A 141817-nucleotide genomic window follows, 5' to 3' on the forward strand; every position below is an offset into this window, starting at 1 on the left:
CACCCTTTGGATTATGTCGCGGCCATTGCCGCGTCTCATGATGCAGTGAAAGGTAAGTCTATGGGAAGCATGACCTGGTCATCAGGTTCCTGAGGGGAGTGAGGGGGCTAAATCCGCCTCCCTCCCCTCCTGCCCTCTGGGGACCTCTCAGTAGACCTGGGTGCTCTGCAGAGGCCTCCCCTGGAGCCTTTGCAGTCGGTAGAGTTTTTGCCCTGTCCTATCTGACAGCACTCCTGATTGCATTGGTATCCATCAGGAGAGTAAGGGACCTGCACGCACTCTCTGTTGACGAAGTGTGCCTGGAGTTCGGGCCGGCTTACTCTCACGTATTCCTGAGACCCCGGCCTGGATATATGCCCAAGGTTCCTACCACTCCCCTCCGGGACCTGGTGGTGAACCTGCAAGCGCTGCCCCTGGAGGAGGCAGACCCAGCCTTGGCACTGCTCTGTCCGGTACGTGCTCTCCGCACCTATGTCGACAGAACGCAGTGTTTCAGGACCTCAGACCAGCTCTTTGTCTGTCATGGGGGGAGCCAGAAGGGAAGGGCTCTCTCAAAGCAACGGCTGTCCCACTGGATAGTGGATGCCATTGCTTTGTCTTACCAGCAGCAAGGCCTTCCGTGCCCCCTTGGTGTGACGGCCCATTCCACTCGGAGTGTAGCCTCCTCTTGGACTTTAGCGCACGGCGCCTCGCTAACAGACATCTGCAGAGCTGCAGGCTGGGCGACACCCAACACCTTCGCCAGATTCTATAATCTGCGAATTGAGCCGGTATCCTCTCACGTACTCGTTTCGGCCAGTTCTGGATCCGCTCAGGTGTCTTCGCTTGCTCGCCACTCCACTCCCCGGACTGGATAAGTGCGATATTTCCTCAGTTCTTCCATTGAAGTCTTGAGTCCTCCAGCACCGACGATGCGGGCACCACTGCGTGGCTCTGGATGCTAGCTAGGTGCCTCCATGCGCACGGTTCCCCATGGTAACCGTCTCATGTGTATTATCCACTGTAAGCCTCTCTGAGCATGTGTCTTCCCTTGGCAAGCCATCTGCCACCCCTGGAGTTTAAATCAGTAGCCACCTGCGGTTGGTACTCCAGTGTTCCATATGTGTCCCTATGTGGCCATATGTGTATTCTTAAGTCCTCCCTTCGGTAGGCAGCTGGTAGCATGTCCCCTTCGGGATATGTTTCCCAGTGTACCTTGGTAATCCTGTGTCAAAGTCGGATCCCCAAAAAAAAAAAAAAAAAAAAAGAGGTAAGGCTCGGGGGTTCAGTCTTTCGCAGGGCACTGGAAGACAGCTTGAAGATGGCGTGATGGCACAGACCCCCAATCTCCGTCACTTCTGACGTAACTCGAAGTGACTACGATAGGGAACGTCTCGGTTACGTATGTAACCCTCGTTCCCTGAGTAGGGAACGGAGACGTTACGTCTCCCTGCCACTTCTGCTGTATCGCTGGGTAGAGGCCGAGTTCAGTCTTGGCTCCTCAGCGAAGACATACTGCGGTTGCGTTCACTTCCTCCTTTTATACTCACGGAGTAGGGCGGAGTACGCTATGCAAATTTCCGCAGCCCCAAGGCATTGCATGCCATTGGCTCGTGTTTTAATACTCGAAGAGGATTGGCTTTCTATGCGAAACCCCCAATCTCCGTCACTTCTGACGTAACGTCTCCGTTCCCTACTCAGGGAACGAGGGTTACATACGTAACCGAGACGTTTTTATTATATTAAATTTTTTATTAATCTAACATTTTATTACATTCATTGTAATTGATTTTGTGTTCATTTATTCATCACTAAATATTTACATAAAAAAATAATCGTGCAGATGTATCCTCTGTGTAAATGCATTTATGTCAACTCTGTGCAGCAATAAGGAGTTTTTCGGTATACTGTATATATACAGTAGCCTATATAATGCAATAACGCACAATATTGTAATAAAAAATCAACTTATATCACCTTAACTATATACTTATATATATATATATATATATATATATATATATATATATAGACCATTTCACAAGATGTAAACAACACTGGTCCAGAAGCACTTCCTGTTTCAGTTTTTTAATACTACATAAAAGCTGGGGTAAAATACAACCAACAGAACATTTAAAACTGAATCAAAAAGTTGAACAAGCATCTTTAAGATGTTTTCTTTATATGTGAAATAAAGAAAACAGTTACAAACTGAAACAGGAAGTGTTTCTGGACCAGTGTTGTTTACATCTTGTGAAATGGTCTATACTGGACAAACCCAGCTGTTGGATTACACTTTTAAATAGCATTTTTAATCCAACATTTGGGTTGGTTCATATGACCCAAAATTTAGTTAAAACAACCCAGCATTTTTTAGAGTGTATATATGATACATATACATACTTATATTCTATCAAGAGCTATACACACACACACACACACACACACTTGTGTGTGTGTATATATATATGCAGCTCTGGATTCTGTACCACTTTTACTTAGGGAGCAGAACAGCTAATATTTATAATATTGTATATTATTGCAGTCTAAATATGCCCACAAATTATAACCAGTTAAAATAAAATAGGTTCGTGTATTAAAATGTTTTCTTGAGTATTTTTCAACGTCAAACCATCCTCATCATACATACCATAGTACCTTTCCATTCTGGAGCTTCATCCTTACAAACAGTGACTTTTTTTTCTTTTCTTTTTTTTCTTTCTGCAGAGTACCAGAGGGGTACAGGTGAAACGCTTGCCCTATGTGGCACTAAATAAATCAGCACAACCTTTGGCTTGACCTTTTTTCATCCTGCGAACTTTTCCTGACCTTACAAGACATGCTCGGATTAAAGGCTCTTTTCTTCTAGCTCACCGGTGACCCAGCACCTCCGCCCCTCCGCACCCTACACATCTCCCATCTGACTTCACTGCCTTCCCTCCCCTGTAGGCAGATGAAGTTCAATCCATCCCTACTTTTGTTTCATATCCTTAAGATCTATCACTTCAAAAGCCGCGGCTCACTGCGGCCACCACTGAACGCCGCGAGAGGCCACTCAAGAATCAACTCCATCAGCGCTGTCAGGACCCTGAAGACCTTCAGCTCCACACTGGGGACCCCTCCGTCTTCCTCAGGGGGCCCCCTAAGCCCTGTGGCACCCGGGGGCCCTGTAAAGGATATCAAAGATGAAACATCAATGGGAGCCACTTGAAGGATGCGCGACAGAACTGGAGAAAAGGCCACAGCAGAAAATATGATGCCAGAAAACTCCAAGCGAGAGGAGGCGTTCTTCTTTGCAAAAACCCATCATAGTGCATTAGAAAAATCACTTGTTAAAACAACTTAGTGCTTTCATTATGTCAAATTTCATTATGTTGATTTTTTTATAAAGAAATGAATACATTATTCAACAAGGACACGTAAAATGTATCAAAAGAGAGAGTGAAGACATTCATAATGTTTAGGTTTCTAAATAAATGATGTTCTTTTAACTTTCTGTTCTTCACAGAATCTCAGTTTCCAGAAGAAAAATATGAATAATATGATGATGATGTCACTCTAAAAAATGCTGGGTTGTTTTAGCCCAAATTTGGGTCAAATATGGACAAAACAACCGTTGGGTTAAAAATATAATTTCAAAATATAACCCAATGGCTGGGTTTGTCCATATTTGACCCAAAATTGGGTTAAAAAGACCAAGCAATTTTTAGAGTGTAATAAAAAATGTTTCTTGAGCAGCAATTTAGCATATTAGAATTATTTCTGAAGAATCTTGTGACACTGAAGACTGGAATAATGATGCTGAAAATTCAGCTTTGCCATCACAGGAGTGAACAAATTAGTCATATTTCACAATATTTTATTCCTTGTCATGATTTTGTATCCAAATTTATTACAAAAGGTTACTGACAGCATAACTTTTGGGCAGCTGAGTATGTGAAATATAAAACTTAGTTTCATATAGTAGCCTGCAGGATTTTGAATAATTATGATTTACAAGATACATTAGTTTAATAAGTATAGTGCAAATTAAAATGAACTTAATAGGGCTGTCAATGCAAAGTAAACAGAATTAATTGCAAATATCAATATACTGAGAAAAGTCACAAAATATACAATAATTCAACAACGTGCGTGTGACAGAAGAATGCAAAAAATACACATTACAAAATGCCATTGGCCGTCTGTCCATTCTGCACAGCATGAGTTTTTATATTCCATCTGCATTTTTTTTGTGGTTTACATATGCAGATGGACGTTTTTGGCTGTCCAGTCACATCTTATATCATGACAATTCCATGTTACTACATAGGTGTCAAGAGGCACCATTAATTGTAATATATAATCTAGGCCTGTCAAACGATTAATCGCGATTAATCACATCCAAAATAAAAGTTTGTGTTACATAATATATGTGGGTGCACTGTGTATAATTATTTTGTATATATATATATATATATATAAATACACACACATGCATGTATATTTAAGAAACAAATATTATTTATATTTAAAATATTTATATTTATATAATATAAATTATATATATATATCTATATACAGTATATATTCTTAAAGTAATTATACACAGTGCACCCACATATATTATGTAAACACAAACTTTTATTTTGGATGCGATTAATCATTTGAGAGCCCTAATATAATCACACTAAATTATGTATTTTTTAATGTAAATTTTTATGTAAATTTTTTATGTATATTATTTATATTTAAAATATTTATATTTATATAATATAAACTATATATCTATATACAGTATATACATGAAAATATTTCTTAAAGTAATTATACACAGTGCACCCACATATATTATGTAAACACAAATTTTTATTTTGGATGCGATTAATCATTTGAGAGCCCTAATATAATCACACTAAATTATGTATTTTTTAATGTAAATTTTTATGTAAATTTTTTATGTATATTATTTATATTTAAAATATTTATATTTATATAATATAAACTATATATCTATATACAGTATATACATGGAAATATTTCTTAAAGTAATTATACACAGTGCACCCACATATATTATGTAAACACAAACTTTTATTTTGGATGCGATTAATCATTTGAGAGCCCTAATATAATCACACTAAATTATGTATTTTTTAATGTAAATTTTTATGTAAATTTTTTATGTATATTATTTATATTTAAAATATTTATATTTATATAATATAAACTATATATCTATATACAGTATATACATGAAAATATTTCTTAAAGTAATTATACACAGTGCACCCACATATATTATGTAAACACAAACTTTTATTTTGGATGCGATTAATCATTTGAGAGCCCTAATATAATCACACTAAATTATGTATTTAATTGTAAATAATTGTATTTTATATTTATCTATTATTTTAATTTTACAGTTGAACCCAATTGAATTGTATTTATTATATAATTATTTAAGTATATGATATAATTATTTCATAATTGTTTATTAATTAAAAAAAATGTATTGCAGACGAAAACCATCTGTCACATAAAATGAGAGAAAATAAAGAAAGAAAATCAGTCAATAAGTGATTCTAAACATGGATTACATCTTCCGGAGAAAACAAGCGACTGCTCTGTTCTGAAAAGGCAATCCTCTCAGTCTTTTGTGATGGCCTAGTTTATCTGAAAGTTGTCCCCAAGCAGCGGCTAAAGGAGTCTGTCCGAGCGATTGGAAAGCGACTAAAGGATCAGGGGCGCCTGATTATGATCCTCTGCACTATTCTACTCCAGCCTTCTGGGCCGCCCTGCTTACTTCCCTTTTTACATTAGGCAAGTGAACAAAGCACAGATCTGGCATTATGGATTAGCAATGTACCTTTTTTTTACCTGACTTGGAAGCTCGTAGCGGAGAATGTTTTATCTGACCGCGCTATCCCATTAATATGGCTTCTTTTGTTTCCGCAGCCTTGTGTCCTATTTAAACCGGAAGGCCCGGACGATCTGCTTGGCCGGTCGCTGCACCTCCCCACAATCCTTTGGAGGGTGCAGGAGGATCACAGAAATGCACTGATTAGCCGATTGCTAACACCTTCAGGGGTGTCGGAGAGTCTCTCTGAGAGAAAATCTTCTACGTTTGTCTGCTGCCGTCGTGATAACATTGTTAGCCGTTCTGAATGTGTCAATAAAAGCGTCGCTCCAAATTTGCAGATCGCTCGAATGCTCTCAGCATTGCTCCTCAAAAGCAGCTCATGATTTAGCGAAGGAGGGTGGAGGGCGGGCAAGTGAGCGGGCCATGTGTTTGCGAGAGGAGATGGCTCCCTTCGCGCCGCCACACACACACACACACACAGACACACTAGCCAGCCTCCACTGGCCAGGATGAGCGGCTTTTTTGGAGCCAACGGAGAAAACATGGCACAATATGCTGCGAAGTCTGGAGGTGACGGGAGAGCGAGCTGATAAAGGATGACCCGTGAAATCCTGCATTTGCAAACAAACACACGGCTGTTTGATAAAGCTTAGTGAAACACAGCAGGCGGGGAGAGGGAAAACAGACATTACGATCAGGCCTCTTTTTCAGTATCTCTCTTGTGATGCAGAGATAATGCTGTGCTTCTGATACCATGCCCAAACTTCCAGCCAATGAGAGCAGAGCATAGTTTTACACGCTGAAATTGAATCTTCTTCATTAATTGGGACATATCAATTGCCGTCGGTGGGTCGGGTTTGGCCTGCGAGGAAAACAGCCTCATAAATGTATTAAGTAATGTCTTGATTAAAATCTAAAACTGCAAAAAGGGTTAGGTTTGGGGATATGTTTAGGACACAGAAAATAGAACAAAAAACAATAGAATTTAATGTTATATCAGAAATATGATGGAAAAATATACAATTTTTTTGACAACCAAAAATATTATGCCAAACCTTCTCCAATTATGCATTCGAGTGTGCCGCCTCTATTTTAAAACCCACCAGCCGCCACTAGTAGCAATAACTGTGTGTATAATTTGTTTGTCTGAAATATATTGGCGGCTCATTGCTGAAAAACTTTATCACAAATGGTTTAATTTCTCACATAGTACACATCACCCTGAACAGCAGTCTGCGTTTAGATACCCAGCTACCCAAAATTCATTGCTGAAACTTTATTTTCAGTTTTGTTTTTTGGCTAAATGCAAACTTTCAGTTCATCACCAAAAATAAATGTGACTCTGCAAATAAAATATGATAGGAAAACCCCATTGTCTTTCAGATAATGTACTGTACACACTACTCCCAAATTGTAAATTTAGCTGAAAGGACTACATCTCCATAACCCTGAAATGTAAAATCCAAGCAGTGCCAAAGGTATCATTCCTCCTCATTCCTCTGGCTGCCGGGTACCTCAGCCAACATGGCTGCCATTCAGAATGGGCATGAAAGACTAGCAATATTAGAATTCTATTACAGAGAGACGACCATCAGATGAGTGTGTGTGTGTGTGTGTGTAGCATTCACATAGCAAAAATTAGCACAAAAAGATCCATTGTCAATAGAGATGTATGAAGCATTACTCACAGAAACCAAGCATCTCACAGTTGAAACCATGTGACCAACTTGAACATAAACAAAATGTGTGGAAAATGTTTTGATGCTGGAGGAAGTTAAAGTTAAAGGGATAGTTCACTTTGAAATGAATGTTTGGTATGTTTTAGCTTACCTCAAGGGCAACCAAGATGTAGGTGTCTTTGTTTCCGCAGTAGTTTCAATTTTGATAGTTTTAGGTCAAACCGTTCTTGTCTGTCAGCCATATAATGCAGGACTATGGTCACCACCTAAAAGAGCATGCACAGAGAAGTCTAAATTAAACATGATTTAATGACTTGTAAATGTAAGTACACATTAATGGCCTAAGACATGAAACGAGCGGTTTGTGTGAGAAAACGAACAGTATTTATATTGTTTTACCTCTTGTAACCACAGGCACGTCCAAGTGATCTGAGGGCGCGGCTGCTTTGTGGCTGTGGTTACAAGAGGTAAAAAAGATATATAAACGATATGTGGTTTATATATTGGTAATATAGTTGTATTTTAAGTATCGGGTTAAAAAGAAAAAAAAATAGATTAAAACCTAACAAAGTTTAAAATATTAATTGTACTTGAAAAGTTTGTGTGTGATCGTTTATCTGATACAATGACAACAATTCATTACATTTTAAAGCTGTATGTTTATGCAAGAAAGGCACCTGTTCTCTTTCTTATAATGGTGAATTTGATGATTTTTTTCTGTCCTCTTTCATGCTGTTGTTTTCCAACAACATTCACATTCACGCAAAATGCATGCTCCCATCCTCCACAAGGACGTCTAGAAGGCTAAAAGGCACAATCTGTTTCCCTTTGTTAAGATCGGTGTTAAAACAAAGCTGTGTCCGCCATCCACTTCGCCATGGGAAAAACAAAACGCGGCTCGCCCGCATTGCAATTAAGATCTTTTAAAAGAAAAGCAGCAATCCTTCAACTGCGAGGCTTCACTGAGCACCTACGATTTGCACAAATAAGCATAAAAACAAACAAATAGTCCATTATCTCCTTTTGAAATCTATAATGTGTAATTTCTTTATCTTCCTGATTATGGTACTTTGTGATGCTTGAATGGGAAGCCTTGCAACCCTCCCCCTTACTCGCCACTACAACAAACCGCCAAAAAAACAGAGTGCATTGAAATCCATGTGGGTAGAAAAATTGAAGGGGTTAGGGTGAGGAGCAGGGTGTAATGATAACCTTGTTGGGATGATCCTTTCGCTTCGGCTCCATTTTCTCCAGCTGCATCGATTCGCTCTCTCTGCATGAATGAAGGTAAATCTGCAAGAAACCTCCCACTTATTTTATTTTCAGCTCACTTTCCCATAATTCCTCCCCCTAAAATTGTTTGCACAACAATGCTGCAAAACATCTGCAAAAACAGATAATTAATGTGTCAAGTCAAACTAATGCATTTTATATGAAGACTATGCTTCACTGGTTGTAATTATAACACATTTCTCTCCCTCAGTTACTCTCTTCCCACACACACCTTCCACCCCTCTGAAATGATTACTTGTTTGATAATGCCTGGCGAAACATGGAAGCACTTATTCATGGAGTGTGTGTGTGTGTGCGCGCTCAAATGTGTTAGCCACCTCCACCTTGATGGTTCGCTGAGCAGAAAATACACAGTGTCCATCTCCAAACCTGTGCTCTGTGGTCAGCCTGGCCACCCACCATAGAGGACGTACTACAGAAGACACAAAATTCACAGGGTTTTTAACAATTTTTGTAATAAACTTTCATTGTAATAGTTTTAATAGTAATATTCAAACCTGACATTTATTATACTTGACATGTTGCTGGAGATTTATGAACTTAAACATACTCTTATGCTCACAAAAAAATGCATTTGATAAAAAATAAGTAATATTAATATTGAATATTAAATGTAATGTACTCCTGTGATGGCAAAGCAGATTCTTCAGATCAGATATTATTCTAAAATGCTGATTTGAATAAAAGAAAAGAAAAAAAATAGCCTGATGATTACGGTATGTTGAAAACATTTCTGCTGCTTAATATTTTTGTGGAAACCATAATAAAACAAAATCCAGGATTGTAATAATAATATTTATTTTGTAACATTATGTCTTTACTTTCACTTTTGTTCAATTTAATGTGTCCTTACTGAATCAAAGTATTAATTTCTTTAACTCTTTCACACGTAAGTTTAAAATATTCCCTCCTGACCCTCCAGCGCAAGTTTTTAAGGCCTTATTATTTCCATGGTGATGCGTGAAAAACTACTGAAAGAAGTGTTACCTGTGGTGGAAGAGCCTCTTTTCAATATTATTAACTCGTCTTTATTTTTAGGTCATGTTCCAAGAATATTCAAGCTGGCCGTAATAAAACCTCTCATTAAGAAACCCTAATTAGATCCAAAAAGCCTAGCAAACTACAGACCCATTTCAAATCTTCCATTTATGCCTAAAATACTAGCAAAAGTTGTGTCCGCTCGGTTGTGCTCTTTCTTGCAATAAAGAAAATTATATCTATGAAAAATTTTAGTCAGGATTCAGACTGCATCATAGCACAGAAACTGCGCTTGTTAAAATTAGAAATGATTTACTTTTAGCTTCTGACCAAGGCTGAATCTTAATACTATTCTACTCGATCTTAGCGCTGAGTTCAACACTATAGATCATAAAATACTCTTGGGTCGACTACAAAACTACATTGGTGTTCAGGGACAAGTATTAAGCTGGTTTAGATTATCGGACCGTTATCATTTTGTCTATTTAAATGGGGAAAAATCGAAGATAACGTCAGTAGACTATGGAGTGCCGCAAGGATCAGTGTTAGGCCCTCTGCTATTCTCAATATATATGCTGCCACTTGGTAATATTATAAGAGAACATTACAATTTTTCCACCTTAGAAAATTGCTAAGCTACGTAGCATGCTATCATACATTTCTGAAATGCACTTTCTGTAAAGCTGCCTTGAAACAATATATACGAGAATGAACCTCATTGGTTCTCGCACGCCAAGCAAGCATGCTTGAGCTTCCGTTTTTGCCACATCTGATGTGTGCGTTGATTTTTTTCTTGCGAATAAAAGCCTAAATTAAATCAGACCGCTCAATTCATATTGATTAGTTTTACGATATCTTCGAACCGTAGTTGCGTCGCATGTCAAAGGGGGACAACAATCTCTCAGATTTCATTCAAATATCATTATTTGTGTTTCGAAGACATGAGGTTGATTGACAAAATTTTAATTTTAGGGTGAATTAACCCTTCAAAGCAAGTGCATTATAAAGGTACTTATAATGGACGTTATGCTTTATATCGTTTCATAAATAATTTTAACCAAAGTTAAAATGCATTATATTCGCAGATTCCTTGTTCCATCTGAAATATTTTTTTTCTCATGTATTTTAATGCATTATACTTGAATTAACTAAAATTTATTTTAAAAGCTTCAAGGGAAGTGTTACCAAAAGACTTTGAACAGTAGTCTAAATACAATAATAAATAAAACTCCACTGTACTTACTGTAATAGCAAGGCCTCAACAGCCTGATTCAAGTTATCTGAAGTGCTGCAGTGCCTGCATTATTAAACATCACACAACAGTGTGCATGAAAACCTCAGATTGTCTCTGTATCAAAAATGCCAACTACTTCTCATATCGCACAAATAATAGAGTTCAGACAGAGTACAAATTCACATCTCCAGGTGTGAGAGGCATTCAATGTGTGCAGGAATCTGAGGCGGGCAGGTCCCTGGCGAGTGGCTCCTTTTCACCCGGTCAGCAGGACAGGAGCCGAGCGAGCCAGCGGACCAGCAGGAGTGAGCCCCTCCTGGGGTAAAAAGCAGCTCCTGCTGCCCCTGTTGCGCAGCACGGCTCCAGAGCTGGGGGCGAGACAGGGGGAGGCCACTTCTATTGGGCAGGAGTCTCACCATCAGCCAATAGGACAGCAGGGAGCAGTCGGATGCCAGGTGCCTCATCTCCAACTACAGGTGGCTGCAAATACATAATCAATTCTGTCATTTCTCACCTGCAACTGGGAGCTTGGATCAGTGTTAGACAGCTTGAGGTTTATGTAATGAGCTTGTTGGAAGGACATCGCCTTTATTGTGTGTTTTAAGATTCCTAAAGCATATTTATCATTTTTAGGCCATTGACCTTCATTCGCTTTCATTAAAATAATGCAGGACGTGTCAGCTTCAGAATCAATTAGGAGAGTCATTCTGATCTAACCTTTGAGATTATTTTAAATTTGACAGGAATATGATATGGGCTATAATTGCCTTATCATCTCGTCTTTCCTTTCGAATTATATTCATAATGTTTTGTAATAGCTTCTATTGCAAACACAGCCGTCATTTCTCTGCCCTGCAATAATGCTATAATAAATGCTGGCACAATATAGTTATGTTATCCGTATCACTTAACCAATACACTGTAGACATTATCATCATTATTACTATTATTATTATTTGGCTGCCTTAAATCTCTAAGTACAATCAACTTGGATGTTTAAGTCATTTCAACTTAAATTACATTATACTGACTTAAAAAAATAGTTTCATATTTTATAACTTATTAAAAAAAGTGTAAAATTGCAATACAATGTAAAAACATATGTTGTCATAACTTATTAATAATATTTTTTTTTACAGTGTAAGATATATGAGCCTGATTTCATGAAAGTTCGAATCTATAGCACGAATGTCGGATATATATTTCATTACAATTAGTGTGCTGACTCAACATCTTAAAGTAAAAATCGAAAAAAAAGATGTATTTAGCAAACCAGAGATACAAACCAGTCACAAAACAGAGTCTGAAAGCAAACCTACATCTAAAAATAATTCTAAAATAAAATCTATACAGATAAATAAATGAATTATTTTTGAATTAAAAAGCAATCGTCTGTTTCAAAATGATTTTGCTTTAAAATGGGTTAATATTCTCAACCGGACTGATGTTTACACATCAGGAACCACAATAAATATGAAGAAATGTCGAGCTATGTACTTTACTGAAATAATCCACTCTGATGCCTGTCAATTAATGATCCGTTCTGCATCAAATACCCAAATACTGAGGTCACAGGCAAATTAATGAAACACAGCCTACATGTGTTAGCCAATTAAAGAGGAGGTCAACCTCGAGGGAGGGCCTTTATATATTAATGGACTCCTCTTGTCTGTTGTATAATGGAGTCAATAAGCTACATAGATGCGCAGTGTAGCTAGAGATTTTTTATTAAAATACAAAATGCATTCTAAAAATTATGTATGATAAAAATTATGTAAAATAATGTATTTCTAAAAATTACAATGCATAAGCAACAAAAGGCATTTATAACTAGCACACATTTCTGGTACACATTAGAAAATGAACAGTGCACATCAGCATAAGAATGTTCAGCATAGTTGCAAAATATGTCCTGAAGACATTGACAAATTATGTTTATGAAGCTCTGTGAACTGAGAGGTATGATTAAAACTATAGTTTAGGATGTTATCACATCTGTGATGAGCATCTTTCTTCAAAACAGCATAAAACACAATGATTATTCTTGCACTGAAAAAGAGAAATCATTAAAATATATTTCATATATACTTTGTATATATAGTGCTTAAAAAATCAGCAATATAATAAAATGTAATAAATATGATACTGTAACAGTGCTACTGGATCAGGTTCTCCATCACCAGAGTTCAATGCAATACTTGACAACAGATCACAGCTGCCATAAAACATGGACATACACAAATCACATATATGTGCAAGTATGCACAAAAGCATCTCTAAAGCCCTTTTGTCATTCACCGGGAAAAGTCATTTATCCTCAAAACAAAACTTCATAAATGTATACAATATTGTCTCACTTGTCAGTTGCAAGGGTTTCTGTATGACTGGCTGTGAATAATATGTGTGTAACTTTACATTTGCGCCAGCATTATTCTGAACATATTGATTGGTCACCAGGATTGCTGATCAATGTTCTGAACTACGTTCCTGCACAATAAACATCTCGCACGAAGCAAAAACTAAAGGAAACGAAACCATAATTAGTCTACATCATTACAGCAGTATTCAAAAGCTGCGAGGAAATTCAATGGAAGAAGGGAGGGGATTGTTTATTGAGATTTCTGATCAATATGAAAACTTTGCTTTTAAACATGACGTGGGTTGAAGAGCTGTTTTTTCTGCAAGTAGATTTTTTTTTTTTTTTTGTAATTGTGGGACTTTTATGGCATTCCCACGAAATGAGAACCACTTAATATACAGCTGAGTGATATTTGATGACTAAAATTCTGAATGTAGCCTACATACTAATAGAGACTGGGACACAATTCTTTATTTCTTTTAAAAATAAATTTTATTTCTTTTCTTATGTCTGGTTTACATTGCAAACAGACTAAAAAGAGCAAAACGTTACTCTACGAGTTAAATCTGGTCTGTTTTGACAGGCTTTATGCTGAACGTCACATGAACAAACAGGAAAACAGCTCTCATTGCAGGGTATCTAAATGTTAGTGTTAAAAATAAAAATAAAAACATTTAAATATCAATCTGGATATGCGATGGAGATTGGTTGAGCTGATCTTTGCTCGCTCCTTTGAAGGGATCTTGTATTGGCTAAAACTGCTAACAAAGCACTAGGCCTAAAAACCTGAACCGGAAGCGATGCACGTCGAAACTTCCGGTAATTAGCAGAAATATTTGGACTTTTAACACTTAATTTAACACGTAATTACATTAAAGATGATTATGAACACATATGGGTATGTGCAAATACATGTATAAACTAAGCTATGAGGCTAATTCTGTATGCTATGCTAATACATAAGCTAAGTTAGCTAACTAATACAGACATTAATGATCTTTATAAAATAGTTCAAACTGCATTTTCCCATTATAACATGACGTTGTAGGAATTGTAATAATAAATTAAAAGTAATTTGAGCCAATGGGATCGCTTGTGGTCCTAACCTTTCTGCTGCCGATCGTTTGTTGAACCCCCTCTCAGAATATGTTTGTTTGTTGCAGATAGACACATTAACTTTGACTAAAGTCTCTCAGAGTTTAGTTTGTAAGCAACATATTCAAGTAGGCCAATGAAAAAAGAATGAATAGTGTAAAATTATGTTTATCTGGGCATGCAATGTTTAGACTGTTCGATAAATAGAAAAGGACCAAAACCACAGCCTCATTAGGCTATTATTTTGGACCAGCAAACTGCATCCATTAACCATTTAATGAAAATCTTTTCTAATCTAAATGAGTGTTGATTTATTTGATGTGCATTAGCCTTTTCAATGCTAAAAGAAGAGTATACACCTGTGATGCTCTCAAAGATACCCCATTGACACAAGTGCTCTGAAACTGAGCACAATGAACTTTTTGGCACACTCCATTCACCAAGTAATTCATGACCTCTGAACACAGAATTTTCTTTGGCAACACGAGAGCATTGATAATTAATACGGCTGGGGTAATTTGCAGGTGCAGATCTTGATTTATTCTTAGTCCTTTCAGGAGACAAAACCCCTAAAGGAGCTGGGGCAAATAATCAAAGAGCGACATTTCCGAGTCAATTCATTCGGGTTATATATAAATATATATAAAACCGTTTTAGCTGAAGAACACTTTATTAAACTGACTGTCCACCCTTTATTTGGGATAATGTATTGTGATAACAGAGGTTAAGCGACACACTCAATGTTTTATTAATCAACAATATGCAGATAGTTACCGACACATTAAAAACTAGAAGCAGTTCATTAAATCAAATTAAAGTGCATACTTCATCTGTTTTTGTAAGCTATTAACACCTCATAAATAATACATAGTACATGCAACTCGTGCTTCCAACCATAGAGACTGAAAAGACTGTGTTATAGAGACCTCTACTGTTCTATGCTTGTAAATGCATTTTCATTTCACCTGAGGTTCGTTTTACAGTCTATGGTTTTCACTCGCTGAGTGAAAAATTACATTACAAATTATTTATTAAACAATGACTCTATAATGTAGCTTTGAGTGAACTTTAGGGAAATAAACTATCTTTAAACACATTTTTCCCTCTCTCACTTGTTTATTATTGACATGCAGGACTATTTTTGTTATTATGGATTTTCACATTTTAATATTGAAATGTAAAAAAATAAAATAATAATATGATCCTCATGTAGGCACTATAACAAAAAAAGACATAAATAAAAATAAATAAATAATAAATATATGTTCCTTTGCATTCCTTAATGAATCTGTCTGCACACAAGTTCGGCTTCTTACTATATATTATTGGTATAAAGATTAAGTGTCTTGAAGCAGTCTAAAATCATTATCAGTCAGTTTTCAGTCTGTGAAACTGGATATAATCTATATTATTTTTAAAAACACATCAACCAAGAGCGAAGCCATAATTGATAGAAAATAAAAACAAAGACTGTTGTTAATTTGATGTAAGCCTTAAATTTGTTGGAAGCAAGTACATTCTTAGTGTAGAAGTAAAAAAAAATAAAAAAATACCAAGCAATACAGTTAAATATAGTTGCTAATATGAGTGATATTTCATCATCTTTTTTTCTTTTGGCCAAAGTTATGCACATTGACCCAGAGAGGAACAAATAAAGATCATAGAACGTAAAGGGTGTATTAAATTAGCAGCACCCCAGACGTCCTGGAAGATCTTCCAGCACCTGCATCTATCCCTCATCTCCCCTCACTCATCAGTATTCCCTCACAAGAGAGAGGGAGCATCTCTGTTTGGGTGTTCTCCCTTCTGTCTCTCCTCAGGCTGATGTGGAGGACAGTGAACAAAAGTGGAACACAATCAGTACTGAGCAGCTGCTGGCATCCTGACCCCCAACCCACCCAACCCCTCTGTCTCCCACTCCCTCACTCAGACACACACACAAAGCCTTGAAAATGACCACATAACCTTCACCAAACTGGGAATCTCCCTAGGCAACTGAGGGAGTTCTGCTCCGGTGGGACTGTATTCCAGTAAATCATCGGTGTCATGAGCTTACATGCACACACATTCACCTAGCCTACTTCAAGTCTTTCAAATGTGCTCACACTCACTGATCTCAACTTTACATGGATGGATGGATGTGGATAGATAGATAGATAGACAGACATGTTTATTCTAGCACAGTTTGAAGTGTATTTTCAAAAGGCCATGTCTTTCTTTCTTCAGTTGAAAAGAAATTAAGGTTTTTGATGAAAAGTTTCCAGGATTTTCTCCATATAATGGACTTCAATGGGAATCAAACGGTTCAAGGTCCAAATGAGTTTCAGTGCAGCTTGAAAGGGCTTTAAACGACACCAGGCGATGAATAAGGGTCTTATCTAGCGAAACGATCGCTCATTTGAAAAATTAATAAAAAAATTTAAGTTTTATAAGCCCAAATGCTCGCCTTGCTCTGTTCTGTGATGAGTGTTCGTGACTCTCCCGTTCAAACACGTTTATCAAAATGAACAAATCTTTTTTTCGAGTCAGGACTCGAAGGGTCCTAAGACACTTATTCATCGTCTGGTGTCGTTTAAAGCCCTTTGAAGCTGCACTGAAACTCTCATTTGGACCTTGAACCGTTTGGTTCCCATTGAAGTCCATTATATTGAGAAAATCCTGGAATGTTTTCATCAAAAAACTTAATTTCTTTTCGACTGAAGATAGAAAGACATGGACATCTTGGATGACATGGGGGTAAGTAAATTATCAGCAAAAGTTTTTTTTAAAAGTGAACTACTCCTTTAACTCGCATAAAAAAAAAATCAAGCTAAAGTTAGGTGACGGCTTCATCAAAAAGTATAAGCACAATATCAGCTGAAATTCTTTAATTAAATTCAGTTTCTTTTTAGACATGCATTTGCATGCCACTGTCTTAATGTACAGACTCAATAAACCAGCATAAAAAAAAAAACAAATCCACAAAACAGTCATGGACCGTAGACACCACACCATCAAATGCTAAAGAATAATAGTTTGTTTTAAGAGCAACCGTGCAATACAGAAGAATAGATTTACAGCATTTTGGCTGTAAAAAATATCAATTTCTTACATTATTTCTTCATAGGGGCAACATTTAAAGTATTTGTTTACTTCAAAATAGAGCCTAAATAACATAGTGTTGATTCCAAACATTGACTGTACTCAATCAAATATATTAAGAAGCATATGTTTGTTAACAGTCCAAAAATATAAAAGCAACGCAATAGAACATTGGATGAAAAACACTAGCTTGGAAATTTGACTTTACCTTTTAAGACCAATAGATGGCAATCGTACCTCACCATGGATATACACATATTCTTGCTTATTTTCTATTTTTTCTCTCACCGCCATTCCTTCTTTACCTGCATAGTGCCAGTGTGGCAGTGAAATCCTGTTTCTGAAGAAGCCGTTCCTTTAGCAGAGCAAACCAGTTCGACACGCCTCAGGAGGACTGTCACAAACACTGTTTCATTACTACAAAACAAGGATTTCAAATTAAACCGTTTGCTTAAAAAGCTTAAATAATAACAATATTAATTAAAATGCCTGGTACTTTTTACAAAATGTGAATAAATGCTGAAATCTAATGTTTCATTGCATAATGTCTCTGTTGTTTACTTGAGCTTACTGGGCGGTGTGTGAGTTGCAGGAAGACCGAGCTGCTCTGACAGCTCAATAAGTCATACATTTAGAGGCCAATGTGCCGAAGTTTTCCGGGTGTGAGTTAGGGAAAGAGGACGAAACTAATACATTTTCAACGCCCATATCTCGTTATGTGGGTCAGATAACTGGATTTTATCGAGCTATATGTTTTGCTAATCGAGAGCGGTCATTGCTGCATTACACAAAAACAAACGCGTAGCCTATTTTTCGCCACATTTAGGGACAGAAAGGTTTGTTTTTATTACGTTTTGTTTATTTTAGGAGCTCATATCGCATGTTAATGGTGATTAAATTATTGATACCACGATGGCAGTGAAGGTAAGTTTTGGCATAACACTGGCTTGAACACTATTGATGAAATGACTATGGCGCATTATGTGGGCTATTTGTCTCATTTGGACAACAGCGAGCAATTATTCATGTTGCATCGTCGCTTGTTGTAGTTCATCGGTGCACTTTATACACTGCATTTTACACAAATACCACTCGAAAATGTTCATTATAACCTAAAGATTTATATCGGACGAATTGGGTTTATTAGTTAGCTAGAAAAACCTGTGGTCATTTCGCTGGTCTTTCGAATTATTATCTGTAAAGTACTGCACTGTGTGCCTGTTTGCTAAAACAGATGCCATTCGTGAATGAATTGATCTACTGAGCCGGATCTTTTCAATGAATCGTTTGAACCATGTTACTTTTAAATTGTGTTAAAACACTTAAAAACCATGTTACTTTTATATTGTAACATATTTAGATATTTAGTTTAGAGTGCAGGATGATGATGTATCAGTCAATGTGTTATTAATGGAAATAAATAGAACCATTTGCTAATTTAGATGTTATGGAACAAAATGTAAAATTGTTCAAAGGCCATAAAATTGTTCAAAGCCCCCCCCCCCCCCCCCCCCCCTGTTTACATATATTTACTTGCCTATATTTAAATTAAAGATATGTTATAATAGCAACACTATTGCAAAATAAGATCAATTAACCAAAAAAAAAAATGTGCTGAGATGAGAAAGTTCCAGCCAACAGTAAATTGATTTTATGTAATTTAATGTAAATTCGAATTATATTTAGGTTAAATGACTTGGATTTATGCACTGTATCCTGAGTTGAACACATGAAACTAGAATATAAATCTCAAAAGCAATAGAGTGTTGGATCATGTAAAACACTGGGATGTCAGGGAACATGTGTTAAGATACTTACGTCATGATGAACAGGAATTGCTAAAGGTGTTCTTTTCTTTTCAAGTTTTCAACAGTAAAATATTAGGGAATTTTTTTTTTAATAGCTTGGGAACTAGTATGCAATATTTTCAAAAACTCTCAATACAACACTCCAAACGGATCACACAGCTAGTATTTCATTCAAAACCTGCTCTTCTGCTTTTATTAGGGTAGTATGTTTCCACACTCAAAACACAAGATTATTGTGACATGTACAGGGACTACAAATGATACTGTAAGCCTTTTAAGAGCAAGTAATAGTGCATTTAGCAATGGCGTTATGTTTACTACTGTGCTGTATATACACAGAAAACAAATTGATGTATGATTTACTTGTCTTTTAAAACATACTCAAATAATCGTTTATTTACAACTTAGTCTTTACAAAATGGTTTTACAGTATGCCTGAATTGATACTGTAGTTGATCTTTTCAGACTAGGGTGAGTTAGAGTAATTTAGTCTGTGTTTATCACATTGTATAAAAATATGGTCATGACTTTATTTGATTCATCAGTCTCCATCCTTTCAATGGGACCATGCCCACCTCTTTGGCATTTCTTGTACACAAAGTCATTGATTGTTTCCTTTTGCTTGCAATCTTCTTCTCTGTTGCCATTGTAAATCCACAGACACATACAAATATACTTTGAAAGTATATTGCAAACAATTAGATAGTGTAAGAAATAAATTGGCAATACTGTAACAAGTTAATTTTGTTTGGTTTCAAACATGTAATGGTGAAACACAAAATAATCAAACATTTTGAAAAAATAATGATTTAACCATACAGATTGTGTAGATTCAATGAATAAATTCGTTAAATTGGTTTAATATATTAAATCAGAGCAAATGAAAAGTTGTATTTGCATTATGAAAATTGTTGCATGTATATTACCAGGTTTGAATAATCTTGATTCATCTCTTGCACAAAACAGAACCAAACCCAACTTGAAAAAAAAAAAGAAACGTAATAGCAAAGATTGTCTGTCTCTCAAACCTAATGAGTGCTTAAACAGCATTTGTGGCTATGCAAGTTTTGAGTCAAATGTACACAAACGGTTAGCTGACTTGAAACCCAGCCCAAAATGCTGTCTAGGTAGGCAGCTCACTAGATCATTATGGCACAGTCCTTTTGTGCCTGTGAACAGGAACATGGTGCATCCTGTCAGGAACAGAACTAAGGGAACATGTCATTCAGAGTACAATGATTTGTCAGCATCATTATTCAAGTGAACACGTCCTTTTGGTATGGATAAACACTTGGCACACTAAATATGAAAGATGAACTTGGTTAGAGGTGAAAACCAGAAAATCAGTTTCAATGTTTTGGTTTACATGTTGGCTGTGTTGTGTGGTGACTGGTCATGTGGATGTGCCTTCATATGCAGAAATGAGGGTATTAAATCTTCCAGGATGGATATTTTTGAAAGATAAGATGACATTGCTGTGAGCAAATGTGTTTCATCATAATATTCTCATTTGGGAACTGTCTAGATGCAAAATGGACATGTGTTTATGATTCTTAAAGTTGATGTTATAGAGTTTTGCTGAATATTTGTCTTTATAGTTTAATATAACATTACACATTTAACCTACATAGAGGATTAATCTGAAGTTTATTAATCTTAGGAAAGTTTATTCGGTATCAAAACACAGAAGTGAAAGTTGTATTCATGCCACAGTGAAATATTAATGCCCTTGCTGTTCTGTGTTACCCATATGTTTGCTGTGGGCTTTGTGCTCAGGCTCAGGTATTATATGACTTCACCGCTGAGACTGGCAACAATGAGCTGACTGTTCAAGAAGGTGAAATACTCACGATCACTAACCAGGTGAGAATCAGCACTAATGTTTCAAGATTCACATTTTTTCATATATATATATATATATATATATATATATATATATATATATATATTTATATACTATATATTTTAACTTAAACACAATATATATGTTTAAGTTACTGTAATTTAATTACACTTTTTTTCTGACTAACTATAATGGATTACAGTTACATTTATTTTGTAATTAAATTACAATACTCTGTTACATGTAACTAGTTACTCCCCAAAACATGATATATATTTTATCAGTATATATCTATAAGCGGCTGTTCAAAAGCTGGCATGAGTACACAAAAAATAAGCCCCAATGTATTAATGTGTTGTTTTTTCACAGGAGTTTTCCATGTATTTGCATTGTGCTGTGTTTTAGGATTAAAGGAAATGTCCGTAAACTGATAATGTCTTGTACGTTGTTACATAAAATACTGTCACGTCTTCCACACAAATATTAAAACCACATCTGTTTTCGACATATCTCACAACATTACTGTATTTATATATGGTATATTTTCATATGTATTTTTATTTATTTTTTGTAGAATGTAGGCGGTGGCTGGGTAGAAGCTCGGAATTCCAGAGGAAATGTAGGCCTGGTGCCAGAGGACTATATTGAGGTGAAAAAAAAAAAAAAACCTATTCATGAGCTTTTTTTCTCAATAGATGAAATGAGAAAAGTGGATCCAAATGAGGATCCAAAAAATCATTTTTTTGCACTGCCTTCAGGGGAAGTTCAAAATGAAAACGAACTTATTTCTGCTGTCTAGATTTCAGGGAAAATGATTCCGATTATTTAGCATTTTCCTTTTATAGTATCACATCATTGAAATCAAGGTAAAATGATAAAGTGTATATGTGTGTTCCTGAGTTGTAGCCTAATTAGAAGATTTAAGATGTAACTGATTAAAGGATTAATTATATTTTTGGCACACTTCTACTCCACATGGAGAATATCCCACTTGTTCTGTGCAGTAGGTCTATCTTTGTACCATAATTCATTGTTACCCAGATACTTATTCCCACCCAGTGTGGCCTTCCTAGATACACAGTCAGCGTGTCTCAAATTTAATGCAATTTGACTGGAAATTTGAGAGTTATATGCACAATCAAAAGCCATGGATATGACAAAAATATACTTATTATATATTATTTCATATATCCCTTTTTTTACATATCAGGCTACTTTGTTATGAATATATTCATGAGTATATAATAATGTTTGCAGATCAACCATGGTTCCACACAAGCATCAGCGACACAGAACATTGATGCTTACAGCCAAGGTTACAACAACAGCTCAGCAAACACTCAGGTACCACATCAACTAAACCATCTGTATTGCTTAAAGGACGCCTATTATGCCCCTTTTTACAAGATGTACTACTGGTCTCGGGTGTCCCCAGAATGTATTTGTGAAGCTTTAGCTCAAAATACCCCACAGTTAATTTATTATAACCATTTGAAAATGTTATTTTTGGGGCCTGTTTTAAAAAGAGCTGTTTTGGTGTATACAACCTTAAATGTAAATGAGCTGCATATCCCCGCCCTGCCTTTGGATGAGGGTGTAACTTGCATAGCTATGGCAGTCGGTCTAAGCAGAATTCCTGAGGGTGAGAGATCCGCTGTTTTGAATGTCATTTAGCCCGTACATGTTTGAATCGGAATATATAAATAGTCTCTGATCAGACCCAGATGACGAAGAGACTCGGCAGAATAAACACAAATGAGAATGGACCAGGACGTCTCAGTATGGTTATTTGATACATTTATGTACTTATAGAGTTGTAATCTTGTCCCCTTTGAAATTACGGATGTGCAACACACACACAGACACACACAAACACTTGGCGCAATTTTTTGAAACTACATACACATACTGTGATAAAGTTTGCTACGTACACGCGAAATTATATTTATGCGAGGGACCTGTTGCGTCATGTTTACATTAACGTTACTTGTAATACAGGTGCTTCTGTGGCAAATGTGAGAAGATGGCGACAGAACAAGAAAATATATGCAGTTTTAATACAAAATCTTTAAAAATATATATATTTATAAATGTGTGGTTAGTTACACACTATACAAACAAGGTTTAAATTATATACACAGACATCCTACGACGACAACAACTTTAGATGCTTTTGTTGTTGAATCGGCTGACATCGACTGAAAATATTTGCTCAAAAATAATAAAATGCTATAAAATGAACAACAGTATCTGCATGTCGTTTTACAGTTCCTCAAACTAAATGTAAAGCAGCACTCACTAAAAATAAGTAGCCACATCCAACAAAACCCACTATTCAAATTAAAGTTTTGCTTCCTCATTTTCACAGCCACTTTTTACTAGAAATCCTCAGTCATTTAATGAGAGTGCTGGTGAGAATACCATGCACAAAGGCCCTATGTGTCATCTGCAGTTGAAATCTGTTTCCTGTGGAAGCAGGAGAATTAGAGTAAATGGCTCTCATTATAGCTCGGGACATTAAGCATAAGGACCCGTCTTTCCTCGTGTCTCTGTGTCTTGTTAGGTTGTCAGATGTCCTCACTTTGTGTTGTGCACTGCGTCAGTGTGAATGTAGCAGTGTTTACACACCTGGCAGTCTGCAGATAGATAAAAGTGAAATCTATCTCAGCATTAATATTAGACCAGGTTCACCATCTGTAGAAAATTTTGGCAGAATTGTAGCAAGAATAAAATGCTTTTTTTACTAGTGAATTATACACTATAACATTTGGACATGTTTAACCAAATTGAAGTCCCACCCACTGATCTGTAATAGGCCTGTAGGGTGAATGGGTCCCACACCCTTGAATAATAATGAGCTAACGTTTGTAGTCTCTACACTTTTCAATGAAATGTGACTTCCCGCTTATAATGACACAAAATGACGATTTTTACGTCATAATAAGCAGGAAGTAAAACACTTAATCCTTATTTCTCCCATCTCAGGGGGAAAAAAAAGGGAATAAACCATGACCATTCAAAAATATGACTGGGTTTCTAAAGATACAAAGCTTAATGCAAATGGGTGAAGTGTCCCTTTAAGCGTGAACAGTTTGTGATTAAATGAAATTTACAATGAATCTACAAGGGGCTCTGGTGGTAGATTTTACACATTGGATGTCCATATACTAAATTGATCTCCATGGGATGAAGCTTGTCAAGTGTATCTTGAATACAAGCACCCTTGCATGAAAATTGAGCAAATGGTACAAGTGGAGAAAAGACTATATCTAATGACTTCATGTTTCCATCAACCTTCGATGACTTTAGAGCGATCCACAACACCAAAGTACTAGTAACAATAAACACATCAGTAATGTTGTGCTCAGGGAAAATGGTCTAGATGCTCTTAATTGGTGAGGCCAGGAAGCACGAAAAATGTTTTTTTGTTAGCTGGATGTTAGTCTTTAGCAGGATCAAGGTCAGGTCTATTGATGGAATTGGCCATTAAATCTTAGACTAATGGACTGTGACAAACTCAAGAGCCTTTAGCCTTTTAGCTCTTAAAGCGCACCCAGGTCTTTTTTTAGTGGATAGATTTGAGAGAACTATATTTTTATAGCTTATATTCAGTTCATTTGTGACCATCAGCCATTTGTCCAAGAAGTTTTCATTTGTGTGATTCGTGGTTTGTAAAATGGCAGTTAGATTCTCATTAATGTTGTTTTACACATAATATTTTGTATTTGTCAATTTTGTTCTATAGCATGTGCTTATACTAAGTGTCTACATATTCAGTTTATGTATAGTGCAAAGAAACTTTTGTGTTTCTGAGTGTAAAGAATATTTGAAGAATCCGATTAACTCTTTTCTACTATACTGCAATGGAAAGGTTTCTTAAATGTTAAAAGATTTTCATGAAACCATCAGTACCAATAAAGGACCTTTATGTTTAAGAGTGTGCTTTGGTTGCAGGTGACAGGGCCAGCCTGTTTTGTATGTTATTGGTCAGACATGGTGTTACGGAGCAAATGGAGATACACAAGCAAATATTAAGTGTGAATTTGAATATGAGCCAGCTGCATTTTTGATGTGCTTCAAATGGCCAACCCAAGAAGTGTGAATCGCTGTAATCTAAATCTAGTTGTGAGGTTGATGGAGCCTAAAAAGGGATGTTCCTAGTTAACATTTGTGTATTTGTAATTTGAGCAGATACCTTATATGCAAATGGGTCACCCGAGGGATAATTCAAACGCAGGTATTGGACGGGGATTGTGGGAGGAAGGAGCTGAGAAAATCCACTTTAAGCTTTAGGCAACTTCACAACCTACAAAATGCCAAATGAAATGTCTTGAGGGTCAGCATGGATTTAGATACGTTTAAAATAATGATTTGATGTTGTCTTTTATTTAGGGGGTTAATGGAAATGAGGCTTGGACTGCCACGACATGGTCCAACAACAACCCTGCCGACAACTGGAACTGCACCGAACAGGAACCAGCAGGCAATAATGGTAAAAGGAAAATATTTACAGTACATTATCTTTATCTTTATGATTATCTGTCTATAACTATCTACAATAGTTATCCTCAAAAGTGTGGGGTCAGTAATTAAGAAATTAATACGTTTATCAGAGCTGACTGTAACACCATTTATACATTTATTTTGACCATGATTTTATATAATTACATAAATGAATAAATGAATATATATATATATATATATATATATATATATATATATATATATATATATATATATATATATATATATTAAAGTCCCATGACCCTGCAAAGGGTAATCTGTGCTTTTTAACTATCTATTCATTAAAGAATCCTTAAAAAAGTTTCACGGTTTACAAAAAAAAAAAAACTTGTGACACTGAAGACTGGAGTAATGGCCACTGAAAATTCAACTTTGCCATCACAGGAATAAATTATATTATAGAACATTAAAATAATAAAGAAGAATACAATTATTTTAAATTGTACTGTAATTATATTGCACAGTATTGATGCATTTACTCTATTTGAGATAAAATATATGCAGAATTGTTAAGATTTAAGAGACTTATATCAAAGGCATAAAAAATCGTACTGACCCAAAAACTTTTGAACTGAACGGAACTGTATGTATCTCAAGTTTAACTTCCTCCTGTTTGAGAGTGTTTTTTTTTTTTTTTTTATTTGGACACATGTACACTCTGTAACAGGTACAGCTCATGGATACTTTTGCTGCTTTACTGTCTACAGCTCTATGTCATGTGGTCTGAAAAAACATCTGCTTTGTTATGAGGACTTTAAACTTTCTCTAATATATCAAAATCTTTTAACATGCCATAGTTAAAGCCATAAATAAGCTCCAAATAAATAAGCTCATAAATAAATTCAACTGAGGAAGCCAAGTATTGTATGTGGAAGTAACTGGGTAAATTCACTGGTATTTTATAATAATCACAACAGTTTTCTTTGTTGGTGCTTGTTATAGTTGTTCTGAAATAAGCTGAGAGTGATATATTTACATTTTCCCATCCATATGAGTTGCATTATGAATACCGTTGTGAAATATAATTGCACTTTAGCATACTTTTATGCAGTCTTTTTTATTCACCACTACTGTAACAATAACAGCACAGAGAAAAGATATTGTTGGAATCAGCTTTTCCAGCTGATGAACGATAAAAACACTGTTCTTTTATTGTTTTTCAGTTCAGTTTTTCAGTTTTAGCGTTTTTCAGTTCAGTTGTTGTTCTATTATTGTATATGATGATGATTTGTTTGTGTCACATAGGTTCTGTCTATTCGTTTGATGAGGAATGGGACGATGATTCTGATGATGGAAAGTCAACAGGCGGTTATGGAGGTTCCCAGACGGAAGAGGGCGGGACGATACAGCGAGGCGGGGGTCACTCTACAATGAAAATAGCACTCAACAAGTAACGTTTTAGTTTTGATAACTGGCAATAATAATATTTCATTAATAAAATGAACTATAATAACGCTAATCTTTTCTCATAGGTTTCCAGGGTTCTCCAAGACTCCAAATCCAGAGCTGTATCTGCTTACCAAGCACATAGCTAAAGGAAATGACACACTGCCAATTTATGTAAGTTATTGGACTTTGTCACGTGATTTGATTCCATGCCTGAAGAGTGTTTAGTTTGAATAACAGAAAAATCAGCCTTGTTAGTTGTATTAACTAGTGATTTCTCTTTACTTATTATATGCCCCCATACACTAGCGTATATGCTAAACAGTTTTTAGAGATAAAACTCTTTACATTCGATTATCATGAAAACAAATCTCAGAGAACGGTCGAATAAGTACCAATGTGTAATTAGACCAAAGGTTCATTTTTGAGTTCTCCTTTAACACATTTATATTTATTTGATTACTGTTTATTTTGCAGGCGGGTGAGGTGGGTCCAGTATGGCTGTATCCACAAATTTCGTTAGATTGTGTAGTGGCTGATCCCAAAAAGGGTTCAAAAATGTATGGCCTGAAGAGCTACATTGAATACCAGGTCACACCTAATGTAAGTTTCTTTGAAACTCCTCTCAGGACTGCTTGAATAATATTGACTTTTTGCTAACGTGTCTTGGATTCTTTTTTTTTTTTTTCAGACTACTAACAGACCAGTCAATCACAGATACAAACACTTTGACTGGTTATATGAAAGGCTTGTGGAGAAGTTTGCTTGTGCTCTACCCATCCCATGTTTGCCTGACAAACAAGTTACAGGTGAAATCTCTCAGCTCACTTAAGACCAGCTTCTTGCACATTTTGTTCACTTGCAGTAGGCCCATTCACACCAAGGACGATAACTATAATGATAAAGATATAGTTATAAAACTATACCACAACTATAATGGAAAACATTGACAGGCAAGCTCAAGCAGACGAAGTGCACTCAGAATAAGCAGAACGATATTGTGCATTGGTGTGGTTGCTAATATAGTTATCGTTCTTGTGTGTACGCCTGCACAGGCCTTGTTTTTGGCTGGTAGACTCTCTAGCATCTGTCTTCCATTCCTCTTTAGGCCGATTTGAAGAGGAATTTATCAAAGTTCGCATGGAACGCCTGCAGGGTTGGATGTCCCGCATGTGCCGACATCCGGTGATCTCAAACAGTGAAGTTTTCCAGCTCTTCCTTAACTACAAAGATGAGAAGGTGCATTTGCTTAAATATTTGTAAAGTAATAGACATCGAGTTTTATATACTGATATACATGTATATAGTCAAATAATGTATACAAACAGTTAATGAATATTCTGTTGAGTATTGACATGTGTTTGCTGATATTGAGATCACATACTGTAGAAGTGTTTTACAGTGTTATATATTAACTTTGGTTAGTGAATAGGTAAGTTCCGCAGTGTTGTAAGGCGTGTTTTATTTGTTGTTTCTATTAGGAGTGGAAACTAGGGAAGCGGAAAGCAGAGAAAGATGAAACGGTGGGAGTGAAAGTCTTTTCCACCATTGATCCAGAACTGCTAGAGCTAGATCCTACTCAAGTGTGAGGCAATATTTTTTTCCCAAAATTAATACAGTTTTTAATTTATAATGTTGAATTATAAAAAAAAAATCATCAAATATTAACCCATTTAATTCTATCAGAAAATGTATTCAATTAATATTTGATTCAAAATGTTAATTAAGTTATATAAAAATACCAATTATTATTTCTACAAGTATAAAATTAATTATGATTTATAGTTATTGTAAATGAATAAGAATTATAATTATTAAAGAATATAATTATTATATGAAATCTATACTAACATTCAGATTTTGCGTTCATTAGATTTTTCTTCTTGGAAGAAATTGATACTTTTGTTAAGGATGCATTACATTGATTAAAAGTAACAGTAAAGACTTTGTTACCAAAATGTTATATTTCAAATAAATAAGTTTAAAACTTTCTATTCATCAAAGAATCCTGAAAAGAAAAATCTATCAGTTTTCAAAAAAATATTAAGCAACACAACTGTTTTCAACGTTGACAGTAAGAAATGTTTTTTGAGCAGCAAATCAGCATATTAGAATGGTTTCGGAAGGATCATGTGACACTGAAAATTCAGATTTTATAATTTCTTGTAATTTCATATATTTATTTCATAAACAATGGTCTTGATGTGATTTGTAGGGAGCAGAAGTTTGAAACGTACAGCCAGTTTAGTAGATCTATGGACAACAGTGTTAAGGAACTACTGGCTGTTGGGAATCTTCACTGGAAGAGATGTACAGGCCGTGAGTTCACGTACTATACTGTCAAAAAAGATATGTTCATTATATAAAAAGATATGTTCATTATGTTACTACAGTATTTTGTGATTTGTCCTTTTCCTGCTCCTGAAATTCTGCTTTTAAACCAACAGCATTGCAGAAGGAGTATCGACAGATTGGAAAAGCATTTCAGAACCTGTCATCAGTTTTCAACACCAGTGGATACCCGCGTAAGAAACTACAGCTTTGTTTATTAAAATGCTTTATCATGTTCACCGTTGAAATATGAATACTTAATGATTACCTAATCATGGGGTTTTCTTGTGCCTTATTTTCAGGGGAATCAACTTTGACAGAGGCATTAACTGCAACAGGGAAAACATATGAAGAAATAGCAGAAATGGTTGCAGCACAGGTATCAGAAGTACATTTCCTCAATATAAATACTTTCAAAAACTCTTCAGTCCTTGAACCTCTGCCAGTGCCGGTCACTCATTATTAGCACGTCCCCTTACATCCTCTGCTGCTATTTCCACAGTTTGATAGAATTGTAACCATCAAGGTTACCCAATGATAACAACATCCGTGATTTCTGTTTTTAGTTTTATCCATGAGTTTAAGCCATTGTTTACGGATTCAATAATGATAACATTTGTTTATCAGCCAAAAAAAGATCTACACTTCCTGTTGGAAACAAACAACGAATATAAGGGACTACTGGGCTGCTTTCCTGACACAATAGGAGTTCACAAGGTAAACCTTTCACCTTTTGCTTAAGCTAACGGGGAACGTTCTTGGAACTTTGGCTAACGCAACATTCTCTCTAAGTTATAAACAAACATTCTTCCGGTAACATTAATAGACTGTTCATTCAAAGTTGTCTGGTCTGGTCAAAATGTTATAGCACAAAAACGTTAGTTATACATCATACATGGATTTTTTTTCTGAAATGTTTTTGTTGGACATTCATCTAATGTTTTTAGATGTTACTACTTGTTTCAGAAAGTTCAGAGAACAAGTTAAGTAACGTTCCCATAATGTTTGCAAAATTATAAAATGTTATGTTCCCTTAACAGCCTAATAACCAAGAAAAAAAGTTTTTAAAACATAAAAACCTGGACGTTTTGAACGTCTGGGTACATTTGGAAACTACATTTTTCATAACTTAACAGAAATTGCAAAACATCCTTTTTTATTTTCTGAATTTATGAATCTGTGTTCAATAATGTCATAAAATGTTTAAGATAATGTACATTTGGGTTTAAAAAGCATGTTTCTTTTACATCCGGTAATAAACTAAGTTTAATTATTAATTAAGAGAGTAAAGACTTTTTAAAATGACAATTTTTTTTTATTTAAAAATATATGTTTTACGTATTTAGTTTTTCATCATTAATGAATTCTATTTCAATAATTCATTTATTATCATTTGTTTTACTATGAATATTTTAAATCAAATTTTTATGTTGATATAGTTTGTAATGGAAAGTAGTATAAATATTCAGTATTTTTAATAATGGTCGCTGCTTGGTATTTAAATGAGTTTTTCAATTATTCCCCCTCAGGCTGCCATTGATAAAGTGAAAGAGGCTGATCATTTGGTGACCATGAATAAAATCAGCCAACAAGATAAACAAACAATGGAAAAGAATCTCAGCACCATGTCGTATGCATTGCAAGGTACGTTAGTAAAGTGTATCTAAGACCTTTTGTCACAGTGGTCCTTTAAATGTGAACCTTTGTCCATAATTGTAATCACACACGTAATCTTAGACTTGCCATCTGTGTCTTTAGCGGAGATGAATCACTTCCATAGCAACCGTATCTATGACTACAACAGACTCATGCAATTCTACCTGGAGGAACAGGTGAAATTCTATGAAACGGTGAGTGGAGGCGGGATTCTAGTTTGTATGGACACCATATACACGATGAATGTAAAGCAGTATATTAAACAGTAAATGTAACGTTCTGCTTTGTTCTCGTTGGATAGATTGCTGAAAAGCTGAAGAAAGTGCTCGGTCAGTATACCACCATGTGAGGACGCACTCTATAAACAGAAATACTCATCAAACTGTGGAACATCAAGAAAAGATGCTGCTTTTGCTTTTTTTCATGCTAGTTCACAATGAACCATGTTTTTACGGAGCCCCTAAAGGGAGGAAGAATTATGTGATTGCTTTTGCGTTCCCCGAGAAACTTTGCGAAACTCGGTCTAAATGTTTTGCGAGTCAACGCAAAATTTCTCGGGGGAATGTAAATCTTTTGCAAGCAAATGCAATGTTTCTTGCATATATTTACCATCACGATGTCCCTTTATGGGCTCAGAATGTTTCTACCTAACAACATTAATTGTGTATTACTGCTATGTGACATAGAAAAAACTAGGTTATAAGGGAACAAACAATGCACATTATATAATGTTATTCATTAACCAAATATTTTGTCCACAAGAACAAGAGAAATTCAAATCTTAACTGTAAGCTAATGTAACACTCCCTAACATTAAGATTTTTTATTTTCTCTGTGTAAAATGAGGTCTCTCAGGGATGAATACACTCAGACTGGGCCTTAAACCAAAATGGGGTTCGTTAACGTCTTAATTAAATTCTCTGGCATTATATTGTTTTCTTGTAGTATGTAAAATTACATATGTCAGAGATTTAAAAGTGGCATGTATTGGATAATAGCAATAAGGACATTGTCTTTTACCTGTGGTAAAATGTTCTATGGAAAACAAAACAAAACTAAAATGTCTCTATATCACACTCGGTGTATATTTGTTTTTAACTAGCCCTATAGTGTGTAATAAATCTTTCTTTATACCTTTCCAAGTCTGCGGGGAGAGTTGTAATGATCGGCATTGATCTGCATTTTTGGCCTAGTATCAAAATTGATTTTTTTAGTTCAACATTCAACAATATCATTTTGGAGAAGATAGTAGATCCAGTATTTATGCTAGCTCGAAGTCAGTTTTTTCCTCTTCTAAAGAGGAAACTAAATCATTGACCTTAGAAAGGAAAAGGAGGAAATGAGCATGATGACCTCAGCATCTGTTTGAATTTCTAGAATAAGTGACCTCGCGCAAGGAAGCACTGGCCGCATCTAAAATTGCATACTTCCCGATTAAATAGCGGGTGAAAATATTAGTACAGTATGTCCAAATTCACTGCATTCATTACGGAGTAGTCAAACACTACCCGGATGACCAACTACTTCCAGCGAGATGCTGAAGTATGCATACAATGGACACTTTACTATCGCATGAGGCCACGGAGAGGAGCTGTGAATGGCAGTGAAGTGACGTAACTGACACTGGTAGGTCAAATGATAATGACAACATGGTGAATGTAGTACTGTACATCCAGATTACATTCATACTATATAGAACATAATTTTTTCAGTCGCAAAGTAATTACAGTACATACCTACTCGAGAGTATACGATTTTCGGACAAAGCCACTATTTCTCTCCCAAATCTGTTTCCTTACTTTAAATTAAACAAGGGATGGCATAAATTTTGACATTATTTTCATTTTTGACCATAAGGTGTCTCTTAGTTTTGTCTCTCTTCTGAGACTTTAGGAAACAAAATACTATGCAAACATTTGTCAAAGTATGCGATGCCCCTCAAACCCTCTTGCCATGTTCATAGGCTGATCTGTTCCACCCTTCCTGTTAGTGTGTGATAGGCAGAAAGAGTCTTTATGGATGGTGCAGATATGTTTATCTCATGGCAAAGTCTGAAGAACACAGAAAGTCAGCTGTATATACTAATAAAGCAATATATTTGTCAAAAACTAAGACATTTTTTATACATTCTCAAAGAAGTTATAAAATGTAAACAATGTTGTGAAATATACATTTAGGCATGAAAAGGATGTACATTTTGGGATTATTTGAACACCTGTTACCTCTACATTACACAGAGTTATTGAGGCTTAAACAGCAAACATATTTACATGTGCCATGTGTGATATGATATCTATTAATAGAGCTTTCTCAAATGTTCTCTTAAACCTCTGGGGCTGGTTGCGACAAAACCTCGACAGTAATCGTAATCGACAGTACCCTTGTGATTATTAAACATAATGTTTTTCATCTTTTTTTATTACTAAGTTTTTTTTCTTCTTTTATTATGACGATTGAATTTTTTTACATTGCAAAAAATGAGATGAATTAAGGGGTTTGTTTCAACTGGGCCCTAGTGTCTTAAAAACGATTTCCTCCGAATATTTCTATGCAACAAAGTAAATGTACAGTAACACCCATTAAAATGTGAAAAGTGTACCAATTGTATATTAATCTCTGAATTATTTCAAATGAATGATTATCCATTACATTTTTTGTGCAAGTTAAAAAATTATTGATGATAATCAAATACATATTGTTTTAAGATTATCAGAAATGATAAAGTTGGGATTTTCCATTTAACCACAGTTTACAAACAGAGAACCAATGATGTCACAACAGTGTTGTTTAATGCAGGCCTAAAGCGGTGTTATGGAGAGAGGCGGGGCTTGAATATCCGTGGGCGGATCATCATGCTCACCTTCTTCAAGGAGTAGTAATCTGAGTCCTTCCATGAGTACCACACAATCCCATCAGGCCCCAGAAGATTCTTCCCTTTGGCAGAGTAACGCCCCCCCTGGTGGTCAAGACAAACACAGGACACAGTTAAGATGGTTGGGCTCATATTTCATATCTTGGAATGATTTCCTTTTTTCCTTCATTTAAATACAACCTTATAATACACTCCATTGAGGTTGGCAAAGAAGCACTGGTGGTACCACCAGCCTCCGTGAGATATCTCGGCACAGATGTCACCTGTGTCTGGAGTGCTGAAGCTTTGCTTGTCATGGTACCAAGCGAACGAGTCCTCGACTGTACCACTGAATCCTGACACGTGGAGACGATAGTGGTTGTCCTCGTTCTCAATCCTGCCAAAGAAAGCAAGCTATTTTAGAGTTGTTTACAGAAATGCATCTTATTGTCAGACCTTATTTTCTTGTAAGAACACTTAAGAAAAAAGTGCAAGACCTGCACAAATCTATATTTTATTTTTTATAAATAACACTTAATTTTTTAATAGCTGATCTTTTAAATATTTAATATGATGTAATATTACTATTGTGTTTTAAAATTATTTCAAATATTTTATTACATATAATTAATATTATTATAATATGGAAGCTTGTTTCCGCCACATAATTGAAAATAAAACAGTAACTTAAATTGCGAGATTATATCTCATAAATCAAAAAAAAAAAAAAGGTCAGAATTGCAAGATACAAACTCTGAATAGCAAGAAATAAAGTAATATACACAAATATATATATAATATTATAAATTATGAGATATTAACCTGGAATTGATAGGGAAGCAAGTCAGAATTGTGAGATATAAACTTACAACAGCGAAAATTTTAAGACAATAAATCGCAATTACCACAGTTCTGAGAAAAAACTTGGAATTTCTGATTATAAAGTCTGAATTGTTAGATATAAACTTGCAATTGCAATTTTTTAAGCTTCCATATTATTATTATTAATTGTAATTTGTTTCTCACTTAAATCTATTAATACTATTTAATACAGTATATTTCAAATATTTTATCAACTGAAATCAAAAAGTAAGTGTTCTTAGTTGAAATATTCAGACCATCTTTCCAAATGTTTACCAGAAGTTCTGGTACAGTGCGTGTTTGTGCTTGCCATTCCAGTCCTCGAGTTCAATGCGAAGGGAATATTCTCCCTGGCTGGAGATGTCATGGATGTGGTCATTTCCCAGCCAGAATTCTGCGTGCAGATCTCCGAAGCCATCCCTGTATTCTGTCCATTTGCGGTTAAAATTGACCTTTCCATCCTGCCGACGTTGAAACATGGTCCATCCACCTCCTGGTCCAAAGAATGATTCTTTAATCTCAAATAACAGTCTCTAAATGCTCATAATTTATTCGAAAAATGCAAACCTTGAGTCTCCATATCACAATAAACGTCGACTGGAGTTGATCCCAATGAGGGGACAACAGTAAAAATCCCAGACCGGTGGACTCCATTGTAGTACAGTGATGCACAGTCAATTGGACAGTTTCTTACATGCTGAACCTCTGAGGAAACAAATACTAAATCAAATCAAGCTATCGTTACAAATGTCCAAATATTTCAGCACTGAGTTCTGAGATGCCAGTGACTTAAAATATAGCATAGTTTTTAACTTTCAATGACTTTCCCCAAAAGTTACTTCCCTGTAAGCTCTTCAGTACCTATATTGCTGACCTGGGTGAAGGGTATCTTGGGCGCTGAGAAGCGGGCTTGTGCGGATGATATTGATCATACAACCAGGATTGCGCCTCACGCGCTCTACTATCATAGTGAGATTGCGAATCTGTCTTTGCATGTCATAGATGAGTGATCCGTGGATGTGCAGCAGAGCATTGGCCTCTTCATAGATCTGCTGCAGCGTGTGAAAGCGGTGCTCTAAAGACGAGTTTATTCCATACTTCTCCTCGCTCTGCCGGCACAGAGAAATAGCATTCAGCAATTCAAAGCACAAAGTTCAAATGGGAAAACTAACACAGATACAGTGCAAGATTAATCTGGTGATATTGTTTATTTAGCGATTTGAAAGTTGTGTGAAAATGATCAAAATGATGCCACTGACTCCCAATATGACTGGCGGGGAAAGAGTTAATTTAGTGCCTTTTGTGAAGAAAGCAAATCTCTGAATGGTTTGATTGACTAGTTAGCTCAGTACAAAGTAAATGGGAAAACACCCTTTTTGAGTCAATGACATGAGAAACATCCAAATGTTCTTTGATGGTCTAATTGAAATTGTAAAAAGTGAAATGTAATAATTTAGCTTGCAAGAGTAATAGCGCAAGCATTTCGTTGAGTAAAAGACCCAAATTACCCAAAATCGCCTCTTTATTTGAAATGTATTTTAAAATGGTCAACCTGGGAATGATGAAAGGAAATAGGCCATTTTCTCTTCAAGGCCGTACAAACTTCTGTTATTGCAATGCAATGTATAGCTGTTTTAATTCAATTTATACCAACAAGAAACTACATTGTTTGGTGTTGCTAAAAATAATAAGAAACATAAATTTATATAGGCAACAATTAACTTCTTGCACATATTTCAAGAATGAAAAGTTGTACAAGAATGAAAAGCATTGTTGGCAATGTGCTCACTACAGATCGTGTGTCTATTGGACAGGTTCCAGCACTAATCCTGTAATTGATCAGGGTTAAGAAGGCATTTGTTATGTGGATGGCTGATGAACCCACTAGCAGACAGCAACTGATTCTCAAAGGGGTTTATTAAAGGACAAAACAGAAAGAAAAACCCACGATGGGGCAAAACAGGACAGGGTATAACACACTAGACTAAGACTTGAAACTAAGACAATAGAAACAAACTCTTCTTGACAAGACTCTCAACTAGTTACTCACAGCTTGATACAAACACAAAGTATGATAAAGTCAAACACTGAACTCACGGTAGGTTTCACAATGAACCGACACAGGACAGCAAACACAAGGGGAATAAATAGGGAACACTAATGACGAGGACAGGTGACACTGACTAGACAATAATGACAAGACGAGGATAACAAGAGGGCGGGGTTATGTAACGAGACAACACAAGCACATGGCCACACAGGCCATGCGCTTGTACACAAAACATGGGTCTGTCACGATCCTGCCACAAGACCAGGAAAAATCTAAGACATGATGGCAGAATCATGACAGAACCCCCACCTTAAGGAGCGGCTTCCAGACGCTCCTCAAGGAGACATCAAACATGAGACAAGACCAACTGGGACAAAGACAAGAACCAACAATACATAACAAATAATAATAAGGGCATACAAGAATAAACAATGACAGGATTGGGATGAAACATCAAAAACATCATACAGGGCAGAGGAGGGGGAGGAAACACAATGTCTTTGCGCGACAGTCCAGGGTGGGTGGGCGGGACAGGGGTCCTGGGACCACGGGGAGTGGGCTTAGGACGAGAGGACCGAGCGGGCTTGGGAGGAGTGGTGTGGGACAAGGGAAAAACAGTCCGGGGTTGAGCCATGACAGGGGAAACAAACGGAAGTCCAGGAACAGTGGGGACAGGGACAAATGGGGAAACAGACCGGGAATTAGAGGAGCCAGGGGAGACCGGGAAAACAGACGGGGATGCAGTCTTACTGGCAGCAGCAGACTCCAACATAGAGGACTCCAAGGACACAGAGGATGAGGTAACGGGACTTTTGACGGGGGACAAAGCAGGCAAAGGTGCAGGACACAAGACACGGGGCGAAACAGTCGATTGTGGAGCTTTGGCAGCTGGCCTGGGATCAGCCTCTAAGTCAGCTGGCTTAGGATCTGTGCTCTGTTTAGCAGACTTGGGATCAGCGAAGACTGCAGCTGGCTTGAGATCTGTGCTCTGTGTAGCAGACTTGGGATCAGCGAAGACTGTTTCTGGACTGGGATCGGCGCTCTCTGGAGCATTTGAAACGGAGACTGGGGATGAGACAGGACTGACTGGGAAATCAAGAATTCTGACCAGACGGGATAAATACTCGGACAGGGTTCTGGCAGCGATGATGACTGGCATCTCCTGATGAGCCGAAACGGACTGTACCACAGCCCTTGCAGCGGAATCTGCTGCTGCTCTCTCCTCTGCAGACACAGCAGAAGACTCAGAGACGACCTTCTCAGTACAAGTCTCTGGGATGGATCTCCCCAACGCCGACTGGGAAAAGGCGCTTTCTGCAGCAGGTTGAAGAACGGTGTCTCCTGTTGCAACCACCGGAATCGCGCTTACAGCCGCGGGGCAGGGAACAGCGCTTCCGACTTCAGCGGCGGGTTGGAGAGCCATCACGGGCTCAGGAGGGGGTAGAGACGGCGAACCCGAAGGTCCTCTCCTCCTCTTCTTCCTCCTGGGTCGCGGGGCAGAGTAGGTAGCCAGACTAGTGACCGGAGAGGGAGGTGAAGCAGGAACCGTTACCGGAACAGGTGAGCTCACTGCAGGCGAGGAGGATTCCGGGCAGGAACACTCTGATGCTGACTCCCACGACGGGTGCCTTCCACGCTTACCATGAAGACTGATGGACGTGGAAGGTGTCTCAGGAGTCGCGGCAAGACTGGGTTGGTCCCCAAGTGTAGCAACAGCTAACAGACGACCCTCAGGGATCACAGGAAGTGTAGCGGAAGATGAAGACCTTGTAGCACCCTGCAGCTCCCTCTGTGACAGACTGTCCACCATCTTGTGGAACGGGCGGCTGACCAGTCTCTCACGTTCAGCTAGAGGAGGATGGACGTTAAGACCCGCGATGAAGTAGCGGTTGACCAGAATCTCCGGCAAGAAAAACCTCCTCTTGTCCACGACCTGGGCGTACTTCCTCAGGGTCAACTCTCCCTGAGGAGGGAAAGGAAGCTTGCCCTCCAGGCTGTCGGTGATGGCCGACTGCCACCATTGTTCGGGGTCTGACGGCTGCAGAGTAGGATAAATAGGCTTGCTGTCTGCTGGGTTTCTTGTTGGTCGGTTCATTCTGTTATGTGGATGGCTGATGAACCCACTAGCAGACAGCAACTGATTCTCAAAGGGGTTTATTAAAGGACAAAACAGAAAGAAAAACCCACGATGGGGCAAAACAGGACAGGGTATAACACACTAGACTAAGACTTGAAACTAAGACAATAGAAACAAACTCTTCTTGACAAGACTCTCAACTAGTTACTCACAGCTTGATACAAACACAAAGTATGATAAAGTCAAACACTGAACTCACGGTAGGTTTCACAATGAACCGACACAGGACAGCAAACACAAGGGGAATAAATAGGGAACACTAATGACGAGGACAGGTGACACTGACTAGACAATAATGACAAGACGAGGATAACAAGAGGGCGGGGTTATGTAACGAGACAACACAAGCACATGGCCACACAGGCCATGCGCTTGTACACAAAACATGGGTCTGTCACGATCCTGCCACAAGACCAGGAAAAATCTAAGACATGATGGCAGAATCATGACAGCATTAGTACAGAAACAGTGCACTACCAAAACATTTGTCTCTGCACAATACGGAGGTGTAGCGAAGCTGCTAATATGTAACGTGTGATACACTTTGTTTAGCAAATAAACAATGAAAAAGAATCTCAATTTGCAATAATCCCAGGTTGCTATGGACACAGGTTTGCTTATGCATAAACTCATGGCCATGAGAAAAGGATGTCGTTCCCTCAACATAGGACCCCACCCGGCAAATTACGTCTTCCATTTCACTGCTCACTTTTCCATTGTCTTTCTATGTTTTCGCATTCTAGATGGACGTGTTTGACCGATGCGCTTCCATCTCGCGTCTCTTGAGTCTCACGCATTACACACCGTTCTAACACGGAAGAGCTAGAATGCGAATACATAGAAAGACATTGGAAAAGTGAGCAGTGAAATGGAAAAATGCATTCTAAGCATAGGCGTAATTTGCGGCTTGGACGGGTGCGACATGTCCCCACCACTTTTTGCATCTCGCGGCATGGATGTAACTAATACAAATAAATAAATCTCTAGTTAACTAGTAGAGCATTAATTTCGTTCGTTTGTTAAAGAGACGATCTAGCCCTGAAATGTGTTGTTTTTGAAATCAAGTGATCAAAGTTTTCGTTGACTGCGATCAGTGGCGCGGATACAAGTGTTCTCTTGTGGCCATACACAGTCTTCGTGCTTTAATCCATCGCGGAGACTCTCTATTCGTTCCGGTGAAATCACAAAGTAAAATGCACACAAACGTGTTCCTGCTTGATATACAACCACTGATAAACATAATCGGGTTTTAATGAGAAAAAAAATAATGGTCTGCCACTGGACCATTAAAGTACATGCGTTTAAATGTCGGATCTGTGTGTAAACGACAAATTAAACACAATTAAATCGATTGCTGGACATCGGTATCGGTAGATTATAAAATCATTACAAAATGTAATAAACAGCAAAATGTGCCAATATTGCTTTGGGTGTCATGACGTCCAAGAATCGAGAACTGTTTCTCAGAAATGACCTTCAAAATAGGATGTCATGAGAAATATGTGATGGAATGAGAAAGGTACTCATAGAAACACACTTTCCTTGCTAAAAGCTTGTAGCTCTTACCTGCAATTCCAGCACTTTGATACGATGCCTGTGACTCCTCAGCTCCTCTTGAAGCTCTGAGATGGTCTCTTTCAGGTCCTGCATCTGCTGCTTGCGTTCTTCATTCTCACGCAGCCAGTAGGAGACCTCATCTGTACAGCGGAACATGTCGGGACACCGCTGTTCCTCCAACTGAGGTAATGTGGCTGTTAAACGACACTGTCCATTTGGCATCACTTCATTGCTGTATTCACCACACTGCATTAGGCCACTGCTAACTTGATGTGTGTTAGTCTGAGAAGTGTCTGTTTTAGGAAGGTCTGTGGATTTAGATTCTTCAACAGCATCTTTGGATTTGACAACAAGAAATTGGGCCCATGCTGCCCAGAGAAACAAAGAATACAGCAGAGACAACCACATTCTGCAAAAGACTGAAGTTCTCCAGAGAAGTAAGGACTAGGGAGTGAAATCAGACCCGGAAACCTGTTAGGGTTCTCAGACTGGTAAAGCTTATTTCCTCATGGTTTAATGATGCCACTAGACCTCTCAGGAGAAGATGGGAAGTAATTGAGATCCTAAACAGATACCCACCCAGCATTCTGCAAAAAGAAATAATAGAATCAATGGGTAAATTGTGACACTCATAAAAAATATGTAAAAATGCAATTCATAATTTTTTTGAATAGACAATATCATTTCTTTGAATATGCTTTCAAATGACTCAGTGACTGGGAGGGGATGTTCTGTTCACTGTTCTCTAGCAGTGAATGGACCGATTTAAAAGACTGAGATGTAGGCCTATATAATAAAAAAAACATTAAATAATAATAATAAAAAAAAAACGTTCAGTAAATGGATTTAAATGACGGGATATGGACGTGGATGGATAAATGTACACTGCATATTATGTTAACTTTTATTGATGACAAACTTCATTTGAGTGGTACTATAAGCAGTGGCACCATAATGTACAATATAATAGGCAATATGTTAATATAATCATTTCTTAATTCCGCGCTTTTTTTTATTAAATAGAGATATTAAATAGGGATGTAAAGATATTCAAACTGAACCGAAAAAGCACAATACACCATACCTCCCATGGTACGTGTTTATTGCACAACTCTCATGGCATACCAAACGCTGCCCTGGCCAGTTGAGGTTGACCTCACTTTACCTTGTCATAAAGCTAATTTTTCCTCCTTGACATTTGATTAGCCTAATAAGGGGTGTAACAGTCTTTGTGTAGGCTACAAGCCGAATACAGTGTTGTAGCGTAACCATCATCAGTGGTGGAGGAAGTACTGAATCTCAGTACTTAAGTAAAAGTACAAATACCCAGATAAATATTTACTTTAGTAAAAGTAGAAGTAACACAATGACAACCATACTTAAGTAAAAAGTAAAAAGTACTTTATTTTAAATGTACTTTAAGTATTAAAAGTAAAAGTACTTGCATAACAATTTATTATTTTAATGTCTATTTTCTAATGATTAATAAAACATTTAATTCTAACTCATTCAACCTAATAGCCTACTCCTATAATGATGTTCAATAATGATGGAAAAAAATGTCACCATTTCTGAAACAAGCTTGCAATTAGGCAATATCATGCTTATCCTTACTATATGTTAATAACTATGTTTGGCAGTAAACGCGATTCATTTATGGTGTAATTCTGAACCTCTTGGCTTGCCATAATCCTAACCAAACCAAACATATATCACACACGGTGTGTTTCCTATGCACGTAAAAACAATTTCGCGTATGAGTTGCATGATAAACACACTGCGTATGAGACGCATTTAGTGTGACCGGGTTGATATACTGTATCTATGGCAACCGAACGTCACTGGTGAGACAAACGTGCAACGAACGGATGGTCAGATTACGTTTTGGCAGGGGAAAAACTGATCAGAAAATGTAACGAAAATGTAACAGAAGTTGTAGAAATGTAGTGGAGTAGAAAGTAAAATAATTGCTGCGAAATGTAACGAAGTAAAAGTAAAAAGTAGGCACTATTTGTTGTACTTAAGTAAAGTAAAGATACGTAAAAAATGTACTTAAGTAAAGTAACGAAGTATTTGTACTTCGTTACATTCCACCACTGACCATCATTAACCAGCAGCACCATTAATCGCAATAAGCTCAGTGTTTTGGTAAGATAAAAAAGTGTCATTTTTCAAATTATACCCATTTTATCACGAAATTCAAACAATAAATGCCGTTTTGACGCTCTTTAGTGTGGCGTGACAGATCATAAGACGCCTCAATTTAAGCAATAGCCCAGCAAACACATTAACACATGTTGTCTACGTGCTGGCATCATTGTAACAAGTAGAATTGTAGAAACGTTGTTGCGCCACATTCAGCAACTGAGAGACGTAATACCTATAGATATATCCCCAATTTAGCATTTTATGTTGTGGTTAATTTTAATTAGTCATATGTTAGATAATTATATACTTTTCAAATATTGTTTATCCTATGTAGCCTATAGACCTAACAGTCGATCAATTATATGTTAAAATGGCATAGCTTTATTAAGCATGGAATCAAATTGCACTTCAAAAAGTCAAACATTTGTAACGTTTAACTAGCCTACGCTGCCTGTTCAAGGAGTGCTGAAATCAATTAGCCTACTCAGTCATGACTTTTGGCATAAAGTAAAAAATGTGTCATACAACCTGACCAGAAGATGTTCAAATAAATGTCACATTAGACAAGGAAGTTACTTGTAGGTTGTGTTTGTATAATTCCATACGCACTGCATAGGCTACGTACTGCACACGTGTCCGCTGGCTGCGCTGAGACCACGCCCACTCGCGGGAAAGCTCTGTCGACGGTGATGTCAGGTGATACTGCTCTCAGGACGGGAGGATGATGACCGAGGCGGGAGATAGTCGGTACGGCCCCATTTACCAGTAACAGCGGATTACAGTTGTCTCTGACGGAAGTTTATAAAACTATCCCGTGTAAAATGATCACAACAGAGGCGGGTGTTGGCGGTGTTCCTCAGCTCTCCATCAAGGTTGGCTCTTCACAAAATTAATCCACCTCTTATTAATGCGATCCTTTTTAGGAAATTTAAATAAAGACACCGATCTGTTTTGTACATGATCGCATCCAGGTAGTAGTCTACGCATTTCCGTGTTAAAGGCATAGCTAGCTAGCTAGCAAACTGTAGTAATAGTAAGTAACTCGTGATTGAGAGCCAAACTGATGCAATGTGCTCTATTCCCAGGGGAGGGGCCAGCCTCAGCCTCAGTGCATCATCAAGTAGGGGCGTGTCCCGGAGCTCAGGGGCTAGGTTGTAGTTGTGGCGCAATTAATACTAATTGTAATTAATAATAGTTATAATTTTGTATTTTAATATTAAATTTTAATTTTAATTGTATTTTAATTTTAATTTTAATTGTATTTTAATTTTGTATAGGCCTAATAATAATTTATAATTTTATGGCTTTCAGCTTATGAAAACCTTTTCACAATATTCTAATTTTGAATTAGGGGGTTCCATAAACTGTAACCTATAATCATCAAAATTATAACAAATAAAGGCTTGAAATATCTCACTTTACATGTAACGAGTCTATATAATACATTAGTTCCTCCTTTTAAGTTGAATTACTGAAATAAATTAACTTTTGCATGATATTCTAATTTTTCGAGTTTCACCCTGCATAGTCCGTTCACTTAATAATGAAATGTCAGTGATTCTACATCATGTCCAATAATGGTGTTGGGCCTAGTGTGTACAGTTGTGTAGCGCAACAGTCTTTAAGAACTGGTTTAACTATATTATTAACATAATTTATGTTCTGTTGTTTCAAAATTCCTTATTTAAGTCATGTGGTGCAGATTTTGATTTAGATTATCTAATGCCTATCTCCATATTTATTGACTCATATTGTCAACCAAGTCTTAATTCATCAAGCATTTCATCAAAGTTCATTGAAAGATCATTAGATGTACAACATGTCCTTCAACATTAAATGTCACTGAGAACAGATGCAACTTTACAGATGCACACATTGTTCATGAGCATAATGCATCCTGAAATTTCAAAGGCTAAAATAGAATGGCAGCAAATGAAAAATAATCAAGTCAACAAATGAGATAAGGAAAGTTACCTTTCGCCGGACAGGCAAATCTCCTTGTAATTAGGAACGTGGCAAGAAAGTATATGTCCCTTTCTCTCACTCACTGTTAGGAAATGCTGTGCTGTGAACAGTGTTACAATGGCTGACAGACATCTTATCCTCTAAATCTTCTCTAATAGGATTACATTCACTGTGTGGTGTGGGTGAATATACAGCCTGTAAAATATATGCTTGGCAATTTTACATATTGTTAGATTTACCTGGATATTTAAATATCTATCTAAATATCTATTCTAAAAATGTCTACAACTGTGATTTTATCATTGGCATGACACAATTTTTTTTTACACTATTTATTATGTTTATGTTTGTTATTAGCAATAATTAACATTTAACTGGAACAAAAACACATTTAATTAACACTTGATTTATTTTATTTAAAAATACAGGAGCAAAGCTTGCACACACTTTTTAGAATCTGGAACCTCTTTTTCCCAATGTTTCATTTCTAAGATCTTACCCAAGATAATTTATTTTCTTGTATTTATTAATATAATAAATATAACAAAAAATAACAAATACAAGATTTAAATATAACAATATATACACTGAAATTATAAACTGTAATTTGTTTAAAAATGTGATTAATTATTTTATTTTATTATTATTATTATTATTTTTTGCTTAAATTACTTACATTTTTATTCTCCCTGGAATAGTTCCTGTCTATACCACTGAAAATACATGTTCAGCATGCCTTATTTTCAAAGTCATTGTTTTATAACTGTGTATTATTAATAATTCGGATGGTAATGCATTTTTATAGTATCATTATAATCATATTATTTTTATTTAATATTTTCTGCGTATACATTTGTTTTTTATCTCCCTGAAGAGTTTGGCCCATGCATATTTACTGTAATTTTTGCCATAAATACAGCAATATATATAATACCATGATTTTATGTTTTGCATTTGTCTGCTCAACCTAATCCGCTACTGGCATTCAGTCATATCAAAACATGTTAATGGTGAAATTATGAGCCTTTCCTCTGCTTGTACGCAAACGGTGACACCCAGATGGCTTCCTCCTTCAAATCCCTCACCTTCCAATTAATTTCAACACAAGATTAGCACCTGTGTGTCCTTACACACCAAAAAACACATGCCGTATAATTGATTTGAAGTGCATTTTAACCTTTAATCACCAAAGTCATGTAAACTGACACGTATGCCCTTAAACCTAAGGATAAGACCGTAATGATTTGATAAGCCAGACATCAGAATGAAGGTATCGTCCTAATCCTGAATTCATTCACAACTGACTTCTAACTGCTGATTGACAATCTTTGATGGATTACTCATCTGTACCGTGGATGATGCGCCGGGGTTTCCAACCTGCACCACCCATTAAAAGTGACAGAGTTTGGTGTCCTTGAGGAATTGACGCACAGATAGCTTATAAAAGACAACTAGCCTAGACGAGGATTTCAGACATCAGAGACAAGCAACCAGACAGATCAGAGAATCTCTAGAGAGAAGAACTTTGGTTCGGCGGACTTCTTTCTGCACAACAGGTTGGTAAAAAATTCATGCAGTGAGGTTCGGTTCACTTTTGATTGGTTTGGTTTTTGCACTTTTGATAATTCATGATCTCACAGACATCCATTGTGTTCATAATGGCCTTTTAATTTGGGTGTGCAATGAAATAATCCTTTCGTTCGTATTTTATTGTGAGTACTGCCATCTTATTGATATTGTGTTCTATCATCAGACATGGTGAGGATGTTGTGTCCTGCTTGGCTCTTGGCTCTGGCTGTACTGTGTGCGGGCGGCTGTGAAGTTAGAGCTCAGTGTTGGGAAAACACTCGATGCCGAGACCTCAACACTGAGGAGAGCATCTTGGTGAGTTACAATATTCCTTGCACAGTTCAGTTCACCAATTCAAATTGTGGCAAATATTACCATTGCTAAAACTTAGGATTAGGAATTTAATCAGATCACAACTCAAACGTTAACTATATTATTGATTGATCAGGCTAATGATTTTTACCTAGCAAAATACTCCAAACACACTAGATAGGCACTATACATTTACTTTATATTGACCATTTTACAAATAATGGGAACACCAAATAACACTTATGTTCTGTGTATTATTTTCAGCGATAGTGTGTACCCTATTTTTAATGGCCCCGTCATTATTAAAATGCCCATGTAAATTTAAATACATTTAAACTCTCAGTTTTAGTTCCCGTCTCTGTAAAGCCCACCTTACCGAAAGGCTAGTCTGCTCTGATTGGTCAACCAGCAGCTGTAAATAGTATTAATGTACATTCACACCTTACGAGATTCCAACTTGTAAAAAACGTTCACATCCTCATAGAACTCGTAATTACAACTTGTAAACTGGGAATTTTTGGAGAGCTCCTATACTTGTACCACCTAACCTCTGGAGATTTATTTGGCCATTGATAGTATTGCCATAGAAAGCATAATTCCCAGTCCGAGGATGTGAACAGCTTTGAGTACATCATGTATTGCTATATCGTAATTACGACATGGTGTGAATGCATCATTATATCTACGGTATGTTGACATTGGTAAAAAGAAAGAAAAATAAAAGCATAATAGGTGGCATTTAAATAGCTTCTCTGATTGGTCTTTTTGTATTTTAGATTTGCTGAAAAGGGCATGTTGTAATAAAATAAAATAGGTTTCAAAACATCATTTTTCTTTGGAAAATGTCAAATTTATGATTTTTATTTTTTAAATGTAAACTTCTTTTGCTCTTTCTAAGAAATGCATACAACTATGCAAGTCTGATCTGACAGATGAAACCCCCGTCTACCCCGGAGAAAGCCATTTGCAGCCTCCCGAGCTGGAGCAAAACGAGGTCCTCGAAGCCCTGTCCCCAGTCGTCCCCGCACCTGAGCAAATGGACCCAGAGCCCAGCCCTCGGCACGAGCACAAGCGCTCTTACTCCATGGAGCATTTCCGCTGGGGGAAGCCGGTGGGTCGCAAGCGCCGGCCCATCAAGGTCTACACGAACGGCGTGGAGGAGGAATCCGCTGAGACTCTCCCGGCTGAGATGAGGCGCGAGCTGGCAACCAACGAGGTCGACTATCCACAGGAGGAGAACGCTTTAAATCAGCAGGAGAAGAAGGACGGCTCCTACAAAATGAGCCATTTCCGCTGGAGCGGCCCGCCTGCTAGCAAACGCTACGGAGGCTTCATGAAGTCCTGGGACGAGCGCAGCCAGAAACCCCTTCTCACACTCTTCAAAAACGTCATAAACAAAGAGCACCAGAGTAAGGACCAGTGAGGGGATTTTAATGAGAGGGTCCTATCATGCATAGTCAAACAAAAGAGGGTGGGTGATGTTACCGATAGCACTTAATTCTTGATGCTTTAGAGTTTATTCACATTGTATTCAACAATAAATCCTGAATTCTGTACATAGAAATGCTGTGGTGATTAAATACTGGTTTAGAAGCTAAAGGAACAGCAATTTTAGATGATTTATTTTTAATGTAATATACTGTAAATTTTGAACATGTGCCATAAAATGATTGTTTCAAGCAGAAAAGAACAAAATGGTTCATTTCTGAGAAACAAACACACACCCAAATCATTCAGCAGGATGTGCAGTTGCCAATAAAGCTATAAACACAGGTCAGACTTTGAATTCATAAAATTAGTCTTTAATTAATATTCTTATTATTCACACCACATATGTACATCACTTAATGATTCCATGTAGGCAAACATTCACAGAACACAGTTCTGAAGTCATATCCGTTTGCAGTGATAGTATCTAAACACAGGTTGACTAATTACGATCCACAGTGTTGTAATGATCTCACTGATTAAAAATTGAAGTTAAAAAAAGGTAAAAGCACAGACAAAACACCCAGTGCATGCAGCAGCTGACAAGTAAAGACTTAACTTTGATATTTGATTTCGATTTCATGCAAAATCACCTCACATGTAAGCAGTCTAGAACATTCCATCGGTTGAACATCATAGCCATATTGACAGAAGATAAAAACCACTAGTTGTGGTTGTGGTAAATAAATTCAAGGCATTACCAAAAGAAAATATTATAACAATACATCAACCTAAAAATGACTGCAAAAACTAAAAAAAAAAAAACTTATTTTACGACAAGAAAACATGGTAAAATTTCTAAGTGGAACCGGAACAATATGACATGACTACACATAACACCATCCAATTTTAGACAAGAACACGTCAAGATGAAATTTCGCACAAGAAGTATATTCGGCATACACCACATTTACACAGTGAGCTTTTAAAGTGCTGCGATTAAATCTGGGAGAACAAAATCTTGACATACGTAACCCCCTCGGTTCTACTAAAAAGCTTCATTCACTAGTGCGCCTCTTGAGACCAGGGGAGTGAGGTTTACTCGCACAGCTCTTACAGTCCCACCCAGGTCACAGCACCAGTGTAACTACTCGCACCGCTCTGAGCGGGATTCAAACCAGCATGGGTAGTGGGCGTACTAGCAAGGATGCTAAAGACCGCAGCCTCCAGCGTCAGTCGCTAGTGCGCCTCTTGAGGCCAGGGGTGTGAGTTTTACTCTAACTGCTCTTACTAGCTGGCTTCCGTTACACATAAACCTGAAATTATTCATTTTTGCAAACAAAAAGGAAACACTGTACAAGCGACAAATGACACGCATATCATGGCAAAAAAGGGAGAAAACTGATCCCTTTAGATGGGATTTTGTGAAATTTTGCGAAAAAAAAGTTAGCGAAACTTCAGCAAATTTTGTGAGCAAAGTAGGTCCATTGTCAATCCTGAACTGTATGTAGTGATGTTTGAAGAGCCACTGGAAGTGTCACTTCCAAACCAAATGGCTTTACTTTGGTAAACCCGGCGAATTTGTGTTAAATGGTCGACAAACTTGAATTAGTGTAATCCGTATGTTTACGTCACATGTCCTGTTGACATGACTGCATTTCACTTCATAAAGTTAAATGGGTCTGCACCCTTGGACCGGTTTCACAGACAGGGCTTAGATTGAGCCAGGATTAGGCCTTAGATAAATTAAGACATAAGTAGCTTTTAAAAACGTGCCTTAGAAAAAAAATATATATATAATGGTGTGCATCTTGAGACAAATCAAATTAATTTTTTTAAGATATATCAGTGCAAGTTGCTTTGTGTTAAAACAGCTCATACTTGCATTTTAGTCTGGGACTAGGCTTAAGCCTTGTTTGTGAAACCTGGGGCTTAACTTCTAAACAAGCAGCATTATGTTGGTAAATGCAACGTATTTGCGTTTAGAAGTGACCTCTGCGTTAGACTAGACCTGTGATAACATTTTCCGTTTCTCTGCAAAAAAAAAGAGTTGCCAAGGCAGATTTTGCTCATTTTCAAGTTAGTTGGCCACATGAATTTGCCACGCTTGGTTTGAAAGTGACTTCTGTGTGAGCAGTGCTTTATACCGTACATCACTACAGTAGACCTTTTTTGCCAGTGAAATTTTGATGAAATTTCGTTAATGTGATTTTGTTCGCGACATTTTACTTAAGAAGTCTTATCACTTCACTCTGGTTCAGAAAAAAAAAACTATTTATGCAATCAAACAAACATTACGCAAATGAAAACTCGTACCCTTCACTTATTAGTGAGGTAGAGATGTAGGAAACTGCAGCGATTATAGTTATAAATGATGATACGGGACTGACTTTATTAATTTTCTTACACTGTGTCATTAAAGGTATACGCCACCAAAAATGTTACATTTTCTCATCATTTACTCACTCACATGCCATCCCAGATGTTTATTGCATAATATAGATTTTTTTTTTTTAAAAAAAAAATCCATTTGTGTGCCACAGAATAAAGAAAATCATGCATATGGTGTGGCATGTTGGCGAGTAAATAATGAGGAAATGTTCATTTTTATCCCTTTAACCATCACTTTTGATTGGAAAACTGCTTTCAGTTGAACTGGAAACATCCTATTTGCTGTATTTTCTCTTCAGCTTCTAGCCAATTTTTAAATTCAATAATTATTGCTTTAAATACAACTGTTATTGCAGCATGTAGAGACGTTTAAACATGCAAACAAAGCTTGTATTTAGCTAAACGGTTTGTATCCACACATTGAAAAAGGTTTTGGAAACATTAGGACATTCTTAAACAAATGTTCTTAACTTAAGATACAAAATTTAAGGCAGCTTAACTTTTTAGTAGTACAAGAAAACCAATCACTTGCTCTGAACAACAGACTGAACAACAGACTCTCTACTCAGACAAGCTACGATCATTTGTCAAAAAATTTTCTGCCCCTTTTTTTCTAGACTAAGTGTTTAAGTGCATATTTAACCAACATATAGTATATTCTCTTGGTTTGTTTGTCTTTGTTGGCATAAATAGACCTCAGGATAAAGTACAGCCATAATCCTTATCTAAAGTCTGATAATAAACTAGACTAGACTAGTGTTTCTCAACTGGTGGGTCGCAAGACCGTTTTAAAGAAACTACAACAAACCTAATTCTATGTTTTTCTGATGCAAGAATTTAGTGTGAAAGCTGTTGACACTTCTGTCAGACGCAGTTTAACTAAAGACTGCTGTCCTGATTCAGTATCTACGGTCAGACTCAGATGAGATGTTGTCAGTGTCATTATTCTAACGTTATTTCATGCCTTGTTATGTAATAAAGTCTCTCACCTCCGAAAAACAAACTTCCCTGTCCTGTCAGACATCATACTATGCTTGTAGCGCAAGTGTGGCGGCACTGCATATAACTCATCAAAGAAATTATAAGCATGCAATGTCGTAGTTATGTTGTCAATTAGTAAGTCATGAAAAAAGTACCAATAAATGATGTAACAGCTACTTCAAGTGTGAAGTTGGGAAGGATTTGTATTCTGTTCTATAACAACACTGTGTTATTTTGTATATTTTATTTGTGGCGGCTCCTACTAGCTTACTTACTTTGTTGCATTAAAAAATATATAGTTTAGTTTAAGTGACATTCTTACAATTTATGTGTGTGCGTAAGTAAAGTGGGATGGCACTTGTGTGTGAGTTGACCATTTATGATAAATACATTTACTTGGTTTTTAAAAGCAAATTTATTAGAATTTTTATTAGGGCTAATTATATCTATATACACACTTTTTTTAGGAATTAGGTCAAATTGGGTTGTGGCTTAATGACCATGGTAAAATGTGGGTGCGATGACCAAACCAGTTGAGAACCACTGCACTAGAGGACATGGTTTAGAAGACATATAGTTACACCTGGACATTGAGAAGGAGTGATGATAGAAGGATGAAAACAGCTGTATGAGGCAACTGGGACTCCAGGGTATCTCAGTATACACAGAGGTCTGGAAAGTTCATTTCATAGACTGGTATGGAGCGGGTCCGGCCGTGACCGTTCCCGACAGAGCCAGACGGACTCGGTGGAGGCCTATCCAACCGAAAGAGAGAGAGAAAGATGAAACAAATGTCAGTCACACGAGACAGACAATATAGCCTCTTTCCATTGTAGTCGATTCATACTGTATGTATTTTTACATAGTATATAATGTCCTTTATGCACAATTCAATGTTTAGAAAGGCTCATTTATAAACAGTTACAGAAGATCATGTACCTGATTGTGATTTCAAAGATTTGGTTGAGTTTATTCTGCAGTAGGGAAGCCTACAAAAATAAAAAAAAAACAGTACAGGTGGAGAGTTCATCCAAAATATAAAAAGATACGAACAGATGTATGCGCAGAACAGAAGAGCTGTGTTTGTGCTTTTTGATGATAAAATTAGAGCTTGAGAGTGTGTGTATACAGGCTTTCTGCATTAGACTCACCCTGGCCCCGCAGTGAGCTGCTATCTCTTCAAATGGAGCGTTCTGAAACCTCTCCACCACCTGCCTTCTGCGCTCTCTCTCCAGCTCCTCTACATTCACACTGTCTACTGAACACACACGCACACACACTCACGGGTGATTCTGTGCTAACTGCCACAGACCAGCCTACAAAATGTCCTTTTTACCCTTTAAAAGTTAAAAATGTTTTTGTATCGTCTCTTCTTTAGTCCTTTGTGTTTAATGTAATTTCAAATCATATTTTATAGCAATCTGTAAAGGGTTTTTTCACCTAAAAATTCAAAATTCTGTTATTAAATACTCTCAGGTCATTCTGGTTCTCAACTCCAGTCCTCAGGACCCACTGCTCTGCACATTTTGTATGTCTCTCTTATCTGACACACTCAGTTCAGTTCATAGAGTCTATCCTAACGAGCTGAGGATCTGAATCAGGTGTGTTAAATAAGGGAGACATACACAATATGCAGAGCAGTGGGTCCCGAGGACTGGAGTTGAGTGCCACCGTTTATCTTTGGAACACAAATGAAGATCTTTTTAATGAAATCTGAGAGCTTTCTGTCCCTCCATTGAAAGCCTATGCAACTACCACTTTGTTTAAAAGGCAATAAAGACATCGTAAGAATGAATTTGTGATGCAAGTGATAAAAAGTAACACTTTAATTACAAAATATTAATCTCCAGTGCGCATTCATGCAACGTCAACACAACACGCATGAGTCATGGTGCTCTTGTGAACGAGCATTTTACGAGATTCATATTTTGTAAATAAAGTGATGAATTATGTTTTTTTGCGTTTTTTAGCACTCACGTCACTTTATAAAGTTGAGGTTAAACCACCGGAGTACTCTAATTATGTCTTTACTATTTTTCTGGGGGTTGAAAGTGGTAGTTGCGTAGCTGTCAATGGAGGGACAGAAAGCTCTCAGATTTCATTAAGAACTTCATTTGTGTTCTGAAGATGAATGAATGGCTTACCGGTTTGGAACGACATGAGGTTGAGTATAATTAATGGCAGAATTTTCATTTTTGTGTGAACTAACCCTTTAATCAGAGAGACAGTTCTGCAGCATTTCTATAATAACACCAAAGACATAAGCACAAAAATTACCCAATAACGTTAAAAAGTTTAAAATAAGTTTTTAAAAGAAGTCTTATGTTCACCTTGGCTGCATTTATTTGATCAAAAATACAGTAAAAACAGTAATATTGTGAAATATTATTTTTTTTACAATTTAAAATACATTGATGATATTTTACAATGTTATTTATTAATGTAATGGCAAAGTCTTCAGTCTCACATAATGCTTCAGAAATCATAATATGGTGATGTGGTGCTTAAGAAACATTTGTAATTATCAAATTTGAAATAGTGATACTTTTTACAGCATTCTGGGATAAATATATAGGTCAAAAATATTTTTGTATTAATGACACTTTTGATCAATTGTTGTCATTTGTGATCAATTTAATGCATCCTTGCTGAATAATAGCATTCTTTACTTAAAACAAAATATAATAAAATAAGGTATTGTACATACAATGTCAATACAAGTATACAAATCATGCAAGACTTACCAATGGCTTGTTTAAGAGTTTCAAATGTTATTTGCTCTGCTGTGGATCTCTGTAAGGATACAGATCATAGTTGAATAAAAACATACCTGATAGTAGATCCAATTCTATGAGGTGGCCACACACACACGTTACCTGCTCTTTCTCTGGACTGTTTCTAGAATCCATCTCTAACTGCAGAGAGACAGTGTCTCCAATGCTCTTTCTCTTGGACAGTCTGTCTTCATCTGAGTTACAAAAACAATACTTTTTATATACTATGAAGAATACCAGAGATAAAAAAAAAAATCTCAGCCGTAATATAATATTAAACTGTGAAAAAAACAAAAAAAAAAAAAACGGACAACGGACATGCAGTTTTAGTGTATTTAAATCTCAGGTTAAGGGTCAGACCTGTGATCTGTGGGATGTATGGTGTTGCCAGTCTCTCTGTGTTGTATCCACTGCCGCCCAGCATCTCTGCTATCTTAGTCTGCAAAAACAGCACCTCTCCTTCCACCGTCTCCAGCTTCTCTGGGATCCTGAAAGAAAAAGAGGCTCTTCTTCAGCCTTCTGAGGTAGTCATGATGATCATCGAGTAAAAGAGCACTAGGATTATTTAACAATAACTGAAAGGCTTTGAACCGAGTAAAAACTGTACAGTACGTTCCCATCCCAGAACAGATGTTCATAAGAAGTCACGCAGAACTACACATTTCTATTGATCTGTTGTGAAAGTTGGGTCTCGCAAAATGGTGAAATAAACATTATGGTAGTCTGTACAGTCTCTACAGTGGTTTGAAGACGACAAGGTGTTGCTTACTTAAAGCTCTCAACAAGAACATCCTCTGGAAGCAGGAAAGGGACAATTTTCTTTCTTGACTCAATCACCTGCAGAAAAAAAAAAAAAAACATCAAACAGACAGATGGGTCGATGGATGGATGAGACAGACAGAAAAACAGATAGATAGACAAGATATTAGATAGACAGACAGACAGATCACCTCATGGACGTGTTGGCAGAAGGTGGGCACAGTGGTCAGCTGGCTGATGAGGTTCAGGTAGGCAGCTGACAGAGCGTGAATGGCACAGCGGGTATATACAGGAAGACCCTCTTCAGTCAAGGCCAGGTCCTGAGGAAGAGGATGCATCAGTTATATTGTTATTATACCGCAGGTTGAAAGACACTTTAATGACTTGTCTGTAAGATTGGTAAATACTATACAGTACTTGTGTTAGCTTTTAACATTTATATTTACTATTACATATTATTATGCCACTTATGTGTCTACATATCACAAGGAGTGAGAGAAATACCTGTAAGGCCAAAGCCAGTCTGATCAGGTCCACCACCACTTCCTCATTGGCCAGTTCCACACAGATCAACCCCAGCAGCATATGCAGAGACTCAAAGTGTCGCTGGACACTGCTTTCCTCTTTGCAGGCCAGGTAAATGTGGCGGTACAGCCTATGGCTGTGTTTCTTCATGAACAGGTTATCCTGCCTTGAGCATTTGTCTACTTTCAGCTTTAGTACCGAGATATCTGATATAATTCTGTAGAAAACAACACAAAAATACATTGTAAAATGTTTTGTCAGGTAATTTTAACCCTCATGGCCTACTGTAGCAAAAGTGCATTTTTTTGTAATTATATTATATCAATTTTTTCCCTCACTAAATACCAATTTCTGGCACGAAACTAGATGGCGCAGCCTGATAGGTCCTGACTTAATTTAGTAGAGATTGCATCATTATAAACTCTCCACCTTCCCCAGTTCCACCTGTATAGATCTGCTATGTTCATACATGCAGCAGCAGCATGTCGTACATGATCACAGCAATGTATGTGAATGTATTGGCGGCAGCGTACCAGATCTGTTCCGCCAGGAACAAATACGTCATGGTCATATCTATTACTATGCCGATCTCTCCAAAAGTTGTCATGGCAGAATATTGGTTAAAACTACATATAAAACTACAATTTGCTAACAAAAAGTACCAAAACTACCATGGTATTGCAATGTTTTTATCTTTTTTATGTTTAATGTTTTCTCAGGTAACCTTAAAATGTGGTTTATGCTGCAACATATGGTTTTATTCAAACTAAAATATTATTTCCTATGACTACAATCAAGTTATACCAATGAAAAAATATTTTGGAAGGGTCCAATCAGATTTAAATAAGTTATTAAGTATGTAGGTATTTAATTGATAATGCATGGTTACACATCTTTAGGCTTAAAAAAAAAAAAAATCAAATAAAACTAAATAATTTTTAGAGAAGGACTACACTACAACAGTAAAATGTTTTGAGTCATGACATATTTCAAATCATGGTAAGTCTGGTTATTTTTAGAGGTACATTGTAGATTCCTAGAGACTTGAGTTAGTCAGTGTGTTCGAACCTGACAGGGGTGAATTTGTGCCGGTTGTCATGACGATCAATGATGCTGACGAGGATATCGAGAACAAGTAGACGGATTTCTGCGTCCTCCATCAGAGTAAAGGACAAGAGAGGGTCCAGGAATGAGGTGGGAAGTGCTGTCAAAATGTTCGTAGACTGGAACCCTGCTGTTACCTGAAGGAGACAGAGAGAGGCCGACGTTTAAAAGGCACATGAGATCATTAAACTTTTGGACTGCATCAGCAACTGTGGATATCATGAAACAGCAGGGTGAGTAAATGGCCCTCCGCATGGCACAGCGTGTGATTATGACTGACACAAACCAGCTCACCTGCAGCAGAGACTTTAGTAGCATAATCTGGATCATCCTACTGCCCTCAACCCTGAAAACAGAAACAGAAAAAAAAAAACAATTCTTGCTATGCTGGTGTTTATCTGTGTTATTATTCCTAAGCTAATTTGCATTTCATCACTGCCCAGCAGAAATACATTATAAACATGTCTAATATATAAAGTCTAGGTTATAACCCTGTCTCACCCGGTGTTGGCTGACCCCAGAGACGGATACATGCCAGGCACAGGGATTTTACCGATGATGAACAGCATGACTTCCGAGCGCTGGTAGGTGGGCAGCGTGTTTGCAAATGAGCCTGTAAGCAAAGGAAGCTAAGTGAAAGATTGTGCCCAGTCAGCTAAAAAAACCCTTCAGGGTGATACAAGACCCCACACGTGAGTCCTGATAGGCTTTATTTTGTGATGATGACAATGATCAATGTATCTATGTATCTATCTATCTATGAAATCAGTTTGACAACAGTCAATTATAGTGTTTAGCCACGTTCATTTTACAAAAATATTTGACCGCTGAACACCATGACTGCCTGATTTACTCAGAAACATTCATTGTTCACCTACCAATAGTTTTAATGACAGATTCTTGGAGTTGTCTCTCCTCATGTACTGTAATGACCTTGGAGCCCATGTTTGCAAAAGAGTCATAGGATCCAGTGAGTTCGTAGTCCACACTGAGCCTGAGCTGCTTCAGTAGAGTATTAAACACCTCCAGTACTGTGGGCCCTGTGAAGAGGTACGGCACACAGCCGAAAATAAATTAAAAGGAACAATGCAGACCTGTATAATTTCTACATTATAAAACATAATTATTTCTCAAACATATAAACATAGATGCATATGAAATAATCAGCATGTATGTGACTTTTAAATAAGTAATGAAAGAATAATATCAGAAACAAAATCATATAAAGTGCATATTTTGTCTAATGAGGTGGGTTTAGTGCTCCCTCTAGTGGTCTAAAGACAGACTGGTACCTATGGAGCCACTGGCTTCTATGACCGCTGCTTCCGAGATCACCTCCACTATCCCAGCACGCACTCTGGCTGAATTCTTACTGTTGGCATCCAAGTGGCCCAATAGCTGCTGAATCACTAGATGTGAATGTTGGGTCTGTCAAAAAAACAGTAGACATGGTTAATATTACAGTAACACAGATGAACATGGAAATATCTAATCATATTTTCATGCTTTAGAGTCACACTGAATGATAGTGTTTAGTTAGATTCAACTCTGAGGCCATTATTTAGACCCGCAAATAAATATAAAATACACAAAAAACAGAGAAATGTTGTAAAGTCAACATAAAATGTCAATACATTAATGTAATTTTTAACTCCAATTGAAAAATTAGTAATATTTTAGCTACTGGTATGAGACTTTTGAACCATATCGTAATGTATAAAATATGTCCCCAAACACCCCATAATTATTTATTATCAAAGGGCCATGCTCCACAAAAATAAGTATAGTGATGTATTTTCCATTACATACTTTCATGACCAAATTTCAGCAAAGCTGTTTGTATCTACCTGAATGGAGTACATAATGATTTTGAAACAGCGCACTGCAAAAGCTTTGCCCTCCCAGAGTGAATGATTATCAAGATGCCTGAAAATACAAAAGTAAATGATTAGCTTCAGCAAACAGAACTTAACAGGAAATAGCACATATAGTAGGTCATAAAATACACTGGCGTAACTGATACTTTTACTGTGCAGTTGTTTAAGGCTAACAATGAGGACAAATTGTTTATTTTTATTTTTTTATTTAATTTTTTTATTCTCTTTCCAATGGAAACCTCGACTAACAAAATCAAAATAATTGTTTTTAATTTATAATTATTAATAATTCATTCAAACATTCTCGTCCATTCCATTTACACTACTGTTCAAAAGTTTGGGATACAATTTAAAATAAATGTTTTCTAAATTAAAGTATTATAAAGTGTGTGTCATTAGTCCTGTTGACAGCAATACTGAATTTTCAGCATCCATTTTCAATGTCACATGATCCTTTGATGAATAGTAAAAATTAATTTCAAGCGTTTATTTGAATTGAAATCTAAATCTTTATGACTTTATGTCTAACCTAATGTCTTTACCATTGCTTTTGATCAATTTAATGCATCCTTGCTGCATAAAAGTATTAAAACGAATAAGAATATGACCCCAAAGATTTGAATGGTAGAGTATGGGCATATGTACTAGTAGTCCAGTCAATTAACATGATCATTAATGTCATCTCAATCATTCATTTATAAGTTTCATTTTATGCCATATATTGTCACATATACAGTATGTCCTTTATTTATTCAAAATAAATATTCAAAATCAAATTTAAAATTGTTAATTAATATTGTCAAAATATTCATGCCTCACACAGATGCTAAAGTATTTGTATAAAATGAACTAAAAAATGAAAACAGATGTGTCTCCTTGCTGCCCTCTTGTGTTTGATAAGGTACTGGTGCATAAACACTCACATGAGCACAGGCTTCACAGCATTCTTGATGTTGTCGTAGGCTGCTCGTCCCAGCAGCTCTCGAAAACATCTCTCGGTCAGTTCCACTGGACTTTCCTTCTCCTTCTCTGTCCCTGGGGAAGGAGACCTATCGATAGTAATCAGAAACAGAAAACACACATTAACCAAGGCTGAATCAATAGGCGATTGTTGTTGGCAATACCGTTAGATGTGGTCAGTGATTTCCCCAGAGGTGAAGATATGAACAGGTTCTTCACACAGTTCAATTCATTGTTCATGGTCTGCATATGACCCTCGGGCTTTGGGCTTATTAGGCTTACAGCCAGTACAGCAGCTTCTAGAATACATTACTTTCTTATTGCACTTAAAAGCCTGACACCTTTAGGCTTGTTGTTATATCACACACTTTTCAATAGCATTCCATTAGAAGTTCATTAGCTTAATCACACAGTTATTAGCAAGACATTGTTTCTCGGAAGGAAAATTCACACTTCCATTAGACTAAAAGTGTCCATTTCATGTGTGATTGTGTAAGCGAGGCACCTCTCTGCAGCTTCTTCCTGTTGGAGGTTGAACAAGAGAGACGGCACGATTTTGTCCATGTGCTGAGGGTCCCAAATATTAGCCTGAAGCTCGTCATTGACAGTCTTCCTCACCACCCCCTGAAGACCCCTGATCCCTGCCATACGAATCCTTACACAGAGATATACACACACACACAACCCAAACTGACATTAGTTAGTCACGCTTACGAGACATGTGGATTTATATATATGGGTATTTTTATTCAAGTGCACTGCATGATGCAATTCAGCCCCTGGTGCATGAATTATTAAATCAAAGCGGGGAAGAAAGAATATATTATTTCTAATCTTGTTCCACTCGATCCCTATTATATTATAAATATTAAATTGTACCAGTATCTGAGGCAATGTCTCACCCACACACTCTCATACAGGCATGTGTACACATATGTGAATTCCCTTTTTTTTAAATATGTATCCCTATCGCTCTATTTCTACAAAGCTTTAAAGTTCACAGTAAGTCAATAAGTAAATAATTGTGCAATTAATTGCATTTCAATAATACAATTTGTATTCATAATAGAATTCATTCTTTTTATTATTAACTTTATTTGTTATTTATTATAACATTAACATTATTTAATTTCAAATAGTCTAAGTCTACATGAAATGTCACAAATTAAACATTTAGGCTACTTCTATCATTTTTAAAGTCATTTCCTTCATGTATTTGAATTGCACATACAATTTCCATCCATTTTGGATTACACAGTTTTAACATAAAATGTAAGTAGTTTTATTTATTTTTTTACGGACAAAAGTTACACAGTGTACCTTTAAATATCTGTCCATGTTAAGGGACACCATGCATCAGAGGCTTAACCAACAAAAACAAGAAGAAACCAGATTTTCAAAATGCATATTTTTGGGTGTAAAAATCTTCCTCTGTTGAAATGCTGGAGAGACATGCTCACTTTGTGCGAATATCTGGATCCTCGTAACTGGAATGGCACATCTCACTGAAGCGTGAGACAAAGAAATCGTAGCTACGATGGTATGATGGTGTATCCTCCTCTATGTTTGCAAACTTCACAAACTTAAAGAGAAAGAGCAGAAAAATATAGAAAGTTACACTTTATAGCAGGTGGCCTTGCCAACTTTGTACTAACATTAAATGCCTACAAGACTATGGATATATTGTGTAACTACACGTTGTTCAAGAAGTTTGAGTTGCGGTTAGGTTTTGTAGGATAATTAGGATAATAGGGGTTAGAATTTTGTGGCAAGGGTTGGGTTAGGTTAGGGGTATGTAATTACAAGTGTAAATTAAATACAATTACTTTAAAGGGGTCTTTTATGTTTCTGGAAAAACACTTAATTTCAAGTCGCTTTACCTTTTTCAGAAATGCAAGTAAATACCATTGCTGTGATTGACAAACTTCGTCACACAAAGCAATGCCCTCTTCCATGTGTATGAGCGTAAATATCAAGGACGTTTCGATTTTCTGTTTCATGACCCACTTTAAATGCAATTATAATGCACCAACATGTATGTAGGCTACATTATACGTATACTGCATCAAATAGTTAAGAAGTAGTTTTAGTAGCCATCTAACAAGTTAGACTGAAGGTTTTTTCGGTAAATACACAGTTAGAGACTCTTTCTGGCGTGATATTAAAATTATATTCAACAATCACTAATGAATAGATGAATAGTGATAGAAGGGATGGGATCTAATCAGTAAGATCCAACATGGACATGTTGTGTCACATGCCTTAATTGTCAAAATTGCTGGAGCTTGATATTGAATATTTCTATATTGATGGGCCTATGCAGTTCATGGATATATAAAACATTTTAAGACATTCTATCAAAGTCTTGACAATTTGTGTCAATATTCCTAAAGCAAAACCAGTTGAGAATCACTTCTTGGTATGTTAATCTGTACTTATGCGGCAAGGATACTTTCCAGTAGGCTACAAGAGATTAGGATATTTCTGATTAGGATTTCTTAGATTTGAGATAAGCATCAGTTGCCCAGTGGAGTTCCACACCAATACATGCATACTGAGACTGAGAAGAAAACTCTGCACAACCCATAAATTCTGTAAGCATGCGCACCGCTTTCAATATTTATGGGCCACATGCCTTAAGCCCTGCCCCATCTGGCCTCGATCTGTAAAAAGTAATCTCTTTTTAATTCTTTAAGCCCTTATATTTCAGAAGCATCAGATGTGAGCGATTTTGAAGTTGAGAAATCTCTACATTCCCATTAGCATGTGAGTTAGGTGGGTGTAAAGCTTTTAGAGACGATGTTGAGGTTTCACGTTCCAAAGTATAAATTAATTTTTGTTATGAATGCTTGTCATGTAAAATGAAATGAGATGAGTTAGAGTGGGCATATACTGTGTAACTGTATATTTCAGGAAAGGGGGGAAGGTCTGGCATGAAGTAATGGATTCTGTGCAGTATTTAAATACAGAACTTATAAATATAGAAATAAATTTAAACATAAATGTACAGAACAAACTAGATATCTGTGTGTAGCTATAGCATCATCTTCTCTATGAAAATAACTATTTTTTATATCATGGAATACAAATCCCCAATTTTATTTTTATTTTTTTTATAATTTTCAGTTTTAGGGAAAAGGGGGGAAATATCTTAAAATACTTTAAAAACTTAATCATACCTAAAACACACTTTGAAGCATATGGGTAACCAAACAGTTGATAGACCCCATTGACTTAAAAAGGAAAATACCATGGAAGTCAATGGGGCCCATGATCAACTGTCTGGTTACCGTCATTCCTCAAAATATCTTTGAGGAACTATCCCTTAAAGATGTCATACTGTGGGGATTGATTGGCACGGAGGGCTTTATATTTATATAATGTTACTGCTCTGCAATTGACCCTTCACTGAAAGCCTGACATCTGAACCTGTGGTGTTGATGCAGCAGCCACATCTCCCTCTGTCATGAAGAAACACCCAACTCAAGGTAGATTTATCCAGTGATCATATAGACCCTAGGTCCGAAAGCAGTTTTCACTAGAGTGTAAAAACAGTAAATGTTACTCACTGAGTTAGTGCCCAGGATCTGTAAGTTGGGTTTGTCTGCCTCCAGCAGTTTGCGCACCATAGTAAGGAAACTCTCCACAAAAAGGTTTATACTCTGACAGTGACAGGCCATCAGCAGCTGGTCCAAAGCCTCCATAGCAATACAAACATACCTGTGAGACACACAACTATGATACTGCCCTACCAACGATCACAGACAAATATACAGTGACAAATCAGGTATAAATAATACAGTTCGAAACAATCACTACATTTTCTTCCAGTTTTTGTTTTTACCCATATCTATGCCGGGCAACATCTCTGGATAGTCTTTCTGACAGGTAGGCACCGATACGGTCCAGTTTCTCTGGAGCAGACAAGGCGTAAAATGTAAGCTTCTCCATGTTAGCTTTCACCAAACCGTCCTTTAAAGAAGAAGACAAGATGGGTAGACGGATAGAGAGATTATCAGAAGAACATAAGATGAAAAATGACCATAAAATATCACTTTAAACTTTTCTCTCCCTGAAAAGAACATTACATAGATTATTTGTCTTCTATTATGAGTCTAATACTGATCCCGAAGCTTGTCTCATCATTCAGAAGAGAGACAGATTCAAATACTTTCCAGTTTTGTGCTTTAACCATTCATGGTCAAATATACCAGGGGGTTCTTTCTAAAATTAAATAATTGGCTTTTATTTGTAATCTGGAATACGGTTTAATTTATACTTTGTATTAAATCATCAGTGCATTTATTTATTTATTATTATTTATAATATTATATTCATACAAATAGATATTATTAACTTACAACTTATATTTGTACCCAATATTAGAAACACAATTTATATATATTGTTTATATATAACCCATAAATAAAATTTATATATAAATATATTGTGCATTTCCAATAAATATAATTTAAAAACTGTATAGAGGCAGTAGTGAGAAAGTAGTGAGAAAGCGAAGGATGAAAATGAAAAAGACATTTATATAAATAATTTAAGATCATACGCACTTTGCAAGAAATTAACCAAAAAAAAAAAGCATGCGTGTCTGTGAAGACAATCGGGTGACCATGCAGCAGACCTGCCAGGCCACAGTGGCTCTAAAACTAATAAATGTCAGCATTGAAAGCCTATGTCTACATCACTGCACTGATCCCTGATGATTGATAACCAATGGAAGCCTAGTGAACCATCCCTTTTTCATACTCCGTGCTTTTATTGTATCTGACCTTACCTCAGGGTCTTCTGGAAAGATGTTATCCACCAGCCGCTTATAGCGGGGTCTCAGGGCCCCACAGCATCCACAAACCCCTGAATCACATGGGACAAAGTGAATTAGAGAGCAGCAGAGCATCTCAAGCATGTAGTATTGATCAAGAGTCTTTGTAATTATCCTCAATGTGAGGTTTATTTATTGCATCGACACATTAAATAAATTAGACCTGTGTGCTGTAATCTAGTAAGTGAGGCCAGTCGATTCAGAGAAAGGCATTAATCTGTATTTAGGAAACGTCTGCAGCTTGGTTTGCCGGTTAAATAGATTTGAAAAGAAAGCATTTCGAATTGTTTTGGTTTTACACTGGCACTTGAAAGACCATAAAAGGCTTATGAACACATTGTAAATCACAGGGGGCAAATAGTAAAAAAAGGGGTCTTTAAATTCTCGTTGATGATAAAAGTTGATGATAAAGTTGATGATAACAGTTATACGCAAAGGTATGAAATATATTGTTAAAAAAATTACATTTAATTAAAATGAACAGCATGATTATTTATTAGTCAGTGCTATTTATATAGTGTTATAGCATTTATTAATATTTTCAACTAGTATTCACTTTTTCATTTTGTTTTAATTTTAGTTTAATATTTAGTAATTTTGTTATGTGCTTTTGTTTAATTTACATTTAATTTATTGTCATTCCAGTTTAGTTTTTGTCATTTTAGTACTTAATTCAGGATACCATGGCAACAATTTTTCATCAAATATTAGAATATTTAATTTTATTTCAGTTACTTAACAGAAATTAACAAAATAAATGTTAGTTAATGATAAAAGCAATGAGGTTAATGTTCATAAACTTCTTATAAAACCTTGGCAGAGTAACATAATCCATCCATTTTAAACAGCATTTTTTGTGTGTTTTTTAATGAGTTTAATGAGTCATTAATTGAGGGAGGCTAAATGGAATTCATGTTCTTTTAAAATGTCATTGTTCACCACAGGACTACAGTATTTAAGCGACCTGAATGAAGGTAAAAGGTGATTAAAATTGTGAACAATTTGACTAGTCACAGCATCATAGATATTCTAGTCAAGTCACCTTTATTTAGATAACTCTATTTACAATACAGATTATATCAAAGCAGCTTCACAGTGATAACATGAAAATAACAAAGTTTGTGTCATCGTCCAATAACATGTTGAATATTAAATGTTTCCAACTAAGCAAGCCAAGAAGGCAACAGTGACAAGGAGCCAAAACTCCATCAGACGACAGAATGGAGAAAAAACCCTCGGGAGGAACCAGGCTCAGTCGGGAGCCAACGAGTGAACAATGTATGATTATGATCCAGGCAGCATTACAGTACATGTTAAAAGTCAAATTGGATCAGAACATTCATTGAAGTTGGAGTCAACACGCCAATATGGAGATGAGTTTATTGAGAATCAATGCCGATGGCTGTCGTGTCGATGAGGCCTTCACATGGCTGATGAGACTTCAGGGATACAAAACTTTTCCTTATAGATTCATATAACGCTTAACCTAAAATCTTGATGTTGAATCAAATCAGTTCATGTCCATGTTATTTTTTAACTACCAATTAAAGCTCCACAAACATGCTTTGTCAATAAACACACACACACAAACCCCCTTCTGGGCGGATGAGTCAGAGGCAGCACCTTGGAAAGACCCCTGGGAAGGTCGAGTCTGTTTACACCATCACCATAGTGAAAAAGCTTCATCATGGAGGAAAGTAAACAAACCACAGCAGGTGGAGCGATCAGAGTCAGACTGCACTGTGCAACCACCCACACAATGGCTATTTTATTCTAGTCAAATATATAAAGGGATAGTTTACCCAAAAATGAAAATTGTTGTCATTATTTACTGACGCTTAAGTTGTTCCAAACCTGTACAATTTTATTTTATCTGTTGAACACAAAAGAAGATATTTTAAAGAATGTTGGTAACCAGACAGTTTTTGGCCCCCATTGACTTCCATAGGCTTTTTTTCCTGCTATGGAAGTCAATTGTCTGGCTACCAACACTTTTCAAAATATCTTCTTTCGTGTTCAACAGATGACAGAAAATTGTACAGGTTTGGGACAACCTGAGGGTGAATGCTTGGTAAATGATGACAGAATTTTCATTTTTGGGGGAACTACCCCTTTAAGGATAATATCACATAATCACACACACAGTATGACTGATACAAGCAATTTGGTGTATATAGAATCTATCAGTAAAAGAATCAGTCTACAAAACTCAACACAAAATTTAGGTATACTGACTCAAGCCTGCTGTCTGTCAAGCTGGCGTTTACCAAGATCGTGATTGGCAATTATGGTGTGTTTGAATGTGAGAAGAGCTGGAATGTGAGTCACACATTGGCCCGTGCACTTGCTAGTGTTCTGACACATCAGCGTGACACCTCTACGCCTAAAGCATCACAAGTAGAAATGAAAAAAAAAAACCTTGACAGTCAACACGAATATTTCCACCCACACACTCAAGACTGCAGTGAATCCTCTCACACTCACTGTTTCTCACTCCAAGAGTGTTTCAGCCGTCAAAAAAAGGGTCATTAATTACCGCAATGTGTAATCACTTAAAAAATGACACAAACAAACAACTATACAGATTCAGAATGCTGTGCATTTTAATTGACCCAAGTAGTTGGTTAGGAAAAATGCTTAATGGTTTTTGAATGCTAGCTCATTCTCACAAATAAACAAGTATATTATTTGCAAAATAAAATTTAAACACGCATATAGAAAATAGTGACATTATGAAGACATTTTTCAAAAAAATTGGAACTATAAAGCCAGAACACAAATGATTAAAATAAATTTAAACTTAGGGTACGTTACGTTACACAAATGTGTTTTCATTTGCATTTTTCTTGAAACTTTGCATTTTTTGTGTGCACACGACAACGTTGTCAAATCAATCACATTCACAGTCACACGGATCTGCAAAAACATCTAAAACATCATCATAACTGTGTTATGCATGCCAGGTCAGTAGATGGGGGTCACCTGACTGAACATGTAATGTAATACGCATGTGCATGATGTCACTGTTTTCACAAATTCACATTTTTGTACTGTAGTTTACACCGAGACGATAACGGTATAGTTGAAAGACTTGTTTTCAAAAATTTGCGTTTTCAGGTTCCCAAAATGCTGTTGTCATGTAAATGACTGTCCAAAAAGCATAAAAAGTTTTACGTTTTTAGTTGAAAACGATGTCGTGTGAACGCTTACTAAATTTATTTTATTATAATTTTAATAATAATATTTTTTATTATAAATAATATATAATTAAATAACAATTTAACTATAAACTTGCAAATCTCAGTGCATAAAAAATGATCTGTACCATGCATTTGTGCTTCTAAAACGGAGGACTTGATGAGCAGCCCTCCAACATAATCATCCAAATAGCAAAAAGTAGGCTAAACATTGAGTTCATAAATCCATGCTCTACAAGAGCTACAGGAACTGCATTACTAGAACTGCATGAGCTACAGTATATTTATGAAACGCAAGCACTTTGGCATTCTGCTTCTCGGACAGGGTGGTAAACACTACCTCCACCGTTCCCTCTGGTTTACAACCCTCATAATTCTTTCTTTTATGTAGGTATGTGTATTCACCTGACAGAATCTAGTCATACTGACTGAGCCCATGAGGCCAAAATATCTGCTTTTAGGTTCATTATTTTTACACACTATATCAAAAGCGGTACATTTAATGACAATGTTAACAAACAAACAAACACATGTAAAATGTTCACGCTCAAAATGCACAAACTACTAAATAATTTAAACTGGGAGTGCAGCATCAATTCTAGGGAAGTAAGTGCATACTTTGTTGCCAAGAACAACCTACATGCACATCTGCTATCTGCTTACGCTGCAAAACAAAAGCTATCGCTGGCACTGTGACAAAGAGGATTAGGTCACAATAAAGAACTAGTCATGCTTGGATGTACTACTATATGACTGATATGATCTCCTCCAAGCTGGCAGGGATACTAGAAGACATCCAGCTTTAATAGGGCTTTGATATGGGCTACTAAAATAATTACATAACACACAACTCACTATGCATGCGAATGAATCAAACTCCATGTTGTGAAAGCTACAGTATGGAAAATCAATCTTTCCAAAACACAAAACGCAGACTCTTAGTGACGCAGTCACTCTAAATACAGTTCCCCTGAATTGTTAGAGCTTCTTGAAATGACAGCTATATTTAGCATATCAGCCAACACAGATGCCATATCCCTTCAGATTGCCCAAAACAGGACACAATATCAAACACACTCACTCTCATAAGGCAGTGTCACAGTGAAAAAGCAGAACTGCAGAGAGGGAACTTCATGAGGGGAAGAGAATGTAATCTATTGATTTCATTTTTTTTTTTACTTTGTCACTGGTATCTCTACTTCCATGAGCAGTTAGTTCATCTAAAACTATGATTTGCATGCCCAGAAATCTGTATGAGAATAATGATGTGCCTTTTTGTTAAAGCTTTAGGGTCCAGAGAATGTGTTTCAGTATTGCTATTAAAGCATAACATATTATGCCCCAAAATAGTTTGCAATTGTTACCAAAATATGAATATGAATGACACATAGTGAGGTCCAAAAGTCTGAGAATATCCTAAAAATAAAATATCTAATTTAACATATAAATCCAAAGAAAATTTGCATGGGGATTCAGAAAGAATAAAAATAAAAATAAATACAGTGTGGCATAAATTTTATAATATAAACTACAATTCAAAAGTTGAGTAAGTAGCCAAAGTTTGTAATGTTTTTAAATATTTTTTTCTCAGCAAGGCTGACTTCATTTGATCAAAAACAAAGTAAAAACAGTAATAATATTGTAAATATTATTACATTTAAATAACTATTGTCTTATTATTAACTATTTAATATTTTTATTATATTATAATAATATATATTTAATTTATTTTTGTGATGGCAAAGTTGAACAGTCTTCTAATATGATCCTTCAGAAATCATTCTAATATGCTTATTTAGTGCTTAAGAAGCATTTCTTATTATCAATGTTGAAAATAGTTGTGCTGCTTAATATTGTTGTGGAAACCGTGGTATAACAATGTATTTGAAATATAATGTTTTTGTACATAGTAAATATTTGTTGTCACTTTTGATCAATTGAATGCATCCTTAATGAATAAAACTATTAATTTCTGTAAAACATATCTAACTGAGCCCAAACTTTTAAAAGTTAATGTATATTTAGCATTATCAGGGAAAACAAGTATATTTGTAATACTGACCACGTGAACTCTTATAAATTTATAAATTATTTTTATACTCAATGTCATGCCAATGTCATTTTAATTATATATATATATATATATATATATATATACATGTATGTATGTAGCATGTAGGTAAGAAAAACATATACATGATTTGTTATTGCTGATTTACTCCTCTTTTGAATTCCTTAAGTGTAAAATCTGAATAGCATAATCAATCATCATATATAACCGACTTAATCCTACATTCTCTCAAAACAGTTTTGTAGCATGCGTGGAGAAATCTGAGTGAAATACTCAGGCCATTAAAAATGTAATCGATCTGGTTTTGAAGTGCTACAGCCAGTCGCACATCCACGCTGTGAGAAATTAGAGTCGCAGTCTGACTGCCTGCAGCTCACTCAAAACATCCTCAACCATGCGTGCTGGTCGGGCAAAATCATATACAGCAGGAGATATAAATAAATCAATATGTGTACATGTAAATGTATTGTTAAAGTAAATAACTGGACATTGCAGTGGTACGTTTTAGTAGTGGTGGAAAGTAGTGTGGATGAACCTAAACCGGTGTAGCCTGAAAATGAAAGATGAAACCAAATATGCACAATAAATAGAGCAGAGCTGCAATGCTGCATGCAATCTGTTGCTTCAGCATCATTCTGCTGTCATTGCCATAATCTCCTCTGATGCACATGAATCTTTCCTTCAACACAGAGAGGGAATTACCATATATACACATAATCATGCACTAACACAATCGCCCTTACCGTACATTGATGGAAAACCTGATGAAATTCTCTGTTCTTTGCCTAAAGCCTCTTTCTCTGTCACATAGCCAGTGAGAGAGAGAGAGAGAGAGAGAGAGAGAGAGAGAGACACTCACACACAAACACTCTCACAGACACTCAATCACACACGCACGCTCGCATACGCCGCATGTGACCGGGCTCCAATGACCTTGGATTTTCCAAACACGGCACAGCTTTCCATCTATCAGGAACAATGGTGTTTTAACACACATGTGCACACACACACAAATACACACTCACACACAATCAAGCACGCACACAGCCCCTCCTCAGCAAAGACGAACACAGTCACACACCTCCTGACCATTCAACAATGAGAGGGAAGGAGATGAGGGGGGCGTTAGAGAGATGGAGAGGGTGAAAACACAGGATGAGAGGGGGAAGGATTCAATTGGTGCAGCTATGCATCTATCAACTAGAACCCCTCCTCCTATTGCTGACTCTCTCTAGTCTCTGAGTATTTTATTGTTGCTTTTTATTTGTGTATGCCTGTGTTTTTTATATATAAAACATGACTTTTTCTTTTTGGCTGCAATAGAAAGAGTATGATTAAACATTGATTTTGAGTTTTTAATATTATATCTGGATTAAAGATCAAAGAAGAAACGAAAAATCCACTTTGTCTAAATAACTAATGAAATTATTATTCATGTTGTTTCATTTTTTATTTGCTATTTTTAACATTTTTTATATAAAAATACATATACATAATAAATATGTTTTGAAAATCTTTATTTAAAAGAAACATAAATCTAAGTGTTTTAGCCTGACGTCTAATCCATGGCATGTGAAATGGCTCAGTGTTAATCTGACCGGGTTTCAGTTTTAGACACAAAACTATAGCTTATTTATGAAAACAATATATGTATTTTTTTTTTTTTTTTTTTTTTGTAGTTGCTAAATGTTGCATGAGTATTCCTATGTAAAAAAATAATGGATCAAATTTCTGACAAACAGAGAATCTGGCATTAAAAAACATCCAATGTAAATAAATTGCTCATGTACTACAAATGATGACATTAAACATTGCATGTTAGTCAAGCAGCATGGAAGAAACAACAAAAGTACATTAAATAGCCTGTAAATGTGCTTACCACCTCCAGCCTGATGATCCATAAGAGTACTGCAGTCCAGGAGAAGTCTTCTTGTTGGACCTAGACAATCAGGGAGACCTGAAAAATTAGGGAAACTTGTAAGTGGCATCTTCTTGACTATCCCTAAATAACTTAATGAGAATAATATACACGTTTATAGGCTACTACTGAAGGCTGTATTTCAGAATCCTTTTATAAACGCATGGAAGCCCAAAACTACTAGTTTTAGACGTGTAAACATGTAACTTCATACTTGTTCACTGCTGACTGTTAATACGAGCCTAGTACCACCACCTGCCTGCCTCTATGGCTATTGGTCTGTAGCACTGCCACTCTCTCTATCCCATTGGCCCAGGATCTCTTTAGACTCTTATTGCCCTTAAGATCTTATTTTTAGGGCATCAAACAAAATGTAATGTTTATATAATATTTTAAACTGTAATTTGAATATTTATCTGATTGACTTTAATGAGATCTTTAATCGGTTCTTCTGAACAACAAAATCTCAAAGAACCGATTCTAAAAACAGATTCGTGTGTTTTCGCACCACCAATCGATTTTTTTTTTTTTTTTTACTGAAAATGCACCAGTTCGTGCCGCACAATAAACCTCGTATATGGTGCAAGTATATATGGTTAAATACACCATCTTCTATTCAAAAGACCTAAACCTCGAATTACCATGCGTAAAAAAACACAAATGGCGCGCGCCGAAGTCTGATGTCAACTTATATATCATTCTCTTAACGTTACTTCTTCAGCAGGCAGCTCATTCGTCGTCTTTCGACCAGGCTTAGTAAGTCTGACATGCACAGGTGCAAATTGTCAACCGCTGCACCGAGACCGATTGTTGTGACGGATCGTGATGAGAAACCGTGAGAAACCGAGACTCGGACATGACTCGGACCGATTCTAGGCTGCGTTCTAGTCCGCTTTTTAGACACGCACGCACTTGCGAACTTCTCCTGCCGCCATTTTGAAGTGTGGTCCACTTCGTGGAGTGTACTTCAAGTCTACTTCATACGTACGTACACTATTTAGGCAGCTCCACAACACGATTATGAAGTCAACACAGGCGTTTAATTTACTCCACCACAAACAACTCATATATATATATATTATTTTAAACAACTAAAACACATACAGAATGCTGCATTAAAAAAAATCTTTAAAAAAAATGGGCTTAGCACGTTCGCAAAGGTTCCGCCAGTAGTGGGCACCTATGGTGGGCACTCGTGCAATGTAGGCATTGGCCTATTTTTTACAGTCTATGGCAATGACGTACATTTGAGGGAAGTTAGCGAGTGAAATTTGAGCTGGAACGCAGCCCCTTGTAAGGTTATGTCCGCTTTTGTGAGCTGGTAAAATTGATTCATTGCGAAGATCCGATTCAAAGTAAGTTAAGGGTTCATTCATTCACGAGAATTGAACACAGCCAATTGACTCCCTAGTTTGTCGAATCTTTGTAAAAGGGTTGCTGTCGCCATAGAAACCCTTATCTGTTTGCTATAATTTGCCCTTATGTTTCGATTGTACACATCATGCTTACTTATCATAATTTCCATTAACCTATTTAGGAAATATATAATTTGAAATGGTGTTTTAAAACTATATGTTTAGATTTTTTACATTTATTTTATAGTACAGGCTCTGTTGAATCTGTTGTTTTCAATCCCGTGATCAAATAACGTTAGTCGTTGCTAGGGCAGCTAGCCCGTTAGCATGTCGAGTTTTAAACATATATGCATGCAAAAATACCTGCTGTTTTTGTCGGCAGCACATCATGTGTGAAATGTACTTACGATTCGGATTTATGGACAAATTTTATCCATAATATTCCGTGACACACCGGTCCTCTGTTAGCCATATAACTAGCAGGCTGTTTACTCTGTTGACGTACCGACTCAAACAGTCATACGTGAATTCTGGGGATATTTCATCTCCTCATTTTTTGGAAGTGGTTTGGGAATAAGTGCAATATGGACACGAATGTTCAGAAGAGGCGAGAAAACAAGAAGTCGTTACGGGTTAAGGTTATTAGTCTGGGAAATGCCGAGGTGGGAAAGGTAAGAATATAACGTGAACGTTACTGTTATCATGAACCATACAGACATCAAACTTAATTCTCTTTTTAAGATGTATGCTCCTTTTAAAATGATTTCCCTTTGCATGTGTATTTAATGTAAATAAATACTGATACTGTAAACATTATTTGATAGTAATCTGTTTTGCTTTAAATGTAGGAGCTTTTCATTCAGTAGGATTTTGTTTTTTGGGTATCCTGCATAGTGTGTAGCATACTAGGTTACATAAAACATATGTAATATTTCTTAATATTTTTTTCTTTCAGAGCTGCATTATTAAACGATACTGTGAGAAGCGGTTTGTGCCCAAGTATCTAGCCACTATTGGGATAGATTATGGCGTAACCAAGTAAGTGATGTGGGTTTTACAAATAATGTTCGTGTTTTCTCAAATGTAATGTTCTAAAGGCAGCCAGCAATAATTTAATCTAACATCCTTTCCAAAATGTATCATAATCATGGCACATAACGCACATATTTTGTATCCTACTGGTTCAAAATATTATCACTTATAATTTTGTTATCATGTATTCATTAATTCTTTAACTGATTGTATCTACCTTTTTTTTGCATTAATGTTAAATATTCAATATGAAAAAGTAATTAATAACCTTATATTTTTTCTTTAAACATTATTAAAGAGATTTTTTTTTTAGCACTTATTGGTGCACTAGCACATACTTGTTGATGCACTTAAAAAAAGAGAAGGTACATTAATTCCATAAATAAAGTACAATTACTGTGATTCACTGATGGGATGTAAATGAAACCTTTTTTTTTTTCACCTCTAGGGTTCAAGTTCGAGACAGGGAGATAAAAGTAAACATTTTTGATATGGCTGGACATCCTTTCTTTTATGAGGTATTGCTTACTTTGTTTTATATTTGTATGTGTACACACATTATAGAGTAATATGAATAATTATGTCGAAACAAATGTTTCTTTTTATTATAGAATGTAATCCATAATTGTTTTTTTTGTTACTGCTCTATTAATACATCTAAATAACCACAGTGTGGTAGTATTGAGCTGCTATCAATGTGTAACACCTGAAGTCAGCATGAAACAGAAGTTGTGGTTAAAGATTATGAGGGTACATGAATAAATAAAATAAAATGTGTGCAATAATACTGCAATATTTCATTCAAAAACTAAAAATTTCAGTTTTTATTTCATGATGACTTAAAATGACTTGTCATCTATTATTGCATAGAATTTGATCCCAGGTTAATATAGCTGATTCTGTGTATTTTACAGGTTCGCAATGAGTTTTATAAGGACTCTCAGGGGGTGATTCTGGTCTATGATGTTGGTCTGAGGGAAAGTTTTGATGCCCTAGACAGCTGGCTCACAGAGATGAAGCAGGAGATGGGCTCACAGGCCAACATGGAGAACATCATCTTTGTTGTGTGTGCCAACAAGGTGCCACAAGTGTTTAAATATCTGTATTATTTTTTATTTATTTGAGATTGACTGTTATAAAGTGCTGTTGTTCACCCTAAAAGGTTGACCTGACGAAAAGGCGAGTGGTGGATGAGAGTGAGGGGAGACTTTGGGCCGAGAGCAGAGGATTCCATTACTTTGAAACTTCTGCCCAGAGCGGTGAAGGCATCAATGAAATGTTTCAGGTGTGTGTCTCATTCAACTCTTTTCCGTTTACAAACCTGCTGTTGTGTCTGCTGTTGTGTTTTTAATGAATGACTGTTGTTTACCTTCTGTGTGTGCACCTCTAAAGGCCTTTTTCTCCTCCATAACTGACATGTGTGAAAATGGAGGGAAGAGACCTACTCCAGAGGTCAACGTAGGTTTTACCAAAGAGCAGGCCGACACCATCCGACGCATTCGCAACAGCAAAGACAGCTGGGATATGCTGGGGGTTAAACCTGGGGCCACAAGGTGAATCTTATGCTATATCCTACAGGTCTCTACTAGTGCTGCTGAAAGTTTGCTGAATTTAATCAAAAATACAGTAAACTTAAAGGCTTTAAAGGTTTAGAAACAACCAAAACAAGACTTATAGGCAAGGGGACAGTGGTGAAACTGATGGAAACCAAGACACACTGACAGAGAACTAAAGAAAGAGAGAAGCGTAAGTAGAAAATCAGCGCAGAAAATGGGAAACAGGTGTGTGAGTAATGAGAGTGAGAGCATTGATTATGATGGGATTCAGCTGTGATGGTAGAGTGAGGTGAACTGAAAATCAAGACATATACAGCAGAAAGGCTGAAGATCAAACCAGAGTCCTGACAACAGTAGTATATGTATCTACATTTGCCTGATGCAGCATATTGACAAATTTTTAAACTGAATAATTTCTGATTTCTTGTGAAGTATAAATTTATTTGATGGTGCAAACTAGTGATCGACTTAAAAAATAGTGGCCAATGTGGATATCTAAAGAGCATAAAATGTCAGGTATGTGATATATCATATGACTTATGAATAATAAATAAATAAAATGATTATCAATTTATTTAAATAAATGGCAAATTAAATGTTATGCTTGAAATTAAATTTTAAAATTAAGTAAATTAAATATGAAATATATTACTGTAATCATATTTGCCACTGGGTTTAAAATGTTGTTCTGTAACGGTGTTTAACCATTCCTATGGTTCCTATTCCTATGGACATGTTGCCCCTCCATCTTGAAAGTACATTAGCCAAAGAGGGACATACCCGTTAATTCAAGCTTCACCTTTCGCGTTTACGTTTGAGTTAACACTCATGGACGAGGTCGAACTGGTCTTGGACTACATTGGCCACTGTAGGAGTTAAAACGAAATCGGAATTGAGAGGAACAGAAACTAATATTCACTGGATGGTCATATACCTTTTCACCGCTAGATGGGGGTAAAAATCACACAGTGTAGCGTTACATAGTGTACTTTTTAAGAAAGCCAAAGCTAGTACTTACTAATTTGTTTTCTGGAATGTTTAGTAGAATGTCAGAACAAACAGTAAATACAATTTGATACATGTATTTCTTATTTAATTATAGTATTTCAACATGATTGATGCAACACACTGCAGGTTGAGTTAGCTTGGCTGGTTAAATCATGTGGGTCACGACCATTAGAGAATGCCTGCAATCCAATTACCATCCCTAAATTCTCTCCTGCCAGCCTAATCAGCCTATTTGAGATCTCCCCAACACCCCGAGAAGCCAATCATGAGCTTGTGTCATTCCTCATGCCAGACCAATCACGGTCCTTGTACAGGGCCAATCTTCATTAACTGATTCTTTACTGTGATCCCTCTTTAGTGAGGCCGCAATGTTTTGCTATATCAGCATTTTAAGCCTGTTTGATGTGTGGAAACTGAGACTAATAGGTTTTTCTCATTTCGTGTTCATAGGGAGGAAGTCAACAAGGCATACAGGAAGCTGGCTGTACTGCTGCACCCGGACAAGTGTGTGGCCCCAGGCAGTGAGGATGCCTTTAAAGCAGTGGTTAACGCTCGCACGTCCCTCCTCAAGAATATCAAGTAGGAGTGTGTGTGCCCAAACATAAGTGCATCTCACATGGTTTCCATTACAAACATATTCCTCATTATGTCTGAGATATGCCATACAACATATTTTTTTAATCTTCATTGTGCCATTGAAACATTATTTATTTTAAATTATTTTTTTTAATTGCTGGCTGTGGTGTTTTCTTTGTTGAATTTGTATTATATATCTATTTATGTATAATTTTGATTATTAATTGTGCGTTAAAAACCTTGCGTGAGCCAGGGCAGTTTAAATATGCTGTCACAATATTTGAAGTACAAATAACATTGTAACACCACAAAAGTGTTTTGTTTGTTTTTTCGCCTCAAGATTTCATCAAAAACCAACAAATGACCCTTTAAGACTATCAAAAACGTAACCATCTTCCCTTGTTTTAAGTTGATCAGCTTCACATTGCCATTAGTTGGAGTTGGAGTTCCCTTCTCAGTGAAGATTACGCTTAAGACACATGGAGAAGCCCGTGGACTCTAACAAAGACTTAGTTACAGATGAGTTTGATGTACAGCTATGGTATGACATAGTCACCAAAGTTGTCCTGTTTACTTTAAAATGTAACATACATGTTCATGTCAAGTTGTGATAGTGAAAACAATGCTTTAAGCCCAGATAATATGTACTTCACATCACCTTAGAGCATGAGGATGACTTAGGTGGACCGTTCCTTTTCCCAGTCTGTCCTGCTTTGCTCCCATAGACATACAGTTGAAAGACCTTTTATTTTCCTACTTATTTGTGAGTCAGATTTAGCATTTTAAATGCTGTTGTTTAATCCCAATGCATCTTGCGAGGATACCATAATCTACATGGGTGATTCCCAGTTTCCCCCGTGCTTCACCTTAACGCACTACAAAGAGGAAAGCACCAAACTGAACTGCAACTTAACCAATACCTTTGCTTCAGTGCAATTTAACAGTAGGGCTGGGCTTTAAAAATCCCAAGTCTTGATGACATTTGATGACAGATTCTGCTAACTAGTGTTTTGATGAGAATCAAATTTGAAGACAAACATCAATACATTTAAATCAACCTGTTCAAGAACTGTGGTATTTCATGCAAATGCAATTTGTTAATTTGACTAAGGTTATGTACTTTTGGGTATTAAATAGGCTTTTTTTTTAAAAAAAATAATGGATTTACCAAACATACACTACCGTTCATAAGTTTAGAGTCAGTACATTTTTTAAAGGAATTAAGAAAGGCTGTGTTAAATTGATCAAAGGTGAAAGTACATTATACAAGATATTTACATAGTTATAAAAGATTTCTATTTCAAATAAATGATGTTCTTTTTAACTTTTTAACATCAAAGAATCCTAAGAAAAATGTATGGTTTCCACAAAAAATCCACTGGTTTATTCAGCTCTTTTTTCATCACAGGAATAAATTGCATTTTAAAATATATTCGAATAGAAAACATTTAGTAATTTACTTTTTTTACTGTATAGTGGATCCTGTATCATATAAATACAGTTGTGGTGAGCATAAGAGACTTAAATAATCTGAGACTGAAACATTAAATAATCTTACTTATCCAAGACTTTTGAACGGTAGTCTATGAAATGTTGTGGTCACTCACTAGTGCCAAGACTATATTAGTGTACAAGAGTACCGTTTACCAGTCTTTACAAAACCTTTGGGGGTTTTGCAAAACGCATAGCAAAAAAAAAAAAAAAAAAAAAGAAGATTGATGCTGATACGTTCTCTTACGAGAGGTTCTCTCGTATTGCGTAAGCTAGCTTACGCTATGGGAAAGATTAATCTTTTCTGAGATATTGAATATTGAGGCCGGCTACACAATACTCGTTCCCTCATCTAGAGAGAACCGAGGTTACGTTGGGTAACCGATTCGGTAGCTTGTGTATATATACACATATATATGGTTGTTTTCTCTACTTTGAACTGTAATAACCATGAAAGGAACTCTCTGTGAATCTGTCACAGTGATGGTATCTGATCCCAGGATAACGAAAGAATAAAGGAGCTTTGTTTACACCAACATTAGAATAGATAAAAATAACGCAGACAAAACTGTTACATTAGCAGAGCATTGTAGATGTGCCAACATGCATTAGTTCAACAATGTTTTGTTTGGCCCTTGTATATTAATAATATTCACTGTAATGCAAGTGTATCAAATGTATTTTTTTATGGAACCATGGTGTTTACAACATGATGTGGGTTCACATGTGCAATCTAACCATTATTTATATTTTCAAACAAGTTCACGTTTTGTGATCTCTATTTCATGTTTATTTCGAAGGGCATTTGATAATGTGATGCCTTATTCGCTATGTTTGACTATGTAACCTATCCGAACAATGTTTGACTGTTGCATCATCTGTAGATGTGAAAAGATGTTTCGTTAGCTACCCTTACCACACATTATCAATATTGAATCTTTTAACTGGAATCACCTTTGTTTCCACCTTTTGGTTCATTGTGTGACATTGATATGTCTTGAGTATAAAACCTGTTAAAGCATGAATAAGAAGCATGTTTGTGATTATGCAAAAAAGAAAGATGTGGCAAATGAATGCCAAGGCCACTGCTCAATGGGGAAAAGTGTCTCTGTTTTATGCACAGAAGCATTCACTTTCTTCATTCGGCTAATATAGCGTATAAGGAAAGCACCAAACTGAATAAAGGAATAATTTTAAATCACTTTTGGTCCCTTTTGATTTCTTCAAATCTCCTCAACCACCACCAATCTCTTCAACCATCACCAATGTGTTGCATCCACCTGGATGATGTGACGGCAGTCATATTGCGCCAGACACCCACTATACACCAGCTTATTGGTGGAGAGCAGACAGTGATGAAGCCAGTTAGTGTTTATACATGGGGATTATTAGGAGGCCATGATGGACAGAGGCCACTGGGCAAATTTGGCCAGGTCACCGGGGTTACACATCTACTCCGTTGAAAGTCATCCTCGGTTTAACATCTCATCTGAAGGACACTGCTCTTTGACAGTATAGTGTCCCCATCTCTATACTGGGGCGTCAGGTTGGCAGCCCCTGCTGGCCTCACTAACACCTCTTCCAGCAGCAACCATAGTTTTCCCAGGTCTCCCATCCAGGTACTAACCAGGCTTAGATTCAGTCTTAGGCTACAGGATGATATGGCTGCTGGCTTTAGAAATACTACGAAAATTAGTCCAGGGGGTTAAATTAAATGCAACTCAAGATTGTTTAGCCCAAGTCATCCACTAAAGTGACTGAAACAGATGGTTCAGTCACTTTCTGACCTGGCACATATTGTCGGTAACCAGATCAGTGAGAAGCACTTTATCCAGCTTAGTTCCCTCATTCTCTGAATCAGTGACCTAGCCTGCTAAGTGCTAACTAAAACCCTGCTTTGTGTCTGCACAAAAGCAGATGTCAACCAATCACAAATTATCACTTTTTCTCCTTATAAAGTACTTATGTATCTGGGCAAGATGGACTAGATATTGTGAAAACAAAAAAACACTTTAAACCAACTATTTGAAACATGGAGTAAACAAAACAGGGCTTTCCAAAAATACATTTACAGAGCAATTAGATTTTAAACTAGCTCTTGCCTCCACACATAAACTCACCAGGCCATGGACATTATCCTGTTAGCTGTGAGGCCTTACTGGATCACATGCGCTATTGCTGAGTAGATAATCCCCTATATTCAAACCTATTACTACCTGTGTGCGTGTGTATCTCTGTGCATGTCCATTAGATCTCAAACTCCTCTTTCGCTGTCTGTGCTGAGTTCAAGTCCACTTATTTTTGCCTCTAACATATCTATCAAGAGTCAAAATTCTTGAATAGGATAAGCTTCAGCAGATTGTTCCCTGCTACCTCTGGGAAATGGTCAGACAGGGTCAGGACAGCTTTTCAGACCATCTGGCAGAGCAATCACTTCATAACCCGAAGACAACGCTACTCAACTCTCAAGACAGAGTCAATCATCCGCAGACAGGGCGTCTTTTTCAACTGGACGGAGGTTGTATTATATTTACATCGCTATGCTTTGCATAGTTATGGTGCATGGCATGGCAGAAGGGAAAACTGTCAAAGAAGACTCATTCTGCACTCAGCTGCTGAGCATTACACCACTGAGGGACAAGAATTTGCCATATTAGATATTTGCTTGTGTCTGGATCAGTTTACCTGGGCTACTGTTCATGGCAGAGCAGATGCATGCATTGTTACAAGATTTATCAAGCTTGCAACACCACATCAATGGCAAGTATCCTTCCATTTTTTGCATGTGGATACATGGTTTTAATCGATTTTGTTCTCTGGGAATTTTTATTATTAAATCATTTGGGGGATATTGAACTTGTTCTAGGGGTATTTTGGGGGGTATTGAACTTGTTTTGGGTGACTTAGAGTGTATTAAACTTGTTTTTGATGTATTCTTCTGAGGAAATGACGTGTATTGTCATTTTACATGCAGTGTTAAATCATTTTAAAGTTTGTTTTTGAGTTTCATACATGTTCCATCTATACTATTAAATCGTTTTTCTCTCTTGTTTCAGGTTTGTGCAGTTGATGGAGGTCTTTATCTGAGTTTTGGGATCTAAAGCCTGTTCAGGTACGATTCAGAAAATGGCTTTGAGTTCTACAGGAGTCACTTTTCAGCCCAAGGTATGCACATCTGCGCCTCCCCCGCCCCACCTAAAACGCAAGCAACTAATGTGGCAGAATGCGGTACGTCACATCATCGACCAACGAGGAATGCACCACGAGGGACGAGTGGCCAATTCTCACAAAATCATTGTTACTGATGCCTACATCGATGACATCAACAGGCAGATTCGTAACAAAGCTGCACGGAGCAATGCTGGCATGCACAAGCGGCGCTCCTCTGCGGCCCGCATCCACCCAGTGCGAGACCGCAACTCCACCTCCACTCGAAAGTCCGACGACTCGCTCAGTGACGCAGACTTCTTTGTGAGCTGGGGCTCCACGGTGCGTGGAGTCTTCCTTCCTGCTCTCCAACACAAGTTCAAATCACATGATCTCGAGCGTCTGTACCAGCATCATTCATCTGGTCAGCGCCGAACTTCCCTTGTAGTCACTAATGTCATCGATATCCTTACCAAACTCCATATTCTCTTCATATACCTGGCAGTGGCCCCTGAGATGGTTGACCTTCAACAAGGATGGTTGGCTGGGCTCTTCATGGCACTTGGAGCAGTCATATGCGTCTTAGTTCTAACCTATAAAGGATTGATGTGTCCAGATTACCTGCGCTATGCTGGGCTGGCGAGTTGGCTGTCCCAGACTGTTCAGGCACTGGGTAGTTTGGTATTTGGATTGGAGAAGGACCAGTCCTGGCATGTGCTCTTCACCCTGTTCGCCACCTACACGCTATTGCCTCTACCTCTTCTGTGGTCCATCTGCACAGGGTTCCTCACCGCTGCCTTGCACCTTTTGGTGGATGCCCTCAGGAACTACAATGACACGGCCATTGTAAGAAAGGTAAAGATCAAAGCTCATTAAACTTAAAAGTTCACTTTTGATTTTTGCCTTAGTGCCCAAAAGTAAAAAGACATTAATTCCCAATCGAACTTGAAGATGATCACGAGAACTGTCCTTGAGATTTTGAGTCAAGAGTTGATAAATGATTGATAAACTTTTGATAAATGCTCCATTGTTATGGCACAAGAGTACACCAGTATCAGAATCTCAAGACTGTCTTCAATCACTTTTAACTAAGCTAACTCTTAGCTAACTTTTACTCTTGGTTTTCGTCCAGTTACTAGCGAAAGGTCTGTTGTACATGGGTATGAATACGGCAGGACTGTTCATCCACTACTTATCGGATCGTGCACAAAGACAGGCGTTCCTTGAGACGCGACGTTGCATTGAAGGACGAGTCAAGATGGAGCAAGAGAACAAGAGACAGGTTTGTGATTCTTGACTTAGTATGATTTTCATAGATCATTAATCTGGAACCTCAGGAAATGAGAAATCATTTTGCGTTAGGAACGCTTGGTGATGTCCATTCTTCCTCGGTTTATTGCTATGGAGATGATTGGTGATATGACTTCTATGGATGATGAATTACTTCCTCAACAGTTCCATAAGACCTACATTCATCAATACAAAGACGTCAGGTACACACTGCTTCCTGTGCAGTACTACCTTCCAGCACATTTAGACTGCGAGGATGGTTCGTGAAATGAACATATATGTGCTCTTGTCTCAGTATCCTGTTTGCTGATATAAAAGGCTTCACCTCTCTCTCCATGACCATGTCGGCTCAGGAATTGGTGCGCACACTCAATGAGCTGTTCGGCCGCTTTGATCGCCTTGCTGAGGTGAGAAAGATTAACCTTTGAGTTTTACGGGCAGTTGGAGAAAACGGTTTTGGTCAATGTGTGTTTGACTGTAATTTACCGTATGAGCTGGAATTGTTGTAACTATTGTAAATATCACAACAGTCACAATTAATTTTAGTGTCAGATGTCTTACTTTATGCCAAAGTGTAGAGATGTGCAATGTTAGAAGATTATTAAAAGATATCTTTTGATATTTTAGGAGAATCATTGCATGAGGATAAAGATTCTTGGAGATTGTTACTACTGTGTGTCTGGGGTCCCAGAGCCCCAAACCGCACATGCTCGCTGCTGTGTGGAGCTGGGTCTGGCCATGATAAACACTATACGGTGTGTATTTTACGTGTTAGACACCCCCACCCCCCACTCAAAGGGTTTGTGTCTAATTCTCAATGTCTTTCCTGATCCAGAGATTGTAAGCAAGCTAGTCAAATGTTGATTTCCCCCAAAGACATGCTCTAGCGCGCCACTAACATTTTTTGCAACAGCGTAATCCTTCTCTGACGAAGAAATCTCAGATTATCCACGCGTGTAAATGGTACCATAACAAATTAATCTGATTGTGGGTGAAGAAATCCCCATTTTCTCCATTTTTGAAGGTGATCTGAGCAATGCTCCTCAGTCACTGATTAAGGCCTTATTATTCGTTACGTCATTGTATTCATACAAATACAACCAAAAACAAATTTTCAGTCTTGCCTGTGAAAGGTACTTCCTCGAAAGCTGTTTTCAATTGTGTGGCGATTTGTACAGCCCCAAGCAGCGCACAAAACAGGCATTTTTCTCAATTCCCGGCATGAGAGGTATGGGAAAGTTGCCATCCCCAATATGGCGGCGCCATTGACGTACGCTCCAGCGGCCAATAGGGTGTCAATGTATTTATTATGTCTATGCTCCTATTGGGCTTCAATTCTCTCCATTGAAATCAAGGGGGTCGCTGTGTCCATTTCTTTTACTGTCTATGATCGGAAGTGCCAAGACTCTCCATAGACGGACTCTGGTATAATCTGATAACAGCACCAACCTAACAGACCCTTGTGTAAACAAGTGATTGCGTGTAGCCAAAGCTAGCTCCCTAGCAACCCTACACGCATACAAGTTAAAGCCCTTTACCTCAACCGATAGCTTTTAGCGCCTGGCTAAAACTTAGACACGTGTGAATGTAACCTTTAAACCAAAGGCTATAGACGAAGGGACAGTGATTTGAACACAAGTGATGATGAGAGACAAAGCTCCTCGAATTGAGGATTGCTTTGAATTGAGTCAATTGCGTAACAAATGATTTATTGTTTTGAACCCCGCTGGTGACCCCTGCTGGAAGTGTTTGAGCTCTATTGGAACTTTGCAGGACGTTTACCCTCTTTTTGAATATTCATATTCTGTTATTTCCAAGTTGCCTTATAGAAATTTAAGTCCATTTCTGTTGATGAAATCAAAAGAGATGATCAAAAATGGGAAAAATGTTATTCTTCTCTCTCCTTTTGTCAGTTATGTACGTAAGGAGCTGAAGAGAGATGTGGACATGCGTATCGGGATCCACTCCGGTTCGGTTCTGTGTGGGGTTTTGGGTCTGCAGAAATGGCAGTTTGATGTGTGGTCTTGGGACGTAGACGTTGCCAACATGCTAGAGGCTGGAGGAGTCCCAGGGTAAGTATACTGGATCAATACCATGGTCATATGTTTAACTAAATGCAATTGATATTAGAATAATAAAACAAATTGTATAATATTAGGAGGATTCATATATCACAAGCAACCTTGGACTGTCTAGAGGGTGTATATGAGACAGAAGAAGGTCGAGGCCATGAACGGAATGAGTTTTTACGCAAACACAAGGTCGACACTTTTCTGATCCGCCAAACCCCACAGGAAGACAAGGAGCCTCCTAAAGTCCGGCAAACCAGCAAAGATGAAACTACATGGAGTGCTGAGCTTCCTTTTGATAACATTATTGGAATGAACTGCGTGAGTCTGCTGGCCTTAAAACCTTACTTCTCTTTCTAGTTAGTGATAAGATATAAAGTTATCAAACCTGTTAAATAGTGCCATACAATGTTATTCATTGAATTCTTTAGTATACTAAAGGAATTTTCCAGGACGGATACAGGTTAAACTTTATCATCAGCATCAGTGGCATGGCAGATTACATTAGAAAATGATTTATAAAAGACTAGTCTCTTGTTTGTAAAGCTAAACAAAAATCATGTTTACAGTAAGCATTTAATATGGAAGTCTGTGTGCAAGGCAAAGTGGTGTAACCAGACCATCATGTCACGATTTGATACATATCATGAACCTGAACTCACAATACAATATTTTTACAATACTCCGACATATGGTAAAAGGTTAACAAAAAAATTATGTTGATTAAAATGCTAAATTTGGTATTACATTGGGGGTGTAAATGAATAGACTTGGACTTGGTTCTGGTAACCTAATGCACAGGACAATGGTGACACCAGAATGTAAGATATTCATGATTCTGAAGCTGAAAATACAGAGTTATTTTAGACTAATATGCTTGCACTCATTGTCATTGACTAGATATATTTAAAATTATGTAGGCCACTCTATGGTAACATGAGACATTTGACATTATCAGGACCCACAAAAATTCCCCCATTGCATTATTATACATTATATTCAACATTATAGTAGTGTAATGTGTTACTCACACTAAAACTCCAATTTCAGCCAAAAACCAATATCAGTTCAGTTCATTTGTCCCCATAGGGAAAGTAAGTTTGCAGCCTACTCACACAGACATTTTAAGAAACACAATTTGATATGCATACATACAATACATGGTACAGGTCATCCATCTCTATTAATAATTGTAATAGATTTTCTTTTTCACTTGCAATGCTTTTTGTTTTGTCATCTTTTAGATCTTAGCCACTTTCACCAATGGCTCCCTGGTGCAGTTGCCCAATCAGATTATTTCCCATTGTGCCGGGTCTCGAGAAATCAACAAGAGAATCAAGCAGGCCATCGAGGTGCGCAGTAGTGAACGAATGCGCAAGGAACACATCACACCCTTCACGTTGGTCTTCAAAGATGCACACATTGAGGGAAAGGTATTGACTGCAGAGGAACAGCTTTATATGTCATAGAGCACTTGCCCACACAAGATTTGCACTTTCAGTTTTCTCAGATGCGAGATGAGATGTTTAAGTCCAACTTGGCCTGCTCTTTCCTCATGCTCCTCTTCATCATGGCTGTTCAGGCCCTCATCCCCTCACCTCAGTGAGCTATTATTATTATTTCAAAAGCCTAATGTGGACTTTCATTGAATTTTAAAATGTGTTACATTTTCGATATATAACTCTGAATGCATGTGTCCCCCCCCTCCCCACAGAATCTGTCCTATGGTAATCCAGTTTTTAGTATTCCTCTTTGTCTACATGCTACTGCTTCTGGTCACACTGGCTGAGGAGTTTAAGCGCTGCCCACCATACTTACAGCATCTCTGCTGTTGGATCCACGAGACCAAGAGCATCCGTAACCTGCTCACCCTCGTCGCTATTACTATTAACTTTGGTGTGGCCTCCTGTGATATTGTGAGTGCCAAAATTGATAGTTTTCTTGGACCCAATTATCTTAATGATCAAAAAAAAAAAAACTTAATTTATTTTTTTGCTGTACAGTTGTGGTGTAACACAGTTGGAGAGGATGAGGAAAGTAACAAGACCTCCAAACAAGGCTCACAGTGGACTGTGAACATCTGCACCCATCCTGAGGTACGGTAGATACATATTCATACTTTGCACGTGACGTCACAAGTACTGGCTGGCGGGCAAGGACAATGAATGACTTCTGGGCCGGCAGCAGTGTAAACGCAGCTGTCGTATTTTGCCAACAAAAGTGTGTGATGGGCTGTTTTGAGGTTTGTGATGTCTATGCTAGATCATTTACAGAGGAATTTTTACTGCTCGATTGTCTAAAAAAAACTTGTCTGCTTTACACAAATTAACTACCTTCACCTTGGAGTTAATTCTAGTCCATAGTTATCCGGACAGACTTGATTGAACTACAGGACTCTACGTTGAAAATAACAGTTTGTTGCCCGCCAGGCATCCATAGTAGTCACGTGACTGCAAAGTATGAATTAGATACAAAAGTGTGACAACTTCCAGTAATTCTTAATCTGGTACTATGTATACCATTTCTGTGACTACACTACTATTAACCTCTTTGTCTCTCTGCAGTTCTTTGTTTTTAGTGGTGTGTTGGCCATGGTGACGTGTGCCGTGTTCCTCAGACTCAGCTGTCTGTTGAAGCTGGCAGTGCTGATGTTAGTCATTGCAGTTTACACATACCTCATTGAGGTAGCCTTCCATGTGCTCTTTATCCGCCAACACCAAAACGGCCAAATTCAGAGGTACAATACTTTGCTTTATTGAAGAGGTCATATCTCATACCAAGTTTCTGAATGTGGTAATGTGTTCGACTTTAAGACACTTAGGCACTTCGATGATGAATAAGCCATTTTTGCAATGTTTTTATTATTGTTGTTTAGAGTCAATTTACAGTTTTGAAAGTAATAAAAATTAAACTTTTTTTTTAATCTGAAAAAGCAATATTAGTTGAGACTAACACAAAGAATAAAGCATTTTCTTAACTTGGTGATATTTATAAATGTAAAATTACATTTTGTTAATGATTAATGTGCATTTAAAGTGTAAAGGAAATGTTTTTTTGTTATTCTTTTAAAACTTTTTAGAGCTTTTTAATTTTAATAACAATTGAAATTGTACAGACATTTTTTAATGTAAAATTGCATATGTTTAAATTAAAATGCAGATTTGATTATTGTTTGTCACTGACCATTAAATAGTACATCAGACTTTTTTAGAAAGTCTCAAAAAAATGTTCATGACATGACCCCACCAATTTACTTCCTGGACTGTTGAATTGTTGTAGCCCCTCTGATGTGTGTATATGTGTGTTTTTTCCCAGATCTCAGTACCTCAGACGCAAAGGCATTTCTGTGTTGCTAATGGCCATGTTTGTTGTGGTCGTCCTTTACAACAGTAGACAGGTAGTATATTAACATCTTATTAAAAAAAATATTATAGGAATGCAGTGATTTAAATAACAATATAATTACATAAAATCATTACATATTTATTTATTTAACAATTAATACATATATTTATTTTTAATTATACGAATAACAGTCAAATCACCACTTAGCTTTAATTATCATCCCATTGTAAAATAACTGAAACAATAAAAGCTGACATGCAATTTATATTTTGTGTTTTAAGTTATCTCAGTATAATTTAAGAAATTATTACTGCTTGAACCTACAGTTAGAAACTACAGCCAGGCTTGACTTCCTGTGGCGTCTGCAGGCCAGAAAGGAAGTGGAGGACATGAAGGAAATGAGGGAGCATAATGAGTGTCTGCTGTACAACATTCTTCCTGGCCATGTAGCTCGCCACTTTCTCGAGAGAGACAGGAACAATGAGGTAGTTGCGTGGATTTTTAATGACAAACCCTAATAGTTTAACAATAATGTAAGTAATAACTTTGTCAAGCTGTTTTCAAAATGAGGATCTACTTGGTGCATTTAAATTGTTCTAGCATCTATGCACTCTTCTTGAATCAATAAGTATAAATAAATGAACAGTAACACGACTGTATTAACTCTTTGGCTTCAAGGACCTGTTCTCTGAATCGTATGAGCGAGTTGGGGTGATGTTTGCTTCCATTCCAGACTTTACGGATTATTACGAGAAGAAAGAGTTGATTCATCAAGATGTGGAGTGCCTGCGTCTTCTTAATGAGATCATCGCTGACTTTGATGAGGTACGTGGATTTGTGCAGCATCCTCTTAGCAACAAATGTCGTCAAAAGCCCAGGCCTGGACATGCTCAGCGATTTAACGGCTAACAGCAGCTCAGGTGTTTCTATACTGGAATGTATAGGCTATGTGCAAACACTCACTTCTTTTATCATAAGACATTGTTATAGTGAAATATTTCAGAGACAGGCTTACTTTTTCCCCCCCGGTTGTTCCCTTAGCTACTGGAAGAGCCTTACTTTCAGGACATAGAGAAAATCAAAACCATTGGCAGCTGCTACATGGCTGCTTCTGGATTGTCTCCTGAAAAACAGGTGAGTGACACCTTGACATGTGATTTCAAAATGTATGCCTGACAATAAATGCAGATGCATGAAATATAGGCTACTGGACAACCATATTTGTTGTAAATACTATCCACGCCAGTTTAATTAGGTCAATATTGGAATCAGATAAAAATATACAAGAAAAAATAATAAACTCATAATAATTAATAGTAATTAAATAGTTTAGTAACTGAAAAGTTACATTTTTGTAAATTAAGGCTCAACTGTATTTGTATATTTCATAGGAATGTGAAGACGAGTGGGCTCACCTCAGTACGCTGGTTCTGTTCGCTTTGGCCATGCAAGAAACTTTGAAAGAAATAAACAAACGTACCTCAAACAACTTCCAGTTGCGTGTCGGTAAGATTGTGCTTCTCTCATATAATGTCTCTACTAGTAAAAACCAAGTGCTTATATAAGATTCTTCTTATTTTCTAATTTAAGAATAAAGATGAGAATATTTTGTATTCCCAAACAACTTTTCTCAAGAATTTCTTAAGAATGCTCTTTAAAATCATCATAAATAACTTCTTAAAATTAGGATAACCTCCATCCTGTCATTAGGCTGCCTACAACACAACACTAGCTACATACAAATTACTACCAGTAATGTGGACGAGTAGACTACCCTGAAGTGACACCATTCGATCATGAAAATCGCTACTCTAGCTAGAACTAGCAAGGCAGAACGCACAGACGAAATAAGACAGAACGCAAATGAATCCATTCACTCCAAGCCAGTTGCGATGAAAATGGTCTGTGAATTTAATATTTGATAAAGATGGTTTTTAAGAATTGGACTTTTTAAGAATTCCTTCCCCCCGAAAATCCATTTTGTTTCTTGGACAAAATTTTTATATCTGAATATGAACTATGAATACACACACACACACACAAATGACTTTATGACCCAGAGGAGCTATAAGGCCATCTAGAGGCAAGAGTCATGAAATATCATGTTGAGCACGGCAAATACCACAAGAGTTCGGCAAAGTCACCAAAATTGACCCCAATCTGAGACATTTTGAGCTGATCTATCCTGGTTTATGCATGTTTCGAAGAGTTATTTTGAATTTAAGTTGAAAGGATGTGACTGTGCTTAAATGATTATTTATTTATATATTTTTTTGTAATTTAAATGTAAATTTAAAAAGATAATACAAAATCCCCCCCCCCCACCCCAAATCATTCAAAATATATAAAAATTAAGTTCTGGAGTATTCTCTAGAGTCTGTACAAAATAAAAAGTATAAAGTATAATTTAAGGGCTTCTGGTCATTTTGAACCACAAGGGAAGGATTTGTCACAGAATCCGAGGAGAGGATGAGAGTTAACTTTTGCCTTGTAATCTTTACAATGGTTTTGATCTTTAACTGTTGTAACTACCTTAGCTCTTCTTCTGAAAGATCATTAATGTGCATAAAACTGGTCCTCTATCACACAGGTATTTCTCATGGGCCTGTAGTCGCCGGGGTGATTGGCGCCACTAAGCCCCAGTATGATATCTGGGGCATGACTGTGAATCTCGCTAGCCGGATGGACAGCACAGGGCTCAGTGGGCGTATTCAGGTCCCGGAGGGCACGAGCCGTATCCTGGCCGACCACGGCTTTGTGCTCCAGCTTAGAGGAGATATCTACGTCAAAGGGGTTAGCGAGCAGCGGGGAGGGGTCCGCACATACTTTGTTAGCAGCAGGGAAAAGAGCTCAAGCTACGGCGAGAGGATCACCAGCAGAGGGATCTCTCTCGGGAGGAACACCCTCGGTGCTGTGGTCTTTACCCTGGTGCAGGCCCGCAAGAAAGAGCAGTTACGAGAGGCCAGTGGAGGCTTTCATCTCATGGAGATAACATGAGTTTTGATTGAAAACTGGACAGGAACCACATTCAATACCTCTTTTAGAGACTCTTTCATGAGTCATTGCCTTTAAGTGATTTTCCATTTTCTCTGTATTGTTTTGTAAATACTAATAACTTTAATAACTTACTAAAAGTAATAACTTTATTTCGCTTGTAGGATTTCCTCTGATTTCCAAAGTCGTGTTACTTTTGTCCTGAAAATCACTGGGATTTTTAGGCCTGGTTTCACAGACAAGGCTTAGATTAAGCCAGGATTAGGCCTTAGTTCAATTAGTGCATTTAAGTAGCTTTTTAATGTGCTTTAGAAAAAAGGATACAGGTTCACAAGTTTACAGGTTCACTACAAGACTAGGTTTAAGCCTTGTTTGTGAAATTTCTAACTTTAACCCCAGGGTCAAAATAGGCAGAGCTGCAAATTAAACATTCCTCATCTTGGAACAAGACCAAAATAGTGTACAAAACCTATAAGGAACTCTGGATTCAACTTATTAAACTGAATTTAATTAGAGGTCATATGCATATGCGCTCTGATGATCAACTGCCCTGACAGAATAAATGTGCAAATGTGGAGAGTAAAGTATGGTGGCCCAGTAGTGCACAATGAAATTTAAAAATCAAACATAAATTCATAACACAACACAACTGAAATGCTCTAGACCACTAGAGGGCTCTCATAGGCTTAACGGACATAAAAGCTATAAATTCCTGGATTATTATTCAGTGTATCAGATTTTCTATGACAAGCATCTAAGCAGAATATTTTAACAGTTTGTAAAACTGGTGACAAAATGACAATGCCAAATTTCTTTGTCTCTTTCTCTCTCTCTCTCTCTCTCTCTCTCTCTCTCTCTCTCTCTCTCTCTCTCTCTCTCTCTCTCTCTCTCTCTCTCTCTCTCTCTCTCTCTCTCTCTCTCTCTCTCTCTCTCTCTCTCCTTTTTTCCCCTTCGGTAGACCTACACTTAAGTATTTCTGGGACACACTACCACATGTAGGCCACCAAAGGTTGCAGTGTTTCTAAATATTCAACAGCCGTTACAATTTTGGAATATATATTATATATATCTAGGGATACTTAATATATTGGTGATTTTTTTACATAATATCTTCCAAACATAATATCTTCCAAAAAAAAAAAATTTCAACATTCTAATTTGGCCATTAATGAAAGCAGATAAAAACATTTAAAACATTATAAACATAATACTAAATATACTAGTATACATATTAGTTTTTTGGCCAACATGAAAAGAATTCTTTGTAATCAGCATAGTTAACATGTTTAGATATTACTGTTTAAAGGTGTATGTTATACTAGGACAATTGTGAACAATTCTGTGGTAGAAAGATTTAACTTTTCTTGTTACTTTAAGCTTGGTGCCTTCTAGAAAACATTAAATCATTGTAAAAAATAATTGTAATGTATCTTTGAACCATGGTGTTTTCTTGGGGTGACTACATTGAAAAAACATTACCTTTTCATAAAAAGGATCAAATAAATACGATTTAAAAATAAGCTGGCTACGTTTGTTACACTATAAGGACAGTAACTGCTTGTTTAATAAAACATATATATATATATATATATATATATATATATATATATATATATTTGTTTTGCTTGGAATTAAGTATAATTTCTGTTATTACTTTAGAAACTACATGTAACAGAGACACTGTAAAATAAAATGTGCCACAAATTATAATTTTCTGTCTGTAATTCTCGTGCAGTAGGCATAGGGGAGGGTGGGGTAAGATGAGCCAGTTTTTACTTATGTGGATCTCCAGGCAAGGGAAATTGAGACAAAAGTACAATGAAGACATCTCCTGTTAATTTGGGATGTTGCCTAATATGACACCAAATGTTTATAGTTGCCTGGAAACAGGGGGTGGTGGGTCAACTTACCCACTGGTTCATCGTACCCCACTCTCCCTTCGCTTGTTCCAAATCTAGACTATTGGATTTACTCAAGGTTTCAAAAATTAAACGTAAAGTAATCAATTTTCTTGAATTACTTGTGTGCTAAAACAAATTTGTTGTTGTTGTGTTTTTTTTTTTTTTACCAACCTTCCCAAATGTGATTCTCCATACATGCTAACCGTGTATCGATAAGAATCTGTTCACGTGACGCAGTGCTCATAGTTCGTCAGCTCACTGACAGTGACAGCAGCGCTCATCTCACTGATTTGATCGCAGCATTCTGGGGGAACACAGGGAATTAAAATGTCGATCACAGCCGACGAGATTAAGAATAAATTACACTCTTCAGGGGATGACCTCGTTTTCTTCGTTAATGGGAAAAAGGTAATTGGAGAAATTAATAATTACATGTGTTTCACTACGTGTTTCAAACATTTTGCTTCTGATTTTTCCCCTGGGTTAAAGTTGTTAGCCAATACGGTCAAACATGTGTTTTCCATAATTAATTCTGTGCAGATCACTGAGAAGAATGCAGAGCCTGAGACAACCCTCTTGACATATTTAAGGAGAAGCTGTATCCTTTTTGATCCGTTGCTCTGCTGAACAGTCTCTGTGTGTTGAAACTGAAAGCTTTTTTTCTTCTAAACAAAAGTTACATTATTAGACCATAACCCCAGCATTTACGACACTGATATTTCTGTCTTGTGGAGTTGTTTTTGGTTAAATTTAATGATTTGCACCTGCTTGAGATTGCGTTCCTTTGACTAGCCTATTCATGAGGTTTGCTCACATCAGTCAGTCAGTTTATTTAATTGCGTCACTTTCATTTTGTTGTTTTTGCTCATGAAAAAGTGCTGATTTGTTTCTATAGGCCTATATAATCAAGCCTGTCCCTTATTCTAATTTCCATACAGTAGTATGATTGTATAAAATACATAACGTTGAGATAAATGTAATAAATTAACAGCTGTGGAGAATTTTGTTGATTTTATTCCCCCTGCATTTTGATAAAAACTCCTGAATGTGATTAATTGTACAGAATGTGAATCAATTAGATTTTACACCAACAAAAGTACTTAGTAAGAGTCAAATCAGGTACAATGTTGAAAAAAAAAAGTTTTTGCTTTTTTTTAAGTATAGAAACTTGGATGTTTAAGTCATTTCAACTTAAATTGTATTTAACAGACTAAAAAAATGTGTTAATATAAAAAAGTTGTCATCGTAAGTTTTTACAGTGTAGAAATAATCTGTGACATCATTTTAGTATATTTTCTTTCATTGGTCAATTTTTGTTAACTTCGTCAATCATTTACATTACACCACTACTGATTCAAGTGACATTTATTGATCCAAACATGTCATTTTGGACTGCCATCTTATTGACCTTGAAATTGTACATTACCATTTTGTACATTGTAGCAATTTTGTACTACTCATTTAGGCCTACACTGATTTGATAAGACTGTTGTTTTTTCAGTGTGACTGTTTTCCTTAGCGTTGATGTTTGCAGTGGGTCTGACAGGAACCAAACTGGGATGTGCTGAAGGAGGTTGTGGAGCCTGCACTGTAATGGTGTCCAAATATCATCCACATCAGGACTGGATTATGTATCTTTTTATGCACTCTGTGCTAGATTTTTCCCCTACACACCTGACTTGGGTTAAACTGAGAGTCAATACACCTGAAAATATTATACTCAGTTGAGTTCACCTCTGACCACTTGGGTTGATGCCTATTCTGACTGCATAAAATGCCTAAAAATTATAGTAAAAATTATAATTATAGTATAAAAATTATAGTTATAAATTATATGGTCTTGTTCCGTTCAAACACTGTCACTTGGGAATAAGGTCTCTAGTGTTCCACACCATCACTTGGGAATATAAGTAAGATCTCTAGTGTTTCACTAAATATCTAACTTGCTGCGCAGCATTAACTAGACAGACTCCAGACAATGCCTTTGAATATGCTTTAATCACTTCTGGAGGATCTCAGACAAATATCAGAGAGAATCCTACCAGCAAAAAGAATACAACACTTTTTATAGAATAGGAGCATGTCAAAAATGACATGATACATTACATAATTAACTACATTTTGATTGATTATTCAAATGCAAATCCTTCTGTTACTAGGTAGGAGCAAACTTGGATCTCAAATCATAAAAATATGGAAAAAGTTAGAAATTCAGTTGGTTGCTCAATGTGTCATGAGACTATTATAAACAGTATATTTTTGATATTGTCTCGTCAGCATTAGTTAAGAGTTAAAAGAGAAGTAAGATTAGATGTTAGTAAATTGCCATTTTGCAATAAAGTGCATTGATGTCCTTAAAGTCCGGAACAGATTCATGATGATAGCTATTAACAATTTAAATATCATTTTGAAACTTTTACCAGAGTTAAGTCCTTAATGACACTCTTTAAGTCATTATGCGGTTAATGCCTGTTTGGCTCCTCTCTGCTTTTTGCATCACTGTGCAATAACAACCGTGGAGGGCATCGGCAGTGTGGCAAGCAAACTCCATCCTGTACAGGTCTCAATTTTATCTTAATTTCTCTGATAATAATGAGCCAAGGATGTCAGATTACATAACATTATAACCACTTTTCCTTCCTACATTCATTACAGTTTCAATAATCTGCATCACTTGATATATTGCTGTTCTGCTCATTTGTGGTGTAGTATCTCTGACAACATTGTTCTAATTTTCATCCAGGAGCGAATTGCAAAAGCTCACGGGTCACAGTGTGGGTTCTGCACGCCAGGAATTGTGATGTCTATGTACGCTCTTTTAAGAAACAACCCTCAACCCACTATGCATGACATTCAGGAGGCTTTTCAAGGTATATTAACAGTCATATCTTCTTCATTTTGTTAACTTTTAGCTCTTAATGTAATTTTTTTTAACCGTTTTGCTTTTAAAATTGGTTGCACACAGGCAATTTATGTCGATGTACTGGGTACAGACCTATTCTGGAAGGCTACAGGACATTCACAAAGGTAAAATTAAATATATAATAGTTTGTGAGAGTACGTGGGAGTTTATGGGTGTACACTAAAGAATTATATTATCAATGAGTTATGACATTGCTTAAACTCATCAAAATATATATATATTTTATAAGTTCCATAAGATTCAACTTATTTTGTTAAGTCTGTTTAATGTCATTTAATTTGACATGACTTAAACATCCATGTTGATTGTACATCTTTTTTTACAGTGCAAATTATGACTTATATCCAAATGATAATTTGCCGCAAAGTGCAGCTAAAAACTGCTTAAAGGGATAGTTCACGCAACAAATCAACATTATGTTATCATTTACTCACCCTCAAATTGTTCCAAAGTTTCTTTCTTCTGTTGAACACAAAAGAAGATATTTTGGTAACCAAACGGTTTACGCTAGCATCATCTTGGCTTATTACAAGTACAAGATTAATATTTCCAGGTAGTCTGAGCTGATATAAGGAATATTACTGGAAAATAAACAGAATTACCATATAATATCTTTAGTTTAATATCTGCCTCTTCTAATTTCAGGATGGGGGATGTTGTGGTGGGAAAGGACAAATGAATGGCTGCTGTATGACTAATGGAAACACACAAGAGCATGTCAATGTGAGTGGAACAGACATCCAGACACTATGCTCTATTTTCTATGAGCACAAGCACGTTTTTGGCCTTAAGTCTTTCCCTTTATGATAAAACTTAAGCATAGCTGGAAATGAAATCAATGACATGGCAGCCATTGCATTCTCATAGGAAACCAGTCACATGTTTGAACTGACACTCATAAGCATGTGAGGTCAAATCTACAACCGTGAAACAAACAGGCACTTCAATATCACTGTTTCACAATCACAGCACAGCCTATCAGTGCTAAATGTTATCTAAGGACTTTTCATCTGCAAGGTGGTGCTAGTTGCCCATTTGTACTTTTACAACTATTTTTGACATTTCTTTCTCTATTTCTAGGACAATTCAACACTTTCAGCTCAGAAATTGTATGACCAATCAGAGTTTATGCCACTGGACCCGACACAAGAGATAATTTTCCCGCCTGAGCTCATGGTGTGTATAAAATAAAAAGTTTGATTGACCATCATTGTAAAATGGCTGATTACTGCATTAAATGGATGCATCAACAGTTTATGTTATATTTGTGCTCTACAGAGTCTAAGTAAACAGCCCCAAAGAGAGCTGAGGTTTATAGGGGAACGAGTGTCTTGGATTCAACCCAGCTCCCTCAAGGAACTCCTGGAGCTGAAGGCGACCTATCCAAACGCTAAACTAGTGGTTGGGAACACAGAAGTTGGTGAGGCCCACATACATTAAGAATATTAATTACATGAAATTAGTATAAATTATACAGTTAGTTCAGGTCCTTGAATTTGATTTTCTAATAGTATGAATGTAATGTGGATGTATATTCGTCATGTTATCATTGGCATATGACCGACAGTGTCACAACTCCTCTTCCGTAGCCTCAAGTGTCCATCAGATTCGCGCTTCAAAATCTCGCCAGAAATATGTCCAGGAACCATTGTTTCTGCATGTTACATTGTTATGCCAGTAGGTGGCAACAAGTGACGGTCATTTAAAGGTAGGGTATGGGATTTGAAAAACGGCCGGCAGATTTTGAGGTAGGACTCAAAATGTCCTACCTTCTTTCCTCCAACTCTGGCCCTGACTCCAGTCCACCCATTCGAAGAACACGCGCAATCATGCATCTGCAAAACTCACTCTCTCTTTACCGGGGTGACTTGCATTTACTGTTACTGGGTCACAAGCTTTGAGTATGTGCACGAAGGGGACACGCGAGGGGGTGGGGTGAGGGGTGTATGGTATGACAATCCAATGATTCTTGGTGGTCTTGGAAATGATTGGCTGGAGTTTTTCGAGTCCTGCCCGTTCCACGGAAGATTGAATTGCTTTATTTTCATTTCAGTGCTTCTAACTCAGTGGCTGTGAGTGGGTTAGGAATAACGCGATAAAGAAAATAAAAAGAAAATCACACACCCCACCTTTAATAATTAACTCAACTGTTGTGTTCAAAATGTTGATTAATTCAGGAATAAAACAAGTGACTTCATTATTTACTCAACCGCAATGCAAGGCAAAAATGCACACATTTTTTCTTTGTGCAGTAATCAAAGAACTGGGATAGATGCAAAACATAATGGGATCAAGTTTTTAATTGTTTTGAGTTTCTGTTCTAGGCATTGAGATGAAGTTCAAAAACCTTCTTTACCCTGTGATTCTGGCACCAGCTTACATCCCAGAACTGAACATCATCCAACACACTCAGGATGGTAAGAGTTATATACCTAATGGGTTGCTGTCAATGTATGTTGTTCGATAATTTGAAGCAAATATTATTTGTCAATACAATACATTAAGACAAAGGCAGTACTGTATGTGCATTCATCTTCATTCTAGTCTTTCAGTGGCATTTCACTGCTTAGGGTAATTGATAGTTGACGGTTAATCGCGGCTGTAACAAGCATGTGGTTCACAGGCATCCAGGTTGGCGCATCCGTGACGTTGACTGTGTTGGGGGATGTGTTGCATGCCGCGGTGAAGAAGCTTCCCGCTCAACAGACGGAGATCTTTAAGGCTGTTCTTGAGCAGTTGCGCTGGTTTGCGGGACAGCAGATCCGAAATGTTGCGGTAAGTCATGTTCCAGAAAACAAAAAGTGACACAGCATTGGTTACACTTTGGCCGTTTCTCAAAACCAAGAATGGAAAGAACGGACTTGTGTTCTTGGGAAGAAAGCTCTTGCTAGTTGTTCTTGGAAGAACGAACTCACGAGGTGACGAGCACACAGAACGCTGCTGACAGTTTGAGACGATCTGTTCTTGCTGGTATTGCGCCCCCGCGCCGGCACAGACGCCGTCTGCAGTGCCCAAACATAACGAGAATTATTACAGCCAGGCTTTATCGCCCAAGTCTAAGGGATTACTCTACATACACTACAATGTAATGTACATTCACAACAATAAAGCAACACATGTCTCATTTTAATTCTGCTTCTGTTGTTTGTTTGTGTACATCACTAGCCAACGGCGGGAAAAAACGCCAGTAATATTCGATAATAATTTTGACCTGCCTCTCTCTGCTTCCCGCTCCTTCCGCGAATGCCGAAATGAATTATGGGATATTTCTGCCATCAAGTTCACACAAGTTACCAACCGATGCATCCTCGGTAAAACGGGAGTGTCAAGAATACATCCGGGATTTTTAACCGTTCTTGCCTAAATGCAAACTTGGGACAGTACTTGGGCCGCGACTGATGACGGTTTACAAGTCCACAAGAACACAAGTACAGACAAGAAGGCATATTGAGAAACGGCCTTTATTTTGATGGTCTCCTTTAGACATTTTGTTGACTGTAAGTAACATTACACCTTCATGTCAAATAACTGATTAAATTATTACTTGATTATTAGTAGACTATTAGGGTTAGTAAAATAAGGTGAAATGTACTTACAAAGTTACTTATAGTCAGTAAGTATTATGTAGATATTAAGCATGCAGTCTACCGATATACTCTAATGAGAGTAAGTTGACATGTAAGTGCAATGTTACTTAAAGTCAAGATAATGTCTAAAGGGGACCATCAAAAACAATGTGTTGTTGACAAGATGTTTTATGCAAGTTACTTAATGACTGTTTAACTTAATGAAATGCTTAACTTGAACAATAAAACATAAATGATTATGAATGTCACATGGTTGATTAATCATGTTTTAATCATCCAACCTGTGATTTAAAGTTATCATTGATTAATTTCAGTCACTTAAACATCATATGAATGCTTTCAGGCTGTTGGTGGCAATATTATGACAGCGAGTCCCATTTCAGACCTTAACCCTGTGTTTATGGCAGCTGGCTGCAAACTCACGGTGATGGCCAAAGGTACAGCACACCCCCCAGAACACAGAGAACAGAGAAAACATTCAGAGCCAGTCAATGGAAATATGCTGTTCCACTCATTTTACATGCATTCCGGCTGGAGTCTGAATGTTATGGTGGTAATTACAGTAGCAGTCAATAGCAATTTTATCGGGAATTAGAGATACTGTCAGAAATGTACAGTATCACAATGTTTGGCAGCTTATTGAATGATTGTGGTACATAGGGCAGGGGTTAAGGTTACTGGAAGCTAAATAGGACTTTTACAGTACAGTCTAGTTTATGAGTAACATGTTACTGTAGGGTGTTGACCATGTATGTTTTCTTGACATAGTCTCCATGTTCTTTGTTCTACAGATTTTATGATAGCAAAAAGACATTTTTACTTTTAATCTATGTTTCAGAAATTCTATAAAAAATCTTTTTCTGATGTTTTAAGGGGAGAAACGTGTTCTCCAAATGGATGACAAGTTCTTTCCTGGTTATAGGAAGACCGCTTTGAAGCCAGAGGAGATTCTGTTGTCCATTGAGATTCCATACACAAAACGGGTCTGCAGATTCTTTTCAAAATAAATGTTTTATTTGAAAGTATGATGATGATGTATGATGAATCTGGACTGTCAAGCTCCAAAATTGGTCCATGTGACTTGTTCGCTATATTGAAAGTCTTCTGAAGTCATACCAGGGCTTTGTTTGAGGAAACCCATTAACGTTTAGAATCTTTCCACAATTCTTGTAATTTATTTAACTCTTCTCATTTTGTGTTCAGCTGAAAAAAGAGAAAGTTATACTGGTTTGGAAAGACATATTGATATTGATGTTGGTCTCTCGGTGTGATGAATCAGTTATTCTTTCAATTCATTTTTAGGGCCAGTACTTCTCAGCCTTCAAACAATCCCCTCGCAAGGAGGATGACATCTCCATTGTCACATGCGGGATGAATGCAATCTTCAAGGACCAATCCAATATAGTGGAGAGTATCCGGATAAGCTATGGAGGAATGGCCCCTGTGACTGTCCTTGCCACGGCCACATGTAACAGGTTGCTCAACAGGTAGAAGATGATGGCTGGCAAATTTTTACAATTATTTTCTGACATTCAGCCTCATTCCTGAATCATGAGCAGAATGACTGCATCAGTATTTGATTGCAGGCAATGGAACAAGGAGCTTCTAGAGGAAGCCTGCACCTCATTGGCTGAGGAGATGAGTCTGTCTCCCTCAGCTCCTGGTGGGATGGTGACATATAGGCGCACACTGACTATCAGCCTCTTCTACAAGTTCTTCCTGACAGTTCAGCACAAACTGGCTCTGAACCTGCAGATGGAGGTTTTTTTGTTTGTTTGTTTGTTTTTTGCACACTTACACATTCAAGTGTTTGACAAATTCCAAAACAGAAGTAATTTAAAGTTATATTTTGGGCCTTTTTATGCTTTTGTTGTCAGGGTTCTGTCAGGTTTTATCTTAGTGGGTGACAGAGCTCTGACATTCCCAGTTTGTCATGTGCTTGTTCTAATCCTTATTAAAGATACAAAAGTGAATCAGTCAAGAGCTGGGAATTATTTTATTTTTGTCTTTTGTTGTTTGATTAATATTAATGACAGACAGCGGCAGAAATATTAGGCTGCCGTCACTTTAAGACCTGACACAAATGAACCCGGATTTGACACTCTAATGTTCTCACAACTATTTGCAGTCAAGGAGCTGCAAAAAGTTATTTTGATTTTAAGATTAGGAGGGCATAAAAATAATATTAATGATGAGCATGGATAAATAATTTATAAAATTCCATAAAAACCAAGAATTGTCCATTTTGATTTCATGGTGACTTTAATTGTAGTCTGTGTCTCTACAGGGTGTGACTGTGGAAGACATCAGGCCTGAGTATGCTACTGCTACTGAGCTCTTCCAGTTGGACTCACCATCCAGTGTACAACTCTACCAGGTACATATAAATATAACTTTGGCAGCTTTATCGGTGTATTGTTTTGGCAGATTTCTTAACTTTATTTCTTTGTTTGCAGGCAGTTCCCCCTGGTCTTAATAGTGATGATGTTGTGGGGCAGCCAATCATGCACCTCTCCGGTCTTAAGCAGGCAACAGGAGAAGCGGTCTACTGTGACGACATACCCTGTTATGAAAATGAGCTCTATTTGGCTTTGGTCACAAGCACTAAAGCTCATGCCCTCATAAAGTTAGTTGAAAACAGTTTTGGAGTGATTTAATATTGGGTTAAAACCATCTATATGATTTATCACATGCACAGTGATGATGTTAAAGGAACACTCTGACTTTTTTGGACTTTAGCTTTTTTGGACGCACCCACCGCTAGCCTAGCTTAGCACAAAGACTGGATGTAAATGGCTACAGCTAGCATAATCCCAATAAGTGACAAAATAACGCAAATAGTCACAGAGTGTACAAATAGAGAGTTAATATGAGACAAAGATATCTTTTAACCGTATAAATATTGGGAAACTATATTCTCGGGTGAGCCTCAGGTGCTGCGGTTATCACTCCACCTAAGTAGCAGTGCTGCCTTCTGAGAATATAGTTCCCAATATTTATGGTTAAAAGATGGCTGTGTCTCACATGACCTTGTGATTTGTACACTCTGTGACTATACAAATCACAACATGTAAATAGGAAAATGTTTGCGTTATTTTGTCACTTATTAGGATTAGAATGCTAGCTGTAGCCATTTACAGCCAGTCTTTGTGCTAAGCTTCTCTCTCCCTCCCTCTGTGCACATGTGTCAGTGTAACCAATTTATATTTGCACGGTGAATACGGTGTATAAGCTAAAGTCCAAAAAAGTCGGAGTGTTCCTATAAAGAGAGCCTACGTTGTTTTTATGAACCTCATGTCATAAAAAGGTTCAGTTCTGAACTAGATTGTTGTGATTTGAGACCATCTTTATCCAAGATTGTTAACTATGTGTCTACCTGTTTTTCTTTTAGATCAATTGACACCTCTGATGCAATAGCAGTCCCTGGAGTGTTTGCATTTGTCTCTGCCAAAGACATTCCAGGAAGTAACATAACAGGACCTGTTTTCTATGACGAGACTGTTTTTGCCGAAGATAAGGTGGATTAATCTATATTTCAGTGCATTTTCTGTACAGTATTTCTAATGAGAGACATTAAATTGTTTATGACAGTGTTTCCCTTTTATATAGAAGTCTGTTGTTAGTTATGATGCAGAGTAAATCAGGGATTAGGCCACCATAGGACAATGGCTTTTACAGTTCCCTTGCAAAACAGAGTGTATCATTCGGAAGGTATAGCAAATGACTTCATGCTCATGTGACAGACGTACAGTATAGTTTATGGATCCCCGTGCAAAATATTTCTCACATGCATCATTTGATTGCAGACTGGCTTGGCTATTGTATGATCAAGCATCTTTTAACGGCATAATCATTTATATTTGCAGTTACACTTTGACGTGTTCTTTAATGGTTAAGCATCTTGGACGTTGTACAGTAATAAAATGCCAGACATTTGCAGCAAAGACCTTTATAGGCTTTTAAAGTTATTAAAAAACAAAACAAAAAAACATTTATAATTATTATGTATATAATTATGTTTTTTTATGACTTTTTAATTAATTAAATTTTTTTTTTTAATTTGAAGACATTAATACTTTTCATTGAGCAAGGACACATTAAATGTATTTATTTATTTATTTATTTTCAGAGGTTTCCACAAAAACATTGAGCAGAAATGTTTCTTTAGCAGCAAATCAGCAATATTAGAATGATTTCTGAAGACTGTGATGAGTAAAATTGTTGAAAACTGAATTTTCAACAATTTTACTCATCACAGTCTTCAGAAATCATTCTAATATTGCTGATTTGCTGCTAAAGAAATATATATATATATATATATATATATATATATACACACACACAATTTTATTTTTTTATAGTTAGTGTGTGTTTGATATGTCTTATAATTATTTGTCACTATTATTCAACTTATTCACGGAGAGTTCATGGTTTTCTTCCCCACATTGATCTCTCATGCTAGGTCACATGTGTTGGACATATAGTGGGGGCCATTTTGGCTGACACACAGGCTCATGCTCAGAGAGCAGCCAAAGCTGTGAAGATCAGCTATGAGGAACTGCAGCCTGTGATTGTCACCATTCAGGTTTGTATTTATGTGCGCACATACACACAATAGACTTAAAGGGATAGTTTACCCACAAATTAAAATTAGCCCATGATTTACTCACCCTCAAGTCATCCTAGGTGTATATGACATTCTTCTTTCAGACGAGTTATATATATATATATATATATATATATATATATATATATATATATATATATATATATATATAAATCCTGATTGTTCCAAACTTTATATTAGCGGACAGTGAATGGAAGTGAAGGCCTTCTGAAGCGAAGCAATGCGTTTGTAAGAAAAATGTTCATATTAAAACTTTATAATACCTTCCGGCCAAACAAACATTTGGATTTTACATAAGTCTAGATGCAACTTATGCGAGCAATGCGACGTACTACTGCTATTTATGCTACGCCATGACGCACTACGTTACTTAGACGTCATAAGTTTCATAAGTTGTGCATCAGGCATTAGTAGACTGTGTATGAACTTTTGGGCGAAAGCTAGAATTGTATTTTTTAACATGTTAAATACTAATATTTTTCTCAAACAAACGCATCACTTCGCTTCAGAAGGCCTCTATTAACCCCCTGAAGCCGTGTGGAGAACTTTTATGATGGATAGCACTTTTATGGACTTCAAAACAGAAACCCACATTATAAGGCATTATGAGTAAATTATTGGCTAATTTTAATTTCGGGGGGAACTATCCCTTTAAAGTGTCATATTGACCTTCAACTCATTTTTGGTTTTTCGACCCAGTACCACTGATCTACAATATTATTGCAAAACCTTTGGTTATGTGATCTGACCTCTCACCATTACTTAGCACTTTCTCTGCTGTCATCATTACATAAAAGGGGGTTTCAAGGTTTTCAGAGCGACAAGCTTGTACAAATTCAAAAATACACACAACGCATAAAGATAAGCTTGACTTGTTTGCTAATGTTAACATGTTTGCGTTCACTCTTTCAAACAGGATGCTATTACCAACAAGTCCTTCTTTCAGCCGGTGAGAAGTATAGAGAGAGGAGACCTTGCACAAGGATTCAAAGACTCTGACCACATACTGCATGGTATAACCATGTTTCTATTTAATCCTAATTCTCCTGTACTTGTTACTAAAGAGTTCCTCACGAGTCAAAATAACCCAAAGCCCTAAAATTTTAACTTTTTTTTTTCAGAAAGCTTATTTCATTTCATTTTTTCTTTCTATTTTTAATGCAGTAGATTTTTTTTTTTTTTTTGTTCAACAGTGGATGTGATTGGATATCTGGACTTACCAGCAGACTAATCACATCACAGCATCTCGAATGTAGTTTTATTTCTTCTGAAATGCCTGAGCCAAAGCCTGTCATCAAAATAATTTGGTTTAATTCCCTCAGAAACGCCTCACATGATTGCGTAAAGATGAAACTCTTTTATGATGTAGGAAAAAAGAGTCAAAGGCGTACTCGATTGCAGCAACTTCCGTTTTTACTACAGATATTTTGGGCCAATTTCTGAGAAACGATGCTTTATTCGCAAATGCGATATTTCAATATTTACTTATTCACAACTTTGGATGGAAACACAGCTTGAGATACACTGCATCAAGCCTATTTCTAAATAAAGAAAATATCTAATAAAAGAGTCATATTATTTAAAAGTATATGTTTATTAATGAAATAAGAAGTCTGAACCTGATTATAAATGTGCACAAATTCTGTGGTTGATCTGCAGGTTTCTCGCCCAGAATTTAAATTCCTTGAAAGATTCTGTTCAGTCCTGTTTTTCTTTAATTTGATGAGCTGACTCCAAATATGTGATTCTGCAGGTGAGATGCACATTGGAGGACAGGAACAGTTTTATTTGGAGACTAATTGCACGCTGGCTGTCCCTCGTGGAGAGGATGGAGAAATGGAGCTGTTTGTTTCCACACAGGCGCTCTCCAAGACTCAAGTAAACATATAATAGAATTGCTTTCTTACTTCATAAAAGAAAATTAATTTATATTACCGGTATTATAGTTTGATAATGGTCATAAAAAAAGTTAAATAATAGATGGACAGACAGACACGATGGATGGATGGATGGATGGATGGATGGATGGATGGATGGACATACAGACAAGCAGATACAATAGATAGATAGATTGACAGACAGACAAGCAGATATGATAGATAGACAGATCATTAAACAGATAGATAGATAGATAGATAGATAGATAGATAGATAGATAGATAGATAGATAGATAGATAGATAGATAGATAGATAGATAGATAGATAGATAGATAGATAGATAGATAGATAGATAGATAGATAGATAGATAGATAGATAGATAGATAGATAGATAGATAGATAGATAGATAGATTGTTCATAATGTTGATTTTACTGTCCTCATGGCAATGACTTGCTGTGGTTGCCTCAGTCCCTCGTGGCTAAAGCTCTAGGAGTGCCTGCCAACCGGATTGTGTGTCGTGTAAAGAGGATGGGAGGAGGATTTGGAGGGAAAGAGAGTCGGAGCACCATTCTCTCCACAGTGGTTGCTGTTGCCGCGCATAAGTATGAAAAAACTTACAACAAATGAATGTAACGGCGTTGATGTTCCTCATTATATAAAGGGAGGCTGTATGTGGAAGTTGAAGATTTTGTTTTGTCTTTTTCTTCTTCCAGGGCCAAGCGACCGGTTCGCTGCATGTTAGATCGCGATGAGGACATGCTGGTCACGGGTGGTCGGCATCCATTCTTTGGTCGTTACAAGGTGAGAAATGTTGCAAATTAGCCAAATATTGTCCATGTCCTTGTTAGACTTTTCTCAGACACGATCTCTGTGTAATCTCATGTCTAGGTTGGTTTCATGAACAGTGGAAGAGTGATGGCACTTGATGTGACACTCTACAGCAATGCAGGCAATTCACAGGACCTGTCATTGTCAGTGAGTAGCCATCCCAAAGTTTTGAACATCTGTTCCCCCTGGTGGTCAGTGAGACACATTACAAGAAATTATTACCCTCCAAATCTAAAATTGTGTCTCAATCCACAGATCCTGGAGAGGGCACTGTTCCACATGGATAACTCCTACAAAATTCCTAACATTCGGGGCACAGGCTACATGTGTAAAACCAACCTGCCATCTAACTCTGCGTTCAGAGGCTTCGGTGGGCCGCAGGGCATGATGATCGCAGAGAGCTGGATGAGTGATGTGGCTTTGAGCTGTGGTCTGCCGGCAGAAGAGGTTCATACTGCAACTCACTCTCTCATAGTCCACACAGATCACTTGTAACAGGATCCTTTACTAATTCCAGGTGAGGAGGTTGAACATGTACAAGGAGGGAGATCTCACGCACTTTAATCAACGTCTGGACCAGTTTACCATTAATCGCTGCTGGGAGGAGTGCATGCACATCTCAGACTTCAACAAGCGCAAGGATGCAGTGGAACAATACAACAGGTCTGAAATACTCATAGATATCAAGATGAGAGTTTGTGCTGATTTAACGAGACATGTTTTCTATGATATTTTGAGATAAGTGTAGTGGAAATTAAATTAAACTGTTTTTGGTGCCTTTCTGACATTATAAAATAAAAAATAAATTTACTAAAATATAAATGAATAGAAAAAATATATATATAAACTGAAAATTTACAAATAATTCACATTATTGTGTAAAATGTAATCTAAAAATAACTAATGAAAAATAAACAAATTAATGTTTATGATTTATTTGCTATCATATTCAACACATTTCCGTGTCAATAGAGCATCATTAGTTATTAATTAAAGCTAAAATACTTTTTTTTTAATAATCATCAGTAAGATCAAGTTCGTTAATGGAAATAAAACTACTGTAAAGTTAGATGACAGACTTAAAATTGAATAAATAATAGTTGTGTTGGAAATGAATAAGTTTGAGTTAAAGTAATAAAACTGAAATAAAAATAAATTAAAGCTAAATAGAATTATGAAAAAAAAAAACTAAGAATGATAAAAAGCTATAAAAAAGATATGTTAATTCAAAATATTTATAAATACTATTACAGTACAGTAATAATACTAAACTGACACAGAGGAGCAGATGATGTAATTTTTATGAAGGGATTTTATTTGGATGTTACTGTAAATATGTTCAGTTCAGGTACTGCCAAGCTTGTTGGGTAAACTGCTGTAATCCTGTCTTCCAGGCAGCACCGTTGGACCAAGAGAGGGTTGTCCATCATTCCCACCAAGTTTGGCATCAGCTTCACTGCTGTCTTCCTCAACCAGGTCACTCTTCCTCTCAGGCTCTAAATAATTCTTAAAAAGAGGTGATTGGTATATAAATATGTGATGTACATTTCTGATTCAGGCAGGAGCATTAATACATGTGTATGTAGATGGTTCTGTTCTACTAACTCATGGTGGAACTGAGATGGGGCAGGGCCTGCACACTAAAATGGTCCAGGTAATACACACACACTATGTTTATATACATAAATATACTATATATATAATGTTGATCAGAGCTTTTTATATTAATCTTTTGTGCAGGTGGCCAGTAAAACTCTTGGAATCGCCAGCACAAAGATTCACATCTCAGAGACCAGCACTAACACAGTTCCCAACACCAGTCCTACGGCCGCCTCGGCCTCCTCAGACCTTAACGGCATGGCCGTCTATGTAAGGCTCATGCACCAGAAATTCAAATTTATGATGCGTTATATACACTGTGTACTCGTTTATGTACACTACCTTTCAAAATTTTGGGGTCAGTGAGATTTTTTTTTTAAATCTACATTAAATTTATTAAAAGTAACAGTCAAAACTTTTACATACTTCAACTTTCTATTCATCGAACAATCGTAAAAAAAAAGTTTCTGAAGGATCATGTGACACTGAAGACTGTAAACTGAAAATTCAACTTTGCAATCACAGTCATTTTAAAGTATATTAAAATTAGGGCTGTGCAAAAGTTAATTGCGATTAATCGCATCCAAAATAAAAGTCTGTGTTTACATAATATATTTGTGTGTGCTGTATATAATTATTTTGTATATATAAATACACACACATGCATGTATATATTTAAGAAAATGTGTTATTCATATATAAAATATTTATATTTATATAATATAGATTATGTATTTATAGATGTATACAGAATTTAAGCGCAAATAATTCTTAAATATATACATGCATGCATAGGTATTTATATATACAAAATAATTATATACAGCGCACACAAATATATTATGTAAACACAGACTTTTATTTTGGATGCGATTAATCGCAATTAACTTTTGCACAGCCCTAATTAAAATACAAAGCGATTATTTTCATTTGTGATAATATTTCATAGTAGTGCTATATTTTGATCAAATAAATTCAACCTTGGTAAGCAAGAAACATACAAAAATGTTCAAATCAACAGTCTTGTCATAATCAGTAATTTCACGCAAACTTGTAATGTCCCATAGAATGCTTGCCAGACTTTACTACAAAGACTTCAGCCTTACAAAGACAAAAACCCCAAAGGCTGCTGGGAGGATTGGGTCAGTATGTAGTTTATGTCATTATTTATCAAATGTTATATATTAATACACAGTGTATGTGTATATTTGACTTTTTTTTCTGTTGCAGGTGAAAGCAGCCTATTTTGACAGAGTAAGCCTGTCTGCCAATGGATTTTACAAGTATGTTCATTTCTTAATATTTTCTTCAGCTAATACACTCATCAAATTCTAATACATTTCAATAAATTTGATAATTGTCACCTTTTACACTGCTAATCACGTTGGTCCTCATAGAAATGAGAGGTATAATTAATCCGATTATATTTTATAGGACTCCAGATCTTGGCTATGACTTTGACACAAATTCAGGAAGGGCATTTAACTACTTTAGTTATGGCGTGGCCGTCTCAGAGGTGGAGATAGATTGTCTAACCGGCTCACACAAGGTAATGGCAATGTTAATTGCATCTTTATTATGTTCAAATGTCAGTTTTACTGAGCACAGGACACTGGTCTACATAACAAATGACATATTTGAGATGCAAGCTAAAAAGTTCAATCTCTCCTGTCAGAATCTCCATACGTCCATAGTCATGGATGTGGGCAAGAGTTTAAATCCAGCATTGGACATTGGACAGGTATTTCATCTAAAATGAACAAAGCAGATCACTCAATTGACATTTCATTATGAATATGATCTGATTTATGGCTGCGTGTGCAGGTGGAGGGTGGCTTCATGCAAGGTTTAGGTCTGTTCACGCTAGAGGAACTCCGCTACTCCCCTGATGGTTACCTATATACTCGCGGACCTGGCATGTATAAGATTCCCGCATTTGGGGATATTCCAGTTGAATTAAAGGTCTCGTTGCTCAGAGACGCTTCCAACGAGAAGGCCATCTTCTCCTCAAAGGTTGGTCGCACCACAACAACCGACTTCACACAGTAAGATCATGGTTTGTGTCTGTTAACCTTTAAGGCTGTGTGCTTGTGTTCAGGCTGTGGGCGAGCCTCCTCTTTTTCTGGCGGCCTCAGTGTTTTATGCCATTAAAGATGCCATCACTGCTGCCAGGGCAGAATCTGGCCTGACTGGACCCTTCAGACTGGACAGCCCCGCCACTCCTGAACGGATACGAAATGCCTGTGAGGACAAGTTTACTAAACTGGTATGTAGTAACTTTTTAATGCAAATTAAACATTGCATGAAATCTAAACAAGGATCATTTCAGACTGAAGATTAATTTTATTATACAATTTAATAAAATTGTATTGTACCTTCTCAAATCAAGTCAGACACTAATGTTCAAAAGTTTAGTCTCAGTATGATTTTTTTTTTGACAGAAATTAATATGTGTATTCTGAAAGGATGCATTTAATTGATCAAAAGTGACAGTATGATTTCTGAATGATTCCTTCATGAAAATGATTTCTGAAGGATCATGTGACACTGAAGAATGGAAAAATGCTGATCATTTTGCTTTTCCATCACAGGAATAAATCACATTTTAAAATATATTATTTTAACACAGTTGTTTTAATTTGTAACAATATTTGATGAGCATAAGAGACTTATTTCAAACACTTAAATCTTATGGACAACAAACTTTTGAATAGGGTGATATCAGGTAAATTGGGCCACTTTTTGGTCAATCGTTTGGGACAATAATATAATACCATATATGCCTTTTCCATGTTTTTTTTTAATGATTAATAATGACTGTTTTTGATAAATTTGTGTTGAAATTGTGTCATAAAATATAATTATTTAGGCCCTACAGATCTTGAAACATCAGATGTGCCATCTGTTTTTGCATGAGCTGTTTCAGGTAAAATGGGCCAGTCAAACTGCAAAAGGAAATACCAATTTATCATCCATTTTAATTTTAAAACACAACTTCTTATACTGCCACATACCATTTAAACTGCATTAAACAAACATATTTCATATGTGCCATTTAAAAATAAAAATGTGTGTGTGACACAGATGATGGCCCATTTTAGCTGAAACCATGTTGCCCATTTTACCTCAGTGGGTTAAATTAAATTGGGCCGCCAAGAAAAACATCACTTTTACAAAAAAGTTGTTTATATACCAAACTAACAACATTATTTCTGATTAATGCCATCAAGACAGATAGTATGCATATTTTTTTTTTTCATGTGCATGTTTGTTTGTTTTTTATAGATGTATCATCCTTATAATAGTTTAGTTAGTTTAGATTTGGTATGCCTGGCTCCTTACCATGCAGCTTTCTGGGGTTGTCTTGATTTGAATTATTCCCCCGCCCACCATAGCAACCATAACCAATCAAATCACCTGTTACTTGTCAAGCACAGTTACTGTATGACAACAGTTTGAAATCCTTTGCAGTCATTGGGACCCCCAAACCTTAAATGGCCCATTTTACCTTATATCACCCTAGTAGTATAAATAAAATATATTTTAAATTAAATTATGTGGTTTAATGTTTGATATCATATCTAATGCTTCTGATAGGGCCTATTGAAGTGCTGTTGACCTTTAAAATGTGTTTGTGTGTGTTTGTTTTAGTGTCCTCCGGCGGATCCTGGCACCTTTATTCCATGGGCAGTGCATGTGTAAGACACAGCAAACTAAATTTTAAGTCAACATGAAATAAAAATGGACCCTATATCTACATTCTTAATGCACATTCTTTGTCTTGTGGAATGATTAATCGGTGCATGTTGTTCCAAAGAAAAAAAAATAGTTCAAATCTTCAAATCAAATTGTTATAGCTTACCGTTCCCCTGAAACAACTTTCCTTTCCTGCTGGCACAGGTTATTGAATAACGTTAACCATTTGCCAAATAACTATTTAAGCATTGCACATTCGGTCGACTTTTCACAATCCACTTAATTCCTGATGGATAACTTCAAGTCCCATTCACACGGGGGTTGCAAAAGGAAATTTATGTTGACTTTAAAAGCTCGCAGCATTCACAAAATGCACAATAGTGAAGACAGACACTAAGTGATGAATGATAACTGCCAAAGAAACAGAACGATTGAGGATTTTGTACTGAGCAGATTATAATGTGAGAAAAGCATTTGTGTTTTTATCAGCTCTCTGTGCTTTAAGCGAAGCTTAGCTAGCATTATGAACATACTAAAACTGTAAAAGGTAATTTTTTTCATGTAATCCCTGTGTAGAAATACACATTTGTCACCCATTAGTATTATTAATATTATTTGTTTGTTGTTATTAAAATTGTCAAAAATAAGGGGATAAAGTTGTCTGGTCATGTGATCTCAACATGATAGAAAAGGGAAACCACTCTCATGTAGAATCAAACAGCTTTTTCTAATACATGGGCACTATCGTATCTTCAACTAATGTGAGTGTGTAGTACAGCACAAAAAATGCTTAGTGCCAATTTGAATGTACTTAGGAAAATTTAACTCAATTATAGTTTGTTACAATATAATTAATAATAGTCATAATTAAATGACTACTATGTATATTCATATATAGGCTCAAATTTGTTGTATCTTGTTCCAAATTATGATTTCTCAAAGATTTAAGAGTTATTGTTGATAAATGATTTATGTATTTGAAAAATGCATTACACCTCACAATATTAAATAAAAGCCAGTTCTGACATTCAGTTCTTTTTAAGGGTGATACTTTCTTTTATAATGGTGTTTGTCAATGAAAAGCTCTCTCCTCTGAGAGTGACCATGTATCCGGTCCAATCTTGAGGGATTCTGGACATTCTTTGTCATTCTTTACATTACTCTTACATTCATACATTCTTTACCTCATTCCGATCACACCATAGCTGTGGAGGTCTGTGATGGCAGAAGATGGTGCTTTTGAAAGCCTGATGCAATGACTTCAATCTGTAAGTGTAAAGGAAAGGATTAACACTCAATTTGCATGGAAGAGAATGTCTGTTGGCAAAATCACAGGACAAAAGTTTTCCAGATCCACTTGTGTTTTTTCATGTTAAAACTTGACAGACTGGAAACCCTTGTTTCTGTTAAAATTCTGGGCTTTCCAGTTTTCCCTGAGGTCTGTTAGCATTTGGGTGAAAATCGTCATTATTCCAAGTCTGTATAAATGTATTGTTTTCTGCTCAACACAAAATAATATATTTTGAAAAATGTTGGTAACCAAACAATGGATGGGCACCATTGACTTCCATACTGAAGTGAATGGGGCCCATCAACTGTTTGGTTACAGACATTCTTCAAAATATCTTCTTTTGTGTTCAGCAGAAGAAAGAAACTCATAAAGGTTTAGAACAACTCGAGGGTGAGTAAACTTCATTTTTGGATGAAGTGTTCCTTTAAACATGTTTAATGGATTTCTTTGGTGAGATTCAGTTTAGTTTGGGAAAAATACTTTGAAATAAAGGTGTGGAAAATGCTTTAAATACATTTTAAAAACTGTATCGAAGTTATTTGATGGTTCAGGGTTTTGAAATAATAATTTCCTTGCCAAAATGCTGCTATTTATGCTTATTAAAGAACAACAACAAAAAAGGCTACACATCCACATAGGCTATGAATAAGAAAACTTCACGCTGTTTAACAAATTACAATAACAAAGCAAATTCAGTTAATATTAACATTAAAACATTTATGCAAAAAATATAGTTTTATGTAACTATTAAATCCATATAAAACGGTGCAAAATACTTTAGAATGTCAGCAGTTAATATCTATAATATATCTTAATATAAATCTGCGTGACCAGAAAACTATTACCTTAAAAACATATGATAAACCTTAAAAATATATGATAATCATACATAGTGCTCTGAAGTGAAATGTGGTTCAGTTTACTAGCGGATGCATTACGACTCGTTGAGTCAGTCAGGTCAGTTAACGTGTTCTCGGGTATCAGGTGTTCATGTCTTGAGAAATTTTAGCCTCAAACCAAAGCGGAAATTCGTCAGAGAACATTTTGGGTTTTGTCTGCGCAGGTACAGAAAGTGAACGCTGTTTCAATGAGCTGAAATTAACACAAATATCCGTGATTTCCGGTAGGAAATACGGAAGAGAAGTGTTTTCTGCGCTACGTGGCCACCTGTGACAGCAGCAGCAGCGACTCGTAGTGACAGTTTGTTTGACATGATGGAGTTTGACAGAGAAGAACATGGCAGGGAGATGACCGATACAAATGGCGAGAACGATGTTATTAACACCGAGAATCACGCGCCCTGCACTGAGGAAGACCATACATCACGTGAGGATAATGAAGAAAATCAGAAGTCCTGGAGTTTGGAGAGAAACTGGGGTTTTACTTTACATGAGCTCTTCAGACTTGCGCTGAAATTCTTTAAAGGTAAGTTAGGCTACAGATAATGACTTAGCCTAGACTTTCACTTTCCCTTTTTTGTTTGTCCAGTAAATGTTTAACGTTACAACTTTATTCTGTACCGTCACAACATGTACTGTTTCTTTATTGGTAGCAAAACAAAATTAAAGTCCCTTTACTGTGACTCATTGTCTAGATACATTGCAATAATAACTCCACCCATTCAGAAACTGGAAATGCCACTGAAAATAATAGTGATTCAGGATCTTCCAGATGTTGTCAGAGTCATTATTTCATGATGCTTTCTACATGTTTTGTCCCACACAGAGATGAATGGGAAAGCTTTTAATCCAACATATGAAGAAAATCTCCGTTTGGTTGCACTACACAAGCAAATCACTCTTGGCCCTTATAACCCTGAAGCATGTCCAGAAATTGGGTTTTTTGACTGGCTGGGAAACGACAGAAGGTAACAGAGGATTATATATGACTGTATAAGGCCAGTATTATTATCTCAGTACAATAATAATGGCATTACCCTGGTATTTGTATTATGATATATAATATTTGTACCTTGAAGTAAATTCTCTGAAATTTGGTAGCATGATACATATACACAAATATATTTGGTAGCGTGTCATGATATAATACACGCATAAAAAACAAGAATTGTCCATTTTGATTTCATGGTGACTTTAATGCCATATTGGACAACCTAACAATGTCTAGATGCTTCATTTATCCCTGCATTTCTCAGGAAAGAATGGCTACGGCTTGGCAGCATGGCCAAAGAGGACGCCATGGAGGACTTTGTGAAGCTTCTGAACTCCTGTTGTGCTCTGTTTGCACCATATGTGACATCACATAAGATTGAAAAGGAGGAACAAGAAAAGAGACAGTAAGTTCCATATTAGTTAAAGTGCCTGACGTTTCTCATAATGTAGTCTATTAAGAATTGTAGGAAGCCCTTTTTATTCTGTATGTGTGTGTGTTTAGAAGAGAAGAGGAAGAACGTCTCAGACTGGAGAGAGAAGAGCAGGAGCGACGGCGGCTGGAAGAAGAAGCGCGACGCAGAGAAGAAGAGGAGATGAGGATAAAAGAGGAGGAACTGAGAAGGAAAGAAGAGTCAGAGAGGTTACAGATAGAGCAGCAAAAGTGAGTGATGGTAATTGATTGATATAGATGTTGAAAGTAATCTTGTGCTCACCAAGGCTGCTTTTATTGGATCAAACATACAGTAAACAAACAGTATAATACAGATTGCAATTAAAAATAATAGTTTTTTTTCTTTTCTTGAACCAATGAATCAGTGAGAGAGTTTCAGTTCTCTGTAGAGATAATTGCTGCTTTAAAATGTGACTTTAACTTCTAGTATATAACATCTGTGTGCACAGACAGCAGATCATGGCTGTTCTGAATGCACAGACGGCAGCGCAGTTTCAGCAATATGCCAAACAGCAGTGTCCAGACAACCCAGACCAACAGGAGTTACTCATCAAACAGCTGCAGGAAAAGCACTACCAACAATACGTCCACCAGGCCCTCCGCCTGCAGCAGGTACAAACACATCTGGAGACATTTGCATGAAGTCTGTGACTACACTCAAGAAACTTCTCATCAGGATCCTGGTCTTAGGTTGCTTCTTTATGATTTCAGATGGCCTCGCAGAAGCAGCAGGAAGACTCAAATGCGACTCAAACGTCAGAAGCTCTTCCTGCTCCTGTCTTAAGTGAAGCAGTGCCCAGCTGCAACCCCAACAACCAATCAAATTCGTTAGAGAATCATGAACAACAGTCAGACTCAAAAGCCTTCCATTTGTGTGTAGAAGGGACAAGCGGTATGTTTTATCAAACTGTGCAAGTTCGTGTCTATTTTCATTTTCTATTTGCCGCTATGAAAATTATACGCCACAATTTGAAGTTTGATTTTATTTTATTTTTTATGTTTTGGAAAGAAGTCTCTGATGCCTACCAAGGCTGCATTTATTTGATTAAAAGTTAAGTTACAGTAAAACAATAATATTGTCAGATATGAATAATATTTTAAATGGTTTGTTTTCTATTTTAATATATTTCATGTAACGTATTACTGTGTATTACTTTCAGCATCATTACTCATTTCACATTACACGCTAGTCTTCAGTGTCGCATGATCCGTCAGAAAACATTCTAATATGCGTATTTAATGCTGCACAACATATTATTATTATTAGTTTTATTTTAATTTTATGAACTTTTAATGGAGTTTAAACTTTTATGGAGTTTTATACATAGTTTTATGAACTAATAATTATTATTAGTTCATTTTTGAAAACAAAACAATGAAATTGTTTTTATTTATGTATATTAATAAAATGCTTTACTAAATTAACAAGAATATATTTATAGGCTTTATATATATATATATATATATTTTATATACTTTATATACTGTATATATATATATATATATATATATATATAAGACTAAAGATCTCTTTTTCAAATAAATACTTTTTAACTTTCTGTTCATCAAATAATCCTGAAAAAAATGCGGTTTACTCAAACATATTAAGAAGCATGAAAGTTTACAAAACATTCATTATAGAAAATGTTTCTTGAGCAGCAAATCAGCATATTAAAATGATTTTATGTGACACTGAAGACTAGAGTAATGACTCCAAAAAATTACCAAAAACTTTATTCACACATATAGTCGTCACATTACTTGTCCTCTTACATTTATTTATTTTTCTTTGTTGAATGCAGAAGCGCCTATCATTGCTCCCTCTATGTGGACACGGCCTCAGGTTAAGGAGTTTAAGGAAAAGGTGTTGCACGATGAAGACTCCGTGATCACGGTGGGCCGAGGGGAGGTATTGACAGTACGGGTGCCCACTCATGAGGGTGGCTCACACTTGTTTTGGGAATTTGCCACTGATCACTACGATATTGGTTTTGGGCTGTACTTTGAGTGGAAGGACTTGACCGTTCCAACAAACAGCAAAAATGAAGGAGAACCTACTACTGACGCTAATGAAGGTAAGAAGGAGGATTTCATAGACAAACTAATAAAATATGATTGCATGGTTTATTATTAATTCAATTCTATCCTAATTAAAGGCACAGCACAAGCTGAGAAAGAGAAACTGACAGAACAGAGCAGACGTCCGCTGGTAAATGAAGTGGTTCCTGTTTCCCGTCGTGACAGCCACGAGGAAGTTTACGCAGGCAGCCACCAATATCCTGGTGAGGGAGTTCATCTTCTGAAATTTGACAATTCCTACTCCCTCTGGAGGCCAAAGGTTGTCTATTACAGAGTTTATTACACTAGATAAATATCAACAGACCAGGTGCTGCATTCACTATCTATAACTTTGAGAATATCAAGTAATTCTTGATTCAACAGAGGCACAGTATTGTGCTGTTGAAATATGAAATATAAGAAATATGTCGTTTTCTTCTAATGCAAAGGTCTTTTCTACTGAAAGATACATGAATCCTGCTTTTGGTGTCATCATCAAAAGGAAGTCATGTTCTTTAGTAATTTATATAATTTTTTCATGCAAGAAAAACAAAATCTTATGTTGAATCAATGAAGGAGTGGTGTATACATATATTTTTTAATTGATGTGATTCAAGCACTTTAAAGTTTGAAAAATCAATTATGAATCCTAAAACAGATTATATTTTGCCTTATACAGTAGTGCCCAAGAGTGATGTCTGGACTAGGAAAATTGATATCATTCAAATTATTAAAAAATGTCTCAAGCATACCCAGGTGAAAAGGAAATGTATTTAAAATGTACTTATTTTGATATACTTAATGTATTTTAAGTGCACCGTATTAAATATGTATTAAATGTGCTAAATTGAAACAACTTCAAGTATATTAAGTGTACTTTAATATGTATTTAAGTTCAATTTTAAGGTAATAGTAATATATTTTATTATATTAAATTGTGCTAAAATGGAACCATTTTAAGTACATTTAATGTAATATAATAGCACTTATTTAAAGTGTATTTTAATACACTTTAAATCGATTTTAGAAATACAGCATTAGTATATTTTAGCTTCACATTAATGCGTTCTAAGTATATTTTAAATATAATTTCAGCTTATTAATAATGTATTTGTAGAACAATATAGGACCCACTATTAACATATTAAAAATATATTTTTTCCAAAAACCATTTAATATAAAAATAATATATTTTAATGTATTAAAAATACAGTTAAACATTTTAATTCAACAAAACCCAGTAAAAAAATATTTCTACAAAACACACAAACACTCTTTGAAAGATAAACTTTAATGCACTACATCAGTAAAGCATTATGAAAACTAAACAAAATACATTAACATAAAATGCATTGATTTGCAGAGGTATTAAACAGAACAAAAAATAAATAAATAAATAAATAAACTAACTGAAAGGAGTAGTTCACTTTAAAAAAAAAACTTTTGCTGATAATTTACTCACCCCCATGTCTTCCAAGATGTCCATGTCTTTCTTTCTTCAGTCGAAAAGGAATTAAGGTTTGATGAAAACATTCCAGGATTTTTCTCCATATAATGGACTTCACTGGGAACAAAACGGTTCAAGGTCCAATGGCTAACAGTCAATTTGTCGTGAAAGCATGAGAATTGCTCAATTGCGAGAGTCTCGTGCTGAATGCTTGAGAGTTGGCAGCCCTGACAAATCTTTTTTCAAGTCAATTCATTCATTTCGTTCGTTGAATGAACCTAATGACTCAGAAAAAGATTTGTTAATTTTGATGAACGAGTTTGAATAGGAGAGTTATGAACATGCATAACAGAACAGAGCATGGCAACCATTTGAGCTTATAAAACTTAAACGTTGTTTTTTTTTTTTTTTTTAAATGACCGATCGTTTCGCTTGATAAGACCCTTATTCATCGTCTGGAATCGTTTAAAGCCCTTTGAACAGTTTGCACAGAAACTGCCTTTTGGACCTTGAACCGTTTGGTTCCCAATGAAGTCCATATGGAGAAAATCCTGAAATGTTTTCATCAAAAACCTTAATTTCTTTTCAACTGAAGAAAGAATGACATGGATATCTTGGCATGGGGGTGGGTAAGTTATCAGCAAAAGTTTTTTTTTTTTTTAAGTGAACTAATCCTTTAAGTCAAACAAAGTGAAATACAATAGCAAAAAGTAAAGTGGCCAAGTCGTGAGTAAAAAGAGAAGTTCGTGACTTGTTCAGTCTGCCATAGACTCTTTTGGGGACATCAGAACCACCGAGGGAAATCTGGAAAGAATAAAAAAAACAAGCATTAGTATAAACTTGTTCATTTATAATTCTAATAAAAAGCTGTCACTTTGTTACTTAATTCAGAACACTTACTGAAGTATTAATGCACAAAAGTCAGATATAATTATTATAACAAATAGGATTTTTCTTTATCATAAAGAATTTTCTTACCATGTCTGAGGTTTCAGGAAGACACAGCTCAGATGATCTTGGGCTTGAGCTGAATGAACCTCGTTTCATGGACTCCAGGGCCTCTTTGAGAGATGATAGTATCCCTGGAAGCTCTACAAAAAAAAATAAAGTTGCATGTTATACAAAGTTAGGGCAGAACAAACACTAGTTTGTGTTCTTCATATATAATTTGTATTTTGTTTAAATGGTAAAACATATTTAATGAACCATTACTGTAACTTCCACGCTATTATTGAAGTAATTATTCATTATTAATAAAGACAGAACATTCTATTGAAAGTTACAAGTTGGTGACAGCTGATAACGACTTGATTAAATGTAAAAAAGCTGAATACCACACATAAAATCATATAAATCAGTCCCTAGAGAAAAATACGATTATGCGATTGCATAATTCAATGCATAATCAGGCAAAATACATATTCATGCGGGGGCCGGGGGACGCAATTTTTCAAATACGTGTTAATATATAATAATAGGTCACTTAGCTACTTAGCTGCTACATGACACACTATTGACTGTTTTTGTTGTTATTCATTGATTTGTTGTTATACAAATCAAGAGGATCAACTACTACTTACTCGACTTGACCTCATCTACTCACGGTTAGGTTTAATATAAAAAAAATGTCTTTGCAATGTGCAAATTCCTTGGTTAGGCTAAATATTAAATATAAAAACTCTCATTTCATTATTTAACATCGTTTTAATTTCTCAGTGCAAGATATTTAATAATTGGTTTTATAAAAGCTTATAGTTGGTGATTACAACTTAATTTATTTATCGAATTGACATGAAAACTGACAGCCTACTAATAATTAATTAGATTTTACTATGAATTAAATATCACAAATGTGAAAGTTTTATTAGAGCTTAAAATATATTATAATATTTAAAACACAAGAAGTTACTTAGGGACAATCAAGCCTGTCGTGTAATCACCATTAATAACCTTTTTTCTGAAAACACAGTGTGCAATGTTTTTATAGTTGTATTATGTCACTGTCTAGATCTATAACAATTAAGTTGATAGACGTCAATGGATAGACGTTAACTCGCTTTAGTGTCAAATCAACAGAAACGCCAGTAATCCACAGAACATCGTCATCAACTTCTGAAAATATTTTCTAAACCCAAAGTGAGAATAAAGCCAATTACACTAATCACTTAAACTAATAAACTTACCACCAAGAAGTAAGATCTTTTCTGGCAGTATCTTGCTCTGTCCATGTCGTGGCGGCGCAGCTCTGCGTTGTCCTCTTCACTGCTAAATTGTTCGCGGGAGCTGACGACCTGGTAATCTGCTCGTGTGTTTCTCTTAATATTAGATCGGTGCTATCCACATTCACTAGGTCCGAGTCAGTGAAATAACAAAGCAAAATTTGGAAAATACATGATTTCTGTTGAGATATCCGTCCGAAGCTATAATGGAATACCACAGACAGTCAGTATCCGTTGTCCGCGCCCCGCCCAACATGTAAGTTCAAATGGCAGTGTGTGATTGGACGATTGCCGGCAAGCTTGTTTTGAAAAGATTGGCTCTGATTGGTCCAAATGAATGCAACTGGAAATATTAACTAACATCCACAAAAAAGAAACAACTCTGTTAATATAAACCTAACATGCTTTATAACAAGTTTTTTTATTCATTTTGACTAAACAAATGTAAGAGTCAAGCTTTAAGAAATTTATTTTGTTTTTCTAGTATGTACACCTGATCTTTTATGTTGATGTGTGCACGTACTGGTATTCACTTGTTTTGTGGAAAAGACTATTTGATTAATTAATGCAGAAGTATAGAAGTGCATTACTTGTTAGTCAAATTTTAGTGCTTTTCATAATTATAACAAATTAATTTAAAAAAGTTAAACCTAAAACACATAATATAAAGTGTGAAATACATATGCATTGAGTTAAGTGTTGGTAGTATTACAAAAAGTGTGGTAGTTTTTGGTATATTTCTTAAAAGCTTAACTGAGCACATATTTATAATTAAAGTGCTACTTCTAGTCTTTGTAGAAATATACAATTAATTTCGATACATGTTTAATTGCCTTCATGTTAGGAAGGGAATTAAAGGGACTTGAATTTTTAAACTTGAAGTGAACACAAAAATACTTTAATTTAGCAACAAGTATGCTTTCTGTAAATACACTAAAACTTCACTAAAACTGTGTTTGTTTTTAGCATATTTCTAAAAGTGTAATTAAGTGTATATTTATTATCATTGCGTTTCTAGTAAAACATTTTTAAATATAATTAAAATATGTTTGTATTTAGCATATTTCTTAAAAATGTAATTAAATACCAATGTACTTCTAGTACACTTTTTAGAAACATATTTAAAGCATGATTGTCATTAGCATATTTATTAAAAATATAATTAAGCACACATTTATTACCAATGTACTAATAATATACTTTTTTAGAAATACATTAAAAGTATGCTTTTCTATAGTGTATTTCTTAAAAGTGTATTTAAACATATATTTATTACCAATGTACTTCTAATATACTTTTTAGAAATACATTTAAAGTATAATTATCATTAGCATATTTATTAAAAATATAATAAAGCATACATTTATTACCAATATATTACTAATATACTTTTTATAAATACATTAAAAGTATGCTTTTCTATAGTATATTTCTTAAAAGTGTAATTAAATATATATTTATTACCAATGTACTTCTAGTATACTTTTTAGAAATATACTAAAATGCAATAAAATACATTTTTAGTACACTTTAAATAAGCATGTTGTAAATACAAATGTATTATAAACACACTATTTGTATTTCAAATATATTTTTAATACATTTAATACAACGTCTTTTTCACCTGGGTATTGCTTAGTTGTGCTTGAAATCATTTGTGTTTCTTGTGATAAACACACCAAATTATGCAGACTCATTTTTTGGCAAGACTTTCATACAAAGAAATTATAAACGCAAGCTAAAACGAGAGAACAAACAAAATATTAATAACTGATTGTTTTCCTGTGAGCTTTCTTTGTTATTCTATGCATTAATTGCATAGTAAAATAAACTATGTAGCTACAGTATAGTTAACACCTTTTTGCCAAATAATTTTGTTAGATAAATGCCTTAACCAAGTTTAGTGCTTTATTCTTCCCATATATTTAAAATATAGAAAATAATAAAATATTTTTTAAATAAGTGGCCGTCCCCAAAAAAAAAAAATTCGCCTGTCAATGACGCAATATCCACGATTTCCTCGGTTTCCGTTCATACTGCCATAGCATTGCGTAACCATGGCGACAGACGTGGACAATTGCATAGTGCGTGACATTTAGCGGCACGCAGTTCTTGTTTCTTTCAAACATAGTATATCATCAATATGAGTGTGACGTTTTTGAGATGGCGAGAGCTCCACGTCCGCGACTAACTTGGATTCGACAGAGCTTCACGAGTCACGACTTGACCGTTCTATTAGACAGGTGAGCAAATGTAGATAAAACAAATCAATGTTATATAATGTTAGCTCAACATGATGAAATGTTAGAGCATGGTCAGTATGTTATTCTAATGTTGATCTAGCTTACTGCTAGTTTCTTATAGCAAACAAACTACCACATAGTATACCATTATAACTTTTAACACGCATTTAAATGCCGCTTAGACCAAGTTAAGCAGCGCTCCGTTACCTCACAAGTTAAATTCGTCTAATAGACTGACCTGTGAGAGCGAAAAAAACCTACAGATTGTGCCTTTAATCAGACATGTAGGGTCATTAAAAACAAATCCCCAAACCAATCACTTTTGGCCACTACTGTATTTCTTTGGAGTATATGAGTGTTTTTCTTTTTCTATTGTTTTGTGGGTTGTTGAATAGATGAAGCGTTAGATAATGTAATCATTTGTACTTTTTATATTAAGGCCTAATCGTAAAACATTATACTTTTCCGTTTATATGTTAATTGAAAGTCTGAAACTGGAGGTTAGGATGTCATTGACCTCCTGAAAGTTAAATAATTGTTTTGTCTACATGTTTGCACAGAATGTATACGTAAACGTGCATATAATTTGCACTTATTGTGCATAAAAGTAGTCAAGAACTAGTGCTACTACTACTACTACAGCTAGACTCCAAAATGTCTATTACCTAATGACTTTGTTTGGCTTTCTAGTAAGGGTTCATATTATTATATTTTGTGTATTTACTGTACTTGTCTTAAACATACATGTCTATCCTGGTGATACTGAAGCATATATGAAACTATGCAGATGACAATATTGCACACTACAAAGATGGAGAGATAGTGTGTGTAGACACAGATGAAGAGGTAAAAACACTAAATACTTCACTAAAATCAGTTCAGATAATTGTTTAAAAAAATGTAATTAAATTTTTAAGAATTATAAGTGGCAGCTACGTGTAACCATGTCACGTGGTGAGGGATTTGTGTCTTTTTAATAGTCTTTTTTGTATAAATGGTATAAAACAATTGTCCTAATGATATCTGCAAGTGTACTGATGTGGGAAGTCCCACAACGCAATCAAAATCTTTAACACTGTGAGAACACTTTTTTTGTGAAATAAATGCTTGCTTTTATACCCTACATACGTGTGTATGTACAATATTTAAATTATACTTTAGCCCTGTGTATGATTATCCAATTTTTCCGCATTGTTCCAGCAATAAAGTAAAAAGGATACATTAAAAATAAAGTCAAGGACATCCAGTGTGCATAAAAACGCAGATTTTTATATTCATGCATTAATCCATACTGTAATCAATAATAATCAGATGTAGTAATCATACCAATTCAATTTGCTTGGTAATAAAACAAATAAAAAAATAGCAAGTTAGGAATTAATGTCCATCATTTAGCTTTCAGGAGTAAATATTCTGTTCATCTTTAGTTACGTGTTATAGCAGCACTCATAGCACTGTGTAAAGCACACAGCAGCCTGATTTTGTCCTCTTCTCTATCTGTAGCACATATCCACTGCCGCTTTGGGCTCTCCAGCTGAAAAGCGTTTCGGACATCTGAAAAGATTATGAAGAAGTTAGAAGTGGTTAAATCTATATGTTCTAATATTATATTATCATTTAAAGTTTTAGATATATATATCTATATTGTGTGTTGTGTTATAATGTCCTGTGTTATGATAACATCCTGAGCATTGCAGTACTAATAATAGCACATACACTTTGTATCTGTGATTTCCGTGAGATTTAGACAGTGCAGAGCCACAGAGGCGAGAAAGGTGTGAGTCGTGTTCTTTGTCAGACAAAACGGCACGTGTGACACACTCTTCTCTGTAAGCACGAGAGCATCATTGAACAGAAACATTCCCAGGTCACTCACATGCTCATACATCCTGAGAAAAAAATGAGAATAAGTACATCACAGGGCAGTAGAGTTTGCTTGAGTAAATCTGTTCCCTTGATAGAAAGATTATTTCTTTATTGCAGACTCCAATATTGAGTTTGATTTGAAACTATGCTGTTACTTTTCATTTACAAAAAAAAAAAACCCAAAAAGGTTGGCTTTAAGTAGACAGAGAGGCTTTTGTTTCTGGCATTTGATCTCAGGTCAGATACTACCTAAGAGAGGAAGCAATGTCTCCATTAAGGCAGCTCAGTAATGCCACATCCTGTGTGGTTATCAAGTATCTGCTCCCCTCCAACAAATTCTAAATAAAGTAAAAAAATAGTGTTATACTCTGTGTATGAGCATACAGTGCACTGCAAGTGTGTATGGCGGTCTATCACAGATTTTTGTTGTTTTAAATACAGAAACCTTGCCTCGTGACCTTTAATGGCCTGTGAGAACCTGATCTCTCTCTGATCTCTCAACTTACTGGGCAGCTTTGAATTGTGCTCTGTGCCTCCATGATTCTCAAGTCTCGATCCAGACTCTTTTTCAACTGTGAGTGAAAAACAAAGCACTGTTTTAAGAAAAGTGACATGACTTTACAAAACCTGGAGCAGTGGGCAGCCATTTTGCTGTGGCGCCCGGGGAGCGATTGGGGGTTAGCTGCCTTGCTCAAGGGCACAGACCTTAGTCATTTCCTGCAGATATTGAGAATCGAACCCACAACCATATTATGGGGCATATTATGCCCTTTTACAAAGTCTTGATTTTGTTTTTGGGGTCAACTAGAATGTTTTCATGCTTCAATGTAAAAAACACAACATTATTCTTAAAATATTTTACACTTTTGCGGCACCTCTCTTCCCAGTCTGTCAGTAACACTCAAGTGTGCCGCACATCCTGAAAACTTAAGCCAAAACATGTTGATCGCCCTATGGTGGCTGGGTGGAGAATATGTTATCAGTCCCGCACTTTCTATGTAATCAAATGTGACGTAAGGCAAATTGAAAAAATCCAATACTTCAAATATTTTTTTTCCGAAGATGGTTTCTGTCATTTTAGATAGTTATCACGCTGATGTTCAGTAAGTTTGGTTTTAATTATTTATTTACTTGAAACGATTAATCACGATTAATTGCATCCAAAATAAAAGTTTGTGTTTACATAATATATGTGTGTGTAGTGTGTATAATTATTTTGTATATATAAATACACACATATGCATGTATATATTTAAGAAAAAATGTGTTATTAATATATCAAATATTTATATTTATGTATAATATAAATTTTGTGTAAAAATATATATAGTATATGCATCCAAATATTTATTAAATATATACATGCATGTGTGTATTTATATATACAAAATAATTATTATAATTATTATACACACTACACACACATATATTATGTAAACACAAACTTTTATTCGTTTCACAGCCCTAATTTATTTGATGCGATAAAAACGGGCTGTAACGTCACGATTGACAGCTGTACATAAAAGAAACTCGAGACTACAAACGAAGCGTTTCAGGGAGTTACTGATTTAGAGAATAACTCCCTTTTGAGTGGACTTTGTGCTTTGTAGACCTTTTTTAATACTCAAACAGCAATATTACACACTAAAGAAAGTTGCAAATGTAAACAAGCATAATAGACTATCTTTGAGGTGAAAACATACATGTTCATATTTATTCACTGAACACTTTTTTTTAATCACACCTTGTGTATGAAGCCCCTGTAAGCCGTCATCGAGTTAAGGGAAGATGATAACTGTGTGTAGTCTGGGTGCTCAGGCGGTGTGTGTAGCGTTAATGCCTGAAGCAAAGTCACATACTCCTCCACCCGTGCGGATGGTGTGAGAAACAGCTCCTGGAGACTGGAAATACAATAGGAGTGTTGCTAAGTCGCTCTTGCACAGCTTTTTTTTGCCACAAAACTACCAGATCTGTAACTTTACCGTACCTCAACATTCTGGTAGCAACGGTCCGGTCGTGTCTCTTTAGAAAGTTGCGGAAAACAGGAAGCATCTCACGACACTACAAAACATATACAATATTACAATAAATATATTTACAATAAAAAAACTGTTTATTTTAAAATGTAATTTTTCAGTAGCATTACTCCAGTTTGATCATCATCATTTACTGAAATCATTCTAACATGCTGATTTGATGCTCAAGAGATATTTCTTATCAAATGTTGAAAATGCATTGCCTAATATTATTTGCTGCCTAATATTTTTATTATTTTCAGGATTCTTTAATGAATTGAAAGGTCAACAGAATATCATTTAAGTTTTCTAATATGTTTTTTGTAAAAATGTAAAAGTGTATAAGAGACCTATCAACATTGACACTTAGTCATGAGGGTCTGCAGGGATCTCTATGATGTCATTTCCTGTTTTGTTTCCGTACCACATGACTGATTTGGCAGAAAAGTTGCCCAAATATTTATTCATTTTTATCAAAACTGCGTTGCTTTTAATAACAATAAAATATAATAGCAACTACTCAGTAAAGAAAGAATGTCATTTTTTTAACGAGACTTCCTTCAGCTGACCCACCCCCACCCCATTATATCAAATAAAATACTTTTTAATTTACAAATTAAAACATTTTCATCACTGAAGAGGCTTATTCAAGTCACTGTTTACATTTATCAGGTTTTTTATGAATAAAGAGAATATTCAACATGAACACACCTTGTCTATAGTTCTCAGAATGGTAGAATAGTTGTTGAAAAAGTTAGTGTAGACTCTTAACTTGGTGCAAAACTTGACACAAACATCCCCCACACACTGCAGCGGAGACCAGTCCTCCCACCTCTCTGTAAGCTCCTTCAGAAAAACACTGCAAGAGCATTTGTGAAGGCCAGAGAATTCAAGAGCAACAGAAAGAGAAATATATATGTGGAAACAGCACATCCAGATTTTTCCAAGTAAGATGCGTTCCTGTAATTTGTTGATCCTGAAACAACATTCCTGTCTATATCCCTACCCCTAAACCTAACCCTACCCATAAGTTATCCCTAAAATCAGGGCAATAATAGGTGAATGACGCTGATGTAGAAGCACCTAACCTTGGTTGTAAGCCTAAACTTGACATAAACCTCAAATCTGATTGGTTGATTGGAATATTGTTCCTGGGCTAACAAAGATATTGATTGCACTTGTTGAAATCAGGTTCTGTGAGGAAGAATGGACTGTATTTTACTTGTTTTCCTCCAAAATGTCCAGCAGAGGGCAGAAGAGGCTGATGAGATTGACTGAGCTGATGATGGCTCGATTGGAGTCCAGTGCCGCTCTGAGAGGTGAGTAAAACACTGTTGCCACCGCTTGAAGATGCCTCACGTATGTTTTCTCACTATTCAAAAGCTCTTTGCACACAGCACTGCGTCTATCTGCATCACTTAACAAACCCTGAACAAAAAGACATTTTAAGGCATTTGGTGTACCATATGATCTGAATTATAGAAAGATTAGCACTAACATTTGGAGATTCTGGACTGGGGAATGGATCGCTGCTCTTCACACCACTGTTGACTGATGACCTTAGTAGAAAGTGTCCCAAGAAGTCTAAGGGATCATCCTACAGCATGATAGTAAATTCAATACAATGTAGCGATAAACTTATTTACTGAACAGAATGTTTTTGTTTTGTTTTTTGCTTACTAGAGTCTCGTTCATCAGAGCCACGATCCCACGAACCAAACACTGCATGACCTCAGATTTAAGGGAAATGACAGGCATCTTTATATGATCCCAGAGGAATAGACCTGTAATAGCCATGCAAACAAAGAAAATTGGAATGCACACACTGGAAGTAAATGATGTAACTGTGTTTTATACTTCATTTTAATTTTTTGACTCACCCAGGATGCGGCCTCTGATCTCTTGACATATAAAATCCAGCTGTGGCCCCAGCTGTTTCCGTAGTTCCTTACAGGCTTCTTCTATCCATTCAGCCTGTCTGCACCAGCTCAGGAAGAGGGTCTCATGCAGATACACCAATGGAGGAAACTCACCAGACCCGGACCACTCACTGAGAACTAACAAGGCAAGGCAAGGCAAGTTTATTTATATAGCACATTTCATACACAATGGCAATTCAAAGTGCGTTACATAGAAGAAATTAAAATAATCAAAAGAAATCAGAATAATTAAAACAATTAAAACAGAAATATAGAGACTGCTTATTTAAAACACTAAGATAATACTTACCTGAATTCATGTTTCTCATAATCTTTTTTTATTATATTATTTTTTTAAAGTAAAATCAAACAAGAAGAAATATATAAAAAATTTTTTAAAAAATTAATAAAATAATATAATTATTATTAGTAGTATTGGTATTAATATATATATAGTAATTAATGCTAAATAATAAAAAATGCTATAATTAAATATATAATTAATATGTTATTATTTTTTGTTATAATAATTGTAATTTATTATTTAATGAAACATGATTTTAAGATTAATTAACATTAATATGATGTACTTCAGTTGGGCTGAATAAGGAATTAAAACTAACATTATACCAGGGAAGTACACATTATACCAGGCAGCATTAAAAAAAAACTTGCAGAGCTTTAATCTCTAAAGGTCTTAGTCTTGATTTAAACAGGTTTGGTCACAACATTATTTTACTTCCATTTGTTATTTCATAGGTTTTATGACAGTACTACTCAAGTATGTGGTAATGTGTCCAAACATTTGACTGAACGTATAATACAGTAGATCACAAACTCACTGTGCTGGAAGGAGCCCGTGCAGATTCCTGTTGGAGCTCTGACATTCAGACCAGTCAAAACAGACAACTTCCTCATCAGGTCCATCCCTGCAACTGAACGATCAATGCAGAACAACATCTGAATACAACATATATACAGTAAATGTCACATGGAATGGCATCTCAATGGCTACAACCTGTGTCAAACCAGCACTGAACTGGGACAAAACATTACCAGAAGCTGCCAGGGGAACAAAGATGTCCAGACTCCCTCCGTCTGAACCAGGAACCACCCAGCCACACAGTTTCTCCCAGAACTCCCTCACACACGGCTTCAGCACTGTCTTCTCAGTAATGCTCAGTCCTGGGGATAAAACACAAATATAAAGTTATGTTATGCAGGGTGTTTTGTTGTGTTATGACAAAACATAATGTTGTTATAACATGTATGTTTTGTCGCCTTTGACTTGCTTAGTTGGGGATTTAATTTAATATTCAACAATAATATTGATCTGCCTGCATTGAAACCATTATGTGAGAACTGAACTGAGCTGGACGATGACATTGCTGTTTTCTAAAGAGCGACTAAATATATAAATGAACTAAATTAATACCTTTTTTTACAATAAAAATTACTTAAGCTGGACTGTGATGCTATTTTCTTCTAGAAACAAACTTTGTTGCATTATTTCTCTTTCAAGCTTCTTTGAAACAATCTGTATTGTAAAAAGCAATATATAAATGAAGATGTCTTGACTTGACTTGTGATAACTTGTTCATCATTTACAGCTACATTTTTATCTTCACAGTTCATTGGAGCAATTGAAATATTTGGCATGAATTTGACAGTAGCTTTTTGTTTTAAGGTTATTAAAAATAAAATCTGCCATCATAAAGTTTGAGAATGTTCCAGAGCAGTCAAATATTCCATGCTAATGAAATTATGTTGAATTAACCAGGAAATTACCATCTGTGAGAGTCAACTCATCTGTGCTTCCTGCCACCAGAATGCCGAGACTTTGCATCATCCTGCCTTGGATCGTCCTTTCCGCCAGAGAGAGCAAGGCCTCCAAGGTCATTCCATGTGAGTCATACGGCAAAACCACCACAGACACATGCGCCGCGGCCAAAAGCAGCTAGAAATATGAAGTTGAAGATCCTTCAGTTCATAAACAACTGTCTAATATTTAGAAATGTAACTAAATGTCTTACTTCATATCCAGGAACTTTGGATGACACAAGGAGGAAATGAGGAAGAGGACGGTAGGAAGAATTGACTGGTTTGCAGAACAGTGAACTGTAAGGTAACAGCATTTTTCAGGAATAGTTTTCCATTAATATTGTGGTACTAAACATAACTAAAAATAATGCAGAGATTTCCATCTATTAAAACCTATTACTGACCTCATAGTGGCACATGTGCTCTCAAGAGTATTATTCATCCTCAAATCAAGCCACGGTTCTCTTATTTCCACACTAGAGAGTGAATTTTCCAATCGACACTTTTCCTATGAAAAAAAAAGAAAAAAAGAGAAATTACCCTATAGTGTATATTTTCTGTGGATGTAATACAAGGCTAATATTGATGAAGATAAAATTAACATAATCATGATCAAAATGATGAAATGACATAATTTTTTTTAGCATTTAGTTTTATCACGTATTTGTGCATGTGTATACAGTATATACCAATTAAATATTTATTTTATTATTATTTTTATTATTTGGATGACATGCTTATTGATTAAATCTTTTTAGCTATAATTATATCAGTGTCTCACCCCAAGCTGAACAAGAGCAGCAGTGAGACTCAGTGGCTTATGTATAGATGATGTGCCCAATTTACTGGTGTTTAACCATGCTCTCCTGGTCTTCAATGCAGCCTCTGTGGAGAAAGCAGAAGGGAGAAACCAGGAGGACATCTGCCAAATGACATTATTGGCCTCAGAACATTTATTTGACATAAAACTCTTTAACCTCAATCAGATAATTTCATGAGGACATTTACAAGCAATGCTGGAATCGCGGGTACTTACTTTTATGCTCTGCTATCTTCTCTCTGATAGTTTGTCTTATCTTGTGCTCTCTCCATCTATCCTCTTGCTCCTCTGGTGCACTCAGACTCTCATTCAAGGTACCATAGACATCTTCTGCTTCCCGTGCAGTCAGAATGTCTAAACTGGCAGTGCAGGCCACATAATGTCTTTTCCACGCTCCGTACTCATGATCTGATGGGCTGTAGGGAAGAAACCATCCCAGACGGATGCACTTCGGAGACCACAGACAGTCCTAGAATCACATAGAGATTAGTGTGAGTGAGTAAACATGTCTTTGCAGCATTCTGAAATTGAATTTTTAGAAGATTTTCAGTAACAATGTTTGAGTGAAGAGTGCACAGATGTATTGGTTCATTTCTTACCTGCTCTGCCAGGAATCTCCAGTGCCAGCACACCTGTGCTGCGGCGCAGATGTCTCGAGGACTGAGGAAGGACATGATGTAGAGAGACAGAAAGCGAGGCAGCACTGCCGTGAAGTCCATTCGAGTGATGGGGACTGATTCTGCCAAGCAATCACTGGTGAACCTAAAATCATAACCAAACAAAGTCATTGCAATTTGTATGAGAAATTGGAATTCCTGTGCGTGGTGAGATATCTGCACTGAGAATTTACTTGAGCTGAGTTTTGGAGCATCTCCTCAGCAGACGACACATAAATTATTTTCTTTGACGGTCTGTCCACAGGTCAAACCAATGGAGGATGAGAGTTGTTCTTTCCTGAAAAAGCTATACATTTATTTAGTTAGATTAAATGTCGTTTCAGCTCAAAATAAGTAATATATATATATATATATATATATATATATATATATATATATATAAAATAATTTTGGTCACACTTTATTTTAAGGTGTCTTTACACTATAATTATACATTTAAGTAGCCCACTGAGTAACTAGATGTTTTAGGGTTGGGATTAGGGTTTGATTTGGGGTTAGTTGCATGTAATTAAGCTTAATTTATAGTTATTACTATAGTAAATTGATGTAACATATTTAATGACACTTAAAGTAAAGTGTTACCTTAAGTTGTTTTTTTCCCTGACCTGTTGGTTACATGCTTTATTTGTTACAGGCGTCCATGAACTGAATCTGGTCTCTGTGCCGTCGGACTGCGGCTGTCTGTAGTCACTTCCATTCATCTGCTTCATTGATTCAATCATAAAATCAGGATTCCTGCGGTTTTTTGACTTATAATAGGTTCTAAATTCCACAGACGTAGTTAAAATAGTCCAAAGCTATCACTTTTCCCGGTTTGTAAATAAAATAGAAGACAGAGACGTATTAGTTTCATTTGCAAATGCGCTAATTATTATAAATTGTGCGAGAATATCTGATTATTATATCGAATGGACTGGAGATTAGTTCTTAACAAACCTCTAGTGAACATCCAGGAACCAGCGACTTTCCCAGCTCGTTTCCCTGGAGACCACATAACAAATGAAGCTCTGCGAAATTCCTTCACAGGAATCGTGTTTCTTTCAGCAGCTCCTGGATTCACGGTCGCACACAGTTATTTAAACATAGATGTTTATTTTTACATAGACATATTACTTATCTACGTAATTCATATGCGAGTCATACAACGTGACATTAAAACTTTGAACTTTATTGATAGAAGCATGAATAAAAAGTTGAATCAACAATCAGCCAGTAGGTTACAATTTACATTTCCAATGTTTTAAATCAAAATAAAATATGTAAATAGAACTATATAGTCTATAACCAAAAATATACAATGCAATTTTAATTTTATTCTGCAGTCTTAGTAGTCTCAGGAAACTGAAATGAAAATAACCTGCCATTATCTTTCTATTAATCACTTTAAGACAGGGCATACATAAATACAAACTGAGCCAATCAGTTCCTTGTTAAAAGTGAATTAGTGATAATGCAAAGGTGCTGCTATCGTACAACTCCAAGGCAACATTTAAGACATAAGATTAGATGTCATAATGTAATCGAACATCATCTTATGCATTTATATTTCTTGTGGTAACGTGAAATCATCCGATGAGAAAGACAAGTGGGCAGTTCATCACAACTGTTTGGATTTGTTCTGTGATATCACATGTATAGAGTGTAAACAACCCAAGCTGACAAATTATACACGTTTAAGACCACAGTGTCACCGATATGACTGTAATACTGGTGTTTCTCCATAGCTGCATGGTAGAGCCTTTGTAGTTCATATGCTGGAAGTTCTGGGGACATCTTGACTGTCAGCAATGTTAAGCTTTTGTCTAAGGAATTATAGTTAAGATTTCAAACTCAGTTTTTAAGGCATAAAAAAATGACTTGTGTTAGAAAAACCTTTAAAAGAACTATTTGATTTTAAGGATGTAACATGTTGCTGCTGTACTACACAATGCGTATGCAGAATTTTAAGTTTACATAATAAAGTTACCTGATCAATCTTAAAGGGATGATTCACCCAAAAATGAAAATTCTATCATCATTTACTCACCCTCAAGTTGTTCCAAAACTGTACAAGTTTTTTTTTCTTTTGCTGAACACAAAGGAAGATATTTTGGAGAACCAAAAAGTTGTGGGGCACCATTGACTTTCACAGAATTTTATTTTTCATACTATTGAACTGTTTGGTTACAAACCTTCTCCAAAATATCTTCCTTTGTGTTCAGCAAAAGAAGAAAAAAAAAAAAAACTTTTCATTTGTGGGTGATATCCCTTTAACAAAACACTACAATATCATCCAGTTGATCCATCAACATTATTGGTGAAACTATGAAAGGATACATTGAGGAGCTCAACTCTTCCAGCTGAAGGGGGGAAAAAAGAATTAACTTCATTAGACTGACTAGACAAATACATGAAAGATTTGAAGACACTTAATATAAAATGGGACCAAATATGTAATGTTTCTTACATTCGATAACAGTTTATCCATGTTAGTGTCATAAGCAGACTTCCTCTGGTCTTCCGGCAGCTCATCCACTTCTCCATAAAGGTCAAAGTGCAGGCGAGCCAGTGTTTCCTGCATTTCCCGCACATGCTCCATCTGATCGATTGAGCACTCGTTGCCTGATGATTCAGGGAAGATTTAGACTTCAATCAAAACTGTAAACACGCTGTTATTTTTTTACTGTACTGTAAGAACTTACCAAAGGCTTGCAATTTTCCAGAGTGGAAGTCATTGAGAAGGCTGAGCAGACCCTTCTCCATCTCCTGAACATCAGACACGTCTGTGAGAAACGAGTGCTGGATATGGGCCGACTGGGTGCTCTTACCCGACTGACTCTGAGGCCTTGGTTTGTCTCTCACTCCCCTAAAACCCCAAAACAAAATGAATAAAATTAAATGGCAAAATATGACGATAGAAATATGAACATTTTAATACCTTACACAGTTTTAATGAAGACAGATGATGCTCACTTGCGATACTTTGACCTTTGACTGTGCGTGCCCATACCACCACCACCGAATGATCTGGTTGATGTTGTTTTTCGAGCAGTCACTGTGGGAGGCTGGTTGGAAGACGGTTTTGGGCTTTTACGTTTCTTATTCTTTTCCTCCATTGTGTCATCCAAATTATCTACAGAATAAAGTAAAAGACATGAGCAAAAGAGCCTGAAAAGTTAAGTGGTTTCAGGTCAAAGGCTCCCCATGTATGTCAATACACTTTTAATTGAATTGTATCACAACAGAAATTCCATAAACTGTTTTGCTGCTATAAAACAACAACTGTGCAGAAATGTTGTTGTACACATTTCTTTCAGTATAGCTTAATAATTAAGTCAGATTTTTAAAATTAAAATGTTATATAAACTATTTTCTAGTAGCCTCCGCGGAAGTTTGCTGAGACCCCCTAGTGCGTCGTCTCGACCCAGGATGGTTCGGTTGAGAAGAGAACAACTAATCCGCGATTACTAACAGTAGAATGTTGAACAGGCGACAAAATATTTCACACTGGTAAATAAACATAATACAAACATTGTCCGGAGATATTAAACCGTGTTATCACGCGCATTAGCAAACGCTTCAAATCCTGTTTTACAATAACACGTAACATGTAAATAATATGCGAACGAGTCAAGGTGTGGCGTTAGTCGTGTACAACATGCCTAATCGGAACCACTGTAGTAGGCAGCGCATGCAAAATAGTATTCGACAGCATATACGTATGATTTTACCGCATAAAGGAAGACTCCACTTTTTAGAAGGAAATATTATTCCGTCTGAAAGACATTCTCGATGAGATTACTGCTCTAAAGTTGATACAGCTGACCTGGCTGCAAGTTTACAAAAGGCACTTCCGGGATTTATACGTCATCACGGTGATATCAAGACGCACTGTACCAAAGCTGTACTGTAATTCCACTAAACAACTGTTACTCAAAAACGTCGAATTTGACCAAGAGAAACATTTGTGTTCCAATACTAAATGGATCTTTTTCAGTGTTTATTAAAAAAAATTAATGACTCTAGTGGTGTACCGATAGTAGACACATTTCTTTCAAATTTGTATCGCACATTAACTAAATAATAATATTAATAATAAACATTTGTTTTCTATGATCTTTCAGAATGTTAACTACCTCTATTAAACGCTTCACCCCACTCAGCATCTTTTCTGTTGATATTAATAATTATGTTTTCTATTTATACTCGCTTCTTTTTGACGCATGCGCACAAAGTCAGCTGTCATATGATTGCACATGCGCACCACTGTCGTAATCTGTCTGAAGGAATTTCGGAGAGTTTGGACCAGCACGGGAAATAAACACTTTCTAAACACTTAGAACGATCAATCCTCAGTCTTATCCTTCTCCTGCCCTGGAATCAACGTCAGTAAGTAGCGAGTGAAACGTTTTGCTCAAGGTTCCGTCCAGTATTTTAAAAAAAGAGGATGGTAAAGCGTTTCTACTTCCCTAAAGCGGAACTGAGTTCGAGACAAACTGACCAACTACTGCCTTAAATAAACAAACACATTTTACCAGTAAGTTAGCAATAAAGAACATCGTGAAACGTCATGAGTAAACAGTAAGTATAAACCTTAACCGTAAATAGTGGTGTTGGGATCCTGGATCATTGGGGAGATCACAAACACTTTCTCCACTTTCAAAGTAACGTTAACGTGCTAACTTTCTTAACGCAGTCATTTATTTAACGTTACCTGGCAAAATTGTGCTCTGTCCTTCTGGAGTTGGGTGTAAAAGGTACATCTTGGAATCAGCAGCATTAAACATCACTGTTATGTGTTGTACTGTCTCTGATTAGATCAGATTTTCTTGAATGGTTTCTGTTTATGCTTTCCTGAATGTTGATTTAGAGGATTTGTCAGATCCCAAGCATCATATATAGAGGAGGCATGTTGTAGTTTGGTCCCAATTTGATCATAATGCAAGTCCAGATGATGATTAGTGTATCTGATACAGAATACAGTGGAAATAGTGTAACGTTAAGAGACATGATGTAATGACATTCCCTCGAGAAACCGGTTTTTGTTGACAAACTGGAAATGTACAAAGGTGTTTCTCATGGCTGGACTGTTCAATGGAGGACAGTGACGTTCTGGGCCGTGTTACCTTAAAAACACTTGTTCAACAGTTTTGAAAAGAACCTTGGATAAGCAAGTTAAAGGGATAGTTTAACTATTAAAATTTTAAATTCTCTCACTTACCCGCCTTCAAGTTGTTCCAACTTGTGTTCTTCATCTGAACACAATAATAATAATATATTTTGGACAACATGGTAACCAAACAGTGGATGAACCACATTGAATTCCAGGGAAAGGAAATAAAATACTATGGAAGTCAATGGGCCTATCAACTGTTTGGTTACATACATTCTTAAAAATATATTTTATGTTCAACAGAAGAAAGAACCTCATAGGTTTGGAACAACAAGAGGGTGAGTAAATTATGAGAATTTTAATTTTTGGGGTAAACTGCCCCAATTATTTCCACATTTATTCGCCCTTGTGGTGTTCCAAACCTGAATGACTTTCACAAAAGGAGATGTGAAGCAGAATTTGCCTAAGTCACTGCCAACTTTCATTCCATTGTGTCTTTTTTTGTATAACAAAAGTGAATGGTGAGTGAGGCTTTAATTCAGTCTCTTTTTGTGTTACCTGTTAGTGAACATGTTCAGAATGTAATTTCCCAGATCAGAAGTGGATTTGTGATGGCTGGATCTAGGGTTGGATGATATAGGCCTATTGATATAGTGTGAACTTCTCTTTAAAGTTAGTTCTTGTGGATTTTTCATCTACCTTGTTGGCATTTGAATCAGGAAGCTGCAGAAACGAAGGAAAAGACATAAGAAATATGTTTCCTGTGTACAGAGACAGGCCTATTACACACTCTGTCATACCATAAACACTTATAAGCACTTTTTTTCGTCTTTTTACTACAATTTAGTTTTACTACAGTGCATGTGAGATTTTTACTGTGTCAGCTGTGACAGCTTTACACTAGTCGATAATTGACCTCAGTATCTGTTTATTCATTAATGTTTTATGTTTAGTTCTGCTCTTTTGTTTAAGCTTCAGGTTTTTTGCAACGGAACACACTCTAAATTGGTCTTATGTTGACTACATTGGTCATAAAATCTTCATAGAAAAACATCACACTTCTCTTGTATCTCTCACACCCATCTCACACCATTGTTAACATTAACAGGGTTTTCAACAGCACAGACATTGTCACTTTTAACATTTAGGCGTGCAATGGGCATTGAAAAAAATGTGCTGTGTCTGTACTGTTTGAGTCCTCTTGGTGTTCTCTGAATTGTAACCTTTCTTAAGATAATATTATAATATTCATTTTAAAACATTTGACAACACACAACATTGTTAATCACTTTCATGCTTTTCTTTATTTGCATTATAGATATTTGAACTTTTCACCCAATATTTTGTCATCTACTCCGCCTCATGTTGCCTAATTCTATGTAATACAAAAGTTAAAACTGACATTTTGATTTGTAAGACTTTCAGAGACTTTGCATTGTACTTTATGGAGTTGAACCCACAAAACAAAACAAAAAATAATTTGAGCAACATTAGGCTGAATTATGATGATAGAATTCCTTCAAATTCAAATTCCAGGTGGTAGATTTCCATGGGAAAGCTTTTTTTTTTTGGGCGTCTTTGTTTGTGTGTGTTTATGAAAATGGCCTCTGAACCTTGACCTCTTGTTTCTGACCTTCAGACCCCAGAGCGTAGAGCTTAAGGCCACAGGAGGGGCAGCAAACTTGGACACCAGCAAGATGGCAGACATGTCAGTGGAGGACATCACAATGAGAGCCAACCAAGTAACAGATGAGGTATGCTGATCACCTGTTACGGTAGTGATATACTGTAACAGGATGAAAGGAATTCATTTCTTTTTTGATTAGATGGAATGTTTTCAAGTTCCGGTATACGTACAGACTCATTGTTTGTGACCGCAAACAAAGTTTTCTCTTACTCACTGTTATACTGCTCTATTTCACAACCTTATGATACATTTCTTGCACTAACAGTTGTAAAAAAAAATCTTAATGTCTTTTAATGAATTTGCAAATAAGTGACTCTCTGTGCTAATAAATCTTCGATAACTATAATGCACTTATTTCTTTCTTTACCCACAACTTTGTTTCCTTTTCTCTTTCTCCTTCTTGCTGCCTCTGAAGGGACTCACATGAGCCTGTGTGCAGTAATAAAGACTAATAGCATGAAGCGGCCTCTGTGCTCATGCTCAGCATGGGTGACTGGGGGTAAACTACAAATCCATGAAACATTCCCCACCTTTCTATTCTAACATCAGTTTGTTTGTTTGTTTAACTGTGATTTAACCATTAGTGTTTAAGAACCCTGAGAATGTAATTTCCCAGGTCAGAAGTAGATTAATGATGAAGAAAATATTACACTTTTAAATAGGTTTAAAACAAATGCATATATATTGATAAATACACAGATGAGCCAAAACATTATGATAACCTTCCTATATGCTATTAGTCCTCTGCATGCTGCCAAAACAGTGCCAACCCAGCAAGGCATGGACTTTTATAAGACCCCTGAAGGTGTCCTAGCGTTCATAGAGACGTCGCTTTTTGATCCTTCGATGTCGGTTCTTCCTATCACTGTGAAGGGGAGGGGAGTTTGGAGGCCAGGGCAACAATTTGAACTCTACACCACATTCCTCAAACCATTCCTGAAAAATGTGTGCAGTGTGGCAGGGTGCATTCTCCTGCTGAAATTGGCCACAGAGAACACCGTTGTCATGAAGGGGTGTACCTGGTGTGTTTAGGTAGGTGGCACGTGTCAAATTTACTTCCTCATGAATGGGCAGACTCAGGGTTTCCCAGCAGAACATTGCCCAGAGCATCACACTCCTTCCAGCAGCTTGTCGTTGTCCCACAGTTCATCCTGCTGCCATCACTTCCCCAGGTAAACGGCTCTCAAGTCTACAGCCGTCCACTTGTGTGAAAGAAAACGGGATTCAACAGACCAGGGGACCAGCTTCCACTGCTCCAAGGTCCAGTTGCGACGCTTGCGTTCCCATTAAAAGCACTTTCAATGATGGACGGGGGTCATCATATGCACTATGCAGCCCCATACGCATCAGAATATGATGCACTTACGCATATGATGTTATGACGCATTTCGCCCATTATCATTTTCAAAAATGTTGTGTGACTTGTCTTGTGCCACAGTTCTGTTGACTCGGAAAAGAGGGGATAGCCTTCATTAACCTGTGCATTGATGAGGCTTGGGTGGCCAACACCCTGTCGCTATATTATGGTTTATCCCTACTTGGACACTGTTGGTAAATTCTCACCACTGCTGACCAGGAGGAACCCAAAAGCCTTTCCATTTCAGAGGTGCTCTGAACCTGTCGCCATACCATAACAATACGGTCATTGTTAAAGTCAGTCAGATCTTTATTCCTGCCCATTTCGCCTGGGATCCAACATGATGATTATGAGAACTTATTGATTGCTCGCCACCTAATCTACCCAGATCTTAATATGTGGCCTTGTTAGGAGATGAACAACAATTTGTTTCACCAGGCTGTGGCTGGTAATAATGTTTTGGCTCATCAGTGTGTTGGCAAATATCTATAATTAAAAAAAGTGAAGTTACATTTTATTTTTTAATAACTAAGCTGGACATGTTTTATGTATACCTCTCTATTGTGTTCCTGTCTGTGTAGTGTGTTCCTTGCATGGCTTCATAGCGTTATCTAGGATTTTCACATTTCTTCATACATATTTCTGAATTTATCAATGTGTTCGAATTAAAGTCAACTCATAAAGGTATACTCA

General features: G+C 36.4%; 12 protein-coding genes and 4 long non-coding RNA genes across 32 annotated transcripts in view; 8 read left to right on the plus strand and 8 right to left on the minus strand.

Moving 5' to 3' along the window:
- Positions 1–1725: 1725 nt before the first annotated feature.
- On the minus strand, positions 1726–18168 carry LOC120482587 (uncharacterized). 4 transcript variants are annotated; one of them, XR_016146704.1, is made up of 7 exons: positions 18105–18167; positions 17849–17960; positions 11018–11488; positions 9114–9208; positions 8716–8796; positions 7655–7769; positions 1726–3146 (listed from the first exon to the last, which is right to left on the minus strand). It is a non-coding gene; the product is annotated as an uncharacterized LOC120482587 (long non-coding RNA). The 4 variants fall into 4 exon arrangements; XR_005623475.2 differs by having other exon boundaries at positions 8716–9208; positions 18115–18168; XR_005623474.2 differs by having other exon boundaries at positions 8716–9208.
- Positions 18169–18190: 22 nt separating this feature from the next.
- Positions 18191–32228, plus strand: snx9a (sorting nexin 9a). The gene is made up of 18 exons (XM_039676680.2): positions 18191–18467; positions 21128–21214; positions 21769–21843; positions 22452–22538; positions 25587–25686; positions 26964–27108; positions 27191–27278; positions 27582–27707; positions 27796–27913; positions 28213–28343; positions 28586–28689; positions 29320–29423; positions 29552–29629; positions 29738–29814; positions 30063–30152; positions 30965–31079; positions 31194–31285; positions 31393–32228. The coding sequence occupies exons 1-18, from the start codon at positions 18456–18458 to the stop codon at positions 31438–31440; spliced, it is 1677 nt and encodes a 558-aa protein (XP_039532614.2). The 5' UTR covers positions 18191–18455; the 3' UTR covers positions 31441–32228.
- Positions 32229–33115: 887 nt separating this feature from the next.
- On the minus strand, positions 33116–43474 carry LOC120482436 (angiopoietin-4). Of its 2 annotated transcripts, XM_039676894.2 has the most exons (7): positions 43224–43474; positions 40557–41134; positions 35678–35912; positions 35371–35508; positions 35080–35296; positions 34144–34339; positions 33116–34047 (listed from the first exon to the last, which is right to left on the minus strand). In XM_039676894.2, the coding sequence occupies exons 2-7, from the start codon at positions 40953–40955 to the stop codon at positions 33901–33903; spliced, it is 1332 nt and encodes a 443-aa protein (XP_039532828.2). In that variant the 5' UTR covers positions 40956–41134; positions 43224–43474; the 3' UTR covers positions 33116–33900. The 2 variants fall into 2 exon arrangements, with proteins under 2 accessions (XP_039532828.2, XP_039532740.2); XM_039676806.2 differs by lacking the exon at positions 43224–43474 and having other exon boundaries at positions 40557–41156.
- On the minus strand, positions 36826–39103 carry LOC148973580 (uncharacterized). Its single transcript, XM_089120451.1, has one exon. It carries the CDS (start codon positions 38946–38948, stop codon positions 37200–37202), a length of 1749 nt encoding a protein of 582 aa, XP_088976577.1. The 5' UTR covers positions 38949–39103; the 3' UTR covers positions 36826–37199.
- Positions 43475–45426: 1952 nt separating the features above from the next.
- On the plus strand, positions 45427–48099 carry pomca (proopiomelanocortin a). 2 transcript variants are annotated; one of them, XM_089120453.1, is made up of 3 exons: positions 45427–46216; positions 46414–46544; positions 47461–48099. In XM_089120453.1, exons 2-3 carry the CDS (start codon positions 46416–46418, stop codon positions 47962–47964), a joined length of 633 nt encoding a protein of 210 aa, XP_088976579.1. In that variant the 5' UTR covers positions 45427–46216; positions 46414–46415; the 3' UTR covers positions 47965–48099. The 2 variants fall into 2 exon arrangements, with proteins under 2 accessions (XP_088976579.1, XP_039532486.2); XM_039676552.2 differs by having other exon boundaries at positions 45436–46216; positions 47440–48099.
- A 222-nt stretch (positions 48100–48321) lies between these two features.
- Positions 48322–72286, minus strand: efr3ba (EFR3 homolog Ba (S. cerevisiae)). Of its 4 annotated transcripts, XM_039676331.2 has the most exons (23): positions 72077–72286; positions 71325–71402; positions 64133–64209; positions 63185–63312; positions 62910–63060; positions 60801–60922; positions 59846–59995; positions 59304–59429; positions 58351–58429; positions 57796–57931; positions 57382–57543; positions 57005–57116; positions 56798–56849; positions 56468–56640; positions 55379–55616; positions 55066–55194; positions 54885–54952; positions 54476–54603; positions 54218–54309; positions 54086–54134; positions 52493–52599; positions 52281–52330; positions 48322–52096 (listed from the first exon to the last, which is right to left on the minus strand). In XM_039676331.2, the coding sequence occupies exons 2-23, from the start codon at positions 71344–71346 to the stop codon at positions 51997–51999; spliced, it is 2451 nt and encodes an 816-aa protein (XP_039532265.1). In that variant the 5' UTR covers positions 71347–71402; positions 72077–72286; the 3' UTR covers positions 48322–51996. The 4 variants fall into 4 exon arrangements, with proteins under 4 accessions (XP_039532265.1, XP_039532014.2, XP_039532099.2 ...); XM_039676080.2 differs by lacking the exon at positions 72077–72286 and having other exon boundaries at positions 71325–71464; XM_039676165.2 differs by lacking the exon at positions 72077–72286 and having other exon boundaries at positions 52493–52596; positions 71325–71448.
- A 492-nt stretch (positions 72287–72778) lies between these two features.
- dnajc27 (DnaJ heat shock protein family (Hsp40) member C27) lies at positions 72779–79582 on the plus strand. Of its 2 annotated transcripts, XM_039675955.2 has the most exons (8): positions 72779–73389; positions 73674–73756; positions 74199–74268; positions 74665–74829; positions 74913–75035; positions 75143–75303; positions 76765–76893; positions 77300–79582. In XM_039675955.2, the coding sequence occupies exons 1-8, from the start codon at positions 73303–73305 to the stop codon at positions 77301–77303; spliced, it is 822 nt and encodes a 273-aa protein (XP_039531889.1). In that variant the 5' UTR covers positions 72779–73302; the 3' UTR covers positions 77304–79582. The 2 variants fall into 2 exon arrangements, with proteins under 2 accessions (XP_039531889.1, XP_088976580.1); XM_089120454.1 differs by having other exon boundaries at positions 72783–73389; positions 76765–79582.
- Positions 79583–81464: 1882 nt separating this feature from the next.
- LOC120481867 (adenylate cyclase type 8) lies at positions 81465–91538 on the plus strand. Its single transcript, XM_039675760.2, has 18 exons — positions 81465–82383; positions 82661–82810; positions 82891–83021; positions 83114–83225; positions 83446–83573; positions 84732–84890; positions 84977–85208; positions 86132–86320; positions 86389–86489; positions 86602–86803; positions 86891–86983; positions 87452–87624; positions 88203–88284; positions 88559–88717; positions 88911–89057; positions 89274–89366; positions 89624–89738; positions 90823–91538. Exons 1-18 carry the CDS (start codon positions 81508–81510, stop codon positions 91227–91229), a joined length of 3549 nt encoding a protein of 1182 aa, XP_039531694.2. The 5' UTR covers positions 81465–81507; the 3' UTR covers positions 91230–91538.
- A 1821-nt stretch (positions 91539–93359) lies between these two features.
- Positions 93360–113300, plus strand: xdh (xanthine dehydrogenase). The gene is made up of 36 exons (XM_039675540.2): positions 93360–93535; positions 93668–93725; positions 94662–94758; positions 95579–95687; positions 95871–95997; positions 96093–96154; positions 96696–96773; positions 97131–97226; positions 97329–97470; positions 98375–98467; positions 98674–98825; positions 99981–100074; positions 100511–100620; positions 100940–101124; positions 101224–101398; positions 101925–102014; positions 102094–102263; positions 103029–103155; positions 104100–104222; positions 105181–105277; positions 106018–106142; positions 106615–106748; positions 106860–106947; positions 107035–107121; positions 107230–107421; positions 107492–107637; positions 108369–108450; positions 108533–108628; positions 108715–108843; positions 109641–109715; positions 109804–109856; positions 110008–110122; positions 110249–110314; positions 110398–110586; positions 110672–110839; positions 112225–113300. The coding sequence occupies exons 1-36, from the start codon at positions 93455–93457 to the stop codon at positions 112273–112275; spliced, it is 4062 nt and encodes a 1353-aa protein (XP_039531474.2). The 5' UTR covers positions 93360–93454; the 3' UTR covers positions 112276–113300.
- Positions 113301–114524: 1224 nt separating this feature from the next.
- On the plus strand, positions 114525–118706 carry LOC120481790 (Golgi resident protein GCP60). Its single transcript, XM_039675647.2, has 8 exons — positions 114525–114985; positions 115286–115427; positions 115716–115856; positions 115955–116113; positions 116353–116515; positions 116615–116795; positions 117706–117978; positions 118060–118706. Exons 1-8 carry the CDS (start codon positions 114772–114774, stop codon positions 118272–118274), a joined length of 1488 nt encoding a protein of 495 aa, XP_039531581.2. The 5' UTR covers positions 114525–114771; the 3' UTR covers positions 118275–118706.
- Positions 118707–119233: 527 nt separating this feature from the next.
- LOC120476126 (uncharacterized) lies at positions 119234–122579 on the minus strand. 2 transcript variants are annotated; one of them, XR_005622068.2, is made up of 3 exons: positions 121592–122579; positions 120387–120499; positions 119234–120212 (listed from the first exon to the last, which is right to left on the minus strand). It is a non-coding gene; the product is annotated as an uncharacterized LOC120476126 (long non-coding RNA). The 2 variants fall into 2 exon arrangements; XR_016146705.1 differs by having other exon boundaries at positions 120387–122579.
- Positions 122580–125112: 2533 nt separating this feature from the next.
- Positions 125113–133251, minus strand: ect2l (epithelial cell transforming 2 like). The gene is made up of 20 exons (XM_089120456.1): positions 133162–133251; positions 132911–133073; positions 132528–132780; positions 132273–132376; positions 131896–131999; positions 131704–131788; positions 131459–131627; positions 130727–130855; positions 130513–130605; positions 129632–129808; positions 129432–129535; positions 129250–129348; positions 128974–129179; positions 128463–128610; positions 127724–127797; positions 127481–127637; positions 126243–126308; positions 125986–126074; positions 125587–125759; positions 125113–125424 (listed from the first exon to the last, which is right to left on the minus strand). The coding sequence occupies exons 1-20, from the start codon at positions 133200–133202 to the stop codon at positions 125294–125296; spliced, it is 2565 nt and encodes an 854-aa protein (XP_088976582.1). The 5' UTR covers positions 133203–133251; the 3' UTR covers positions 125113–125293.
- LOC120481661 (uncharacterized) lies at positions 131479–135027 on the plus strand. Of its 5 annotated transcripts, none has more exons than XR_016146708.1 (4): positions 131479–131575; positions 131715–131795; positions 132374–132802; positions 132923–133258. It is a non-coding gene; the product is annotated as an uncharacterized LOC120481661 (long non-coding RNA). The 5 variants fall into 5 exon arrangements; XR_016146709.1 differs by lacking the exon at positions 131479–131575 and adding an exon at positions 133623–135027 and having other exon boundaries at positions 131635–131795; positions 132923–133067; XR_016146707.1 differs by lacking the exon at positions 131479–131575 and having other exon boundaries at positions 131635–131795; positions 132374–132806.
- On the minus strand, positions 134136–137831 carry ccdc28a (coiled-coil domain containing 28A). Of its 2 annotated transcripts, none has more exons than XM_039675044.2 (6): positions 137682–137831; positions 135941–136100; positions 135670–135833; positions 135435–135589; positions 135305–135327; positions 134136–134790 (listed from the first exon to the last, which is right to left on the minus strand). In XM_039675044.2, the coding sequence occupies exons 1-6, from the start codon at positions 137752–137754 to the stop codon at positions 134736–134738; spliced, it is 630 nt and encodes a 209-aa protein (XP_039530978.2). In that variant the 5' UTR covers positions 137755–137831; the 3' UTR covers positions 134136–134735. The 2 variants fall into 2 exon arrangements, with proteins under 2 accessions (XP_039530978.2, XP_039531049.2); XM_039675115.2 differs by lacking the exon at positions 137682–137831 and adding an exon at positions 136699–136852.
- LOC120481252 (synaptosomal-associated protein 23) overlaps positions 137196–141817 on the plus strand; it is a 9105-nt gene continuing 4483 nt past the window's right edge. The window contains exons 1-2 of one of the 2 annotated variants that reach the window (XM_039674921.2): positions 137196–137356; positions 139720–139834. In XM_039674921.2, the coding sequence (XP_039530855.1) occupies positions 139778–139834 (57 nt within the window). In that variant the 5' untranslated portion in view covers positions 137196–137356; positions 139720–139777. Of the gene's footprint in view, positions 137549–139719; positions 139835–141817 lie in introns of both variants that reach the window. The other variant, XM_039674842.2, reaches the window with a different exon arrangement.
- Positions 138627–141817, minus strand: part of LOC148973581 (uncharacterized) — a 10210-nt gene continuing 7019 nt past the window's right edge. The window contains exon 2 of the long non-coding RNA XR_016146710.1: positions 138627–138803. This is a non-coding gene — a long non-coding RNA (uncharacterized LOC148973581). The remainder of the gene's footprint in view (positions 138804–141817) is intronic.

The sequence above is a fragment of the Pimephales promelas genome, chromosome 15, assembly GCF_988280905.1.
Source record: "Pimephales promelas chromosome 15, fPimPro1.hap1.1, whole genome shotgun sequence".
Taxonomy (NCBI): Eukaryota; Metazoa; Chordata; class Actinopteri; order Cypriniformes; family Leuciscidae; genus Pimephales; species Pimephales promelas.

What these genes read in the sequence shown, in the direction of transcription:
- LOC120481790 (XM_039675647.2), top strand. Translation starts at nt 114,772, where the DNA reads ATGATGGAGTTTGACAGAGAAGAACATGGCAGGGAGATGACCGATACA. An exon ending in GTGTGTAGAAGGGACAAGCG is followed by an intron (nt 116,796 to 117,705) that starts GTATGTTTTATC and finishes TGTTGAATGCAG; the next exon opens with AAGCGCCTATCATTGCTCCC. An exon ending in TACTACTGACGCTAATGAAG is followed by an intron (nt 117,979 to 118,059) that starts GTAAGAAGGAGG and finishes TCCTAATTAAAG; the next exon opens with GCACAGCACAAGCTGAGAAA.
- pomca (XM_039676552.2), top strand. Translation starts at nt 46,416, where the DNA reads ATGGTGAGGATGTTGTGTCCTGCTTGGCTCTTGGCTCTGGCTGTACTG. An exon ending in ACACTGAGGAGAGCATCTTG is followed by an intron (nt 46,545 to 47,439) that starts GTGAGTTACAAT and finishes GCTCTTTCTAAG; the next exon opens with AAATGCATACAACTATGCAA.
- LOC148973580 (XM_089120451.1), bottom strand. Translation starts at nt 38,948, where the DNA reads ATGAACCGACCAACAAGAAACCCAGCAGACAGCAAGCCTATTTATCCT.
- ect2l (XM_089120456.1), bottom strand. Translation starts at nt 133,202, where the DNA reads ATGTGTCGTCTGCTGAGGAGATGCTCCAAAACTCAGCTCAA. An exon ending in GACATTTTGGAGGAAAACAA is followed by an intron (nt 128,611 to 128,973) that starts GTAAAATACAGT and finishes ATGCTCTTGCAG; the next exon opens with TGTTTTTCTGAAGGAGCTTA. An exon ending in ACAGGGGCTTCATACACAAG is followed by an intron (nt 126,309 to 127,480) that starts GTGTGATTAAAA and finishes TTTCACTCACAG; the next exon opens with TTGAAAAAGAGTCTGGATCG.
- efr3ba (XM_039676080.2), bottom strand. Translation starts at nt 71,433, where the DNA reads ATGCCACTTACAAGTTTCCCTAATTTTTCAGGTCTCCCTGATTGTCTA. An exon ending in AGATCCTGGGCACTAACTCA is followed by an intron (nt 60,923 to 62,909) that starts GTGAGTAACATT and finishes TTTCTCTTTAAG; the next exon opens with TTTGTGAAGTTTGCAAACAT. An exon ending in CAGGAAGAAGCTGCAGAGAG is followed by an intron (nt 59,430 to 59,845) that starts GTGCCTCGCTTA and finishes TACTATCGATAG; the next exon opens with GTCTCCTTCCCCAGGGACAG.
- LOC120482436 (XM_039676894.2), bottom strand. Translation starts at nt 40,955, where the DNA reads ATGTGGTTGTCTCTGCTGTATTCTTTGTTTCTCTGGGCAGCATGGGCC. An exon ending in TTGTGATATGGAGACTCAAG is followed by an intron (nt 35,297 to 35,370) that starts GTTTGCATTTTT and finishes TCTTTGGACCAG; the next exon opens with GAGGTGGATGGACCATGTTT. An exon ending in TCAATGGAGTGTATTATAAG is followed by an intron (nt 34,048 to 34,143) that starts GTTGTATTTAAA and finishes CTTGACCACCAG; the next exon opens with GGGGGGCGTTACTCTGCCAA.
- snx9a (XM_039676680.2), top strand. An exon ending in GAGCTAGATCCTACTCAAGT is followed by an intron (nt 28,690 to 29,319) that starts GTGAGGCAATAT and finishes TGTGATTTGTAG; the next exon opens with GGAGCAGAAGTTTGAAACGT. An exon ending in CTGGAAGAGATGTACAGGCC is followed by an intron (nt 29,424 to 29,551) that starts GTGAGTTCACGT and finishes TTAAACCAACAG; the next exon opens with CATTGCAGAAGGAGTATCGA.
- ccdc28a (XM_039675044.2), bottom strand. Translation starts at nt 137,754, where the DNA reads ATGTTTAATGCTGCTGATTCCAAGATGTACCTTTTACACCCAACTCCA. An exon ending in ACAGAGCACAATTTTGCCAG is followed by an intron (nt 136,101 to 137,681) that starts GTAACGTTAAAT and finishes TTTATTCTGTAG; the next exon opens with ATAATTTGGATGACACAATG. An exon ending in CAAAGGTCAAAGTATCGCAA is followed by an intron (nt 135,834 to 135,940) that starts GTGAGCATCATC and finishes TTGGGGTTTTAG; the next exon opens with GGGAGTGAGAGACAAACCAA.
- xdh (XM_039675540.2), top strand. Translation starts at nt 93,455, where the DNA reads ATGTCGATCACAGCCGACGAGATTAAGAATAAATTACACTCTTCAGGG. An exon ending in CTCTGAACCTGCAGATGGAG is followed by an intron (nt 101,399 to 101,924) that starts GTTTTTTTGTTT and finishes GTGTCTCTACAG; the next exon opens with GGTGTGACTGTGGAAGACAT. An exon ending in CATTCTTTGGTCGTTACAAG is followed by an intron (nt 106,948 to 107,034) that starts GTGAGAAATGTT and finishes TCTCATGTCTAG; the next exon opens with GTTGGTTTCATGAACAGTGG.
- LOC120481867 (XM_039675760.2), top strand. Translation starts at nt 81,508, where the DNA reads ATGGCTTTGAGTTCTACAGGAGTCACTTTTCAGCCCAAGGTATGCACA. An exon ending in TCCTTTACAACAGTAGACAG is followed by an intron (nt 88,285 to 88,558) that starts GTAGTATATTAA and finishes TTGAACCTACAG; the next exon opens with TTAGAAACTACAGCCAGGCT. An exon ending in CAACTTCCAGTTGCGTGTCG is followed by an intron (nt 89,739 to 90,822) that starts GTAAGATTGTGC and finishes TCTATCACACAG; the next exon opens with GTATTTCTCATGGGCCTGTA.
- dnajc27 (XM_039675955.2), top strand. Translation starts at nt 73,303, where the DNA reads ATGGACACGAATGTTCAGAAGAGGCGAGAAAACAAGAAGTCGTTACGG. An exon ending in GACATCCTTTCTTTTATGAG is followed by an intron (nt 74,269 to 74,664) that starts GTATTGCTTACT and finishes TGTATTTTACAG; the next exon opens with GTTCGCAATGAGTTTTATAA. An exon ending in GTTAAACCTGGGGCCACAAG is followed by an intron (nt 75,304 to 76,764) that starts GTGAATCTTATG and finishes TCGTGTTCATAG; the next exon opens with GGAGGAAGTCAACAAGGCAT.